This window comes from Aulonocara sp. 'chitande type north' Nkhata Bay, linkage group LG14, assembly GCF_057382095.1.
Source record: "Aulonocara sp. 'chitande type north' Nkhata Bay isolate Kocher_YH1m ecotype deep benthic linkage group LG14, A_spYH_male_GT1.1, whole genome shotgun sequence".
Lineage (NCBI taxonomy): Eukaryota > Metazoa > Chordata > Actinopteri > Cichliformes > Cichlidae > Aulonocara > Aulonocara sp. 'chitande type north' Nkhata Bay.
Window position 1 is genome coordinate 22,120,658 of NC_141357.1, and position 126,817 is coordinate 22,247,474.

General features: G+C 39.5%; 2 protein-coding genes across 2 annotated transcripts; one reads left to right on the plus strand and one right to left on the minus strand.

The window, feature by feature from the left end:
- Nucleotides 1–20,153: 20,153 nt before the first annotated feature.
- Nucleotides 20,154–80,412, plus strand: drd2a (dopamine receptor D2a). Its single transcript, XM_086261553.1, has 8 exons — nucleotides 20,154–20,592; nucleotides 50,126–50,436; nucleotides 68,017–68,126; nucleotides 74,092–74,228; nucleotides 75,507–75,715; nucleotides 76,676–76,762; nucleotides 76,988–77,375; nucleotides 77,843–80,412. The coding sequence occupies exons 2-8, from the start codon at nucleotides 50,158–50,160 to the stop codon at nucleotides 78,037–78,039; spliced, it is 1,407 nt and encodes a 468-aa protein (XP_086117679.1). The 5' UTR covers nucleotides 20,154–20,592; nucleotides 50,126–50,157; the 3' UTR covers nucleotides 78,040–80,412.
- A 28,576-nt stretch (nucleotides 80,413–108,988) lies between these two features.
- Nucleotides 108,989–118,897, minus strand: ankk1 (ankyrin repeat and kinase domain containing 1). Its single transcript, XM_086262821.1, has 9 exons — nucleotides 118,616–118,897; nucleotides 117,677–117,959; nucleotides 117,378–117,529; nucleotides 116,991–117,040; nucleotides 116,049–116,204; nucleotides 115,262–115,386; nucleotides 114,380–114,413; nucleotides 112,574–112,814; nucleotides 108,989–111,828 (listed from the first exon to the last, which is right to left on the minus strand). Exons 1-9 carry the CDS (start codon nucleotides 118,798–118,800, stop codon nucleotides 110,787–110,789), a joined length of 2,268 nt encoding a protein of 755 aa, XP_086118947.1. The 5' UTR covers nucleotides 118,801–118,897; the 3' UTR covers nucleotides 108,989–110,786.
- Between the last annotated feature and the right edge of the window lie 7,920 nt (nucleotides 118,898–126,817).

The window sequence follows — 126,817 nt, forward strand, 5'->3', positions numbered from 1 at the left end:
GGATGAATGATTAAAGTATTTTGGTGTTATACAGGGAAGGCAGCTGTTTACAAAAGTCACATTATATTTTGTGTGTTTATTTATTTATTTATTTTCAGCTTCAGTCTTTTTTTTTGTGGGCTGTAATTTCCTACAGAACCATGAATCTATTTAATAATGTAGTCCGAGTAATAATACGAAGAAATTGTAGTGCTGCTGTTGTGTGCTCGTAACCAATCTGACCCCAGTGATCTTTTTTAGAAGCTCTGCCCTTCAAAGGGAGAGTGAAGTAAATACAGAAGCAGTGAAGTTTTAAAGAGCGCCTAGTAGATAATCTTTTACAGTATTTACCGAGGAAATTGGCCCTCTCAGTTTTCTCATTTTAACTACCCTGTGGAAGAACATTAACTTTCATTTGATTACTCAAACCTTGTCCGAAAAAGCTGCGAAAACATGTGAAATGTCAATAAAAGCACAAAAAATTATTTTATAAATAATTGCATTGTACTGGCCCTGTGATAGACGTGTAACTGGACCGGGGTGCACCTTGCATCTACCCCAAAGTAAGCTATGATTGGCTCCAGCCCTGCTGTGGACCTGAATTGGATAATTAGTTGAGAAAATGCATGGATTGATGCATTCTTATATAAATATAAATATCAATACTTTTCATTAATTTATAATCTGCTCTTGTAAACATATTCATAAAACATATTCATAAAAGTATGAATATGTTGTGACTTGAAACCCAGTAACTCTCTGAGGCTTTCTTTTAAACATTGTTTTGTAGTTATAGCAAGATAGAAGTCCAATTACTACAGGAAATATAAATTAGCCCTCCATTAATATATTGTCCTCATCCACCAAAGCATAGTTTAATTATTCATCTTTCTGTTGTACAAGTGCCCAGATTTCTGGAACCATGGCTGAGGACGGTGATGGCAGGCACAGCGAGAACACTTATGAGAAGGATAGAAGAACACTGGAGCAAAAGCAGACGCTGACAATTGGCTGGCAGTACGCAGTGTTCACACTTACCAAATTTGCTGGACTTTTGGCTTAAACATATTCGAACACCATCCAGATCTCCAAGTGTGAAAACAATCTTTATTTACATCACATAATCATGAGTGCTGGCTAGCTATGCTGCCATAAACCATTAGAAGAGAGCCTTTTCACATTGTTCTGCTCATTATTGCTAAAAAAAACAGCAATTTAGAATCAATTGGAGGAAAAACACTGACTCAGCAGATGTAATGTATGTATGCAAGTAAGCTAAATAAGTAAAAACTCAAACTTGAATCATGAGTGGAATTGTAAAATGGTTTAATGCCTCCTGAGCTTGACTAGGTACAAAAGCACTACAGAAACAGAGTGTGTAAGATTTGCTTTTATTTTAAAATGGTAAGTCATGTCCTAAAAGTTCTCTTATGTCACAATATCCGGACAGAAAACTGACGGTTCCACACAGAGTGTATCAGTCTGAACAGGGGACTTAAAACAATTGAGTTTCCTAGAAGTGCATTTCTGGTGTCTTATTCATTTTTCTTGAAGCAGAACTGCTTCCCTGTAAAAAGCCACCTTAACTGAGTGTGCAGGGATCATGCAGAAACACACACACACACACACACACACACACACACACACACACACACACACACACACACACACACACACACAAACAGACATTTCACGGCACATATTTGTCCTGCAGTAAATTTGTTTCCTGGGGGAAAAAATGAGTTATGCAAGCGCTTTTCTTGTTTCAATCTTGTTGTAAAAGCTAGACTGAATATATTAGTCTCCACAGTCACACAATGAATTATACTGTGTACCTTTCCTGTTCACCGCAAAAGCCAGAGGATAAACTAAATATTTCAAAGTAAAAATGACTAGGCTTTGATGCAGTATGTGTCACTGAACCGAATACATTTAAAAGAATGGGGGGGGGACAACAATAAAACGACGTGCCGCCACTTTTTCGCTGTTTGGGATTAGACAAAACATCAAGTTTATCTCTTGGCTTTTTACTCCTCTTCATATTTATGCAGTGATGTCAACGTTCATCGGCGCTCTGTGAAGTTTTCGTCCTTACAAAAGCTCTCGCCGTAACTCCTGACATGTGTTATTGATGACACAGGTAAACATGCTTTTTACATTCCTTAAACACTTTTTTTAATATTTGGTTTTCCAATATAGAAAATAGCCAGTGTCCATGGTTATTTGTCTTCTAATAGTTTGTGCAAATACATGATCGTGGACATTCTGCGTAGCTTGAAATAAACTAACGCCAGAGTGCATATATAGATTTATGCACAAAATATTCCAATCTACAGCCTTGAGGTATCCAGGTTTTCCAACAGGAACTGCTGGAAATAAAGCGGGTAAAGCTTGGTGAGAAAGTGCAAAGCTTTTTGACCGTGCTCCTAATAGATCTACTTGATTGGTAACGGCTCTGCAGAACCAACAGTGGGGGTTGGTGGAGGCTTTCATTGCTGGAAAACAAGACTGAGCAGCAGGGGAGCTGCGCATGGGTTCAAAATCACTGATGCACAAGAGAAATTAATGTGAAGGGGTGATTCTTATCATTCTCCTGTCGCCAAGCAACAAATATCCATGTGCCTATGAGCAAAGCATCTATCTCCAGCTACTAATGGAGCCGCTCATGCTGAATTTGTGCTAAAAAGAGCATAAACAAAAACATGCCTATCACTTATTTTCCTATCTGTGTCTCTTTCTTTTGATTTATAGACAGATCTTACCTGCACAGCACTGCGATGCTCGAGTGCCACACACATAAGTGTTTGTACAGTATCTATTTCCACTTGCCACATGCCTGTCTGTGTACACATAGCAACTCATGAGCAGCTCGTTCAGAAGGTGATGTTTGTACTGCTGGCTGTGAGACGTAAACCTGAAGTAGTTGCAGTAAAACAATATTAATATAGCCTCTGTACGAACATCCATAAAAGAGGAAATAACACACACAACTAATAACACTCACAATTATAATTGTGTGTTGAAATTGAGAAATCTACTAGAAAACAAAACAAAAGAGTGAAATTTAACAGAAACCTCAACATGTGGTCAACTTATTCATATTATGTGTTAACCAAGCAGCCGAGAGGCAACATCAAATGCTGACTTTACAATATGTCTTAGTATATGTCACTTCCACAGTGTTTTTTGAACTTCATTTTTATGTGTCCTGATAGATCAGCCAGTTCTATTTGTGCTCCCTGGGCATGTCAAAAGTATAGACAAGGTGGCCTTTGGCATCTGTTCTAAGACTCACTTTGGCTAAAGTTATCAACAGTCTCTCACCAACTTGTCACAGGTGGGTGATTGTTATTGGCCCAGTTTTCAAAGTGGAGGATTCATGTTGTTAAAGGGTCTGTTTTATACTTCATACTCCCACGAAACCAAGAAAAATGATGTATGAGTGAAAGTTTTAAAAAAAGAGACCATGAAGGAGCAAGTGGATGATTGAAATGAAAGCATAACAAATAACAAACGACAAAACTCCTAAACAGGATACAAACTGTAGTCTCATGACTGGCAAACTAATGACCTCAGACCATCATTTTACCACATTTTTAATCAAGCTTGCACTTTTAATCTGTTCGTCTTTGAAATTGTCTCCCCTTCTGTGTCAATATTTCCCAAATGAAATCCATGCAAACTAAACTTAATGCAGGTGTTAAAATAAATACAATTACATATGCTCATGATAAAAAATGACTCCTTCAGTTTTTAGGGTTATCCATTAGGTACCATGTAATTTTTTTGTGCTCAGGCTGGGATTCCAAGTGATCTGAGGCGATCTAAAAATGTAAGAGTTATGAGAGTGACTCCTTCACGAAAATCAAAAGTGCCATATTTGAAACCTGGCATCTTTGGAAACCGCAGCTCTAAAAACAACACTGTGGTGCCTGAGTCTGACAAAAGCCACACACCGAGCTGCAGGTATGTCATCCCCTTGACTTCTTCCACTGTTGTGCTTGTGTCGCAATCAAATGATGTCACAGGACTTTCAGCCACATTGCGTTAATGGCCCTGCACACTTTAGAGAGTCCTCAACTGTAATGGAAAGTGAGTTGAGTCAAACCAAGTAGGTACTTGTGGAAAAGGACTATAGCACACAATACTGGACTGGCCCTTTGTCATTTTTGTTTGTTTTAATCTTTTTAAGAAAAAAACCCAATAACTATACATAGGTTTTGAAAAAATATTGTGCATTACAGAGCTGGAGCTTGGTTCTAACACCAGCACCGGTGTGGTAGTTAGCATCATTGCCTCACATCCAGAAGGTTCTGAGTTTGAATCCAGGCTTCCTCCCACAGTCCATAGGCATGGTGTTACTAACAAAGCAACAAAAGCAAAACAACAGGCTGACAAAGTTTATCTAACTGAGCGGTTTCAAAAGAAAACTACCGCTCCAAAATGCACCTACACATCTCAGCTGCTCTTTTTGTTTTAGCCATATAGCCTTTTCTTTGTACTACCTGGTGATTAAGGATGAGGAAGGAAAGACAGATTACTAATGAGCATTGACTGCTGAAAGTGGACACATACAGCATAAGCAGCAGATTGAATATCGTTAAATACTTATTTTTCTTCTGTACGTGAAATTGATCTCCGTTACTCCCTTGTTTTTCTCCAAGTCTTATTTTGTTTTAAATGGACTTTCTGTCTTTGGCCGGCCTCCTTGACAAACCGCGCGAGTGGATTACTCAGCTCATCTGTTGCCCTTGAAATCAACCCACCATAGAGACATTTCTACTCACTTCTTGGCTATATGATAAGACGTTAATTGATTGTGATGGTCATGAAGGTCCCGGTGAGTGACAGTCAATAACACATTGCGTAGCGAGGACTTCTGTCAGCAGTCATTCCACCAGATAAAGGCCACTCTCAAACACACAAACATATACAAACACAGTCACTCACACGCACCCATGCCAATCAAGTGGCACTATCACAGAGGGACAGCGTGAACAGGCAATGCCACAAACGCTCCAAATCATGTCGTTCCCTGTAGACCTTTGAGGCTGCACGGAGAAGCTGCATTCAGCTTTTATGCTCCTTATATCTGGAACAAACTCCCAGAAAGCCTCAGATCAGCTGAAACACTCAGTTTATTTAAATCCAGGTTGAAGACTCACCTGTTCTCAGCTGCATTTGAATAAAGCACCAAATCCACACTTTAAGCTTAAATTTCAAAACTTACATTTAACTACTGATTTTATCTACTGTTCTGATTTTATCTGTTTTGATTTTATATACTGTTGTTTGTTTGTTTGTTAATTAGTTAGTTAGTTTATTTGCTTGTTTTATTCAATTTTAAATCATGCTTTTTATTTGTTCTTGTTTCTAATGTCTCTGTAAAGCACTTTGAATCACCTTGTTGTTGAATTGTGCTATACAAATAAACTTGCCTTGCCTTGCCTTGCCTTGCAGTATCCTGTACAGTAAGTCTCCCTTTTAAGACTGCATCACTAAATATTTCAAAGGTTCTCGTTGCCCAGAGCCATTCATTCAAACCTGCTGCTAAAAAAAGGAAAAGAAAGTTTGTTAATGCCCATAACCAGTAGAGTTTGTGCTGCAATGCTTACAGGATGAAATACCTGTGGACTATCGTGGTACTTGAATACAACTGAATAAATGCCTGAATCAAAATGATGTTTAAATGTTTATGTTGAAATTTTTGAAACCACATGCCTCGTGGCTTTCGAAACAGCAGGGTACTTCTGATCTTTCCTTTGTGATGTCATTTCATATTATTCATGGACTCCCCCCAGCCTCTATTGGTTCCTTGCCCATCCCATCTTCTTATCTTTCTCTTTTGCTTCTCCTCCTATCTCTCTGAATCCTCTTTCTGCATCCTTGTCCTATCCTCTCCTGCCTCACAGCACGGCAGCAGCAGCAAAACAATGGCTTCTGTACCCCAATCAATCAGAACACTAAAGGATAATTAATAGACAACCTGCTGCCATATGCATACAGGTTTATGGCAAAGAGGAATTTTCTGAGACAAGCAATCAATGAGCAGAATAGCTCCTCTGTAAGTTCCCCCAACAGATGCTGTGAATTCAGTCCAACACAAAATGCAAGCAGGAGGAAGAGAGAGAACAGAAAAGGCAGACACAAAACATTGACTTCCAGCTCCGAGATGACAGCGATGACAGTGTAAAGTGCACTCAGTGAAGTGAGAGAAGACGGAAAGAGAGATTAAAACAAAAGAGTGAGGAAGAGAGAGACAGCATGACAGTTTTGAAGTTGACACACTCCATGGATCAACACAGGAAGTACATAGGTTGCCTGAGGATGCATGTCTAGAGTCAGAGGAGACGGCACTCGGGCACACAACACACCCAGGGCAAGGAGACCTCTTGCCTGGTCCAGACTCCTTATGTAAATACAGATCACAGCTTCTCAGTGTTTGGGGCTCATGAATAATTGTAAAGATGCAGATGAGGACAGTTTTTGCACTGTAATCCCCCCCCTCCCCCCATCTTCGCTGCTGTAAGGCGATGAATAACACTGTCCCTTCCTGGACATGAAAAGAGAGAGTCTGAAAAGAGCAATGCTCCAATGGAAACAGGTGAGGCTAAACCAGTGTGTGCAGATATTACATGAAAATCATGAAAATTCATGTGTGGCCTTTGACTCAGACTGCATGCCTCACTTGCAAACCCCACGTCTCCAAGGCACCATCCTTTAGACATGGTTCATTTGTCCATCTTTAATACATTTGTTGTTTGCTGACACATCTACAGAGGTCTGTGCTCCTGGACCATTCTCTTCATTAGTTTTCTTAGAGTAATGCAAAATGATTCCTGTTTTGGTCACGCTGCCTGGCTTTGATAATTGCATAAATTAAGGCGTTTTCTTAAATCACATCCTATACGGGGCTTCAACGTGACCTTCACTGCAAGATAAAATATTTAGCTTGAGCGGTGGTTCTACTTGAAGCTAATTAGAGGAGGGAGCTTGAGTCAGTCGGCAAGAGCAGGACAATCTATAGCTCGGTGCAGCGTTAAGGGATGGGAGATGCACTTTAAGTGAGTGACAGATAGCAATGAATCAAGCTAAATAGAAAGGGCATTTCTTATACAGTAATTCTGTGGTCAGCTGTATTTAGGCACAATATATTAATGATTACAAAGATCAAAACAAATCAAGATGTTTCATGCCATAAAATATAATAGCAGCTAAAGCATCCTTTCTCAGGCCCATAACTGCAAGGTTAGTACCTAAGGTTTTACATGTCCATTTAAAACAGGTGATAATGACTCATTTACTACAATCATTGGTGTAGTGGCCTTAACGCTAATACCAGTGTTGTCACACTGCAAAAGCGAATGCCTTAATCCGCACGCTCTCCGTTACCTTTACCAAACCAATGCCAGGTATTACAAAGGAGCACCAAAGTTCCCATTTTTCTTGTTGCCACACAGTCTAAGCACAAGAAGTTGCTCCCTGCTGCCTTTTTCTGACACAGATGTATTGTTTTACTCTGTGTTCAGTCCTCGCAGGTTGGTGGATGAAGTGTCAGCGGATGTCCTGAATGAGTGTGATTATTCTTGGGTATTTTCAACCTCTGTCAGGTCCTTCCTCCTCCATCTCTCCATCAAGACACTTGTGGTTTTGCACTTTGGTGCATGTTTTCTGTTCTAAAAAACAACAAAAAACCCAAAAGAAACCTTCCCCCCCTTTGGCTTTACTAGTCTCTCTATCTCTGTTCATCGTCCTTCCTCTCCCCTCACTCACTACACAGGAGCCCTCCACACTTAGCCTAATGATCACATCATAGATTCACTTCTCAGCACTCACTAGCTTCCAATTATAGTCAAGAGTTGGGTTCTTTAAAATGAAGATCCTTATCCTCCTGCTACTGAGGGCATTTGAACTCTTTACGCCTTTATTACCTGAGGCTTTGTGTTTCTCTACTTGTCCGGCAATCTTTGCAGCCCTGCCATCTCTCATCCATCTGCCCTTCTGTTTGTGATTTTTTTCTCCCCCCTCCCAATCTTCTACTGTTTGTTTATCTGTTTCCTTATAATGAGCCAAAGTTTTCCTAAGAACTCAAAAAGTCTTGTTCAAAACTTTGCCCTTTTCATCGAGCGATGCTGAGCAAAGAAAATGCCCGGCTTTTGTCGATGTAGTCAGCTGTAAGGGAAATAATGCTTCATTCCGAACAGAAGAAAAATGTCTTCTTTTGTACATAGCTGTAATTTTTACCAGCAAGATTGATAGTTCACCTAATAGAAAAGGATTTCGTCACACAGTCCTTTGAAATGATGTACAGAATGCAAATGGGAATAAGCAGGCTCACAGCTGGGAGCTGTGGAAATCAGAAAGAATTGACAAACTTTTCAATTTAATAATTTCTTTCGGCACAATCTATTTAACTGCATTATATTGTGTAGACTGTGCGAAAGAGCCTCCGGAATATTCCTGCCAGGCCCTGCAGCTATAAAAGAAAATGAGTGTCTTTCAGGCAAACTTTGAATATAATGAGCCAATCTGGGCATTAGCATGGAAATAGAGGGCAGTCGCAAGCTTTGCACTACTGGGGTTAAAATGTTCAAATTAAATATTCAGGAGAAACGATGTATGCATACATTATTTATTTATTTGTTTTTAAAAAATGACAAGGTTTTCTCAAACTAAACGAAGACACACGGCGAGCTACATTCCAAATGCTGCTCCAACTCACCCTGGCCATTAGGCTCCAAAAGACTACAGAAGTAGCACAAGGTGCATTTCAGATTTTAAAGTAAAGCGCAAGTGTTCAAGATTTGACTTGACGTTAGTGAAAAATGAATGCAGAAGCGGTGTTTCTGCAACAAAAAAAAGTGGTGGAATGAAGGTTGAAGAAAAACAGAGGCAAAACGGAATTTGAAAAATCTTCCTCTCACATTGTGTCGCTTTACGTCCTTTCATCTGTCCTCTCCAGTCGTGCAGACGCTGGGTTTTTAGTTGCGGCAGTCTATAAAGGCCGTAGGCCAATCTCTGGGATTCTGGGAAAACAAAACTGCTGGTTGTTTTCTCATCTTAACAAATGACAGTTGGTCTCAGCGGGAAGGTGAGACCATAGATGGTGACTGAATGCGATTCGCCTTATCTTGGTAATAGCAGAAGCATCAGCAGCTATACTGGTAGTACACAGGCTGTAAAACACATGCTCAAACACAAGCCCACACTGGCAATTTATAGCAGCGTTTCTCAAACTTTTTTCAACAATGAACGCCCTTTAAAAACCGAATGGTGCAAAACATGTTTTGGTAGAAAAACATGTTTTGGATGCGATGAGTTGAGCCTGCTTAATGTGCTGCACTTAAATCTTAGTGAAAAGAATTGGCTTGTGCTTTTTTAGAGGGTTGGGCAGTGGCTCCGTCATCAAACTATTTCTCAGGTGCAGTCTTATTCTTTGTAACAACAGATTAGCTTGATTAGGCTTCTTATAGAAAAGGAGAAGTCACAGAAATACAGGGATCCATTCTATATGTGTGTTTTTTTACCATTAAATATTGTAAACTGACATTGGTTTTGTTTTTTTCTTCTCATTTTGTGAAGTTTTAAAGACATTAAAATCTCAGACTTTGCATGAAAGATTAATGCAGCTATTGGAAATCCTCTGTTGTTCCCTGGGTTTTAGCGTCAAGGCTAAAATTGATGCCGACTCATAGTGGGTAGTGCCCATATTTGTACCAAAGTGTGGAGTGCTAAGTAATGAAACTCATGTGGAAGTTCAATAAGGAAGATCTGTAATCACTCATTGGCCTGCTTTCATGGGTGTTAGGCTGCTATTCTATTCATTACCCTACCACTACCATCACTACCACTTTCCCATGCTGTCAATCTCTATACTAATGCCAATCAGTGACCAATCAGTGCATGGTTTAAATCTATACTCTCGGTCACTCAACCTTTCAGACGCTCACTCTTGCAACCAACTTCCGAACCATCTCCACATCACCCAAGTCACTCAGAGCTCCATCCAAGCCACAGTCTTCACCTTCACCACCACCAGCATGCAGACTCCAGGGGATCCTGTCCTAAATCCTATCACCACTGTGATTTCAATCTGCCATCGGATGGGTAATCTCCAAATACACTGAATAATTTCTCTATTTCAATAAATCGTGATTTATCAAAATAATCTTTCCTTATTGAAATCGTGTTAGCATCCATACTTTTGGCTCATTGCACATAGATACATACTCATTAGGGTTAAAATAATGCTCAATAATAGACAGAAAAAAATCATGTGACTATGCAATATAGCTATAGTAGTGTTCAGAGAGTTTCTCGGAATGATTAAGCTGTTTAGTGAACACAGGGTTCTGGCCAGTTGTCCTTTGCTTTACTGGTGAAGGAGTTAGTAAACTTGACCATTTAACTGAAATGTTGGATTCGTTATTAATCTCAGGCCATGCTGAAGAAAACATCAGGAACACATGAGTGAGATTTATTGATGCAGGAAGGTCTGTGAAGGTTCTCAGTCATCCAGGTTGACCTTAGAACTGAAGAAGCTTCTCGGATGAGAGGTGAAACGTCTTCAAGTAACTTAAAGAAGTCCAGACGCTTTTCTTTGCAAGCTCCTTTGACCATTGATGCAGGAAGGTTTTTCAATACTTGCAACAGGAATATTTCCAAATGGGGATAATTTACTTACAAATGTAATTAATATTCACAACATTTAATCAGGTAATTCATCTTACCCTCCCTCCCAGTTATGTAGAAGAAGCTGTTAATGACAGAGCTAAGAAACATCACATGCATCCCTCTGTGGCTCTGAGCCCACATAGAGCTGATTAAACTAAATGGTAAATGGTAAATGGCCTGTATTTGTATAGCGCTTTTTTCTAGTCCCTAAGGACCCCAAAGCGCTTTACACAACCTGTCATCCACCCATTCACACACACATTCACACACTGGTGATGGCAAGCTACAATGTCTCTTACAGAGAAAGGAACAGACACCAGACGAGGTCACAGAGATGCGAGGATCCTCCGTAGCAGAGTCAGACACAGTGACTGCCGAGACATCAACTGGGTCCAAGGGTCATGGCGTTTGGGCTCCAGCTAGTCACCACAAAAGGATGGATCCCATAAACACAGCAATAACCATGAAGGGGTTGGCGGAAATCCGGGAACACCAGACCAACGAAGTTCGAGAGGCTTTTGGGCAAAAAGGGGACACCTTCCTGTTCCTTTTTCTGGAGAATACACAGATCGTTGTTTGAAATCGAGGCAGAATAATCCCCTGGTCTGTGTTACGACTGAAGGGTTGTCTAACCCCTAAGGTTGAAGAATTAAGAGCAGAGGATCACCCAACTGGACGACACTGGTAGCTGCAGCAATAGAATAAGGGCTGAAAGCAGTGGGAGACAAGGAGGTTGTCATCTGGACCTGCTACTGTTGGAATCCTAGTTTTTCTTGCATCTGAATTGCGCAAACACAGAGGTCATCCCACATATGGTTCGCCCCTCAGGGGGACAAAGGACCTCAGGAGTGAGAAGAGATGAACCCGGCCACACTGGGCTACAGGGTGTTTGTGAGGTCATTATTCTAATGACCTCATCAGGGGGAATTGTAAAATTATGATATTATTTTATGTCATGTTATACCCCTAATTAAAGATTGTGAATTATTATGTAGTTTTAGTTTGCATTATTCTCCTGAATTAGAAGAAGCTGATAACTATTGCATTAGTTAAACTGATTTGCATTACATTAAATTGCTGACTTGTTGTGAATGAATGATATTGTTTTATGATGCATTATATTGCTGAGTTATAAGAAATACTGTTCGCAGAAGGTTATTGTCTAATTTGTCTGAGTAGAAGAGAATAGAGTGTGCTGGAGTTTTCTGCCCCATTTCAGCAGGAGCAGATAAACAGGGAGCCAAGGTCGTAGCTCAGGCGCTGTGTGAGAGAGAGCATGTGAATGTTTAGGCTTTTTATGATAAGGTGGAGGCACCAGAGGCTATAAAAGTTTGAGCAATGCTCCACCATTTTGAGATTTTGAGGCTGTCTGCATCAGTGTCCATCTCCCACGTGTGTGATCATTAAATCATCGTTTGACTCAACCCGGCCGGACCAGTGTTGTTATTGTGGTTTTTTCTCTTGTCTCCATCCCCAATATTTTGAACCTTAACTAGCAGTAAAGCCACTGGAGGAATCAGTGCTCAACTCTGAGGCACACAAAAGAGCCAATACATGCAGTCACATGCCACAGCACAGCTGCCATTAATGCTGATATGGTGCGCAGCATTGGCTTGTTTATTTTCTAAAGCCTTTTTATGCTTTTCTTTTTATCTGCTGTTTATTTAGCAGCTGTCTGCTGCAGGTTTAATCCAGATTGAATTATACCTCCTGGTCATCTATCTATCTATCTATCTATCTATCTATCTATCTATCTATCTATCTATCTATCTATCTATCTATCTATCTATCTATCTATCTATCTATCTATCTATCTATCTATCTATCTATCTATCTATCTATCTATCTATCTATCTTACTTTCTTACTGTGTCCCATCATTTAAAAAATACCAAACTATACTGGAAGTGAAATAAATCTATACAAAAATACAGAAATATATAATAGTACAGAAACAAAATAAGCAATGCTGAATGTGTACGAGCTACAGGAAAGTGAAAAACAAAGACAAAAATGTAAATCGATTTTGGATTGAATCAAACTGTTACAGTTTTTCTCAGTCGCTTTGGTGCGTTTCTCAGATCAGAATTGAAATTCCCATAACTATTAGTTCAACCTCCACAACACTCAGTCATTTGTGCACATCATAGTAGCAATTTCTCCTCTCTCTGAACAAACTGCAAATGATTTTGGACATGAATCAGTTGCTTCCATACATTTCCCTGCTGCTTTCTGACATTTCCATTTGCTTATGTCATGTCAGTCAAAAGTAATCATACCTATGGATGCTGAATAGTCATTCCCAATAAAACTAATAGTCATACATCCATTGCTTAAGTCATCACACACAAAATTGTTGAACTAGTTATCACATGCCAAATATTGGCCATCTGTCAAGCAAATCCTATACCTTTCTGTATCATTTTTCCTGGAAATGTCTCCGAAATTGAACGATTGATCTCAGGTGAATTACAGCTGTCACTCATGAGGAGGCTCTACCAAATTGGTGATTTTATGTTTACATGTATTCTACAGTGAACAAGTGACTGTAGCATATTTTTCTTTTGCACAATTCTGTAGGATTACAAACACTTCTACACAATGGAAATGTGAAACATACGTATTCAGTGTCTCAGTTACTCCCAAGACTCCCATAACATCTACAGTGACTTTACTGCACATTTCAGATGGCTGTACAGGTAGGCCATAGTGCTGTCGTCAGCATTTTCAGGTGTCACCAATTGTTTTTGCAATGTGAAACACTGAAATTATAAACTGTCATAGTGGAAACATGACAATGCCATTTGACTATCTTGTTCATAAAGATGGTGTCAAGACTTTTCATTTTGATGGCACTGACTGCAGAGGCAACTCCACTGTGCCCCATCAGACTGTCCACATGCTGCTTGGCTTGGCAGCTACAGCGGCTATTGACCTTGAGCTTTAAATTACCAGACTGTTTTCTGTTCACCCTGCCCCTGTCTCTCTCTCTGTTCTACCAATCACAGTGTGAATCTGCGTTTACTTTGGGGAAACATGTATAACTCAGTCATCATAAAGCAAAGTATGGTTCATTAGATGTTTTTTAGATTTCTGGAAATAATCATTAACATTGCTGTTTCTCCCACTACCTTCAGCACATCACTTCCTCTCTCATCCGTAGTTTCCTGTACGCTCTAGCGTACCGTCCAATAAAATGTAACAATGATGCCGTGTTTGCTGTATAGCGCAATTCCAATGTAGCGAGGAAAGTTCAATTCCACATTCCACAGGAAATGGTGCAATTGAACATGGATGTGAAATAAACACAAATCCTGCGTGCAGAAAGTGGCTTCTTGTTTTCGTTTATGGCTACATCCTTCCCCATATTGTCCTCTAAAATGCATAATTACTTTGCCTGAGAGTACAAGTTGAATCAGTATCAGTGAGGAGGAGACAAACTTAAGCAGCTCTGCAGTTCGTTTCTAGGGCAAGCTATGGCTTGCCTTCACATTAATTTAATTTTTTTCTTATTTAAATTCACTTAAAGCCTTTTTCTACATTGTTTTTGTGTCTTATGAATACTTCTGGGTTTCATGTTGCTAAACAGCTTTGCATTCAGTTTTCAGAAGTTAACAGTGCTTTCCTCATTAATGCATTTAACTGACTATTACCATTCCATCATTTCATTCACTATTATTTTGTTCTCCTTTTTTAATTCTTTCACCCCTTTATGTTTTTATTTCTTTCGACCACCAGATTGTGGTACATTATGCAGTTCTAACACTGTATTACAAGGAATTAGTGAGCCATCTAACTATTGGCTTAGTTTATCTTTTACAGGGATTTATTATCAATATTTTGATAGTTGTCAAGGAATTAAAAAAACCCATAACCAACAATGCGTTGATTAGTAGCACTGGAAGTGCATGGATGAGTGCAAGTGTTTGATGCTGTTGGATGAGACATTAAACGGTTGCTGCTGCTGCTGCTGCTGATGCGTGTCAATCTAAGAGTAGTGCAGGAAATAGAAGTCACAGTTAGCGAGTGGTTGTGTTGTGTCCTGCCTCCTGCCTTCTCTGCCCAGGCAGCAACCTCATGTAAACTAAACTGAGCATTTCTAGTGAAGAGAATGCGACAGACACTGTCTACATCCTTTTACATAAGAACTTCAGACAGGATCCCGAGTTTATTTGCTCACTTCCTGAGTGAGCCTTTATAATTAGACTATAAGCGTTTAATTTATTTTTTACAGATTCTTTTTTTTTTTAAACAGGACTCAAGCAAATCTGACTTTGTGAGGCCCACATTGTTTTAGCTGATTTTGAAAATGAATTTGGTGGCATGATTGTACTGCCCATGAAGCTTCTGAAAGTGAAATGTATACGTACAAACTTAGCATGTTGACACACTGGCTGCTTCCACACTCACTTTCAGTCTACTGCCTTTAAAGCTACTTTGCTCCCTTGTCACAAGGGGTTGCTGCAGCAGGTAGCACCACATGTATGTACTTGCTAAAGTACCCCAAATAGGATTTGTGCCTTCAGCTGGTGTTGAACCAGCAACCCTTCATTTGTTAGGTGAATGCATTAAGCTACACTATGGAGCCACCTTTCAGTTTTGTACCTGACCATTTTCAAAGGAATGTTTTATTAAACCACCACTGACCTATTAATCATTCAAGCATGAAAAAAACACCCAACTCAAGGAATGAACTGGTTTTGTGCGATTAAGCAAAGTATTAGTTTTACATTGTATTATTAGGGACTTTATTACCAGCAGCCTGTGACAAAAACACACAATTCTTTAGCTGCATTCATAAAAAATGCCAAAGATAACATGGTGTAACAGGCATATTATAATATTTTCTGCAGCAGCATGGTGGTTTTCAAAGAGATATTAGCCAAAAAAAAAAAAATTGCATAACTCAGTTTCTTGTGAAGAGTGTACTTAAGAGTTTTAAAGAAACTGGACAAGTGGGAGGACAAAAGATGAATATCCGGGCCTAAAAAAATGTCTACAACAGATGAATAACATCTGAAAGTTTTGCCCTTGAGAAACAGGAGACAAAATGTTGGCTTTGCATCTGGCCCTTCAGTCGATTCATCTTACTGTTCACTGAAGATCACCAGAAATGATCTCATTGGAAAGCTTGCTGTCAATAAACCAGGAGAAAGAAGTTGAGTTATGCCAGATAAAACAAGAACTGCACCGAGAATCAGTGGTCCTATTGAGTGATATGAATGAGGTCAGGAGAGTGGTACAACAGCGAGTGTCTGCAGCCATCTGTAAAACATGGTTGTCGTGGTTTGGGGCTGCATTTCCACCAGTGATGCTGTGGATTTTGTCAAAACTGATGGAATTATGAGCAAAATAAAGATTTTGATCCACCATGCAATACAATCTGGAAAGCATTACATTGACAACCGCTTCAACCGCTTCATTTTTCAACATGAGAATAACCACAAACAGACAGTCATGCACTATACCTGGAAAAAAAAACACGCAGTTGAACATCATCACTCATGGATTGGCCTCCCCAGAGCTTGGACCTCAACATTACTGAAGCAGTTTGGGATCACACTGACTTTCAAGCTAGTTAAAATTAAATGTGTTTCCATTTATGTTTCCACATGAGGGGTGCCCTGGACTTTTCTACAACACTATTAGGCTCTAAAACAAAAATATCAGAGCTTATGAATTTTGCATTTTGACATGTTGCAATACTGAAGATGAAGTGATCATCAAAAGAAATCATCTTTAAGTGATGCTTGTTGTTATACATTTTAGTCTGGGGCAAAGATGTGCACCATGTAACATCCTCATTTCTGGTGTTAGACTACTTGCATGACTAAAAAGATTAAATCTTCAACAACTTGACTCTGCTGAGCAAATGTTACCTAGACGGAAGTGGCAATGTCCATGTTTTGGATTCATTACGGCTGCAAGTTAATGCATATTTGATGCGCTTGTTAATGAACATAATTGCATTATCGGTCTTCATCATCATAAAGAAATACACAATGCAAATCCAAAGTTTGTGTTTTCAGTTATGTCTGGCAGTGGATTGCATGAAGGTATTATTGCTTTCAGTCATACTGTGGGATATGTTGAAAACAGAATATTAACTTCTGTAATTTACATGCCTCAACCCTACTGCTGCGAGCACATTTCCTATATCTGGATATCTCTAATCTCATGCTTCCTCATCATGCCTTAAGTCCTTTCTGCAGAGCAATTGCTGTCACTATTATCTCCCAAACAGATAGTCATGCCAACACTGTCTCCCTCTTTGTCACTCTGTCTCACTCAGCATACAGTGTGACAGGGTATAGTGCAAGTGTTAAACCAGGGAAAGAGCGCAGAAACAAGCACACAATGTCACACCAGTGTCACACCATATAAATTCTTTATAGGATGAGTTCAAGTTTAAAGCATTGACTGCCGGTGTGTAAAATATGATTCATTTTAAGGACTAGTGAATGGGAAATATGTGCATGCTTTTTGTGCTCATGTGAGTTAAATAGGGACTGAACGTCTTTTCTGTCACAGTAGGGCCCTCCTTCATGCCAGGTCAATGTATTTTTTTCCACAGCTCACCTAAAGCCAGCATCTGCTCACTGGCGGTGGCTCTGTGCTTGGCCAGGCTTAGAAAGGCGTGCATGTGTCTAGAATGTACAATATTTCTCCAAGCTCCATTCAAGGCTGAAAATGCGTGCTAGTTGGAGACGAGAACTTAGCCCCATGACATTAAGATTGTGCTTTGTGGTTCTCTTATCTGGAAGAAATCCTTTTGTGGGTTGTGAGATGTTCATTAGCGTAACATGTGGGTGAAACTGGTTTGTAAATTACTCTGATTTGGGGGGCGTCAAAGTTGTTGTCATTTATTTTTGCGATCTGCTGACATCCACTCATCGTCACAAATTAATAGAGACCGTATCAGGCACCATCAGGCTCCAGCGTTACCTTATGGCAGTTAGCAGTTAGATGTGTTTGCGCCTCCCACAGATAGCCTGGGGGGTGTGCATATTTTGTGTGCACAGTATGAGTTTATGTGCCTGTTTGTGTCTGTGTTTATGTGTGATTCAGACATAAATCCAAAAATGGCTATCTGCCTCGGTACAGACGTCCCCACAAGAGTGCAAAAGCAAAAAAAAGCTGCTCCTTGTGAGAGCTGCCTCCAACAGAGGAGAATTTTAATGCTCTGGTTGTGTCACTAATATGTGACATTTCATCCGCTGTGAAGATTTGGGGTGTTGTAATCTAGCTTTTTTTGTTGCTTTGTCTGTGTTCTTTCAGCCATGTTGCCATGTTTTAGTCACACTTCATTTACTTATTTCTTATAACTGAGTATGTAGATGACGTTTCTAAACTTTTCACTCAGCTTAACTGCCCACAGAAGCAATACAACCAAAACATTATTTTAATTACATTCGCAGTAAAGGGAAAACATCTATCTGGTAGTGGTTTGCCATTTCCTTTTTCTCTTGAATGTGTGTGAAATATGCACACACTTGCAAAGTGATTACTTTTGGAACCATGTGAAAGCATTCATAAAGCTTGATGTTAAACATTAAATGTATCTTCTTGGTGCACTTGAAATATATTTGCAAAATGTCAGGTTTGCTAATCAATGCAAAGAAATGTCACCCTGTGAAAAAACGAGGCAAGCTTCATTAAAGATAAAATTTGTGCATTCAAACAGTGTTAATAGTGAAGAAGTCCACTGCACGTGAGAATTCCCAAGTCAAAGCATGCATAATGAGGAATTCATTTAGAAAAACATATTTAAAAACTGTAGGTGATTCGTCTGCCACCAAGTATAACATACTGTTGGACTTATTCTACTTCCTCCTTTTTTAATGTATTTCTGTGCCTACCGGCTGTAATTAATATTTTATTTCGATGTCAAATGTGATATGAATATATTGTCCAGGTCTGGCTTAAATGGAAGTTCTTATTTAAGTCACATGTGTAAAGGAGAGCAAGATGATATAAAAGCTAGATTTTAAGTGCTGCAGTTGGGCACGACTACACTTAATATAACTATTCAAACAAGTGCCAAAACATTGCATTTCTAGTTGTAAAATAATGAATAAATGGATCATCAATGGATCATCAACAACTATGTTTCTTTCTAGGAGGTTTTGTCTAACACACACACGCAGTCATTAAAAGAGAGCGACAGTCCAATGCCACTTACAAAGAGTCAAAAATTGATCCTGATGTTGTGAGATTATTTTAATTATCTTATGTCATGTTAGACCCCTAATTAAAGATTGTGAAATTATTATGTAGTTTTAGTTTGGATTATTCTCCTGAATTAGAAGGTGATAACTATTACATTTGTTAAACTGATTTCTATTACATTAGACTGCTGATTCATTGTGAATGAATGATATTGTTTTATGATGCATTATGCTGCTGAGTTATAAGAAATACTGTTTTCAGAGAGTCATGGCCTTATTTGTCTGATTAGCAAAGAACAGAACATACTGCACAGAAGCCAAGGTCATAACTTAGGCTCACTGAGAGAGAGAAAGAATGTGGATGTTTAGGTTTTATGACTAAGTGGAGGGGGAGCTTAAGCTATAAGAATGTGTGGAATGCTCAGACACTTCGAGATCAGGCGGACACCCTCCCGCGCTAATCTCCCCACCGGATGGTTTATGCTCATAAAGTGTTGAATTGTATGGAATAAAAGATTGTTGATTGAGCATTTATACACCGAGTATCGTCCTTCCTTCAGCCCAAAGATCAAAAAGAATTGGGAGAATTTAACAATGTAACATTTATATTTCTGGTTTGGACTTCCCTATATATGCACACACTGATGGAAGGTGGTTTGTGTCATTTGTACTGAATGGAACCAGCAGGTGCAAATAAATCTCAGTGGTGTAATATGAAATTGTACATTCTTTCCTTATTACTTGTCCCAAGGACAAACAAAACAGTTTGCTTCCTGTCCTTTTACTTGGTAGCATTCACTGTGTAATATTGCTGGGATGAAAGCCAACAGATTCCTAAGAAATGCCAGCAATTAACAATAATGACAAAGTTTGGCAATAGATGAAAAAAAAAAATACATATATAAATAATAAAGATCATTATCTAAGAAAATGATAATGAGGAATGCGTGGGATGGATTTGTAAGTCCATGTGTTCGCTCATTTCTTTCATTACCATTTTTCACTGCTTGTGCTGATCCACCAACTCACATCCTAGCATGTGCCCACTTATTAACCAACTGTTTATTTAGTGATCAAAAGATGTCCATTTTTTTTTTAAATCACACACTGCCATTTTCCATTATTTACTTATTACACAAAAAGCACAGCCCGTGCCACGGAGAGAAGATAGAACTGTGGAAAATCTGAGGCAAACATAAGGGAATAAGGTTTCACTTACACCGGTGACATTACAAAAAAACCCCCAAAAAAACAAAACACGCATCCCTCTTAGGAATTAAACAGATGTAACCCCGCCTTGATTTTCCACAGTTCTTCACAGCCGCCGCGTCTCCCGTCTCCGTCAGTGCAGAAGGTAATTTAGCTCTCCGCGTAAAGCTCCTGGACACCAGAAGGGCACCGCACAGTTTCCGCTTCTGCTTCTCCGCTCTCTCAAGATCAGAACTGATCTAAAAATTTAAAAAAATAAAATAAAATAAACCTCGAGGGTTTAATTAAACGGCCGGAAAACAGCAAGTGATCTTAGGTGTTGTTTAATTCATTCGTTCACTGTTAGGCTATGTATTTTGGCTCCCAGTAGTTTATTTTTTTTTAACCTACCAGCTTGAACTAATGCCTCGCACCAGAGACGACGCGAAGAGACGGTTCGTTTTTTTAAAGAGTAAGCAATGAGTAAAGCAAATAAAGGATACAGTGGGAGCTAACTGTGGATGATCTTGGATTTAACAGCCGCTTCCTGTGAAAGCAAAGATTCTGAAACTTATGGCGTGAAGGTAAGACAGTTCTGTTTTCTCTGTGTGATGTATTAAACTTGAGAAAAAATAAGATAATCCAGGGTAGTTTATAATCTATGACATATCGCTCAAAGATACATACATACATACATTAAATAACACTGCAGGTAGCGCAAGCGGCTGTGCACTGTTTTATTTGTATGACAGGTCTACTGTTTACCTTATCGATCCTGGCTGGGCGTTAATATAAGACAGTTTTAACCACCCCAAGAAAGGGTGGGTGGCTGGGGGGCTATAAGTGAGTTATACCCTAGTTTCAGACTTGAGAGTGGCGATGTGTCCGTGTCACGGTGCCCTTTCCAACCCGCGAAGCGCTGATTTCAGATCTGTTCGTGCTTTCCAATTTGTAATTAGTGCTGGGTTTTCAGAGGCAGCGGGTTCTCGGCACAAGCTTCGTGCTGCGCAGGTGACTGCTGTACAGGCTGCACACTCCGTCCTGTGTCAGCATCGCTAAGCAGCTTTCACAAGTTATCAACAACAGGAAATAAATAAAGTGGAAAATGTATCTAAACCTCTCTTGATAAGCCTGAGTGCCTCGAGAGCGCTTTTGATGGAGTTTATGTTACCCTTTTATGATCTATGTGAATATTTAAAAAAAAAAGATGTGTATATTATATGTATGTTCCGAGTTACTGCCATATTCTAACTAACACATAAACAGCATGACAAATAACTGAATAATGCTAATGATTGTGGTGATTTTGATTTAAGACTTATCTCTTTTGATTGAGTCAGTGCTAAAAGGGGAGAAAGAAATGAAAGAACAGTATGACTGCCTTCTGGAAAATATTAATAAGCCACCATAACAACAAAAACCTGCTTTGACATTTGGTCAGCAGCTGCTCTGTACCCAGCAGGTATGGATATCTGAATAGGTCAGGTGGTTATAACACCTGGTTGGCAAATTGGTGGTTTCATCAAAAGGGATGCTGTCAGGCTTTATTTGTCAAGGCAAATTGCTCATATCAACTCCACTTGACTAGAATTAACTATTTAAATCTTCTTTAATATAGAAACCAAACCAGTAATCCTTAGTGAACCCATCTTAGGTTAAATGGATAGAGGCTGAGCCTGGTTATTGAATTCCCTTGACACATTTTGAATTCTATACATTCCTGTGTCTGATCTGCTGGATGCTTTTGTGTGGAAAACAGTCTGACCAGAGCTGCCTGATGCAGGCTTGTCCAGCCTAGCTGTTTGGCCACAAGCAGATTTTCTGAATGCAATCTCCTGGATGCTATATACAGAAATATAAGCACAAATTAATCCCCACACGGATTATTTGAATTAATACTCGGGGGAAAAAAACACTAACAAGGGCTCAGATTCCATAAGATTCCTTAAGATGCATTGTGAGAGATTTGATTTCATGGCAACATTTACGTTGAGGTGATGCACAGACTTTGAATGGATTAAGCGCATAAAGATCTAAAGGGAAATCACTCGATGCTGCCGTTCGATCAATAAAATGTTGAGATTCAACACATTGCTCTCAAATGACATGCAGTCAACAGAAATGACGCTGTGTCGCAGCTTGTGCTTGTTAAATCCAATTACAAACCCAAACAAAAGTTGTTCGGGTGCAGGGAGCTGCTGCTGTGAAACCACAGAGTCTTTTATTAATCAGACAGATTTGAAAGTCATTCAGAGGAGAAATCTTACGTCGGACTGGCGTGGTGCAGTTGTTTTGTTTTGCAAAGTAGAAACTGTAAGGAATTTTAATGTAATTTTTTCATCTGTATGTATTTATACTGTATTTATATATTTATATTTTTATAATGCTGTGTACCTTTTGTAATTCTGTTTGCCGTCTTGTATGGTTTAAGCCTTGTCATGCTCTGGAGGAACATTTAATTTCATGGTGTATAGTATTACCTGTACATTATATGGCTGAATGAATGAGGCTTGCCACTTCAGAAATACACTTTAAAAAGTGACTTTTTTTTTTTTTTTACTAATCAAGTCTTACATGACTTTATGCATCTTGCAAAGTGCAACTTCATAAATGTGTAGGTGCAGAAATGAAACCACATATATTCCAAGCTCTATAAACACTTTTTAATCATTGTGTATAGAAGACGCAGCTCAGACCCAGAATGTCATGGAGCACTTGATGATACTCAGTCGGGCCCCAAAAAACAGCACATCTGACCTTTGCGTGTGGCGCCATCTGACATCTAAGCAACCGAAGACGAAATATAAATAGTTTAGATTTTCAGCAGAACATAGAGCTTACTAACTGGATGCCTGAAATGGCCTCCGAATAGTGTAAACATGGACTCCTTCAAGAAAAAGCGGAGGTGTATTCCCTTTAATATCCCAAAAGGATGCCCATCCACAAGCTCTAACTCAGCTACAGGGTTCTTCTTGTACGTCTCACAGATTTTATATCAGGGTCACAAACATCCCTGTAAGTAAATCACTTAATTGTATTGGATCTCTGAGACTTTATCCAACTCGCTTACAGTCTCTCTCTCTCCCGAAACCCCTTTCCCAGCATGTCAAATACATCAACACTCAAGGGACGCACACAATTACTGACAGGATGGACGAGCCAATTAGGTCCAAACCCAATAGGAGATCTATTATGATCGTGGTTCTACTGTTATATGCTGTGATAGTCAGGTTAGCTGGTTGGTCTATATATGCGTTAATGGTGTGTCCATATTACATATTGATCTAAACAGTTTAAACACTATTTACAATCACTAGGCTTTGTTTGTTGTGAATAACTGGATATTGATTTTTTTATTACTCATTTAACACTTTGCAATCGCACATATTTTATTTTTAAATGTAGTTACATGGAGAGGGGTACACACACAGTACTATATTTTTGGCAATTATAGTGCAGTTCATAACATTTTCAAATCACTAACACCTCCACAAATTCAATTTTATATTTAGAAGAGACACACAAACATATAGAAAAACGCTGCAAAACGTACTCTCTTGCATTTAGAAACAGACAAAAATAACTTATACAGACTTACTGCTCTGCTGGATAGAAATCCACCATTGCACATTTTTAATTAAAAAAAAAGAGCCTGTTGGTCTTTATGTTTTTAAGCTTGAGCAACAGGCAGTCAAAACTTAGTATACCTGGAAAACACACTGAACCTTTGAACATCTCGCTATCTCACTAATCCACAGATATACACACACATGCAAAGTTTTTCCAGAGGTATGATCCTGCTTTACCTGCAGTTAGAGAACAGTGTCAGAGAAAATTAGGCAACACCCTCATTTCTGCATGATTGTACAAACCATACACCTTTTCTTAGTTACACATTGCTAGTACCAGGTTCTACCCACCTTTGGAACTCAGAACTGTGGCATAGATTCAACAAGGTGCTGGAAACAATTCTCAGAGATTTAGGTCCATAATGACATGATATCATCACACAGTTAGTGCACATCTGTGTGATGTTAATTTTTTAATTCGACCACATCGCAAAAGTGCTCGACTTGACTGAAATCTTTAGATTGTAGAAGAGAGCCTGACCAATATATTGGCAAGTTGATTTTATCTACCAATATGAGCTATTTGCTGATCGATTAATATCTGCTTTTATAACAGATTATGAATGAAAAAGTAAAAGTAAAGAAGAGATGGGAGAAAGACTCTTCAATCATGTTATGAGTGTTGATGTTGCATAGTTTTTCCTTGTTGGCAGCACATTTGTTTGTAAAGTGTAAACAAGTAAATAAAAAAATAAGTCAATAAATGATAATCTATCTACTTGTGTTGTGTGTTTGTGTGAAGTGTCCAAATATCAGTGTCAGTCTTACAAATCCTATATCAGTTGGGCTCTACTGTGGAGGCAGTTTAAGTAGACCACATAAATCTTCATGTTGAGGAAACCAGTTCCAAATCATTTGAACTTTGGGACATGGGGTGGTCATAAAGCAACCTGATATCACACCAAAATGTGTAATAGACACGCCGGTCCACTGTGTCTATTTCACGCTTTGCCTCTCCAAAATGTGAAATGGACACACATGCAGAAGTTGCATTACCAGCAGGGGGAGATAATATATTAAAGACAAGAAGTAATTTCAGGGTTCTTAATCATCAGAAATGAATAAGATGGGTGGCTAATATCTATATACATGCAAATGGGGAATAATGTCTGTCTAGCACTTTCCTGGTTATTTTCATGTTGGCTTGAAATAAAATATCTCCCTCTGCTGTTGCGGCAATTTACTGCAACTTCTGCATGCACATCGTTTTCATGCTTTGGAATGGCGAAGCGTGAAAAGGGTCCGATGGATCAACGCGTTCATGGTATTTATGCCATGAACGCATATAGGTTCTGACCCAACAATATGCATGTAGCAGAAGAAATGAAGACATATCAGAAAAGGCAATGTTTTTATGATCTTCTATTGTCCAATTTTGGTGATCCTGTGTAAACTATTCTTAGCTAGCAGGAGTGGCAATCCAGTGGTCTTCTGCTGCTATACCCAATGTTCTCATACCCCTGGTATCAATAACGCATTTTCACTGACCATTTTAAGTAAATTCTAGAGATGGTTGTGAGGGAAAAACCCGGTACATCACCACTTTCTGAAATACTCAAAACCAGCCTGTCTGGCATCAATAACCATTTGTTCAAAGTCATGTTTCTTCCCTATTATCCTCTGTTTAAATTTCTGAAGGTTCTTTTGACCATGTCTACACAGTTAAATGCATTGAGATGCAGCCGTGTAAATAGCTTAGTAGAAATTTGCATTAATTAGCAGGTGAACAGATATACCTAATAAAGTGACCAGGGAATATGCGCACAACATATGTGCATGGATAGTAGACATCGTTGGCTAATTGGCTGTAGCTCCTACAGGGAGTGCAGAATTATTAGGCAAGTTGTATTTTTGAGGAATAATTTTATTATTGAACAACAACCATGTTCTCAATGAACCCAAAAAACGCTGAATGTTTTTGGAAGTAGTTTTTAGTTTGTTTTTAGTTTTAGCTATTTTAGGGGGATATCTGTGTGTGCAGGTGACTATTACTGTGCATAATTATTAGGCAACTTAACAAAAAACAAATATATACCCATTTCAATTATTTATTTTTACCAGTGAAACCAATATAACATCTCCACATTCACAAATATACATTTCTGACATTCAAAAACAAAACAAAAACAAATCAGCGACCAATATAGCCACCTTTCTTTGCAAGGACACTCAAAAGCCTGCCATCCATGGATTCTGTCAGTGTTTTGATCTGTTCACCATCAACATTGCGTGCAGCAGCAACCACAGCCTCCCAGACACTGTTCAGAGAGGTGTACTGTTTTCCCTCCTTGTAAATCTCACATTTGATGATGGACCACAGGTTCTCAATGGGGTTCAGATCAGGTGAACAAGGAGGCCATGTCATTAGTTTTTCTTCTTTTATCCCCTTTCTTGCCAGCCACGCTGTGGAGTACTTGGACGTGTGTGATGGAGCATTGTCCTGCATGGAAATCATGTTTTTCTTGAAGGATGCAGACTTCTTCCTGTACCACTGCTTGAAGAAGGTGTCTTCCAGAAACTGGCAGTAGGACTGGGAGTTGAGCTTGACTCCATCCTCAACCCGAAAAGGCCCCACAAGCTCATCTTTGATGATACCAGCCCAAACCAGTACTCCACCTCCACCTTGCTGGCGTCTGAGTCGGACTGGAGCTCTCTGCCCTTTACCGATCCAGCCACGGGCCCATCCATCTGGCCCATCAAGACTCACTCTCATTTCATCAGTCCATAAAACCTTAGAAAAACCAGTCTTGAGATATTTCTTGGCCCAGTCTTGACGTTTCAGCTTGTGTGTCTTGTTCGGTGGTGGTCGTCTTTCAGCCTTTCTTACCTTGGCCATGTCTCTGAGTATTGCACACCTTGTGCTTTTGGGCACTCCAGTGATGTTGCAGCTCTGAAATATGGCCAAACTGGTGGCAAGTGGCATCTTGGCAGCTGCACGCTTGACTTTTCTCAGTTCATGGGCAGTTATTTTGCGCCTTGGTTTTTCCACACGCTTCTTGCGACCCTGTTGACTATTTTGAATGAAACGCTTGATTGTTCGATGATCACGCTTCAGAAGCTTTGCAATTTTCAGACTGCTGCATCCCTCTGCAAGATATCTCACTATTTTTGACTTTTCTGAGCCTGTCAAGTCCTTCTTTTGACCCATTTTGCCAAAGGGAAGGACGTTGCCTAATAATTATGCACACCTGATATAGGGTGTTGATGTCATTAGACCACACCCCTTCTCATTACAGAGATGCACATCACCTAATATGCTTAATTGGTAGTAGGCTTTCGAGCCTATACAGCTTGGAGTAAGACAACATGCATGAAGAGGATGATGTGGACAAAATACTCATTTGCCTAATAATTCTGCACTCCCTATATAGAGCTTCATAAAATATAAGAGGCTTACAAACCTTGGCTCAAAATGCAGGAGAATTTTTTTCTAGTGAAAAACTGCATGAGACAGATGAAAGACTTTGGGTTGATATTGACAGGATGAGCATTATAAGACAAGGATTGAGAATTAATAGCAAAATAGAAATAAATAAATAATTTTTCAGGAGAAATGAACTTACTTCACCGTTCTCTTGTTGTGTGGACAGTTTGGTATGAAAAGCTTTTAAAAACCACAAATATGTGGTTCACCCAAGGGTTTCTCACTGTAGACTTTAAATTAGCGGCACTTGTTCGAAATCATTCCAACTTCTGCAGATGGTGCTTGACACCCAGAGACCCTCTAGGTGGTGTAGAAAGAAAAAAATACTCTTCTTGGCTGTGAATGTGAACCTTAACAAGGGCCAAAATTAAAAGGTGAAAGTGAGATGAAGTAGGGCGATGTGTCCGTTTTGATACAGCACATGACTCATTCGTCTCTTTGAACTATTTCTTTTTAAGCGATGTCAAATGCCAAACGAAAGCTGGGTTTGTGTTATGTTAAAGACTCTTTCATGGAAGTTCCCTTGACATTTTCCTCAACAGCTCAGGAGTCTTTTGTTTTAGAAAGCAAAACAAGCGTTTATTATGAATAACTTCAGTCTTACTCTTTGTGAACTTGATGCCCAGTCAAATATTATTTCATTAGAAAAGTGACATTTTTAGATGTTTTCACAACCACAGTCAGGAGCATAGTATAAGAAAACTGAAGAAGTGATTTACTGCGGTTATAATAATTTAATTGATCAGTCCTGGTTATGTAAACGGTTGCTTGCAGTAACAATCTCACTGAAACCAGCCCTTTGATTTCATTATTCTTGCTGTTGCTTTGAACTCATTGTCTTTGTTTTCTGGTATGGATTTTTTGGTTGCTTGCCATAGTTTTCGCCAGCTCTGAGCACAAAACCATAGGCAGCTATTTAAAACAGATGAGCTTAGATTAGCTTTGCGCCCAGTAAAACAAAGGTATAACTGGTGGCTGGTAAAAATGTGATCAAACACTGAGCATTTTAAGATTTTCTTTAAAAAAAAGAAAAGAAAAAAGATCTAAGTCAAGGCAGGGATTAAAAATAAATGGATTACTGGACCGCTCTTGTTTTTGTTGTACTGTTTAAGCCTTAGAAAACTGATTCCTTAACAATATGGGGAAATTGGGCATCACTCAGTAATATTTTCATGGAAATGTTATCAGTTTACGTACACAATAAGTTTGCACTCACTTCATTTAATGAATCAGGTTTATTCTACCATAGATTAAAAGAAATGTGACTGAGATTGTACTGGAAAGCCCCCATTTCACTGTATGAGAAAATATACTTGTCTACATGTGCATAACAGAAGGAGAAATGGAACGACTGGAAATGGAAAGACTGGAACTTGAACCCCTCAAGATAAACAACATTTTGTTGTGCAACCCCTCAGAGCTTGAGAACGTTTGACACATATTCCCATACACTATCACGGGTAATTGTTTGTGCTTCTCAGTAGGATTGCTTTGTTCTGCATTTTTCTGTGTCATCATTACACACCGTGTACCACTAGGCCTTATATGGAAGGAAACCCTGCCTATGTAGATTTGGTACTTAGGGGCCTGGTCTTAAGCTCCTCTAAACTAATACAATGTGCTTTCTTTCAGACTTGTTTTTCTTCTTTCTGCCAGTGAGACTTTCCAAGAGTCCGAGATACTCGTTTGTTAGTTCAACCAGTGGATGGGTATCTTTTTAATTTATTCGTGAATGCAATAAATATGTGTAGCATATAGGAAGCAGTAAAATAAGTACCATTCATCCATCCATCCATCCATCCATCCATCCATCCATTCGCTTCCGCTTATCCTTTGCAGGGTCGCGGGGGGCGCTGGAGCCTATCCCAGCTGTCATAGGGCGAGAGGCAGGGTACACCCTGGACAGGTCGCCAGTCTGTCGCAGGGCCAACACACAGGGACAGACAACCATTCGCACTCACTTTCATTCGTACATTCACACCTAGTGACAATTTAGATTATCCAATTAACCTATCCCCACAAGCTGCATGTCTGTAAAATAAGTACCAACACTTTAATATTTCTTGTGTTTGAAACTGCAGATAAGGCTGTCGTTCTTTCGCATCTCAGTGATCACAGAACAGCTTGAGAGTAAATAAATAAAGTGAAACCACCACAAGACACTATTGTGGTTTCTGTTTTTACAGCCAATCCATCTGGTCACCTGACCTTTGTCAGACTTACACTTGTTGCACCTCATTTCCCACTGTGGAAATGTGAGAAGCAGCTGCTCAGAGTCTCCATTTAATGACACACAGTTAAAAATTCACCTTGAAACAAAGTGACATATTTTCATGTGTTTAATTAAACAATTCAGGACAAATCCAGGGAATCGTTTGACTTTTCAAGTTTCTCGTATAATAAGACCTAAAGTGTGTGAGCAAAAAAGAAGGGGCAGATACTCAACATTACAGGTGCATGCACTTCTGTTCATCTGTTTCTGGCTCTGTTTTACATGGGATGCAATGGAAAAGTAGTAAACGGTGTGCGTGTGTGTGTATGCAACGTCTCAAGGGACCACACCAGTTGTTAGGTTGGAACTACCCTATCACCTAATGAGGTCAATGGAGGATTGTTACCAACCTCCGTTTCCTCTTTTGGCAGTGGGTGGATGTCCTTCCATTTTTACCCTTATGGCTTGATCTGAATAGAGAATAGCTCAAATCTTCACAACAGTAACCTTTATGTCTCACTGTATAAGCAATGTTGTAGCATAGGTAGAATTTTGTAACCTCTGCGGTTAAGCCTTCATGGTTGACTCATCGGTGCTTTTTATTCAGCCCTTTATGTATCTCTTTCACTCTGTTTCAGTGTGCCTGTCTTGACGCTTCCTGAATCTCCAATATATCATTTGTTTTCACCTCCTTCAGACAGTCTTTTCACAGTGAAAGCTCCCTTGCCAGTGTTAAAACGCGTACTTTGATTTCCCTTGATATGGGTTATTGCATACTATATCTAAACCAAATAAATGGCTGGGTGGTCTCTTATGTAAGTCACATTGGCGCTTGTGCATCCTAATGCAAACTGCTGAGGGCCTTTCTTCTTTAACTCTGTTTAAACAGAGATATGCTAACCCGGTGCACACTGTGTGAGAAGGATGGATTTGATTTAGTATGATACATATATAAATATAAATACAGCTTTCAAACTGCTCCAGCGTCTCTTCGTTATGAAATGTGATTGTCTCACTAAAACGAGAGAGCGTACCTCTGTCCACTTTCATTTGAACAGAAAACACAGCTTACCAATTATTTTTAGTAAATAAGCTCCACGTTTTCTTTTTTATGTAAAATGTTTATTGCTTTTATGTCAGAGGTGTGCCTGATCAAAGCAAATGCACCCCATATGGATGTTGGGAGAAAAACTTTTAAATTGCAAGAGCCGAGAGAAAGGCAGCATAATTGCAATGACAAGATCATGACACACTAATTGCTACCGGAATGAGCAGGTGTCACGGTTCTGGGTCCGTCGGACCCAGTAGTTTGAGTTTTATTATGTTTTGGTTTTAGTTTGCATCAGGGATTGTTTTCTTGTTCTCTTGTAGTGTTGATTATGATGATGTTTATTATTTGAGTTTCATGTTTCTGTGGTGTTTAGGATTTGTTCTTCAGTTGTGTCTGCTTAGTATTTGTCTAGCTCCATGTGCCATTTTCTGTCTGTCTCTCTATGTCGAGTTTGTGTCTTAGTGTGATGGTTGCTTGTTCCTGTTTTATTGTGATGGTCTGCGTCTCATGTGAGTGTGTTCAGTTTTACCTTTGTCTCGTCTTGTTGATTATTCCCAGCTGTGTCCACCACCTGTGTGTAATTCCCCTGTGATTCTCTGTGTATTTAAGTCATGTCTGCCGTCATTGTAGTTGCTGGTCCGTCTGTGTATTCCACCCTGCGTCATCTGTGTGTTTCCCTGCTGTCAACCGCTAAGTGTTTCTGCTCATGTTCAGGTTCGTGTTCTGTAGTTAGTTTGTTCCCAGTCTAGTTAGTCATAGCTCCCTTTGCCGTTTGTATTTACTTTCATGCTCAATAAACCACCTTCACACCTTCACGACTGCCTGCGTTTGGATCCTCCTTCATTGCCTCCACACGGCTCACCTCACTCGCCGTGACAGCAGGTTTATTTTAGGCACAGTAAAAGTCATACCAGCTACCACCTACACAGCCGGTCCGTACAACGTGGCTTCACATTTGCAACGAGCTGCATTTTCACTCACACAGCAACAAAGGGGAGCTATTTTCTGAGAAAGCGAATTTACAACATAGTCACTGACTTCCTCAGCTTCGGTCATTCTGACCCAACAACAAACAGGGCTGTGCCAGATAGAAAACTAATTAGGATGAAGGTTATCACGGGCTTAAATCAAACATGTTGTTGGTACTGACAGACTGATATCAGTTTAAGCTTTTGTGTTCAGCTTGTATAGGCTGTTACTAAAAACTAGACAAAGATTTAACAATGAAGGGTCTGAACACAGACTAAATCCCTGTGTGCACATAAACATACACGACAAAGGAAAACAGGTGTGACTATTTGGCATAATCAGTTTAGAAAAGGCAATTACCTTGATCCAACATCCACAAATTAGATTTATGTAACAGAAGAGAAAATGGGGAAAGGCAAAAAGAGCCACTATCAGACAATGTGTATCTCAAGAAGCATAATGATGGTTTTGTAGTACAGCGAGGGAAGTTATTTATTTATTTATTTATTTATTTATTTATTATCATTCATTTCTTCAAGTCAGAGTCTCATTGAGATTTAAATCTCATTTCCAGGAGAGACCTGGCCATCATGGCAGCAAAGGTTACAGCAAATACAACACATAACAAGTAAAAAACAAATACAATATTTCACACAAACATACATTAAGAGCCATATTTAAAAACAGTAACACTGACTAAAAGAGTTATTCTCTCACTCCTTTAAAATGGACCTAAACTCCCCCATGGTAACCATCTCTGCCAATTTCAGTTCCTCCTGTAGACTATTCCAGGAAACAGGGACAGCCTTTTATTTAAATGCCTTTTTCCCAGTTCTCTTCTGATTTTCAGGACAACTTATTTGCATGGCGTTGTGACAGCGAAGGCTATATTGGTTGTAGTTTTTACACATATAAATACACAGATAAGACTGAACTAGCCCGAGGAGAGAGTTATAGATAAAACCAACCAATGGGAACGTCTGCTTATATACACAGATGGCCGATTTCCACATCCAATAATAACATAAAAAGGCACAATGATAGACACTATCCACCCTCTTTATGTACAGGGCAGGTGCATTCATAAAAAGCAGATCACCAAAATCTAATAACAGTTAAAAAAAAAAAAAAGTTGCATAAATCAAGTGTTTTTTCTCACTTGGATAAAGAAACATGATTTCCAAAAAACTTCACTTTTACTTTCAACTTGGACACAAGCCTTTCGATGTGAGTTTTCAATGACAAACCTTGATCTCTAATGATACCTACAATAGATAGAAACACAGATAACAACTCTTTGCCATTTGAGAATAACGTGAACTTAGATTTATCTACATTTAACACCAGGTTAGTTGTAAGTTGAGTTAAATGTTACTGAGCAACATCAAAGGCAGACTGTAAAAAATCAAGGGGTTTGTGCTACTGAAGGAAATAAATAATAGGTGTATCATCTGCATAAAGATGGAATGCAGCATTAGATAAATTTTCACAAAGGTTATTTATATAGAGAGAAACAATTATTTGATCTAATTCGGGATATGTAAGTTTGCTCACTTGTAAAGAAATTAAAAGTCTCTGATTTTTAGGGTGGCTTCATTTAATGGAGAGAGACAAAATTTCAAGCCTAAATCCAGAGTGACCAGCATTTGATCCCTAAGAAAATCATGATTTAGTACTTGATGAAGAAACCCTTTACACATCTTAAGAGAGGTTTGGTTCCACTCTATAAATCCTTTTGTTTTCTTGGCTGCTGCTTGGTAACTCGAAGCTGCAGCTCCCTCCACAGATTTTCTATGAGGTGTGAAGAACAACTTAGTTACTCCATTTCCTTAATGTGTTACTTTTTTAGCCACTCTTTTGTTCCCTTGGTGGCATGTTTTGGGTCATTGTCATACTGGAAGATCCATCCACCACATGGCCTCCGTTTACTGGCTTATCATCGCAGTGAAGTCACACTTTACCCTCAGCAGAAAAATAGCCCCAAAGCATAAAGTTTCCAGCTCCATGTTTTACTGTTTGGATGGTGTTCTTTGGGCCATGCTCAGTATTTCCCATTATACAAAAACATCAGGACAAATTGATACCCCTCAGCTTGATTTTATCTACCGCAGCACTTCCTCTGAAACCATCTCTGAATCATTTAGATGTTCACTAGTAAACTTAAGATTGGCCTGTACATGTGCCTTCTGGATCAGGGGGACCTTCTAGACACTCCAACATATGCTTTAGTGTGTTACTATTGGTTATCTTGGTGACTGTGGCAAGATCTTCCACTGAGGGTGACAGATGGTCATTTTTTTATTCCATTTCCGAGTCATTGCACCAACAGTTTTATGTTATCGCCAAGCTTCTTGCCAATGCTCTTGTAGCACATTCCAGCATTTTACAGGTCTACACTTTTCTCCATAGAGATGGAGAGGATGGAATAGAGGAAACTGATTGAAAAATGTATTGATTCTGTGCTCAGGTGTGCTTTATACATCAATCTAATACGTTGAGATCAGGAGTATCTGGAATTGATTGATTGATTGACTGTAATCTATGTGCTGAATGACTAAATCCGGTTTTGCTTTGGGATCAAATAGTCGTCACTCAGTGGCATGCAAATCCATTTGTAACTTTTATATAATGTGTTTTTTCTAAATTTTGGTTGATTATGGTTGATGTCTCTCTCCATTAAAATGAAAATATCATCAAAATTAATGACTGTTCATTTCTGTGTAAGTGACCACACTTACAAATTCAGCAAGGAATCAAATAATTATTTTTCCCGACTGTAAATGTTCAAGTTTGAGTGCTTCTGTGAGATTAATAATCAAGTTTAAAGGCTCATAAATAGCAGCAATTTAGTACAGCTGCTATTAAATGGAGCTTACTGTAAGATTAACAGGGTAGTTGCATGGTTTATTAAACTGAATTTTCACAACTGGTACTTGATGCCAACATTTGTTGTTGTTTAATGTCGTTTAATGCCAACAGAGTCGTGTGTTTTTCCTATATTAAAGTTGCAGGTTAGGTGTGCATTTATGAGAGGATTATAAAGTCATTATACTTAAACTATTTTCAGATTATGGGGGAGATTTATAATTACAGGGTGTGTTTTGTAAATGTAAAAGGTAATCACAACATAATTTGCTATCTGAAATCTAGTCCAATAACAGAAATTAGAGAACTACAAAAAATGACCAATATATATCAGTATTCATGCTTATGAGTCTATTCAATCTTTTATAATGCATGAATCAAAACCTGTCGGCGGGGGGGGGGGGGGAATAAAAATTCCTTATTTTATATGATTAAAGAAAGTGTCCAAAAGCCCAAAGTGAAGTTACTATCTGTTGTTTTTTAGAGGGTCGGCTTGGCAACGTGCAGATGAAAATCACATTCATATCACATTAGATAATGCCTTATGCTCCCATAGATCACTGCTGGGTCACCTGGGAATAAGAGGATGCAGTGAGATGTGAAACTGAGGGATTGTGGGTATAAAGTGAGGTCAAGCTATTTAGAGATTTCATTCAGGACCGGTCAACTGCGCACAATTCAGAGGTCATCTGGTTGGATAGAATGCTACATAAAAGTTGAAATAGGCAACATGTTGTTAACCCTCTGATGCATGAATTATGAAAGCCTTGGTCAAGATTTTTTTCTTAAGTGCTTTTATTCTTCTCAGGACATGAAAAAAAATGTTTAACTCTTTTTTTTCCAAAAATATGTTTTTTTATAAAGTTATAAACTTGTCCACTCCAGTGGACTACATGCGCCTGAGCACTTAGCATGAAATACTGTGAATTTACTGTAAAAATTAATTACCTCGTGTTCTATTGTAAATATACAAACACTTGTTTGCTTGTATCCTTTGAAAAACATCTCAGCAATTTTTTTGGAACTTTCAACTCATAAGGCCCCAATGTTTAGACGTAAATAACAAAACCAATCAACAGTCCTAGCTGTGAATCCTACACCTGAATATGGCAAACTATCTCCAACAAGAGAAACATTTTTGAGTCTACACAGTTCTATAACGATGCAGGACAGTATTACCAAGCCCTTAGTAGCATGCTGGAAGAAAACACAAACTGACATCTTAGTCTCTGCATCTCCAAACAGTTCTATGTTCATCACACCTAGGCTGTGCGAAAGTTTGCAACGCATCCAGGGCACAATGGCACACAGCATTGCATGCAGATGTATTTGGTCTTCCGTGTGCACGCAACATCATGGCACCTGTTTGCATTTTTCACCTCGGTCAGTTGGGGCCAGTGATATCCTGTGGCAAACCTGACCTCACAGGCTACTTTGGTGACTGCTCTCCACTTCACGGGTTGTGGGGTCCCACTGGGTCTTCCTCTTTTGCATTGCTGGAGGGTGAATCTCTTCTCTTGTTACTGACAGTTCTTTCCCATACAAGTTGGTGTTGTATGTTATATTATCAATTAGATCTGCTGGAAACAGATGTCTGAAGAAATCTATGGGATCCTTCCCCTCCACATTCAATTTCCACTCTCCTAGAAAAGGAGGCAAGTCTCCAACCAAGTCATTGTCTTGGACTTTCCAAATATTTTTGCGGGCTTGAGCATGGTCAGGTGCCATGTACCCATCTCCCACAGCTCCCTGATCATACTGACCTTCCTCTTCATCCTGCCCCTCATCGTTCTCACTTTCTGCATCCTGACTGTCTGTGTCTTCATCATCCGTAGTTCCTATGTCTCTGTTCTGCTCTGGCAGCCACTCTCATCATCACTGGACTTATCACTGAACTCCTCATCACTGCACTCATCAATGAAATCATCATCACTGGAGCTGGATGGAATTTCCTGGACTATTCTGTACGCTGCCTTATTCTTTGCTGCATTTGAAGTCTACAAAATATGATAAAATAATTATTATAGTAACTCAAACTACAGCTGATCTGCACAGAAATATATATTTTAAATGAGTAGCTTATAAATGTAACAATTATATGCTTAATAATAACCAAAACAGTCCCAAAAAACAGTGAGACAATTTATGACTTATGTTAAAAAAATATAGTGGGTAATGCATGATGTCCACTACAGTGGACACATGGTTAATTGTAGTTTTCTACATATTAGACATAACAATTTCTTATTCCAAACAGATAATATCCTTCCCTAGATGTTACTGCATATCATCATATTTTTTTTTACCTGTTGGGCTCTTTTAGCATAGAAGGATTGACAGGATATGCCAGCAGTGGTCGGCAGGGGTGACAGTTTGTCTGCCATCTTTGATTCAGAGGAAATTTACTTGCAGTTGCACTAACTGAACACTGAATTGACCTCAATGGAGCATGGCAGCAGAGAGCACTCTAGAGGCTAATATGCAGTTCCACCATAGAAACCAATGCATTAAAGAGATATGTACGTTTTAGTAGCTGTCCACTCCAGTGACCACTATGCATCAGAGGGTTAAAATCGCTGAATAATAAATTTTTAATTTCCTTTTAGCAAATTTGTTTGTTTGTTTTAGAGACGATCACAAGCAAGGGGTGACTTTGGCAAGTTATAAGTGTTTTACAGCCAGATCTTGTGGGAAATGTGAAGCATTATCCAGAGCAAAGTGTGGTGGAGTGAGTGAAAAGGGACAGATGAAGCCAAATCTGAGCACTGACTTATTTCAAATATACTTGGATAGAAAAGAAGAAGGAATGGTTTTGGGGGAATTGTTGAATTCAAAATTTGGCCTTTTTTCCCTCTTTAGATTTTAGCACAGAGAGCTGGATACACTTCATCCGCTGTTCTGTGGTGCAGCTGTTCAATAATGCAAACATGCCATATGCCCAAGACTGTGTAAGACGCTTTATAGCATGAACAGCTCTCAGTAGGTTGGCAGTCTTAGCTGGTCTCTATGGATAGTGGTTGCACAGTGTGTGGGAGAAAAAAAAGGAATTTTCAAGTGCTTCTATTGACCATGACTCTATTCAACTCACTCCCTGTCTCCACATCAGTGCTGTAAATATATTTATGCATTGTCACCGGTCGTTTTAGGAACATTCAGTTATCATTATTTTGTCAAACACAGTGCATTTAAAAACACCGCTTTCACTCGCTTAATTTTTTTTAACAGATGTCTGTTTTTGTTGTTGTTAAGTTTAATTGACAATTTCACAATGTTTCTTACTAATTCAACTTGTGAGTCTTAATGTACTACAAAATCCCTCTTCTACTAAAACACACTGTAAAAAAAACTTTAAAAAAAATTCATCCTAAATATTTAAGATGCATTTTTTTTTTTATCAATGAATGCCTTTTAAGTTAATTGGTAGTAGTCCAGAGCTATTGATACAAAGCAGCTGATTCTATTCTTCCTGAGTTACATAACAGGAAAAAAAGAGTTTATTGTGGCTGTTTTTCTGTCAAGAGTTAAAAAAAAAAAAGAAATTATATTAGTCTTCACAGCTTTCCTGTCAATAGGAAAAAGAGAGAGGTGTGGGGAAAGGTTTGAGGACAAAGAAATCTTCCGAAAGACTGTGCAGCTGTATTATTTACAAATCCACTTCATACATGTAGTCAGCTAAAGAGCTCAAAAATACCACTGCTTATAAGCAATGACCACATCATAATGTCAGCCTGCAGTTTTCTCCCACAAGCAGTGAAAATGCCCCCAGGACATGAGTGAACACTACATGACACATGGGAAATATTACATTTCCTGCAAGCTAGTAAGCCATCCTCTATGGCAGCTGCTGCCTCTAAAAGGGAACCAATGGTGATGACCCTTATCGCGGAGGAGCCTAACAATCTGCCTGTTCAGTCCGCTCACTGTTCTCAAATGAAGGCCAATACACGTCAGATGCAGATGTACGGGAGTCAGCAGATGTGTGAGCTGGTAATTATGGAGCATGTTTACGAGTGTAAATAAGCAATTGACTGGGATTAAAAAGCAGAGGAGGACTACATTACAGACCTGCATGTTTATGTCTGAAATTAAGCTCTCCCTCCCAGTTAGTAAGCTGTTGCTGTTTGTTACCTGTGTCACAAAAATGGCAGCAGTTTGCCCCATTTTTGCCTTCTGGTCTCTCTCATGGTTTTCTTCTTTTATTTACTTGTAAAAAACATATACACAAAGATTAAAAATGGCTAAAAAGGCAGGTAGATAATAGAACAAACATCTTTTAATCATACACAAAGTAATATATCTACACCACAAGGAGCATTCTTGGGTTTTATTTATTAAGTTATTCTGTTTTGTGTACTTGTACTACCTCTTGGTTCTCTAACTCATTTGCTAGCTTGTAGCTCCCTTCCAAGAATCTGCTTTTTAATAGTGTCAATCCAAATAGAAGCTTTCAGTCAGCTCTTGGCCACATGTGAGCTCTTTCATGCAGCAACGTTGTTGTTTGAACATGCAAATAATCCTTAGATTTCACTGCGGAAGCACTGCTTGCCTTGAGCTAAAAGGCGAACTCTACCACTCAGTGTCAGATTGTCTTTAAAATCTTATGACGTCCTGTCTGAGTTTTCAATTAATCAGTTTACTGGCAGCACTGATCTCCAACAGACCAATGCACAATGCCCACAGTTCACACTTACGCCACACATAACACATCTTATAATAATAACTGATGCAACTGGTGCAACAATTTTCACATAATTTTATCTGTAATGGTCCACTTGATTCCTTTTTTATCCTTGCTTTGTTTACTGTTCTCTGTTTACTGTTCTGGCTGTCAGCTTTGTTTCATAGGACACCCACAACACCCAGGGGGTTACTTCAGTTTTTATCTGAGATTGTATACTCACACTTTAAAGTTAAAGCTCTTAGGCAAACCGTGGTCATTTTATGTATCTGAGCATGTGTGCAAGCACTGTCCTACCAGCAGCTTTCTGACTGCTGCTTTCATATACATGCCACAGACACACAGAAGCTTCTGAGCTGAGAGGATAATAATGCAGAGGATTGTAAGACCACTGACAGGTGTCTGGCGTCGCATGCTGTGGCCCTAGACAGACGTGACTGAAACAAAAGACATAAATTTAAGAGTAAAAAACAAAAAACAAAAGCAATGAAACGGACAGCTAATTAGTGGTGCGCCTCAATGGAATTAACACCATAATGGGCCTCAAAAAATCGCATAGTAACAGCTTGTTTTTAGCCGCATCTTCTTTTGTTAGAGGATCACAAAGTGCATGTTTTTGTTGGGAAACAGAAAACACGGTCTGAATGGTGGGTTTTTAAAAGCAGGAAACAGTTTGACTATATAAGTAATTGCAAAGAAAAGCGATATTGATCAGCAGCACAGGAAAACCTTTGCAGATGTTGAAAGGAAAATTTGTGCTCAGAGAGAAAGCTCATTTATTGCAACTCTGACAGTCATTTGTATTGTAAAATAATGTAGCAATCACAGTGATCATTTAAGTTAGTTTTGTACCGCTGCAAACATCTGACAAACATCTAACACCAACAAGTATTATTTAAAAATTAACATGGACAAAAATCTATTTTTTAATTACTTTTTCCTAAAAAATTAAGGACAAATAATTGATATAGATCATAAATTAACAATTTCAGTGAATACTGTGTACTGCATATAAAAAAAATAATCTGATATCTATTAAGTCTGTGGCACTTCCCTACCTTTTGTATTATGTATGAAAATCTTCTAACTTTCTTAATGCAGCGTGCACTCAAATGTATCACTTTGTAGCCCAGAGACTTTTAGGGGCGCCATTTTATTTTTAATGTGCTTTTATTTTGGAGGGAGAGGTCAAGTGGGGGAAGAAGAATAAAGCTGAGCCACAAGCGAGAGGATAGTGGATAGTTAACTAAGATATCGGACTTAGGTCCATTGGCAGACTCCACAAATTACAGCAAGGACTGCACTGGACCTAAGACTAGACCAGTGAGGATGGAGACTCGGCCTGTTAGATTTTCAGTGACGTAGGAGTATGCTTGCTGCTCTTCTTACTGTGCAGCAGTGCTTATAAGGATACCTCTTCAATTTCAGTTGAATTTCCTCCACAGAATAGAGGTGCCATTTTTTTTTCAGGATTTGCCTGGTAATTTCAGAAGCCAGAGGTTCATATACTGTATGATGTGACCTAAGTTATAATCATTAAGCTGTAGTTTGTGATTATTACAAAGCACTTTGCATGGTTTAAATTTTCTGTTAAAACCTCCATTGTTGCCTTAGTGCCTTTCAAATATTTGCAAAGCTAATTGCTCAGACACCCCCCGCTGTTGCCACAAAGTATTAGATGTCCACACAGCCCCAGATAGCACTGGCCATCCTGTCCAAGAGTTTTGCTTTCTGTGCTGTTTGTGTAATTCGGTCTTTTCATCAATTCAAAGTCCTTATTTATCCTGATCGTAACATGTTCTTTCCTTGAGATTAATGCAGTTATGCAGTGTGGCAAGAGCCTGATATTGAGACTAGGCCTAGTTCCAGAACAAAAATAAATTACGGCGCATCTGCGATAACTGCTTATCACAGTCATGTGGACACCTAAAAGCAATCCTCGTCTGCCAAAAAGTGGTTATCGCTGACTTTATGTCTGCAGCTGCTTTTTTATTTTATTTTATTTTTTTATCAAGAGCAAACAGACTTAACATTCACATACACAAAACTTTATTTCTGTGGGAACAGGAAGGTTGCGTGTTTGTTACATTTTAATACTTCTTTAACACTTCAAAGCGAAAGTAGCATTTCCACTATACAGCTTAACAACATGTGGCATGTATGGGATTACAGGCGATACAGTAGTGCTACTTAAATTTGTATGTTCTCAATATTTCTAATCTTCTTTTTGAAGCCCATATATTTGAAAACTAGATCATAACTGATACGATTCACAGACTGGTTCATATATAACATGATATATGCAATTATTTTAAGAAAAAATTATTGATGTTGCAAATTCACTGAGAGTGTAATTTGTGCGTTTGCATCCCCGTAGAACTCAACCCGATTGAGATGGAAACATTCATTTAGTAATTTGTGTGAAACTACTCCCTGTTACCATGTGTGCCACGGTCCTATTTACTTATATGTGCACAGAAATGTTCTTACCCTGCACAAAAAATAATAATAGTACATGCAAAAATTACCATCAGATTCATAAAACATTGCCCTCCAGCCAATTTTGTTCTTATCACAGCGCAAATGTTAGTGAATCAGAATCTGCTTCAGGTCTACATGCTGCCATGCTCTTTGTAAGGAAGAAGTTCACTTCAAGGTGAAGTGGAGAAGGCGGGGTGGATGTTGTAAAAGATAATTGTGGTGTCTGAGGAGAAAGAAAGAAATGGCGCACCTTTGCAAAGTGTTTTCTACAGAAGTGATGATAGTTTTAAAAAAACAAAAAAAGGGTAAGGCTCAGGTTGAAATAATAGTGCTGAATATCATTTGCCCTGAGACGCTCACTGTGCTACAAGTAAAATACATAAAAAAGTTTGACAAAAAAAAATACTGATAATACTGGACTGTAAGTGAAAGCATCCAGCTTGAATGATAATATAAAGTAAGTTAATGCTAATGAGATATGCTTAAAAAGGTTGAAGGTTATGGCTATTACATGTCATTTAATATCTTACTTCTATCCATTTCATTCTCATTATGAGGATTTTGGCTCATGGTGATGGGGAAAACTGTAACTAATAACCAAAGAAAATAGAGAGAGATAACAATATCCCCCCATCCATCTATCAGTTATCTTCCACTTATCTGATGTCAGGTTGCACTGCAGAGGATATTGCAGACAACCTCCTCCCCAGCCACATTTTCAAGCTTTTGCTGGGGAATCTCATTGCATTCCCAGGCCAGATGAGAAATATCAATTCTAGCGAGTTCTGGGTCCAGGGTCTCTAACCTGTTGGGCGTATCCGGCGCACTTCCAAACTAAATTTTGTAGGAATTTAAACTAAATTCCTGCCCTTGCTTGTCATTACCAGAAATACTAGTCAGTTAAATATATTATTTTAGTTTATTATCGTATTAGTGTACAGTGACAGTAATCAGTTCAAAGATGTTACCATGCCACCGACCACTTCCCAACACTGCAGCCCTGACAGGCAGTGGCAACTTGCCCGTTTCACTCTCTCTGTGAATAAGACTGAAGAAGCTTCTTGGATGAGAGGTGAAACATCTTCAAGCAACTTAAAGAAGTTCAGACACTTTTCTTTCCAAGCTCCTTAGACTCAGTGAGAGATGGTTAGGTGATGTCCTTATCAAAACTGATTTTGACCCACCATGCAATACAATCTCAGTGGCAACAGCTTTTCTTTTCAGTATGACAATGATCCAAAAGACACTGCACATGCAGTAAAAGCACACCTGGATAGGAAAACACAATGGAACACTATCAGCCCTGGATTGGTCTCCCCAGAGTCCAGGCGTCAACATTACTAAAGCAGTGTGGGATCATCTTGACAGAGAACAGAACAAAAGGCAGCCAACATCCAAAGAAGAGCTGTGAATGTCCTTCAAGAATCCTGGAGGACTATTGCTGAAGACCGCTTAAACAAATGAAAAGGTAGTTGCCTAAGAGAATTCAGTTGAAGGTGGACAAACCCCATAAACTGTTTTTGCTTTTTATAATGTTTTTCAGTTTCTATTTGCATGTCTTGATAAATTGCTGCTATTTTCCATTTTCCTAACAAAATACAAAGAAATGAAAAGATTCAAGAGTCTCAAGAGTATGTTCTAATTTTTGGATTAGTCACCCAGTTTATTTTATTTTCTCTTGTTTAAATTACTAGCAAATGAGTTCCTAGAAGCATCCAAAGCATTAACATATGCGATATGGTAAGTTAAACTTTAAATTTCCAATAGCTTCATGGACAAAAATAAAAGCACATGCCTTTTTTTTAAGGAATAAGTACATTCAAAAAATGCTTTAGGCTCTCACCTTTCATTAATTTTTTTCGGTGTACCAATTTTTTTAGTCGTTTTACAGCAACTATAAAAAGCTGCAGTGTTTGAATTCTACACTGAGACTGCTTGTTAATATTAATTGGTTGCTACCAATCCAAGATTTTACTGAACTGTGCAGAACCCTTAAGTCTCGTAATGAGTAACTTGCTGGTGAGATTATGTATCATATCACTTTGCCTGCTTTACATGTAAAAGTTTAAATGTTAAAAGATGTTGTGAAAGCAAATCTCATGCAATCTGCTCAAAACAGAAACAGCACAGGACCAGAGGAACCCGACAGTCTACAGTGTTTGGGGCCAGGTAGCTGGCTCGGGATTGGCAAGAGCAATCTTACAGACGACAGCTGCTTTCACAAAGTTGAAAGGCTCTTTACAGTGTTGTTTGTTCAGAAGAACACACAAAATATCCTAAATACATTCAAAGGTGTATTTCAATATTCTGTTAGATATTTTAATACAAGCACTCAGCAGGTATTATTTGGTGAAAAGGTTCAAGGTTCAAGGTTCTTTATTTGTCACATGCATAGTTATACAAGTATAACACACAGTGAAATGTAGTTATACTTGTATAACTACGTCCTGCGTGCAGTGAATTTGACACGTTTTTTGACCACTTATAATGACTCTCTTACCTGTCTGAAAGATATACTCTATTTTATTAACCAAACTGGTCACAGAGGGTGGAATTTAAAGTATATGAGCTATTTAAGGCAGCACAGAGAGCGTGGATGTTTTTGTTTATAAGCAAGCACCAACTATCAGGCCAGCAGTGGGAACAGTCTCACGTACTGTATCTAAGTAAGTAGAGTGGGAAAATAAATAAGATTAGACAGCACAGGGCATCTGCAGGGTACACACAGACTGGTGCCCTAGAGCACTGCTTACACATCCTAACGGGAGCATGTTTCCCTCCCTTCTACTTCTCATTGCTTCTCACTTAATCCTTCTTTACCCTCTCCCTGGGTTTTGGTTTTCCTTTGCCCTCTGCTGGTACCTTTTCTTTATAATTCAGCTGACTTCTGAGCTCAAGAAATAGAAAAACACAAAGAAAGAGGCGTAGTTTTTGGTGTTGTTTTTCACTGTACTTAGTTGCATAAATATGATCACAATGTGGGGATAGTATGCTTCCATCTCCAAGGTCAATAATAATTGAGGCCAGAACCAGTGTGTGAACCTCTCAAAAATATCAATAATCTAATCATTGCAGTGAGCAGACCCTATTAAAATTCCTAACAGTGTGTCCTTTGCAATGTCCTGATCACTAAAGATTTTCAAGGATGCCAAAATAAGAAACTTATTTGAAGGGCACAAAAAGCATCTGCAAAAAGATATGTCCTCTACACACCAGTTGTTGCAAGCAGGTGTTAAAAGTCTGTAGAGAAACCTGATGAAGAAACTAGATTCAGTAAAGACGCTAAAAAGAACACAAGCCTGAAAAAGAAAACATTGGCTGACATGTCCGGTTTGCTACAGGTGACCTGGATGGATGTTTCACCATTTTGTCAGGGCAAGCAAGGCGAGCACTGCTTGCCAAAACTCCACCTTCTTTTTTCATTGATATTTTCATTTTCATTTTTCCTGCTGTATATATTGACGGTTCACCATGTCAACCACTGCTCAAGGCTTTTAATTCAGCTGTTTTGTTTTTTGATTTTTTTGTATTATTTATATATTTAATATGCTAAAAAGAAATATCATCAGGATGTGGGCCTGTGTTTTTAAACTCATGCACAACTGTTTTTTCATAGATATGTGGTTCTCAATGGACAGCAACTACAATATGTGATTTGTAGAATATGATACTGGACACTGAACAGATATTATAATATTATATTAAATATATAAAGTATTTAAAATTAATTCAACCAAAAGATATGTATTAATAATGGGGAACATTTTTCTGCAGAATAACATATGTACTAAATGTTTTCATGGTGTTTCATTGCCTTTTATCCTAATGAAATAGTTTGAAAAATTCATCAACCGCTTATCATTGTCAGCTAATAGGAAATAATAGGAAAACATTTATGTAAGATTAGATTGCAGAAAGGTGAAAACCTCCATGAACAGTGTAGACAGTCAGCATAAATAGTATGTTTTAATCTGATCTAATTTATCTTGAATTGCTAAATATTAGAGAAAAACGTTTTTGTTTGTGATTGTGGATGGGAGGGTGGTTAGTCTCTGCTTGGCTATCTGCAAAAGTAACTGCATGCCACTTGGTTTCATGTTGTATTATTTTAAGGAAGGCAACTTCACAGCAACACTTGAACATAGAATAGATTCACATTTTCACATTCCCGTTAAATATTCTGTTCATCAAAACAATGTTAAAGTAAAATATTGAATTATAGATCACACACTTAAAGTTATTTTAAATTTAAAAGTAATTTTTCCTGTAAGTAATGTTACATAAAATCAGCAAACATGCAGAAAAGAAAACAACAGTAGAAACAGTAGCAGTTTTCACACAAAACCTCCATTTGAAAGTAACACCGAACCAGATATGCAGCTTTGCCTTTGGCCGTAAGCAAGGGGGTAACACTGACTGATGACAGTCATAACCCAGCAACAAAGAAAAAACAAAAACAACCTACCAAAACAATTAAAGGACAGGACAATAATTGTTGGCTTTAAATTAGCTGAAGAGATAAAGCGAGTTAGATCCAAATGGGGATTTGAAGTAGATTTCTGTCAGCAGAAGTGGCAGCTTGAAAGGTTGTAGAACCAATTAGTGTGTGAGTGAGGAGGAAAGAGGAAGTGAAAATGGAGCTTAGAAAGTGGAGGATGACATAAACATTAATCTAGACAGGTATGTGGGAGTAAAAACACTGCTGAGGGTATTGTAAAATAGGATGCGCTTTGCAGTGGATGTGTTTATTTTGTGACTATGACAAATCTGAAGGCAAGATAATATTTTAGCAATATTGTAGTCAACCGAAGATGAATGCAAAGCACACATCAGAGTAAACAGACTTTCATATCCCAGAACCATCTGGGGTTCAGTCATATTTCCTACAGCATGATTTTTTGGCAAGCTGCAGTTTTGCTTATAGCACAAACTCTCTAAATCAGTTTAATAGATAATTATAATAATGGATTGGATTTATATAGCGCTTTTCAAGGCACCCAAAGCGCTTTACAATTCCACTATTCATTCACTCTCGCATTCACACACTGGTGGAGGCAGCTACAGTTGTAGCCACAGCTGCCCTGGGGCAGACTGACAGAAGCGAGGCTGCCATATCGCGCCATCGGCCCCTCTGGCCAACACCAGTAGGGTCAAATGTCTTGCCCAAGGATACAACGACCAGGACAGAGAGCCCGGGAATCAAACCGGCGACCTTCTGGTTATAGATGCGCTTCCCAACCCCCTGAGCCACGGTCACCCGAAGATAAAGAAATGTTTCATAAACTGTAACACATCAAGTGTTACAACTGGACTTGAATGACAGAGAAATATAAAGTTGCTTGCACATGATAATGAATTGTGGCTTGTTTGTGATTGCGTCTATATTACAGCTTTGTGGAAATTGAACCATACCCCTGTACTGATGACACTTCATTGCCTCCAAATACAATATTCACTTACCTTTAAAATAGTGTAATAATAAGTCTTTTGTGTGTTTTCCTAGTTTATTATTTATTTATTTGTTTATTTTATTGAGGTGCATGATATATAACATTAACAGGTTAGTAGAATTGTACTATCAGACAGGATTGTGTAAAGGCACACATATCATTATATGTGTGCCTTTACACATGGACACATGGAAATTTATGCAGCATTAAAAGCACCCAAAAGTACAGGTCAGATTTTAGACTTTGGAACTACCGATGAATCCAGTGAGATTTGGAGCTCCTTTGTGGAGACAGGAGAACCTTACAGAAGTACAACCTTCAGTGCATCACTTCAACCATCAGGCCTTTTTGTTAGAGTTGGCAGAAAACCCATTCTTCACTAAAAGGCACATAACAGCCCCCAGGGAGTTAGCTAAAAGACATCTGAACAGCTCTCAGACCATGAAAAGCCAAAGCCGCAGGTTTGATGAAAAAAAGGTGGCCTTTGGTCACAGTTCCCAAGGGCATGTGTAGAGGACAATCAGGCACCAAGAATCACCTCATAGGATTTTTCCCCCCCCACAATTGCTTTGTCTCATTCTGAAAGCTTTTTAAGTACAACTGTCAGAGCTGTATCATGGGACAAAACAAGTCTATTGTGTGTCTGCAAGCAGTAGTCGATCTAGTTATTGTTTCACCGAACTGAAAAATGCCTCTAATTGTTTTTCAGTGCTTTAACAAAAATAAGCTTTGTTCTTCTTGCTGATACTGATTGCTTATTGTACAGTATACGGGTGAGTTTTGTCCAGCTGAATGACATTCAGTATCACACTGGTATTTTTAGATTCTCATTTTAAACTGGGAGACAATTCATGAGAAAATTCCATGCTCTACAGTATATTAATTACAGATAGGCATGAACAATAGTATTTGAATCCTAGCTCCAAGATTAATGTTATCATCTTATTAATGAGCCACTGGCTGGCCCATTAATAAATGACAACTAATGTGGCTGCAGGATAATCGCTAATAGTTAAACAGCTAACATTAACATTTGCACCGGTCTGGCTAATAACTGTTTAATACTTTAATCTTGTTGAAACATGAGCTCCACTGACCTCCTCAAAGTGTCCTTCAGTGTTGTGAATGGTGACTACTTCAGCTGCTAGTGAGGGGAGGGGCTTTGTGCGTCCTGTCCGCAGATGCTGTGTGAAATTGTGTCAACTGGAAGAGGTGAAGATGGCACTGTTGGTGTGTTACTGCTGCAAATAAGTAAGCCAAGAAAATAAGCCAAGTTTTTTTATTTACTTATTTATTTATTTTTGCACTGATTAGTATCTGAGTGTTGGCTTCTTTTTTTGACAACCATGATTTACAGTGAAAATCATGGTTGTCAGAATCAGTCATCCATATGTAACACGTGCACTTCTTCAGCAAAAATCAACAGATTGCACCTCCAAATAGCTTAAAATTCCACAATTTGTCATATTTTTGATGGACATCTGTTTCTCTTATTAATAATGCATATATGATGTCTTCCCTCACAGTGGACCAGGGAAGAAGTCTCCTTCCATGGTGCAACCATGCCCTAAAATAACTTTTCAGTGTCCTCACGGCTAGCATTCATGGTGTATAACAAATGATGTTGTGGCTGGTGGTTGCATACTTACCAACATCATGCTAAAAAGTGCTCCTCTCATATTTTATTCAGAACAGTGGAAGGAACTTGGTGGAAGTTAACATTATCCAACACAGTTACATAATTTTGTATTTAGTGTTACATAATTTTGTATTCCCACCCTAGTGGGAGACACTAGGGTCTCTTTAGGTCAGGTTGGGTGTTATAGGGATGTGTAGAAGTACCAGCCATAAACATGGCAGAATACATTGGTCTGATATGTCAGTCAAAATGGTATCCATCAAAGCTCAGCTGAGAGGATGCAGTAATGTTTACATGCTGTATGTCTGTATGTCTGTCGCTAGCATGAGCCTGTTGTCACTGGAAAATGGATGGATGCAGACCGAAGAGGTCAATCGATATAGTTCAATATATAGATAATAGTTCATGCTCACAACAAGGTTTGCAGATTTTTTTATATCCACTTTTACTTCTGTGTGAATGGTCCTGGTAACTTTTACACCGATAAACAGTTCTTAATGCCCTTAGTCACTTGTCAGATGCAGCACTTATTCCACTTCAGCCGTCAGGGCCTCTACTCCAAACACTACCAAGACGATGTTGTGTGATCTGGTAGGAAGGCTTCTGTCCCCCTTGTAGCCTGAAAGATTGTCGCATTTGAGGGTTTATCATAGATCACCATGTCCTTCTCACATCATGTCAGCAGGCTACAATCTAAAGATTAACCTAATGATGTAGTATTCCCAAACAGATTGTTCTCCACCTTAGCTTTGATGGATAAACAGACCATTCTTGTGTTAGACTAACGCCGGTCAGCACACAACGGTGAACTATGGAGATAGATATTCTTACTTTTCATACTCTGTATTTCTCTGGTAAGTGGTTAACCTCATGAACCTGTTGTAATATGCATTAGTTCGTGCTCTTCATACCTTTACCGTGTCACTGAGATCACTGCTCTTCTTTCTCTTTAAATTTTAAAAAACTGTTAACTGAACAAAGTCATCCTCAACTAAAATAATAGGGATCACTCCATATATTGCCACTTTTGCAGCTGTTTCCCAACCTGCCAGTACCCCCCTAACTTTTTCTGCTAATGTTTCTGCATTTTGTTCTTTTGGTGTGTTTTTTTTTTCCTATTTATCTGCTTCTCTGATGTCTTTCTGTTGTTTATCTTGATGATGTTGCCTCTTAATTACATGTGTTATGTTTATATAATGTCCATATGCTTGTATGTGTGTTCTTATGGTACATAACTAGTGGTTAGTTAAAATGGTTTCAAATTTGTGCAGGTGCCCTTTTAGCTGTTGATATTTCTGCCATCAAATGTTCTTAACATCTTGTCAGGTTTTTTTTAAAACAAAGGTAAATAAATATAATAGTTAAAAAACACAAAAGAAACCAAAAAATTGGTTTCAATTCTACCAAGAAAATCGATGTGTTAGACTTGTTAGATAAATCCACACGAAGTTTGATGCTCTAACTGCAGCCAAAGATGGCTAAGTACCTACTAAGGAATGCACTTAGCAAAACACTTCGAAGGTCTGTTTTTGCTTTGAACTGGAGTACAGTGTCTGAGGAAAGATATTAATTTTACATTTCCATTACAAGATAAACCTGTATCAAAATCTTGAAAACTTAACCTCAGATGTCATCCTGTAGCTTTTTATTTCTCAGTCGGCAAACCCTAAATGTATACAACATTAATAAAGTATTTCTTTCCTTTTGCATATTTTGCAGGGCCCATTCTTGGCCTTTGTCACTCACAGCTAATGGATGTCTTTACCCAGTATGCCTACAATGACAGTTTCTATGACAATGGAACATGGAGCTTCAACGATACAGACCAAGAGCAGAAGCACCCCTACAACTACTACGCCATGCTGCTTACTCTGCTCATCTTCGTCATCGTCTTCGGCAACGTGCTGGTGTGTATGGCTGTGTCCAGGGAAAAGGCTCTGCAGACCACCACAAACTACCTGATCGTCAGCCTGGCTGTCGCTGACCTTCTGGTGGCCACACTTGTTATGCCCTGGGTTGTCTACTTAGAGGTAGGATTGTAGAAATTCACGCACACACACTCTCTTTGCCCATATTCGAAGAGACATATAGCCTGACATGACCTATGCAGCAGACATGCTCTTTTATTTCTTTTTCTTAAACCTTTTTTTCCCCTCTGTGTCTCGGGTTTTCAGAAAGCAGAAAATTGCCATCTTAAAAAGCAGTATTTCGTTTTCTTTTTAAATCATTCTTTTTAGAAAGGGGTTAAAAAACTGGAAAGGGCAGGACTTTAAGTGAAATTGCATGCCAGTAAAATAATCTTGGTGAAAAGGATTTGAGCCAAACAGTCACCCACAGTTAACTACAGGTCACAGGCTCAAGGTGATACAAAGGTGAAGACTAATGTGTTCACATCAGTCCTGCAGTGGATAAAGGCCTGTAATGTAGTCCCACTATGTGACAACAGCAAAATGTCAGAGCAGTCTATTTGAACAAGAGCTGGATGTTAGGCTATAATTCACCCAAATACTGGGCTACATCCTTTCTCATTCAGAGAACTGCTGCATTTGTTTTTTAAATGAATTATGGTACATCATTTAAATATGACACATCGGAATCACATTTTTAAAGAGAAGGCAGACTTCGATGTTTCATAATAGCATGCACATCCTGCCAAGTGAGTGGGATGTGGTCGGTCTTTTTGAAAAATCTTTGCCCATCTCTGGAAGCTACCTCCTTCATCCTGCGGTTATTTCTGACCATTAGGCTTCAGGTCACGCTGTCTGATGTAGGAAAAAAAAGCAATCTAAGACTGCGGGGACTTTAATCCCCCCATGTTTCTCAGAAACTCTTGATGATTATCACTTTAACCAGATTATAGTGCATTTAAAGAATTTCATAGCCCAACTCTGTCCGTATGATCTGGGCATATTTTTTCAAATAAACAAAAGAATATTTTTGTGGTCATTGCCAAAAACAATCAGATTCAAGCTCGTTCATGCATAAAGTATCCAACCTGCACATTCTGTTTGTTTTTATCCAAATTATTTACTTGTTGTCTCTGTTGATTTGGCCAGCTGGATACATGCAGAGGGAGCCTACATCAAAGCGGATCGCATAAGTGGGAGATGAATTGTAATCAGCAACGTATCAAAGCCCACAAATTACAGCATAAAACTTTATCAATAAAAGATAGCATTTGATATCAGAAAAGTAAGTCTTTGATGGTGTAAAGAGATTTAACTGAACAAGTGTGCGTTACTAAGTGTAACACATTTGAAGTACGGCGAACACTAAAACTACTCCGGATCTTTCATCAAATATAAGTCACAGCATGCTTTTGGACAAAAATCTGACTGTTTGCTGTTCCTTTATAGGATCTGTTGTGTGCAAACATAACATCAGATTACAAAACACTCACCGAGTAGTTGGCTGCTCTTGTTTCTCCTGATGCCCCACACTTAGTTCTGGCTCTACACATCATAAATGTAGTTTGGCAAAATTATTCATGTAAATCTATAGGAATCAAAGTCTAGCTCGATAGGATTATTATTTTACTTAGCTAAATGTTTGGCGTCTGTGTTTTCCATTCAATCTACATCTATTACAGTTAAATGGGGGGGGGGGGGGGGAGACCCACATGAGCAGTTTGGTGCATTAAGAAACAGATTTCTTCAATTTTATAGCCATTTAATCCAAACAGGCTAATAACAGCAATTTGGAGAGTGAAGTCCTCCTTAGAATAATATGCTGGGAAGCAAGTGCTGGCTGTTTGTCAAAGTCAAAAGGGATTACTTCCCAGCTTGTGTTTAGAGTGTGATGCTCATCTGATTCTGGTGTGTCCCTCCAAGGCTGTCAGGCCTCCTACTAATGTGAGATGGGATAAAGTGAGACGCTAGTAGTTGGTCCGCTAGAAATCCTTGAAAATAGGAAATTATTTGGAACTGCTGCACAGTTCACATCATTTTGAGGTAAACACCAGACAGTTTCATAATCTCTGGATTAGCGTGTTGAGTGAAGATGGCCTTATATGTTCAGAGCTCACAACGGAGGAATTTAGGCAGAGATTTGTCAATTATTCAACTCATGTTCTTCATAACATCTTTCTTCCATCACGGACACCATCTGAAATTAGGCTTCGTTTCAGATGATTAAAACAAACAAACTTCATGACAATACTTACAATATTGTTTTTGTTTTATTCTGTTTTTTGCTGAACTCGGAGAGGCCTTTCTTCAAGCCTCATCTTTCCTTTTTGTTCCTATTTTTCTGTATTCATGTGTAGGCACTGAATTTTTTTAGAATGCCACTGACTCAGGTCATCATGTAACTCGCGTATTAACTCGTGTTAAGAATGTAACAGCATGAACTACAGTGGGAACATAGTCACAGAGTGTGGGCAGGTTATTCAACTTGCCCTTTATTATTAAATACTAAATTTGCATTAATTAGTGCAGGTTTCGCTTTCTGCCTAGTGTGACTGATTTAGAAAGCGTACGGAGGGAACATTTTGCATAACTAGAAGTTGAGAGTTAGTTTAAAGTAAGGGTGAATAAAACGTGTATATAGTAGAATATTTGCTTTCAAGGTGTTGCCTCATGTCTTTATAGCATCCACACAGCAGGCAGATGTTTGAAAACTACTGCAAACCAAATGGCTCATAAATGTAATCAGTGGAAAATATTCATCATGCCAACAACTAAACCTGTTAGTCTATTACCTTGGAGTGCATAATTGGCGATCAGCTACAGTGACCTGGTCAGAGCCATGAATTTAATGAAGGCTATGAACAGTGTTGCACAAAAACTGCAGGAATAAACACCCGCCTTACCTGCGGAGGCAGCTAATGCTGTAGTTTAAATCCTGTTTAAGGCTTTGTAAAGAATATGCTGTCAGGCATTGTGGCTGATATGTGTACAGAATTTCAATTTGGAAACCAGAGAAAGTTTGTAGAGTAGAGTGATGGCTCCTGTTGTATAGGGGTGGGCGATAGAAACGATATAAATTTGGCCAACGATAGAGATTTTGACTATATCGCTCTATCGCGATAGCGCATGTTGATGATGTCATCAAGCTGCGCCTGTTTTGGTCAAAAGCATCGCAGCGGCTAAAACCATTATCATCTGCAAATTATGGCGGGCGACAGTCATAGCAAAGAGATGAAGCACTTTTGAAATATGGGGAAAGCCAAAAACTGCGCTTCCTCCACTTCCGTAACATTGATACATTAATGTTGAATTCTCTCGCAGCTGTTCTATTCCCATGTTGTTGCAGTATATTAATAACTAACCTCGTATTGTGGATGAATAATCTCAGTTGTTCTCCTGACTGAAGTACAGCATCCTGCTATGCGATTGCATTTGTCCCTAACCACCAGAATCCTGCACGTTAACTTTTATCGAGTGGAAAAAAGTTGGCATCCATCCTCCAGCTTCACTGTGCTAATGTTATGCTAACATAGCTGTGTCGCTAGCAATCACGTAGCACAACATTATATACCAGGTAGTCCAACTTCAGTAACCCTACAAACTAGGGGTGGGTTTTTATAATCGATTTATTGATTAAAATCGATTCTGGCTTGGATAATGTAAAATCGATTCATTAAAATCCTGAATCGATTTTTTAATATAAATTTATTTTGCCCGAAATGCCAGAATCTCAGGTGAAATCTCACAAAATTTCAACAGCCACCAAACAGCTAAGACAGTAAATGAGAGCAGGAACACGGATTCTGCACAAAGACTTAAACACACAGCGCAACCCGCGGATCAGAATCAGTTAGATGTTGCCTTTCTCACAGTCGGGGCTGAAAGCCGACAGCTCGCTGATTCTGATCTGTCGGCGGGTCTGCGCTTTGTGTTTTTCCGGCCTTTTATGTGCTGATTCTAAAGCTGTTAGTTTGATGTCTCTCTAAACAATATTGACCGAACCAGCAGCAAAAGAAGATCCAAACTATGCTTCACATAAACATCGTCATGAATTCAGTGTACTTTTACTGCTATGCTTCGACCACGATGCACAGCTGCCCCCCCCCCCCCCCCCCCCCTGTACTTCAAGAACAGTTTCCCGTCTAAAAATCTGTTTTCTTCATTATTCGATACTTCCGACGCTTTTTTTTTTTTCGTTTTATATACTTCCAAAAAGAAAACCTAATTTCTGCCGTTCAATACTGAACAAACATAAACTAAAATTATGCAAAATGCAAAACGTTTAGTCGTGTCTCTAATAAAACCGCTGTAACTTCAGAGGTAATGTTCATGTGTTGATTAATGGTTTTCTTTCATTTTTGATGTACTGCAGAATATTTTTATAAAATCCCAGGCCAGGAAAATCACCTTCATGTTTTTCTGTGTTTTATCCTCAGCTACTTTGACACAAAGGCATCTGCTGTGATGCTCACACCTTTGATAAAGTCTTGCGTGTGTCAGCTTCCTTTTTATAGATACAAAAATATGTAAATGTACTGATCTGAATTATAATATTTCTGACTGTCAAAATTTCCCAGATTCAAATCGAATTGAATCGAATCGAATTAAATCGAATCGTGGATCGAATCGATTCGGGACCTTGTGAATCGGAATTGAATCGATTCTAGAAATCAGTGACGATACCCAGCCCTACTACAAATGCCACTGCTGTTTAGTTTTCTGTCTTCATTTATGTCGGAACTGGTAGCAGAGCTGTACGTTTTAATTAGTTTAAAAAATCTCTCAGTCAGAACATGGTATGAAATGTTTAGGTGTAAACTAGCGAGCTAACTTCCTGTTAACTTCTAACTCCATTAAATTGAACAAATTCTGTTTTCATGGACGCATGGATGTTAAACTTAATTGTTACACCCGATAAAGCAGCAATGCTGATGATTTAATTAAAGATGAAAGAATTTAGACCGTTTTTAACTCTTAGTGTTTGTTTTACTTTGGGACCTGAAGTTGACGGAGTTTTGGACCCATATTACTCCGCAAAGCTCCTCACTAGGCAGCCGTAATGCTCTGACAATCCATCAAGCAGTGCGGCTTACCAAAGCTGTACTAAAACATTTTTTAACAGATTTCTGCACGCAGAAATCGGTTCGAGGTCAGTAAGCACAACCAGAATTCATACATAAGGAACACTCTCAATTTTTGAGAAAATTAAAGGATTTTTAGTGTGGAAAATACGTTATACAGAAGAAAAGAATATATCGTGATATATATCGTTACCGCACATGCTTCAAATTATATCGCGATATGAATTTTAGGCCATATCGCCCAGCCCTACTGTTGTATTTACTTCTTTTGACATTTTCAGGGAAAAATCTCATCTGACTGATGAGTGACATAACCCCATTTTTGTAGTAAAGCTCTACATGTGTACATTACAGCAGCGGTCCCCAACCTTTTTTGCGCCACGGACAGGTTTATGCCCGATAATATTTTCACGGACCGGCCTTTAAGGTGTCACAGATAAATACAACAAAATAAAACTAGTACCGGTACCGAAAAAAAAGAAGATTTATTCATAACACACGTGAAAAGACCCAGGAAAACCGAGTTAACGATAAAAACAATAACAAAATAACGCTGAAAACCGATAAAAACCTTGAAAACCATACATTTCACACCTGAGCCTTAGCTCTCGCGGCCCGGTACCAAACGACTCACGGACCGGTACCGGTCCGAGGCCCGGGGGTTGAGGACCGCTGCATTACAGAGTCAAATTTCCATTTTTACCAATATGATTATTTATTCATGTATGTATTTATTGGTTATTTGCCTATTTACATACACTATATTGCCAAAAGTTTTCCCTTGCCTGCCTTCACTTCACATGTGAACTAGAATAACATCCTATTCTTATTCTTCATGGTTTAAATGACATCTACCCATCCTCTGCAGACAACAGTGTCAACTCTCCTGCGAAGGCTTTCCACAAGGAATTTTTTTTTACTATTCTTCTAGAAGCATATTTGTGAGGTCAGACTGTTGTTGGACGAGAAGGCCTTGCTCACAGTGTCTGCTCTAATTTATCCCAAAGGTGTTATATCAGGTTGAGGTCAGGACTGTGTAGGCCAGTCAAGTTCTTCCACACCAAACTCGCTCATCCATGTCTTTATGGTCCTTTCCTTTCTTTGTGCACTGGTGCGCAGTCATGTTGGAAAATCAAGGGGCCACCCCCAAAACGTTTCCACAAAGTTAGGAACATGTGCAAAATGTCTTGGTATGCTGAAGATTAAAGTGTTCCTTTCACTAGAACTAAGGGGCCGAGCACAACTCCTGAAAACCAACCCCACACCACACCAACAAACTTTTACTTGGCACAATGCTGTGAGATAGGTACCATTCTCCTGACAACTTCCAAACCCAGACTCCTCCATCAGATTACCAGACGGGGAAGCATGATTCATCGCTCAAGATAACATGTCTCCATTCCTCTAGAGTCCAGTTTTAACCCAACTGCATCAGACGCTGCATCGCATTTCATAATGTGGATACAGCTGTTCTGATGAGCCCCTTGAGGAGACTGTTGTTGTGATTTAGTTCTATATAAATAAATTGAATTGAGGTAATCTGAAAGCCACATAAAATTTGGAGATCTGTAGCTACTGATTCTGTAGAAATTTGATGATCTCTGCACACTATGCACCTCAGCATCTACTGACCCCGCTCTGTGATTTTGGCTGGCCTACCACTTCATGGCTGAGTTGCTGTTGTTGTTGTCATAATACCAATAAGAGTTGACTTATATTTAGTTGTGAGGAAATTTCTAAACTGGACTTGCTGCACATCCTATCACATTACTATGTTGGAATTTACTGAGCTGCTATGGGCGAAACATTCATTCGAAAATGTTTGTAGACGCTGTCTGCATGCCTAGGTGCTTGATGTAATACACCAGTGATCATTAAAGTGATCCAAAAAACACCTGAATTCAATTATTTGGATGGGCATGAGAATCTTTTTGGAAATTTTCTGATTTACTTTAATGTATCACATTCATCAGCCACTTTTTAAGGTACAGAAGTTCAGCTGCTTGTAATGGGAAATAATCTAATCAGCCATCACATGGGAGCAACTCAATGCATTCAGGGAAGTAGACATGGTCAATACAACCTGCTTTATGTCAAACTGAGCATCAGAATGGGAAAGAAAGCAATTTAAATGATTTGAATGTGGCATGTTTGTTGTTAAAAGTCGAAGCATATCAGAAACTTAAAATACTGGGATTTTTCCACTTGACCATGTGTAGGATTTGCAAAGATCCTAAAAGACAAAGTCAGTTCTATATTTAAAAATCTGCTTAATACCAGAGGTCAGAGGAGAATTGCCAGCCTGCTCCCAGTTTAAGGCAATGGTGTCTCAAATAGACACTCATTACAATCATAGTATGCAGAAGAGCATCTCTGAATGCATAACACATTGAACCTTGAAGCAGATGGGCTACAGAAGCAGAAGAGCACACCAGGTGCCACTCTTGTCTAAAATTATTACCATTCATCAAAGTTGGAAAAATATTGCCGCTGTGCTTGGAATCATTGTCCTGTTGCATGACAATATTTTGGCAAAGCTTTAACTCTCTGACTGATAGACTTAGATTTGGCTCTACAATGCTTTTATATACAGAGATGTTCATAGTCAACTCAATGACTGCAAAGTCCCTGGATCCTGTAACTGCAAAACAAGCCCAAATCACCGTCCATCACTGTGCTTGACACCTGGTATGAGGTGTTTGCGCTGCTGTGTTTATGCTGTGTTTACACCAAATGTGGTGGTGTGTATTAAAGCCAGATTTATAGCCAGATATCTCCACTTTGCTCTTTCCTGCCCAAAGGACATTATTCCAGAAGTCTTGTAGCTCAAAATCTGATCTTATGAATCTTACAATAAGAATCAAGCTGCTTTGCAAGGTAGACACCACAAGTCAAAACATGCACAAAAATTGTTAATTGTAGTAAAGGTGGGAAGAAAAACATTGATGTTCAAAGACATGTAGCACTTCTGTCAGTAAAACACAGATACTGATGCTCCACCCTGCTGAGCAAAAATAGCATTTTTAAAATAATACATTTTCCTTCTTTTTAGTTATAAAACATTAATAAAAGATAAGAATTAATAAAACAGCACATTATTTTGACTGTCAAAGGAATGACTCATTTAAATCCAAATCAGCTAATCCTTTCTCCAGTTGACAAATGAGAATTCATTTGACTAGTAAATGATGTATCTCATATAACATCCTTATTTCGAGTTACGTGTTGGCAAGATGGCGTCGTAGCGCTAGGGTTGCCAACTCCCTGAAAAATAAATAAGGGACACCTCGTGGCCAGGGCCGGGCAACCCAGTTGTCTTCACCCTTCCCAGTGTGGTAGCTCTTTTTTTGTGTGTGTGAAATTATTTTTTAACCATTTGACTTGAATTTGATTTAAGCAGATGCATATTCTTTGTGATATGACCATATGGGAAACAAATGATCATTTAGCCATTTATTTTTAGCTCAAAATGACAACATTAACACAGTAAAACAGGTCTCTTTCTTAAACAGAAGCCTATCATGCTTAACTTTTGAGAATATAAGTAAATCTTTCTTTAAAAGAACTCTGTCCTGCCTAACTTAAAATTATATAAATTAATAGAAAGCAATAGAACAAAAAATATTCTTGTAACAGTGCACATATAGTGCATTTAGTACAATTGGCTTCAGTTGAGGTATTATTTCAGCTTTTCTAATGCTAATCAGCTGCTCCTGTTTGTAAACCCGCTTGTTCCCATGATTACGCACCTTAACTCATCATCATTATTCATCTATGTATTACTTTTATGTATTAGTCATCTATTTGTTGTAATCATCCATCCTTGCAGTTGTTTATTACACAAAATAAATGATATTATCACACTTCTGGCCACATAGCGCTGATATTCACCGCACATGCCCATATTAACCTTAACCAGAGGGTTTAAACAACAAACCAGTGTTTACATACCATATCTGCTTCTGCCGTGGCCTGGTGGACAAAAAATTGGTTAAGGGTTCCCCGAGCTTTCACGCCCCTCATGTTCTTCTTGTGCCCACCACTAGAAGCATGCCTATGGAAAAAGTGCGCCGGCACACAGTGCAGTGCGCTTTATAGGTGTTATCGTGCACTTTCCCAGCCAGGTGTTTTCCTTTTCCCAGTCCTCCCTGTACTTTTGCAGCCTTTTTTTTCTTTCTCTGGGCGAACAAACATTGCTGCTCTAATGCTGGGCTTACACTGTGCGATTTTTGGCCCATTTTGAGCCGATTTTTGAGTCGTGCGACCGATTTGGTGATCGGCCCGATTTTGGCCTTCATCGTGCGTCGTGTAGTATACGTGGGGTAACGAGAAGCGATTAACACCTCACGACCAGCTCCCGATCATCAATCGCTCGTGAGGGTGTCACCACAGCCGCTCACACTGCTCATGCGCAAACACGTAAACATCGGTGAAAAAGACGGCGCAGCACGGCTGTGCAGCGTGTGATCTGGACACAAGTGATGGAGGCACTTGTAGAACTTCGGAAAGCTCATCCGAGCCTTTTCGATGTGGCATCACAAAATTATCACGACCACAACAACCGTGAAAATAGTTGGATTTACATTGCTGCTCAATCACAGCTGCCTGATCATGTTTTTCATTAGCAATTTAGCAAAGTTGATGGTGGTGTGTCTGTGTGAGTGAAAGACAGAGAGAGCGAGCGACAGATTTTCTGTTATAACCTTCATGTTATGGAGGCACAGTGTGAGCACTCAGGTCGCATCAGAGCATCGGGCCGTATAGTGTGAGACCCTGCATCGTGACCTGCAAACTTCTAATCCCTGCGAGTCAATCGTGCAGTTTGAGCAAGAGCTGAATAACGTGACTGAAAAAAATCGCAGTGTCTGCCCAGCTTTAGGTGTACTGTCATCCGAGACGTGCACCGCAGTGTCGGCGTTTGTTTCCCTGTTGGCCATGCTTGTTGTTGTGGTCATCTGTTGTCTTCCGGTATTTTCTCCGCAAGCGACCTTTCCTCGACCAATGAGATAATCTGAATTGTCATACTCGAATTGTCATAAGTGTGCTGTCAGCTCATTGGTCACAAAGCAGGAGAGGGGCTGGGAATTATGTTTTCAAACAAAGCGTTAATTCCATTAACATTTATAGACTACTTTTGATTCTCACTGTATTACGGGACAAAGTGCGTCCCTTATTAGCTCAATACGGGACGTGTACTTTTGTTTCTAAATACGGGACGATTCCGTTTTTTAAGGGACGGTTGGCAACCCTACGTAGCGCGAACACCCGTCTCGCTGTGCTCCGGTGAGGTCCCCCGATTATCCGTCTAAAATACGTGTTCACCTGGTGAAACGTTACAAATGTGCGTGGGAGTAACTCTATAATGAGTCTGGACGACTATTTTTCTAAAATGCCTAACGTCAGGTCTAAGAAAAAGACAGCTCCGGTTGTGCAAGCTAGCGACATTGTGGGTCCTATGGCGGCTGAGCCTGAAGAAGCTAACGCCAGCGACACAGAAATCTCCGCTGACGCTGAGGAAACTGGGAGTGATATCGACCCGAATATCCTTGCGGCTCTGAGTAAGATAACTGACAGCATTACAACTTTATTGGATGTTAACGTTGATACTGTGCTGGCCGCAATCCGTGAACAGACGTCTCGGATCCAGGCTCTGGCGACACGGGTGGGAGACGCCGAGATACGGATTTCAGGCGTGGAAGACACGGCAGGTGTATTGCAGGTGAAAGTGGCTCGACTCGAAAAACAAGTAACTGACATGGCAGACCACATGGACGATTTAGAGAACCGCAGCCGCAGATGTAACCTTCGCCTGGTCGGGCTTCCCGAGGGCACGGAGGGAAATGATGTTGTCGCCTTCATGGAGTCATGGCTCCCCTCCTATCTCGAGCTCACAACTAAAAATGGGAAGATCAAACTAGACCGCGCTCACCGCTCTCTAGCACCGAGGCCGGGCCCCAGCCAGCGTGCCAGACCCATCATTATGAAGCTTCACAACTTTGCTGATAAACAACGTGTGATGGCCGCAGCTCGGCGCCTGGCTACGCAGCCGAACCAACCAACAAGTCGGATCAAAGTCTCCTTCTTTAATGATTATTCAGCGGCGGTAGCCAAGAAACGCAAGTCTTTCGACGAGGTGAAAAGCTGCCTGAGGAAGAAGAATGTGGATTATGCGCTTCTCTACCCCGCCACACTGAGGCTGTTTGCCAACGGCAAGGAGAAGAGATTTAACACACCGGAGGCAGCTGCGTCCTACGCGGACTCGCTGCCCTGAATCCCCGTAACCACCGGAGTACTCCTTTTCTTCACACTATGCCTTAATTAACCGGTGTGAGTACTTGCCGAATCTAGGCGTATATGACTCTTTTTTTTTTCGTCCTCGCTGCTTATAAGCGACCAGGTGAAATCTTCCACCCCATCGGGCACCGGACGGACTGTGTTTTCGTCTATGGGTAGGCGTGAGTTACGCGCGTGCAATGCCCTTCGGCTTTCCCGACGGGCAGGAGGAGATTGGTTTTTCCCTACATGTTTAGTAGGGCTGTTGCCAAATCACTGTTCTTTGAATGTTCCGTCACACAGCTCTTTCATGCCTTTTTTATTTTTATTTTATTTATTTATTTTTTCAACCAGGGTGTGGTGAACCCTTTGGCTCAATATGCTTTGTGTGATACATGAATAAGTCTAATAATGAGTAGGCTGCGAATATGCACCTGGAATGTACGAGAGGTTCACAGCCCTATTAAGAGGAGGAAGATATTTACTTGTCTAAGAAAGGACGGTGTAGATGTTGCTATGTTACAAGAGACACATCTTGATAATAATGAACACTTGAAGTTGCAATAAGGATAAGGATTATATGGACAAGTGTTTTTTTCATCCTTCACTACAAGAAGTAGAGGAGTGGCAGTGTTGATTAGGAAAAATGTACCTTTTGTAGTAACTGATTGCGTTAAGGATCTGAAGGGCCGCTACGTGATAGTCAAAGGGATTTTGCAAGGCCAAAATATCTTATTACTGAATGTTTATTTTCCACCTGCCCACCCAACTACCTTTCTTACCAAAATGTTTCTGGAATTAGCCCCATTTCTTCCTAACTCTACCGTTATTATTGGTGGTGATTTCAACTTAATGTTAAATCCGCTTATGGACAGATTTCCACACAGCATTGCAACTCCTTCTCCTCAGGCCAAAGCGCTTCATGCTCTATGCGACGAGTTTGGACTTGTGGATGCTTGGAGATATACTCACCCCTCCGATAAGCAATACACATTTTTTTCGGCTCCGCATAGGTCCCAAACTAGAATTGATTACTTTTTTCTCCCGAAAACTGACTTAGGTTCAGTAGTATCGTGCGACATAACAAGTATAATCATCTCAGATCACGCTAGGGTAATCATGGATCTCGATCTTAAAGCTGCGCTTCATAGGTCCCGCCACTGGAGGCTTAATACCATTATTCTTAAGGATGAGGAATTTACCTCTCACTTCTCTGCAGAATTTAAAGCGTTTTTGGATATCAACACCCCCTCAGCTACTACTGCCTCTGTTTTGTGGGAAACATGCAAAGCTTATGCGAGGGGCCTAATTATTTCGTATTCTGCGACAAAGAAGCGACAACGGATGGAGGAACAAAAATCTTTAGAGAGCGAATTGATGGATAAGGAGAAAACATATATTGCCTCCCCATCACCACCATTATGGCAAGAAATAACCGCACTCAGGTCAGCGCTGAATTGCCTTCTTACCAGAGATGCAGAGAAGAAACTTAAATACACCAGACAGAGGTTCTACGAGCATGGAGATAAGGCCGGTAAATGTCTGGCGTACTATGTTAAGAAGCGCGCAGAATCGAATACCATTGCAGCGATATCTGATGAAGGTGGCCACAAGATATATGAAAACAAACTGATAAATGACTGTGTTAAGAAGTTCTACGAAGCCTTGTACTCTTCTCAACAAGTCCCGGAGGGGGTGCAGCTGATGCATAATTTCTTCACCCAATTCGACTTACCAAATTTGTCAGAGGAACAGAAGACTGCCCTTAACAGCCCTATAACTAAGACCGAAGTGTTTAAGGCTATTAAATCACTGCGAAGTGGAAAGTCGCCAGGACCTGATGGCTTCTGTTGTGAATTTTATAAACAGTTTCGGGATATTATTGTGGAACCGCTTCTTGATATGTTCAACCACTCCTTCATTACGGGTGAATTCCCGCAGACACTGAAGGAAGCCAACATTTCCCTAATTCTAAAGAAAGGGAAGTGTCCTGATTTGTGCGGATCCTATAGACCTATAGCCCTCTTGAATGTAGATAGGAAACTGCTTTCTAAAATTCTGGCCACCCGCTTAGAAAATTTTTTACCTGTGCTGATAAGGGAGGACCAGACAGGCTTTATAAAGGGTCGAAACTCAGCCACCAATGTTAGACGCTTACTGAACGCTATTGTAGCTTTCAAGCAAAAATCTATTGACGGCCTGGTGCTTTCTCTCGATGCGGAGAAAGCATTTGACAGAATTGAGTGGTCTTATTTGTTGTATACTCTGGGCAAATTCGGCTTAGGGGAGAATTTTATAAAATGGGTCAAAGTTATCTACAATAATCCACAGGCAGCAGTCCTGACTAATGGACTTAGGTCTGATTACTTCAACACTCATAGGGGAGTTATGCAGGGCTGCCCCTTATCGCCCCTTCTATTCGCTCTGGCCATAGAGCCTCTTGCTGAGGCCATAAGGGCGACGCCCACAATACGTAGTTTAGAGATTGGACAGCTGTGTCATAAAATAACCTTATACGCGGACGACATCTTGATTCTTTTGACTAACCCTGTAACATCCGTACCCAGTCTCATTGAGGTGATTGACAGGTTTAGCCATTTCTCTGGCTATAGAATCAATTTGGCTAAGTCAGAGGCCATGCCTCTCGGTACTCTTTTCACAATGCCGGCTACTGTTCCTTCCTTTCCTTTTAAATGGTCTCCTAATGGATTTGTGTATTTGGGGATCTTTATTACCCCGTCTCTCGACCAATTGTACAAAGCCAACTTCACACCCTTATTTGGCAAACTCAAACAGGACCTAGAGCGGTGGGCGTCACTTCCTGTCTCCTGGCTAGGACGCATTGCCCTGATCAAAATGAATGTGCTGCCCAGGCTATTGTATCCTATCCAAATGATCCCCGTCTTGTTCTCTAAGAGAGTACTGAAGGACATAAATGGTTGGCTCACCTCTTTCATCTGGAACAAGCGCAGACCCAGACTCAAGATGGCAGTGTTGCATCTGCCAAGCTCCAGGGGCGGCTTGGATCTACCTAATATTAGATTGTATCAGCTTTCTGCCCATTTAAGATTTGTGAGCGACTGGGTTAGGGGTAAAACCTCAATCTGGTCGGATATTGAGACAGCTCTGTCACAATGCAAACTGAGCGATCTATTATTTTGTAATGATTTTAACGGAATCAAGGCCCTTTGTACAAATCCTGTAACAATCAACACCCTAAAAGCGTGGCGAATTGTCCGCCGTCTTGAGGGAAGATCGAGAATAACATCAACCTTTACCCCTATAATGAATAACCCTGCTTTCCCTCCGGGTTCTTTGGACCCCGGCTTTCAACGATGGTCTGATAAGAATATTAAGTCTCTTGGTGACCTTTTCTCGGGTGGTGAACTCATGTCATTTGAACAGCTTACCAACAGTTACGGCTTGCCTAGACAGGATTTCTTTCGTTTTTTGCAAATACGACACTATATCACTCACAATACAACCCTTGCTGAGCACCCTGAAGTATCTGATGTTGAGAGGGTTTTGTTTGGGCAACAGCTGACGGTGTCTCTGAGTTCATTTTGCCATGTGCTTAATGCTTTGACTACCACTGATGCACAGGGGATTAGAGGTGTGTGGGAGAGGGAACTGTCGGTAACCATAGATGAAGATAAGTGGGATACCATTTGGTCTCTCGCAAAAAGGATTTCAATTTGTACTCGGACAAGAGCAATCCAATTTAAGATTTTACACAGATTACACGTATCCCCTCACCGCAGACACCTCTTCAGCCGCTCTCTTTCCCCTGTGTGTCTTAAGTGCAAAACTGATGTAGGGACTTTAACTCACTGTTTTTGGTCCTGTTATAAGCTTCAAGAATACTGGGCTGACATTACAGGTGAACTGGGGAAAATCTTCCACGTTGATATAGAGATGGACCCTTTGTCCCTGATTCTAGGTCTTCCAAGTGACCGCCTAAAAGCGGCGGCCAACAAAAGATTGTATAACACTCTAACATTTGCAGCCAGGAAAAATATCCTCTTACAATGGATCAACGATAGGACTCCCACTGTCTGTGGCTGGCGCAAAATAGTTTTTGAACTGATTCCTCTGGAATACCTCACACACGTTATACACCACAGTGTGGGTCAGTTCTATGGGATGTGGCACCCCTTTTTGGACTATATTGGACCGGACCTTTCCGCTATCTTATTCAAAGGACTACTACACACGTGATCACCACCCGGGCGCTGTAAGACTGACTCACCACCTCTTGTATGTTATATTTTGTATTTTGTATCTTGTAATATGCCTTATTTAAGAGCTGTTGTGTACGTTTTGTGTTTGTACTGTTTTGTTGTTCTGTGTCTACTGTCGAGACACTGTTGTGTTAAAGGAAAATCTGCAATAAAAACAATGATGAAAAAAAAAAACATCCTTATTTCTACTTTTTCCCAGCATTGTAGATTGAAATCAAATGCCAATACCCTCTAAGTGATATGCATATGCATAAGTGGTATGCATAATATGAATTATAGATGATAATTCACCAAAAAAATGAGCTTGGCAAATAAAAATGACACTGCAGTATTACAAGAAAACCCATTATGGGAATGGAAAGTTCTTCAAACAATCTACTAATTTGCAAACAAAGATGCAGTCAATTAATTTCAATAATGAAGTGAAGTGCAGGATTTAAGGAGAAACAAATAAACCCATCATTAAAATTCAATAATATAATAGCACTGTTGTGTGTTGCTGATGGACAACATTAGTAAACTTGTCATAATTTCTATCTTTTTATTGCCTACATTTTTCATTTGTTGCCAGAAGCATAATGCCATTGGGTTAATCATCCCATTCCCATTCTCATGAATGAAATATTTCTGAACATGCTGAGGTAATATCTTCAAATTTGGCACAAATGACTCAAAATGAACAGATTTGAATAAAGTAAAGACCTCATAACACAACGTTTTCAACTGAATACACTTATAATGACAAAAATCTATATAAATATTTCACAGCATAAAATGATGATGTGTCATAATTTAACTTCAAAAGATTAAAGTCATCTTCACTTTAACAGAAAAATGCAAACGGTGGGATAACTGAGAAGGACAGATCGATGTTTCCTGACAGGGGATCACGCCAGTTTTGGCACACATGCATTTATTATGACTGTCTTGTAAAAAGCTGTTTAATATCCACAAAAGGTGTTTCGCTACATAGACTGAACAGACCTCAGTTGCAGCCACAAGGACATGAAATGGCTTTCAGCTCTTGTAGGCCTTTTACATTTTAACACTAAAATTTGTTCGCAGCTCTAGCAGGACGGGAACTTGCACGGGTGTGTTGGAGTAGCTTTGACTGAAAAATAAAAGTCAAGTGCAAGGAGCAAAAGGATGATAGCAAAGAGAGAAACAGTCAAAATGAAAGCATACTATCATAGTGGTGCTTAGCCACAGTGAAGAGAAACGTCAAGAGTTAAAGGTTGGAAAATTGTGGAAAAGAGAAGAGAGGAGAGGTGAAATCAGTTTTCAGGGCAACAGAAAACTGGCTATAACGACACCAGCAAAAAGTTACAGCTCTTTAATGATGGGAGCTTAGTTTTATGAAGACACATCCACAAGACAAAGATTAATCAGCCAGGCAGGAGTTGCCCCTGAACAAACACATCTCCCTTACCCTTGATAGAGCTGTGGGAGGAAACAGGCAGGCTTCAGTGTCAGACAAGCTGGGCGGCTTCAGACCTGTCACAACATCACTGATGTTGGTTTCATCATGAGCTTAGATCATACAGCTGAGAGCAACGGTGGCATGAATTCAAACAGGTTTCGATCTCGTCTTTGATCAAACGCTTCCTCGAGCTAAAGAGTAGGATACATGGTAAAGAATACTTGTCTTGTCTAAGGAGGATGTCTATATGTTTTTGAAGCTTTTACTTCTTACCACTGTAAGTGGAGAGATAAGATAATCTGTCAAATTTCAACTAGTCACTTGTAAAATTCTTCATAAAAAAGAAACTGACATATTATTTGGATTTGGAGCTCTTGCAAAATGTTTATGACAGCAAGAAATCTCTTCATGTGATAGAACGGATGCTTTTTTAATACTTACTCATTCATAATTCAGTCATCCATTCTTTCCTCTTATGTCTCAGTTTTGTTCCTTTGCTTCTCTCTTTGTGTTGCCAAGTTTGAAATGATATGGGAAATTATGCAAGAAGGCTTTAGTGTCAGGTTTGCTTTTTATTGCTGAACACAAACACATTATTTCTGCCAAGAAGCTTCCATTGCTAGCATATTGACTTTTTTCTGTTGACTCTGGCAGTTAACTGTCATTTGTGGATGTTTTCCTCTCCTAGGTGGTGGGAGAGTGGCGCTTTAGCAAGATCCACTGTGACATCTTTGTCACTCTGGATGTGATGATGTGTACAGCCAGCATCCTCAATCTCTGTGCCATCAGCATTGATCGGTGAGTTTGCCACCTCGCAGATTGTTTAGCCTGTTATGATTCCAGCATGGATTTCCGATGGAAATCTTTACCTGCTGAATAATATGAAACAGAAAACTGGTGTCTTTTAACTGCATGACCATCAAAGCACACACAGCTATTAACAAACAAAATGAGATTTTTAAGCCAGGAATACACCATAACAACACATTCAGTTTCTGTTTATCTGCAATACTGATTACCAGCCACCAGATGTTCAGGACAGAAATATGTATGCACATCAATATGGCATATTGATGCAATTTTGGAACTAAAATGAGTGCATTATCCAAGGACCACCTGTAAGACAGGTGCTGTGGAGAGTGAAATCTAATAGCATATTTGTGGGTGCCTGCACACTGTCAGCAGCAACCTTTTCATAGACATATGCCAGGGTTAAAAATTTTAAAAATAGATGAACTTTAGCAAAGGTTTAACTACCGGGTACAAAAATTAGCAAATCACTGAAAAGGATTTCATCTTGAGTAATTAATTGTTAATTGAATATGTAAAAATAAATACATTTTGTAATATAAATATACACCAAATTTTTAAAAAAGAGTTTTAATTAATTAAGTCTTTAAGAAAAAATAAATAAATATTTGCTGAACCCAATTTCTCAAATAAATATTGTTTGAAATAAACATCTTAATGCCTAGTGTGTCATGTTTAATACATATAGTTTTTTTGTGTGGTTTGGGGATTTCTGCATAATCAGTGTAATTTTTTAAATCCTGAAAAACCTAAATAAATTGCACGATGTATTTTTAAGCATTTTTTAATGTCAGATGTAGCAAATTAAAGGACATTTAAATGTAATTTAATCAATTTTATTAAGCAGATTTGTTAGATGGTTCAATAAGCTCAATAAATGGTTCAGAAAATTTGAATTTCCTGGCAGTTATTTCATAGGTCATGCTATAAAGGGTTAAGTCAATGTGATGACTTGTCAGATGGTGTTTTGGGTTAGTTGTTAATTTTTAGTTAACTGCTGAGTAAACCCCAAACACCATTTACAAAAAAGTTGCGATGGACAAGGCCGAGAATCAACACTGGATGCCGGTGATCTTAAGATCCTCAGATGGCAGTGCAATAAAACAGGAATCCTCCTGTCATAAGAATTCCTGCATGGGCTCCGGAACACTTCCAGATAATATTGTCTATAAGTTGTATAAGTTTCATGATCCATAAATGCTGCCATCTTCTGTGACCCAAAGCTCATTTAAAATGGACTGAAGCAAAGAGGGAAACGGTTCTGTGGTCAGACAAATCGAAATTTCTTACATTTTTTGGAAAATATGAATGCCACATCATCCACACTACAGGAGCGGGAGAGAGACCATCCTTGTTGTTAAGCCTGCATCGCTGATGGTATAGGGGTGCATTAGTGCATGTAGAAATGGCTGATTGCAGGTGTAGAAAGGCACCATCAGTGCAACATATAGAGCAAAACAAACGTCACTTTTTCAGGGACGGCCTTTCATATTTTTGTAGGACAGTGTTAAAAAGCATGCCGCTAATATTACAACAGCATGGCTTTGTTATGTAAGAGTCCGAGTGCTGAAACAGCCTGTCAGCAGACCAGATCTTTCACCAACTGAAAATATTTGGCACATCATGAAACAAAAAATAGGACAAAGAAGTCCAGCAGCAGCCCCCCTCAGTTCCCAGATATTTACAGACTGTTGTTAAATGAATAGAGGACTCTAAATTGTGGTAAACATGGCCCTGTAACGACTTTTTAGAGAACTGCTTCTGCCATAAAATAAAAATCAACCTTTTTTTGTTTTAAAATCATGATTTTTTTTTCTATAATCTGTTGTGAATGGAATATGGGTTTATCAGGTTGTATTTACACTTTGGAGCTGGGGTTATGAATATTAAATCCTGTGATCAAGTTCCAGTAATGCCATGCATGCAGTCTGGCCAGTGTAATGTGTGAATTGTCCCCCTGTAGTCTAGACCTGCCTCACAACACAGGGTGTTTCTTGGAATCCCAAGTATGAAAAAGGCACCACTTAGTTTCTAAATGCTAACATAACATAACACAATGCTAAACTATACTATACTTATTGCGTAAATTTTATTATTTAAAAAAACATATACATTAAATGCAAATTTGTTTTCTGTCTTTCCTTTAAAGTTGTCATCCTGAATCATTAGTCATTTGTTTTTTATGCAATTCACAAACGACATGTTTTCTGTGAGAGAGTGCAGACAAAGCAAACAATCTACATAGTCATTTAGACTGCAGAGCTTGCTGGCTTTTCAACCAAATTAGCTGCAAAAATCCTTAAAATAATCTAAGAGCGGAAGACTTTGACTGTGGTTTAGAACTAAACTTGTAGCAAACAGTCAGGTTTATAGAGCATATTTGCTTAAAAAGGTTTTTGCTGCAGCTGAGACCACAGAGAGCAAGGAATGCATCAAAAAATATTAACACTAGTGGAAAACTAAAAGAGTGAGCTGAGGGATGCTGAAATGTTCCACAGACCTGAGTCATATTTGAAAGTTTCTTTAGTAGAGGTGGCAACTACATTTACACAGCAGCTTAATAATGCCATTATTAAAGATATTCGATGCATTAATAAAAAGTGCAATTTAAAAATAACAGTGAATAATATCACTTTAGATTAATTACAGTATCTCAATTATAGTAGCTTACAAACATCTAAAAGTACACTGTAAAGCTTTGACTATCAGTATTAAAGCCATGTGATATAATTGTGTAAATCTGAATGCTAAATGATGTACTATAAGCAAGAAAGTTTCAATGAGTATAGGTTATTAAGCATTCATTTTACATAATTCACTCATATATCCTAACTAATTGTCAGTAGTAAAACAAAGTTTGAATTTTTATGTTACTCACATAAATTGTCCTCCTGTAAAGATGTAAAGATGATCAAAATACCAAAGAGCCTCTCACATGCAAAAAGGGTGTAAAATTAAGATTTAGATGAAAGTATTAAATAAAACAAAAGGCTCAGGTTTGAATATTAAACTGAGCCAGAGGCATTCATAATTCAGATTAATGATTGCATATTACATAGTATGTGTTACAAACAGCATATGCATCAATATTATTTAATAACAACATGAAATATTTTTATAATAAAGAATTAATACAGATTATTTTAACAAAGTCAAAATAGCTTAAACGTAGCACTTCAGTGTTATATTTTTCTAGCATCAGTTTTTAACTATCTGCTCAGATACAGTCTTTCAGAACGCCCATTACGTACACAGTAGTTTGATTCATTGTTTAAATATTGATCGGAACTGCTTAAAATCAATAGTCTCTGTTTAATTCAACATAACAGTGCAAGAACACTGCTTCTTGTCTTGTCAATAAACGTGGATTCTTTAAAAACTAAATTCTCTCATTTTGTTCTGTGATTTTAAAAAAAACTGTTTAACGATAGTGCTGTGATTAAACTTTATGTAATTTTTTGAAACTTACACTTGAAGGCTGTTCATGGGAATATCAAGGATATATTTACCACATTTTCCATCCATCTATTCTCTTCTATCTTCATTTAATTTAATTTAATTCTTTCACGATTAATTTAAAGATACGCTAAAGGAGCATATCCAGTGACACTGATTTATTTCTCCATTTTAAAGAAGTGATCTGCATCCACAGCAAAATTAAATGGGTTCTTCTTTTGCCAGTGTTGTGCCTTTCCACCTATGGTCCTATAATTACACTTTGTAGATATCGCATAGTCTTGCTGACTAGTAAACAAATACAATAATCTCATAACTCCACACAGGCTTTCACTTTAGTGTAGTAATAAATATTCACCTTGGTCACATTTTCAGCTCTTACTGAGGTGAGTGAATTAGAATACAGATGACTTGTATGTGGAGAAAATCTTATTAATCTGAATAATGTGATCGTATATCGCTGTTTTTGTATGTAAATTAATGTTTCAAGCACGCTAGAGAGGAATCTCACCTGAATTTACATTTAGATATCAGTGATATGGCCTGTGCTTGTTTGCCACATATTTGTGAATACCAAATATGTGAATCATTGTGACAGAATCAAGAATCACTTCACCTGGCTTTGGCATGGTTAAGGATCCACTCACATGATGGCGATTTATTTGCAAAGATTCATATAACAGTCACAGATAAATGTGTTTCCAGCTCTAGGCAGCACAGTAATTTATACATCCAAGGATTGCTTCCTGCTGTGCTAACTTTGTTCTTATTCTCTAATGTGGAGCAAATTGGGGTGTGATGAAATTATGGGGTCTATTTCTGTGTGCAAATGTAAGTATTCACTCTTTTTAGAAGGATGACTAGATTAATTGCAATTGGAGTTGGGGCGCCCTCCAACAATGGCCAATCAATTTAACCACTCACTTCCTCTTTAGAAGCAGAAGACTAATGGGACTAAGACAAAACTGCTTATGTGTAGGAGATAATACGAATTTACGCGTGGACTCCAATCTCCAATTATGCTCGCCAAAAAGCAGGCGGTTTTATGGCTGAAAACACTTCTCTGTAATAATGCTCTCAGTGAGTCATAATATGCAATAGAATAAATTAATTTAACGTTATTTGAATGTGTTTATATACAGCACGTTGCTTCAATTACTGTGAGAAAAACTAATGTCTGTTTACATAAATGGTTTGCACAATTACCTAAAACTACAGCTTCCCAGAACAATCTTATTAATGTAATATGAAGCACATGACAAAAAAAAGGTTGGAAGAAAACATGCATCCCATGTCTCCAGGTGTTTGAGCTGCTTTACCTTAGCGCAGGTGCTTATTTAGTGGCTACATATTTTGCTAGAGCTTGATAGTGTCTCACAAGTTTTCAGACTATTGACCTGATGCACACTGGTCCTATTTTTGTGTGTAAGCTTGAAATGACAGGTCTTTTGTACGCAGGCTGCGTGGGTTTCTGCGAGGCTGCCACTGGCACAAATAGCCAAAGGGCTTGATTGATACTAAGTGAGCTATGAATCAAGGGTGTGGTGATTATTACATGTTCACTGAGTGAGTCATATCGCCGTGCTCAATGTTCTAACTACACTGATGAGCGCCATCAACAGCTCAAAAATAGGGGGAGAAAACACTTAAAATGGTTATTATTGTTTGAATGATTCATGTCATGCATGCCAAAAAAAATAATACTAACAACTGTTATTGAACTGTCTGACGCTTCAGCTTCTTTGCAACCACCTTCCTAACCTGTGCTTTCCACCAGCCACCAAAAAAATTGTAAGGTAACGTTACAAAAATCCCCTATGAGCAAGAAGTTGGCTTCTTGCTCATAGGAGGAAAAACTTTTACTGGAAGAAATCTCTGCCAATATCATCGTAAACATTAGATTGGTAGTCAGTAACCACTGATTTTCTGTCACAAAGACACTCAGTCATGCGCTCTTAAAGGCTTTCCCAAGCTGACTTTCTGAGTAAAACACTTCAAAACCAAAAAGAAAATCAATGAATGAGAAAGCTGGGCATTTCCTAGTGATTACTGCAAGCTCACTAATAAGGTTAACTAATGTATCAGGGTTAAATGATAAGGCCTTTCCTGCAAGAGACTGGGGTTAAAACAGCCTTCCTACTAGTATCTCATTTTATTGGAGCTGCAGCTTACAGCACCAGTTTCCACAGGCCAGTCCATCTCGGAAAAGGATTTGATTAAAAATGACAGGCAGCATTTCTTGTTTCACCCTTTTCTGGCTCCATGCTTTCTGTTGTGCTTTGAGCTAAAAATTTCAACTGATGGAGAAAGAGAACTGGAAATAGAAGTGGTGTGATCACTTAATGAAAAAAATACAATAAAATGAAATTTTATTAAAAGCATGTGTGTGTATATAAATATTTCAAACCTGCTTTACTCACTATGTACAACTATAAAAATGTGCCATGTTTTTCACCAATTATAACTATGACAACTATGTTTCCTTTACCCCTTACAGCTACACGGCAGTTGCAATGCCAATGCTGTACAATACCCGCTACAGTTCCAGGAGACGGGTCACGGTGATGATCTCTGTGGTTTGGGTACTGTCTTTCGCCATATCCTGTCCCCTGTTGTTTGGCCTAAATAACACAGGTAAGAGAGAGTACAATACACACATGATCTTCAGTCTGTGAATCAGAAATGCTTTTGTGATGGTGCAAGACAGAGTGATAGCAGAGGTAACAGACGTTTGCCACTGTACTTAAGCAGACCATCTATGTCAGCACCCAGTTACAGCTACAATACTGCACTGTAAATTCACTATGGAGCTATTTGTGCCGGTAAAGAACTCCTTCACACCCGTGTGTATCTACTTTTAGTGAGCCTTTGGCCTTTAGGTTGGTTATTCCAAGGAACAGGGGCTTAAAGGAGGATTACTAGTAAAGCAGTTTTGATTAAGTGCTTTTTGCGAGGCGCCACCTTGTTGTTGACCAACTCCAGTGGCCTGTCACTTTGAAGCTCCGCTCATCCCTTTGAGTCCTTCATTTAATGCTGGTTCAGCTCAGACTCAAACCCTGAGAAATAAACACTGACTGTAGATCGAGTCGGCATATTTTGTAGAAAGCATGAAAGAAGGAATTACAAATTTCAAAAGACATTTAAAAATGGAGAAAAGTGAAGCATCAAATAGCCAGACTTCTAGCCCAGAGTGTGAACTGAGCTTTAAAAACACTGGATCCTACATTTCTCTGATAGCAACTACTGAAGGCTTCCTGCATCTTTCTTGAACCTTGTTAGTGGAAAGATAATTCTATGTATAAAATTGGTGAAGTTCCCCCTAAATAGACTACTTTCTCTAGCCTTCTAGCCACAGCCTTCAGCGTGACAGTTGGACAGGTTTAACTTGAAATGCTGCAATTTTCTTTATAATTATTAGTTTTGGTTTGTCCAAAAAGCTAGAAATACAAGCCCAGAGAAGCATCGCCTCAGTTTCTAAACTAGTTTTTAGGGAATTTTAAAAATGAGGGCAATTCATCTAGTAAATTATTAAAATCTAAACTTAACAAACAACCCTTGCAGAGTCCAAAACTGGGGTGAGATGATCTCTGCATTTGGCTCCACAGCTATAAGGCAGTCCACATGGGCTGTGAGAAGTGGGAGTACGGTTAATGTGAGTGGAGGTGAGGTAGAAAGAGTGCTGTGTAAATAACCTCAGAGTGAGGAGAATGTAGAAGTGGTGACATTTTTGGATCTACTTGCAATCAAAAAGCAATTATTGGTTCAAGCAAATCTAAGGTTCCAAATTCTGGTTTTACAGACTTTTAAAAGTGGAAGTAAAATAAGATTAAACACATACACACGCACAAAAGCAGCAAGTCTTGGGAGAAAGAGAACACGCAGTCTTAATTCACATTGTGCTTATCTCCACAGCTACTCGTGATGAGTCTCTCTGTGTGATCGCCAATCCAGCCTTTGTGGTGTACTCTTCCATTGTGTCCTTTTATGTACCCTTCATCATCACTCTGCTCGTTTATGTCCAAATTTATGTGGTCCTGAGGAAGCGCAGAAAACGCGTCAACACAAAACCAAAGCAGCTTGTCTCTCAGGCTGCGGACCCTGATATGGCCACCTCACTAAAGGTGAGCTGCTATAGCTGGCTCGTGTTTTTATGGCTTCATTTACACATTTATTTTATCAAAGCTCCTTTATCTCTCTGTACTGTCTTAATATTTTAGAGTAATACATTAAACTAAAAAACATCACAAAAGACATCATTTGCTGTTTGATTTTGTTTGTTTCTTTAGAGAACTGCAATACATTTTTTCAGTCCAGCTATTCTTGTTGGTTTTACAAGCAGACATTGTATTACAGAGCAACACATTATTAAAATAAAAACACAGACTGCGATTGATTTTCTTTGAATACACAATGGATTAAGATAAGGGGTTGAATTGAGCAAGACTCTGCTAGAAAAGGCTTTTTAGCTGTTTTAGTTTTTAACACCTTACATGAAAATAAGATATTTAATATCAGGTTTAATCCAGGACACAAATTTGAATCTTAAATGACACATTTCCCTGTAAAATGTGTCATTTAAAAAGAAAATGTGACATGCAAAACTAATTGTGACGGCCCTCAAATGACCTTTTGCTTTTCTGGGTATTGATTTTCTTGTCATAACTTATTGATGTCTGTACAGAAAGTAAGCAACACTCTCGATCCAGTGCAGTACATTACTCATGTTTATGCATGGCTTCGTGCTGTGGTTTTGGTCAATATATGGCAGCATATTGACAGATAGCTATAATCTTTATGGGGTAACGGAGCATAATTTTTCCCTTCTTATCTTAATTATCAAATTAAGGTTGGTGAAATTATTTCACACAACAATATATTACATGGTCACATTGATGGATTGGATTTTCAGCGGGTATAGAAGCTGCAGATCAGAGTGCTGCTAAACAGCCTTTCCGTGCTCAGTGTAGCCTCTTTTGACCGTGTAGGAAGCGGGACCTGTTCCTCCATGCTTAGACGGCCCTTTTGTCAGTTGCTTTGACATTGTACTCTCTCCTTGCCTGACACAGCTGTTTTCATTTCAGGATAAGTGCACTCATCCAGAGGATGTGAGGCTGTGCACCATGATTGTTAAAACTAATGGGAGTTTTCCTGTCAACAAGAAGAAAGTGGTGTGTATACATTTTTGTTCTTTTGTTTTTATGCTTTCCCCTAAAAGTTTAATTGATGGGAAAAAAAAAAAGTTTTTGCCTGCAGAGATTTCGAAAGATGTCACCTTGAAGTTTTCCCCATCTGCTAGAATAAATGTAATTTTAAAATTCAAAGTTAAATAAAGAAAAGTTTTATACTCGCTACCCCCATCCGAATGAACCTTTACTAAATTTGTCTTCATTCAGATATTCATCAAAGATGTGGTCAATGAGGGAGAAGATCTGGAGCTGGATGAGCTGAATAACAGTGGAAGCAGTGTGAAGCAGAAGCAGCAGATACAAGGTGCTCTTGGAGACACTCCAGCCACGAGCCATCAGCTATTGATGCCCAACAAGGCCAGCGCTAGCCCCATCTCAACACCCCCCACACCCCACAAGGAGGGCCAGAAAGCAGAAAAGAACGGCGATCCTGCCAAGGAGACCTTAGGCGATCCGGCACCCATCGTAGCCAAAGCCTTCCAGACACAGGCCTTACCTAATGGCAAGACTCAGACTTCTGTGAAAACCATGAGCAAGAGAAAGATCTCCCAGCAAAAGGAAAAGAAGGCTACCCAGATGTTAGCCATCGTCCTCGGTAAGTTAGTCCCTTATTATTAGTAGTAATTTTTAAATTATTCATTTGATTTTAAAAGAAGTCATGAAAGTGAATACAAGCTCAATTAAAAGCCGTTTTATGTGATTCTGCACATCAAAGTTGAAGTGACACTAGAAAATTAAGCATTTCTAGAACCAAATGTTATCTTTGAACATGCAAAGGAGCGTGTTCAAAGCGTTTTTTGCAATGTACATATCTTTTTTTTCCCACTGCTCTATCATAGGTATTTGGCTGTCTTTACGTTTGTTTTTGTTTTCATTTCAATCAATTTTTTCAGTAGGACCTAAAAAAAGAGTTTGAAAAACAAGTCAGACAGTGATGCAACAAAAAGAAATTGTACTGATACTTTAGAATCCAACTCCTCAGTAGGGCCACCCATATTTGGGCTTTATTTCCTCATTCTCTGTATCTTATTCTAATACCAAATTTTTTTTTTCTTTCCTCAGGTGTATTCATTATATGCTGGCTGCCGTTTTTCATCACACATATCTTGAACACCCACTGCACCAAATGCAAGGTTCCTGCCGAGATGTATAACGCTTTCACCTGGCTGGGCTATGTGAATAGTGCTGTAAATCCCATCATATACACCACCTTTAATGTTGAGTTCAGAAAGGCATTCATTAAGATCTTGCACTGCTGAGCTGCAACATCACTTATCTGATCAGACTAAAGGAGAGGTGATGAATGAAAGCATATCCTGTGGCAAATACCTCATCCTCTTAAGGAAAATACACCACGTGGGGAAACTACGATCTGTTCATTTAAAGTTAGTTAAGTGACTGAAAAAAAAAAAAAAAACTGGCTTTGGCTTTGTCTTCTTGAAAGGCATCTTGGATCTATATGTTAAATTTCGTGTGGAGTCCCGTTCTCCAAATCACTGAATGTAAAACAAGAAATGTCTGTAACGATGACCTGTTTTATGGAGAGAGAAAAAAATGACATTGTTCTCTGACATCATTGTGCTTGTCATGTAAGGAGCCATCTGTGTATACCACACACATGCAAACTGCTATTTATTGTATGTGTACTTTATGTTTTAATCATAGATGTTTTTTGCAAATCTTAAAGATATCGAGTCAGTGTTCATTGCAGTGTTAAAATTGAAAACAATTCACTGATTAGATTCACTGATTGTCTGAAAGACACGGTATAATTTACTTGCTGTATGATGCAGCCATGCCAATATCTGCAATTTAGCAATTTTATAAATAAATATCTATTATAATTACTAATGCTATTATTATTATTATTTGTTGTACATAGTTTTTCTTAATGCATTTATTGTGATTATATGACCGCAATAGAAATGTGATGCATGCTACACTGCTCCTCTACTTGAAATGCATGTTTAACAATAAATTGCAAAAGATCTCCAATAAATGAAGTTAAGATACCGTGTGAAGTGCCACATGAATATCACCGCTCACTGTGTGTATACGAATACACTCATAACTGACTGGTCATTATTCAAAAGCTTCTCTGTTATTCCTAGGACTGATCTGCAGTTTGAGTTGTTTACTGGAAGCAACACCAAGCTCTGCTGCAGAGGCGTTGTTCCATTAAAACTAATGAATGGTATGTGGACTTTGCAGCTTCCAGGTATAATCATGTGGATATGTGCAACCCAGCCCCTGAAGCCTCTCCCTGGGGCCTTTGCTGAGCAAGAATGGGATGAAACTGAAATAATAGCTACCGCAATACATGTATACAACTATTACAACTACAGTGTTGGAGTTGGAGTGATGATCTCATTTTATATTTACAGTATATACGCACACACAGAGCTACCGGACTGACTCGCTATGTGCCACTGTTTGAATAGCTTCAGTCCTAATGAACAGGTGGGAAAAGGGAGTTCATGTCTGAAGATGAGATCAAAATGAAGCGTAAATAACACTCCAGCTTATTCTTTAGTAATGAACACTGACTGAATTTACTTGTTATTACTGTGTGTTATTCTTTTCATTGTTGTTATTCATGTTTAGTTATTTAAAACACAATTTTGAGATGGTTCGATGCCTCTGTGCATCTGCTACAGATCTCATTTTTGAATATTTCTTTTTCTTTAAAGGGCACGCTGTGTTACGAGTCATTGGGAAACTAAATATTTGTGGGCGCCATGGTTTGCCACTAAACCGTGGTATCTATGTGTGACAAACTGACAAGTGGAAATAAATATTTGAAATAAAGTTTTGTGTGTTGTGCATGGGTAAAAGAGTAAGAATACAGTGTCAATGGATGCATATCACCATGTCTGGGTCAAGAGGGGGATGACATAATTCCTTTGTTGTGGCTGTGAAATGCACTCTTTACTCTCATGAGTAGCTGACATCATTTATACTTTCGTTCAAGCTCAACATCAGTCTTCGTGATGGCCAAAGATGTTTGAGCATTGCATCATTTCAGAAAAAAAAAGAACAACAAAGGGATGAGCCAGAAACAACATATTAAAGTATTTCTACCGCTGTTAGCAATCCCCAAGTCTGACTAAGGCAACCGAATGAAAAATAGTTGCTGTTCAAGGTAATTCATCACTTGTGTTGAGTGCTGCACTTGCAGTCTGAATACACAATGCTCTGGAAATGCAGCTTTCACCTTTTTTTGTTGTCATGTCACCTCAGAAGACTAAACCTTTCCTTGAAATATATCTGAGCAGCTACAGTGCGGAAAGCAGCGCTAGTAAAGGTGATTATTCATGCTTGATTTTATTCTGAGGAGTTGACATTTAACTGCAGATTGTGCTGGCTTTACATCAATAAACTGGGAGTTAAAATGATACCCAAACACCCTAAAGTATCTAAAATCAATATCTTAAAGAAGAGCCAGGGAAGTGTATCTTAGCCTTATCAAGGGAAACAGATGAGAGCAATTTATTACACCAGCAAAAAACAAAATTATGAAACTGAGTTGTATTTCTATAGGAGTTTGATTATTGAGACGACTGTTTCTTTCTTAATAATTAAGATCTAAGAGCAAATAAGCATACTCCCAAAATGATAAAGGTTCCATATCATAAAATATAAAAACTGTAAAAATATGAAACCCCAGTTAAACATAACCATAATCATCTTCCCTCAATCGTCCCTCTCTTCTGAGGTAAGGTGAAAGTGATGGGGTGGGCATGTTGCTAACGCTACACTGCTTTTTCTAGCATGCAGGCAAAATGTACTGTTGTTGAGTGCAACAGAAAACAGGAATTTTTACTGAGTCTTCATGAGAGTTCGTGTTTTCTCTTAAGTGACTAAAGCTGTCTGTTAAAAACACCACTCCAATGACAAAAACTTAATTTAACATGCAGCTTTGTTAGCTTGCTTTGATTGGTTGATTTATGGTTTTGTGTGATTTTTTTTATGTTTCTATAACTTAACGCCAAAGTCACCCAGCTGTGAATTTGTATATGAGGCTATCATTGGCATTTTTATTGATCATATGCCCACAGAACAAAGCTGTAAGACAAATGTTTTGTCAAAAGTTGGTTAGAAACTGTGAAAACCTTTTAAATAAATGTAAATTTAAAACCTGTAAAAAAGGGCTTCTGGTGGTCAGCTTTGGTTTTTGCCTTCTGTGCTTCTCTGCAAACTGAACTCAGCTGGCTCTCTATTAATTTTGTCTTTTGCAAAGATAATGCAATTAATGTTATTATATTTCATAACTGAAGTATTCACTCAGCAGTACTTACATTTTATTCATTAGTTTATCAAACCCTACAGTCACAACAGAATTAAAACTGTGATTGCTGCTCAAGAGTTTGTTACATTTCCTTGTTTCTTTTACAAAAGAGCAGAATCAGTAACGAGGCTGTCAGTTTCAGTGAATACCTTCATTCAGCAGCTGACTTGTGAAATAGTTGGTGATACAACTTAATGGACTTGTGCTAACTATAGGGACTTGGATTTTACTTGCCCCTTGAGAAAAGCTGTTATAGAAGGGCTGTGACTTATGACATAGGCTGTGTGTGTGTGTGTGTGTGTGTGTGTGTGTGTTCCTGTCTAGCTATCTTTGTGAGGACCGAAATCTGCATTCAACTATACTAGTGAGAACCAACAGTCACTTGTGAGGACATACAAACGGTCCTCACAAATTTGAAGGCATTTAAAGGCATCTTTGAGGCTCAAAATGTGGTTTTAGTGTCAGGGTTACAGTTAGGTTATGGTCAGGTTTAGGTTAAGGGTTAGGGTTAGGCATTCATTTTTTTTGTGTGTGTGTGTGTCTGTCTGTCTGTGTGTGCATGTGTGTGAGAGATCCTCACAAAGAAGCTATGTAAGGCTCATGAGTCCCAGTCGACTGTGTATAAAGGTTTCTTCCTTTAAGTCTTCCATTGGTATTTGTTTATGGATTTTTCTGCCTTTAGCTTTTAGCTAATTCAGCCGAAGGACCATTAAGTTCATGGATTCTGTTGAGGCATCCATCTACAATTCACAAAACTATAGTGATCAAACATACACACACTAATTGCCCAATGGGTTTTCTCCCAAACATGTCTTCAAGGTCAAGATCTAAGCCATGTTTGTTTTCTTACTGCATTGAGGCAACTGTTGCCTGAAGGCACTTTATATTATAAGGTAAATGCCCTACAATAATACAAAGAAAACAGAGAAAACCCCAACAAAACTATATATCCCCCGATAAGCAAGTGCTTTGGTGACAGTGGAAAGGAAAAACTCCCTTTTAACAGGAAGATACCTCAGCAGAACCAGGCTCAGGGAGGGGCAGCCATCTGCTGTGACTGGTTGTGGGTGAGCGATGAAGACAAGACAAAAGACAGGACATGCTGTGGAAGAGATTTATTATGGTATTGTAAGTCATTGTGATTTAACCACCGCAAATTAATCCATTACTGATTACACAGCAAATAGGGAAGCACTTTTAAATGTTCAGTTTCTATGCCACATGTCAAAACAAGATTTTGAATGTGATTAAAGTGCTGGGTGGGTTCTTTTGCATGTTTAAAGAAGCCAATTGAGTCTAATAATAGATTAAATGCCGTGTTGAGGATATCTACATGGATGTTAAAATTACACACAACTATTTTATCTAAGCTGAGCCCTAAATCAGGTAAAACGTTTGAGAATTCAGACAGAAAAAGGCCCAGGTGGACGATAGATAACAACAAATAAAAATGTTTTTTTTTTTAGTTTTCCAGCTGGGTGGACAAGGCAAAGCATCAATTAGTGTAACTCAGGGGTCATTTAAACTAACACAATCATCCTACTGTAATTATTAATTTATTAACTAACATGAACTTAGAGGAGAGAGACCTAATGTTTAACAATCCACATTTCACAGTTTTATTTGTTGTAGATACAATATTGTTCTTTCTTTGGAATTTTTTGTGTTTAAATTATTTCAGCTGATTTTGGTTTGTTTTTTGTCAGGGAGCAGACAGAGTCTCTAAGGGTTTGAGGGGGTAACAGGAGGAGAGAAGCTGCAGAGAGTGAGAGCTGCTCCATCCAAAGTGGGATGGATGCCATCTCTCTCCTAACAAGTACAGGTTTCGCCCAGAAGGTTACGTAGCTATCTATAAAGTCCACATAGTTTTTTGTTCCAACATCACCATCCACCTCTCGTTTCTGAATGCACAAAACTTATTTTAGTTTTTTTAGTTTTTCAAAATATATCAGAATCAACATCTTTTGTGTGATATTTTGTTTTGGAGACTAAGGATGGTCACTTTTGCTTACACTGAGAGCCACTTTGAAGCCCCATTGTGAGTTCTTTTGGAAGAAATACAACAGAAATATCCCACATCTCTTCATGAAACAGCTCTTAGGGAATTGCCTCTGAAAAATAGGGGTGTCATGATCAGTGTGTAGGAGTGGAGGAGCCGAATGTAGAGCACTGCAGGCGGAATTCAACACGAAAGGGTTTTATTGTGGCTGATCAAAGTTACAAACAAAACACAAAAATCCAAACAAAGCCATAATCTAAAGAACAAGGACATGCCAGGAGATACAGAGGAAGAAGAGCAACATCGCTCAGCTATTAATAAGAACTTCAGCAATCCCAGATATGTACATAATATATTTAATATGCCATGGTATTGAGAAAAAACTGACAAGTTTTAGCCTGTGGCTTTTGAAAGCCACCTGTAAAGCTACTGAGAGTACCATGACAAAGGAAAAAGGGAGGCTGTGCAAAAAAAGACAAGCGAGAAAACTGGCTATCAGGATAAAAGAGGAACTAAACTACAACAGAGGAAAACACCTGAATGAAGTCACTCTGAGGGAGAACACAGAGAGATAAGAGAAAGGAAGGAATTATTAGGAAAACTCCAAATGAAAATACAAAGAACTTGCAACTGTTACAAAAGAGTATATTATATAAAATTCCATTAAATTCTATGAAATTCCAAAATTTCAAACACTAGAATAATAAAAACCAAAGTCAAATACTGTATAATTCCCTGAAAATGGTAACCTCAGATGCAGATAGAGATGAACTGCATGTAAAAATGCTTGTCACCTTAAATTCATCAAATAACTGTAATCTGTTTTGGTAGCAAGCTAAAATATAAAAACAATGTCACTGTCTAATCATATATGGGACTAACCATAAACCGTTTGAACGTCTACATTGGAGCTGTGGTGTATATTTATGTAGTCAGAGTGCAAGAAATGCAAGATAAACATAACGTAATTCACAGTGACAGACTCAGTTATGAGAAAGCCAAAAAGCAACAATTACGGGTATCTTAAATGGGAATTCCTCACAATGCAATCTTTTTGTATTCATTCATTTTTTTGTGTCATTTATGAAAAACTATGGTTTTGATCCCACCTTTTTTATTGATGCTACAGGGCACCGCCATGTCTCTGATTAAATTTCTGATTATATCAGGAGGAAAATGTTGGAATGCTGGACAGCCCGTCCCCAGTGTCATTCCTTATGCACCGCCTTAGGGCTCCAGTTCAAGGATTACTGATATGCTGAAGCACCATTGTACCCAGTGTTCCCCAACACAGGCATATACAATAGGAAAGATAAAGCGATACAGCCTCTCGAGTTCTGTCCAGTCCTCTCTGTATTATATTTCACATGTAATGTGACCAAGCAGTGATTTACATTTGGCTCTAAAGGTGGTTGGATATATGCTTTCACACAATATGTCTTTGATATTGCAGTACAATATCAAATATCATATCAGCAATAAACTACATAACACTGGCAGTCAGCTATTCATGCAATGCAATGCTGTACCATAGAGTCTCTGAGGAGAGTTTTTGTTGTGTCTGTTCCCCCACCCTCTTCTTTCTTCAATCTCTAGTGTATGTTTTCCCTCATCACCTCTGTACAGTTTCTATCTTTGCAGAAATAATTGACAGGCGTGTCCAAAAATAGCCCCAGGGGTTGGAGAAGTAGGATTCAGACAGCACTGTTGTTGTGTAGGCAATAAGGAACCTAAGGTAATGACTGGATAATGATAGCGTTCCTATATAGCTGAAATCTTCTCATGCCTATGAAATGAGTCCTATCGAGTGCCTATGCTGGCCCATTAACAATTAGAAAAATGTATTATCTGCTAAGACCCCAAAAGGCCCTAAAGGCCATACGCTTACTTAGAACAAGTGGTGCAAAATGATAATACTTTCAGAGAAAGTTAAATACTTACAAATACCTGGACTAATTTCCTAGCTCTGTTTCTGATAGAGATTAAATGTAAACATGTAAAATTTCATATGACACACCGAGATAGTTTCTTGTGCATGGCTGTGTTCTAGCCTAATCCTAAAGCAAGCATTACCATAGTGGATGCACAGTGATCGGAGGGAAACTGCCAAGAATGTATTTAATGATCAGTGGTGGAATGAGGAAGTACAGAAAAGTATTTAAAGGAAGGGGCTAGCAAATTTAAAGCGGAATAGTAATAACAGAGAGGAGTAGGAGAACTGAAAGGCTAGGTGTATGAGTGTATGTGAGGCTGGACACCAAGGAAGGAGAAAAGGACTCAAAAGTACTGGTTGATTTGGCCGGGAGAGCAAGCATGAAAGAATGTGCAGCAGGTTAGAGGTATACAGACGGAAGGGGTACCTCGAGAAGCTGATAAATGAAGAAATACATGAGAGAGAAATGTGGTATGCGGCGGTATGAAGATGTCTAGTAGAGAAGCCAGGGCAACTTGTCACCAGGTTATTTAACCTCTTAAGCCCCAACGGCCCCTGATACGGGGGCAAAAGGCAGGAGATTCAAATTCAAATTCAAATTTTATTTGTCACGTACACAGTCATACACAATACGATATGCAGTGAAATGCTTGGACAACTGCTCGTGACCTAAAGAAAACAAAAAAGGAAAAGGCTATGAATAAGATAGGAAATAAATATGAAAAATTAAAAAGGGAAATAAATATGAAAAATTAAAAAGGGTAAATTTTACTAGGAAGGAATAAAATATAAATTAAGGTTAAAAAGGAAATAACTGTACAACACAAATTAGAATGAAAGGTAAATTTAACTGGGAAAGAATAAGATAAAATATATAAATTAAAGTTGAAAATAAAATAACTGTACAACAAAATACACAATATAGAACTATATAAGAATGTATGAAGAAATATAAATAAATATATACACAATAACAGCAGCTGTACAAGTATTAACTGGAAATGAAGAATATAATGTCCAGTGTTGTGCAATCCACATTTGTAAGTGTCTTCTGCAGTGCAAATATGCTTAAAGTGATTTAAGTGATGAAGTGAAAACAATGTCCAGAATGTCCAGTGTGTGTGTAAGAACCATATGTGTGGGTCAGTACTGTGTGGTGGTGTGATTGAGAGACCGTATCGCCTGCGGGAAGAAGCTCCTCCTCAGTCTCTCTGTGTTGGTCTTCAGGGAGCGGAATCGCTTTCCTGACCTCAACAGAGAGAACAGTCCGTTGTTGGGATGGCTGAGGTCCTTCACGATCTTCCTGGCCTTGGTCCAGCACCGCCTTGAGGTCAGGGAGCTCGGAGCGGATGGTGCGCTCAGCTGATCGCACAACCCTCTGTAGAGCTCGTTTGTCCTGCATGGTGCTGTTTCCGAACCAGGTTAAGATGTTTCCCGCCAGGATGCTCTCTATGGTGCACGAGTAAAAGTTCCTGAGCACCTTGGAGGGCAGTTGGAAGTCTCTCAAGCGTCTGAGGTGGTAGAGACGCTGACGGGCCTTTTTCAGATCAGTTAGGCTTGGGGCTTAAGAGGTTAACACAAACCTGGAAAGAGCAGGGCTGTAGTAACTACAGAGGGACAAAGCTGAAGAGTCATACCATGAAGAGGTGATGATCATTGAGCATTAGTTTATCTTCAGGCTGACAAAGAGCATTAAAGATGCAATATTTGCTTTAATAGTGTTCTTGGAGAAGTATAGAAAAGGTCAGAGGAGCTTCATTGTGTCTTTGTGAATCTACAGAAAACATTTGATAGGGTTCAAAGAGTGGAACTTTGGTACTACAAGTCAGGAGTGGAAGAAAAGTTTGTGAGGGCAGTGCAAGAGTTGTGTGAGGACAGTGACACAGTGGTGAGGTGGGCAGTAGGAGTGACAAATGGGTTCAAGGAGGGAGTATGACTACATCAGGAATCACCTCTGGGCCCCTTTTTGTTTTGGTGCTGATAGTTGAGATCAAGCAGGAGTCTGCTGCTGTTGAAAGGGAAAGAGTCAGAAAACCTTATATCCATCTTCTGAAGGATGTCCCTCTCTACAACGATGTTACTTAAGAAAATGTTAAACCCTCTGGGGTCCAGGGTATAATTGGCCATTTTAACTACTTTTGATTTGACCTCTACATTTCACCTTTAAAAACTATTTACTTTGTCTTGTTTGGAATTAAAACATAAAATCTGAGTAGAAAGTTATATTTTTTACTGTAACAACCACAAACATGTTTATTGAATCATATTTCATAACTTTAAATGCAAATATAAATTGTCAATTTTAAAATCCTATGCACAAGTTTTGCAAACAACAAAGTTATTTGCAGCCATTCACCCTTTACCCTTTGTTATAACCATTTCAAACTATTTATATAACCATCAGCTGTTCTGCATTCAATAAGATGCCACAGAAATTATTTGTGCGACTCCAAAAAAATAATTTCTGTCCACTATAAAGGAGAACATCACAGCCTGATACCTGCAGGTCTGACAGCAGCAGGTGTATCACTCCTGTTCTCTACCTGGAGACAGCACTCACCTCATTGTTGTGACACACAACACAAAACTATCCTCTACAATACACACTAACTACACAAGACAACACATTAACTACACACTCCAAACACACTAAACGTCACAGATCTCTCACGTCTCAAAACTCGCTCTCTCTCTTTTTCTGCTGTCTTTCTTTCTCTCACTCCCTCTCTCTCTCGCCGTTACTCCTAAAACTTCCCCCTCTTCCCTAAACAACCTTGATTGGTCGACATGGTGCATTTTTCCACCAACACGAACAGGCTGTTTTTTGTTTTGTTTTTTTATTTTTTGCTTGTAAGCAGAGAGTGCTTGCTAGCGCTGTCCTTAGACAGCAAACATGATGAAACTATTGAGGAAAAGCGCAGCGTATATATTGTTTATCATGACTCTGGTTTTACGTGGCCTATCAACATAATTTAAAAACTGCTATATATGCTTTGTCATCTTGAAGTGGTCGTGTGATTGGCTTACTACGACTACTTTATTCTTCCTCAGTCAAACAGCAGCACTCATGTGATTGTTTTGCCCCCCTGAGCTCCAGGTGTTGTGCCAAAAAGTGACCGTGATTGCCCTCCGTGGGAGCGCGGCCATCTAGCTGTCTAAAGCTCATCTGTAGACAGCTACTTCCGTGCAACTGATATAAGGTGCGGTAAGCTGAAGACAGCTTCAACCGTCTGTTTGTTGAAAAATAGTAACGTGACTGCACCGCATTTTCTTGTTAGTGATGGTAACGGCATTGTAACGATAGGAATAGTAATTAGTCAGATTACTCGTTACTGAAAAAAGTAACGCTATTATTCCCATCACTGCTCTTGAGAGTAAAAAGGCATTTTCTCCTCCAGAGTTTCTAGAGTATTTTCAAGACTCTGTACTTGTTTCTACTGTTTTGTGTGTAAACAAGTGTGGGTCAAAGTTGGCAGTGGATGCCATTACAGAGCTTGACCTCTGATTTAAAAGCAAAGCTGGCGTGAGAACAGCTGCACAGGTGGTTTTGCATTAGTTACTGCCATAACTTCTGCCTTGAATGTACTCAGCATTCACAGCAGAAGTTGTTGAGATTTGAAATATATATTTTGAATGCGTATTTGCTGATTATATTGTGGTTACTCGTTACTGAAAAAGTAACGCCGTTATTCCATCACTAGCGAGTGTTGGTTGTGTGTATGCAAACTGAAGAAGCACTACATCCAGAATCTGTTTAGCAATACTGATAAGTATCTCCTAAGAACCACTCATGTGTGAGGAATGGGGATAGATAAAACGCCCATGTGGAGCCTTTTTCCGTTAAGTAGCTGGTTAATGTTGCATCACTGTGATCGATTTTCAATTCATTACAAGTTTGAGGAATTTGTGTCTCTGTCAGACCACAGAGGTTTTGGAGGTGAGTAAATGGAGTAACATCTTAGTGCATTGATGAAGGTTTATGTTGACATTGATTCTATATATAGTAAGCTCAGTGCATGCCTGTGCTACCTCCAAGAGCAGGGGTGTCAAACATTAGCCCAGGGGGCCATAATCAGCTCGGCAAAGACTCCAATCTGGCCAGCTAGACAGCTTTGGATGGAAGACATAAATTTTAGACTTCTAACTGTAATTTTGATCAATTTTAAAGTTTTTCCTGCTGATACAGTTCTCTTCACAGCCATTCATGCTCCACCAAAGTAGTCGCGTAACAGATTTTACATATTTATCATGCAAGAAAAATGAGATGACTGGTGAAATTGCACTTTTTTATTTTATATTAAGATACCTATGGGATTAAATGTGCAACATCTTTACACTAACACTCATCCAGCCCACTAAAGAGCAAAGTGGCAAGAAAGTGCGGAGGAAGGACTTTTTCACCGAAAGAAGTTGACGGTGCTAGCAAGCTAAAGTTACACGGAGCTATGGAGATGGAGGCATTTGAAGCTAACATTCTCGCTGAGTTGAAAAAAGTCCAGGATAATTTGAAAAGAGAAATAGCGGAAAAGACTGGACTTGTGAAAACAGAAATGTCGGAGTTTAGGAAAGAAGTGGAGCAATGGCTCGACGAAATTGTCATGGACTTAAAAGAGGTAACAAATAGGAGGAGGTCGAACAGAGAGTAACCAAGGTGGAGGAGGTCACAGTCGACCTTAAAGACGTGCTCGGCCATACTCTCCAGTTACAAGAGGCTCTCCAGACACGTCTGTCCGACCTGGAAGCCCGCTCTCGCAGGAATAACATACGTGTTCACGGGATACCAGAGGATGAAGAAGGGGACAACATGCTCGAATTCATGGAGAATTTTATAAAGAAGGAACTGTCCCTCTCCGACACCAATTACGACAGAAACATAAAATTCCTAGAAGAGGAGGACACGGGCTTGGTTAAACTCTTCTTTGACTCTTGTAAGGAAAATGCGCCAAAGGAACAGATATCCAGATTATACAAATGTTTACAAACATGTAGGAATAAACGTACATCAAGGCTAGACGGGAAAAAGAGGTTGAAATAATAATACATGACGACAACTGGTTTAATATATGTAAGGCTGTGGTAATGCCCTCGAGCTCAGGTCTATGGAGGGAGTTTGCATGGAAAAACAGTGCGTTTTTTTTGTCACGCCTAATGCTAAGTGTAAACAAAGTAAAGACCCTAACAAGGCTCAGTGTTGGAGGAACTGTGGATGTATATCTGCAGGACATTTTCATATTTTTTGGGAATGCGCTAAGATTGTCCCCTACTGGCTAGTAGTGATTACAGAAATCAATACTATGATGGGCTTGAACTTGGCCCTTGATTTCACTGTGTTTTATCTATGTGATTTGCCCCAAGGACTGAGGAAGTCGGACAAATATATTTTATTAATACTATTGGCTGGTTCAAAGAAAGCCATAACTCGCAAATTGCTAAATGTGGATCCACCGTCATTTTTGGACTGGATAGGCATCATCAAGGAAATTTACACAATGGAGAGACTGACTTTTTCACTAAGACTTCCTGCTGTTAAATTTGAGAAGTACTGGAAAAAATGGGACCTTTACTTGAATGGAAAAATATTATAAATTCTGGTACCATGTATCATTGCTGTAATTCACCTATTTGATTTGATTGTACCATAAATGGATGTCTTTCTTTTTTTTAAATATATGCGTCTTTGCTAGCCTAGATGCTCTGTATTTGTTAAGGGTCTGAATGTTTTGTAAAAAAAAAAATAAAAAACTACCAATATAAATAGAGTGTTAAAAAAAGTTGGCTGCATGTGGCCCATCCCTGTCTTTGACTCTGATTTTGACGGAATTCCCCAGGTGAACTTTGTTCAGGGACGAACCTTCATAGCTAGCACTCTGATCAAATACCACTCTTAACTGACGGGGGGTTTATGCTCAGAAAGATGGAAAATACCAGTGGTCCTTATTTCCCTTAAGTGGAAGAGCCCTTTGTGTCAGAGTTCTTATCCAACATTTTCCCGAGAGATCAATGCAAGACAGGAGTGCAGTTTAGAGGCAGTGTAAGGTCATTGAGAGCTCCTTAATTACAATTTTGATGGGACACAGATTAAAAACTATGCATGGCCACTGTGCAGCACGTGTTTTCAAAACACTGACATTTGGCAGCTTATGGGCTGTCCCCAGGCAGGCGTCACCCATGGTGACCCATCCTAGATCTAGCCATTGTGCAGAAGGCGCACTGCAAGAGCCATTGATTTGTTCCCTCACCTTGTCAACCCACAGGATATCTCTACCCAAGAGCAGGAGGAAGGAGCATCTGGCTCTTTAAGGGGGAATTTTATCTGCAACTTGCTGTAAGTGTCGGTGATGTTGTGCCATTACAAGGGATGGGCTCTCTTTCCTGTCGTCAGGGATCACATCACGTTCAATCAAATTTGGAAGTGAAGCTTGATTTTACCATCCACAGACTGTCTAGCAAGATTTCTTCCCATAATTTTCATTACCCCAGAGCAGGTCTTGAGTGTGTATTGAAAAGGTCAAAAACACTAATTTTCAAGAGACTCATTGCTCTCTTTATTGCCTTTGTTTCCTTTGAGCTGGAATGTAGACTTTATTCATTACCACCAGCTATGTGCATTTGCATGAAACTGGATTTTATACATTATAATTTTTGGTTAGGTTTTTTCCACTTCTACAGTTCATACATTTGATCGCCAGTCAGCAGTCTTTGATTATATGTTAATACACAACAAATGCTACAAAACTAATTTGCATGCTTCAATAAGTTTTCATTAGGTTCCTTAGTTTTGCTCTCTTACAAAGATGAAAGATGTTCCTCCTTACAATTGGATCTTACTGAAACTGACTTCTCCTGCAAACCGAGGAAGCTTCTCCATAAGGGGATGTACTCCTCTAGCGTCCAAATATAACAGTCCCGGAAGATAGTCACCAGCTTTTGCAGACTATCTCTAGAAGAATGCCACAAAACTCTTTTACTTCAAGTTGTCTTTGTTGCTGAGTTTAGGGAAATTTTCAAACTTTTTCAGCAGTGAATGTTACGCCACTTTTGATATCCCCACAACATTCTTGGAGTCTTTGCCAGCTTGGGTTAAGTTGTACTTAACCTGCAGCCTACAGATACTCATGAGCATTAACGTTGTGGTCATCAGCATGCAGAACAAATTCTCCTTGCATGCTGTTCAGACTTTACATTCGGCCATGTCATCATTAAATACATTTTCTTGAGGTGAGAGGCAGCAATCTTTACTTGCATATGACTAATAATTTTCTGTCCAGTCTGCACTCAACCATTCACTCCATATGAGGTGTTTTTTGAAGTCTTATATACCTTGAGGTTCAGATGACACGTCTAAATGAGAATAAAATTGTGGCTGTGATAATCCAGAGGGATTCATTCCACTTCTGCCTTAGCTCGTGCCTTGATTGCTGAGGAACTGGCTGATGAAGCCTTGACTGCCTGGATGAATGGCCTGTGCATTAGCCCCTTGACTGTCCCTCCTTTCCATCCCGGTGCTGGGAAGCTAGCTATTACTGTTTGCCTTCTTGGTACCAAAGAAATTGAGTGAGATTGTTTGGAGTGGTTGACTTGAATGGCAAATGGGTTGTTAAAAATATTAACTCAGTTTAAATTTGATGACAGCAACACATCATAAAAAAGACAGAAAAGCCTGGAAAAGTAAGTGACACTAAAAGGAAGTAGCTTAGGGAACATTTTGTAACCAATTAACAAATAACTGGCAACAGATGTATAAACATTAGAAATCTTCTTAGAGAGGCAGAGTTTCTCAGAGGTGAAGATGGTCAAAGGTTCCCCAATCTGCAAAAAAAGGTGTAAAAACTGTGAAGCCTTATGAATATGTCATTACCTACAGTATACAAAATCATCAAAAGATTATAAAAATCAGGAGAAGTTTCTGTGTGCAAGAGATAAGGTTGAAAATCAATACTGGAGACAACACTGCATTAAAATTAGGCATGATTCTGTGTATACACTCACTGTACTTCTCATGCTGTAGTTTTTGGTCTTTCATGGGTTTTTTTCTCTCATTTCTGGTGAACTCCACTCTTGCTTCCTTCCCTGTTCTGGCTCACTTGTCGACAAATCAGCATTCAACCAACAGCATCATACACATCAAGCAGCAGCTGGGATTTTGCAGGACTGTACAGGAGAGGTTTGGGGGGTTGGAAACACTCTTCATAGGCAAATAGCACTGCAAACAGACATAACCGTAGTAGCATAAATTAAGTCAGTAAGACATGTTATCATTCAAACACATTTCCACACAATATAAAAGACTACACACCCCACATGCTAGCCTTTAGCTTAGCCTTTATTTAGATTATTGCTCTGGATCATCAGAACGGTTTCCACAGCTCTGTCTTTTACCCCATATCTGGTCCTTTCCTGCTGGAAGGTCATCCCTCATTCATGTTGCTTTACCTAAACTTGTTGATGCCACAATGAAATGCTTACCAGGAAAATAAAAGAAGTAAAAATACCTCAGAGGTATGATGAGTAGTGATGGTAAATTTGATTCTTTTTACTGAATCGAGTGTTAATGAGTCACTCACCAAAGTGAATCGGGTGTTTTGAGTAATTTGATTCACTGAGTCAGTTGACCAGAGAGTGCAAAACTTTTACATTTTCACTCAAACTTAATTTGTTTCCCTTTTCATGTAAATCCCACTGCTAAGATGAAAGATTAAAAAAAAACCAAAAAAACTATTTTATAGAGAAAAAAGAGCAAAAACATTTCTAAAATTAAGCAATTTCCTATCAAAATTGCTTAATAAACATTTATTTTGTTTATTTGTATTTTATTAGTATTTTCCTTAAGTGTGTCTAATATATATTTTCTCATCTAAATGTCCACTGCGCTGTGAGCCAGGGGGCGGTAATGCGCCTTAACATTGGTTGCCAACCAAGAAGAAGAAGAAGCTATGAGCCAGGAGGCAGGGGGTGAGTGAGTGATTCGTTCGCTCGCTCTATGATTCAGCACAGGAGGGAGGGGGTGAGTGAGTGAGTGAGTGAGTGAGTGATTAGTTCGCTCTGTCTTTGATTCAGCACAGGAGGGAGGGGGTGAGTGAGTGAGTGAGTGAGTGATTAGTTCGCTCGGTCTTTGATTCAGCACAGGAGGGAGGGGGTGAGTGAGTGAGTGAGTGAGTGATTAGTTCGCTCGGTCTTTGATTCAGCACAGGAGGGAGGGGGTGAGTGAGTGAGTGAGTGAGTGATTAGTTCGCTCGGTCTTTGATTCAGCACAGGAGGGAGGGGGTGAGTGAGTGAGTGAGTGATTCGTTCGCTCGGTCTTTGATTCAGCACAGGAGGGAGGGGGTGAGTGAGTGAGTGAGTGAGTGAGTGAGTGATTCGTTCGCTCGGTCTTTGATTCAGCACAGGAGGGAGGGGGTGAGTGAGTGAGTGAGTGAGTGAGTGAGTGATTAGTTCGCTCGGTCTTTGATTCAGCACAGGAGGGAGGGGGTTAGTGAGTCCTGAGTGATTCGTTCGGTCTTTGATTCAGCACAGGAGGGAGGGGGTTAGTGAGTGAGTGAGTGATTCGTTCGCTCGCTCTATGATTCAGCACAAGAGGGAGGGGGTGAGTGAGTGAGTGATTCGTTCGCTCTGTCTTTGATTCAGCACAGGAGGGAGGGGGTGAGTGAGTCCTGAGTGATTCGTTCGCTCTATGATTCAGCACAGGAGGGAGGGGGTTAGTGAGTCCTGAGTGATTCGTTCGCTCTTTGATTCAGCACAGGAGGGAGGGGGTTAGTGAGTGAGTGAGTGATTCGTTCGCTCGCTCTATGATTCAGCACAAGAGGGAGGGGGTGAGTGAGTGAGTGATTCGTTCGCTCTGTCTTTGATTCAGCACAGGAGGGAGGGGGTGAGCGAGTCCTGAGTGATTCACTTATGCTTACGATTCAGCACAGGAAGCGAGGGGGTGAGTAGCTCAAATGTGTTGTTAGCATGTTAGCAGCGCGATGCTACTCTGAACCGAGGAGCTATTTTCTTGATGTGAGCTTCTACTCAGGGTTTTTTCTTCCAGTTCAGAGCAGAAATGCTTTTGTTACGAAACTGCCTGTTGTTCCCCCCCCACAATTTTAATTATAAGCTAGATATATTTCTACTAATGGAATTAGTTTGCTAACAGCAACAGGGATGAGTCAGTGAGTCAGTGGGCTTGTGAATCATGATTCACGAGTCAGTAAAGTGATTCTCGAGTATTGAACGATTCGTTCACGAATCGAACATCACTAATGATGAGTGCTAAAACAATATCCAGGATGATTGAGCAGCTAAAATTCTGTATCAGCCAAAAGAGGGATAACAGTCCTCTCCTAAAAGTCCATCAGCTGGTCTCTTCAGTTTTTGGATTGTTGCTAAAAGAAGAGTGGATCTTAGACAGTGGTAAACACAAACAAACACTGCCGCAACTAAGTGGTATATTTTCTCAGTTTAAATTGATCTGTTTGCTATGTTCTATTGTCAATGAACTGTGGGTTTAAGAGATTTGCAAATCATTCAGTTTTAATTTACATTTTGCAGAGCATTACATATTTTTAGGATTGGGGTTGCACTTCCCGAGTTATTAAACTTCTTTTAGTAATTCATTAGTGTGGACTGTCATTGGCTCAAGTATCTAGCCATATTTAATCATTCATCTGTTATTAATGTAACTTACACAATTTAAATTGTTTCCCTAACATATTGCTAGTAGTGATGCATTCCTTCATCTCACAAAATTTGTCAGGCGGATAATGCGTTATTTAGGAGGAGAAAAAAACATTTGAATCAGAGAGAAGTCTGTGTCATCATCCCGTGCTACAATGAGAAAAAACAGAGTTTCTGTCTGACCTTTTTGAAATGTGTTTTTACTGGTAGCTGTCCAACAGCTCAATCACCACTCAAGGAAATAAACAGTTATTAAATAATTGCATTGATTTTGAGGTTCAATTAAATTCCCATTAAAAATATGAATATTGCTCTTCTTGTCTAAACTCTTGACTGGGGGATTTGCTCTAGTATAGCATTAATGTCATGATTTCCACACATTTTTATTGTTTTCTTTTTTCTTTTTCTTTTTTTTTTGCACTTTGCTCACTAAAGTGATGTTTTAAAATGTCAGCAATGTGTAACTGCTGTCAGAGCGCAAGAGGCTGAGAGATACTTGTTCAGTCAAAGAAAAGTTACTCAGTCTTTTCTTCAGTAATATTACCTTACCACAGATTAGTTACAGTATGCGCCCCTTTGTGGCATTTTTTTTTTTGCATTCCCATTTATCTATATCAATAGTTGGTATATAGATCCATTCCTATTATATAATACACGGTGTGTTTTGGGAAATTATTTAATAAAAGATAAAGGACAGATGACACTTTAGAAAAAGGTCAAACTCCAACATCCAACAGCCACATGGTTTTGAGCACAGCTACCCTACCTGTCTCAGTTGCGCCTGTGTTTGTCGTGGTGCGACCAGTCCTCCACATCTGTCCTAACTTCTAGTTGTCTCTCTTCTTCCACCCTAACTGTCACTCTCCCTTCCTTACTTGAGTGGGTGTGTGTGCACCTGATAACTCTGCTGCTTACCTCACTCAGGAAATGGGTGAGGTCGCTTGGGATTCAGTCGCCACATTTGTTTTTCATCACTCTCTTCTTCAGTATTTAACCTAGACCTCTTTTTGTTATTCTTCACCAGACTGTTGTAGTACTCAGTCTATACCCCCAGGCTCTAAGCCTGCTCAGCGCAGAAAACCTGCAAACAGTGTCAACTGGTCAGTAAGCCAAATCAGTGGCAAAAACCAGTGGGAAAATAGAAAACCCACAGGGCCAAACCTTGGAATTCAAAAGAAATGTTGGAGCATATTCCAGCTGTCATAGGGCAAGAAACAGGTCACTAATCTGTTTCAGGGCTGACACATAAGAGACAGGCAACCATTCACACTCAAATTCAAGCCTGTGGGCAATTTGGATTCACCAATAAACCTAACATGTATAACTTTGGACTGTGGGAAGTCTGACGAACTGAAGCCTGGAGAAACTAAAAGCAGACACGGAGAGAAAAAACTGATATTGCAGGGTGTTTACATTACAATATAAAGCACCCTGAGGGGGCTGCTCTTGTGATTTGGAGCTATATAAATAAAACTGAATTGAATTTAATTGAACTAATTTAAAAAGTCATGCAAGAATGCCCCAGACTAGATTTAAACCTGGGATCTGGGACAATCATACTGCCCAGAATTTAGCTAGTGAAATTAAATAGCACGAAGGATGGATGGATGGATGGATCCTATCCCAGCTTAATGTTTTTCCTGGATAATGTGGCCTCTGTATATTTAGCTTACAGAGAGACTATTTGTGTTTGGTAATATTTGCTTAGCTGTTTGAAAATCACCAGGGAAAGTAACACTCACTCCGCTCCGTTTATTCTCTCAGGGATAAAGTTGCTCAGAGGCTGGAGTACTGCGGCCACGGCTTTTACATCGGCATGCATATCAGGAATGAGATGTAAAAAAGAAAGTGTAGAAGGCATTAAAATGACTGCAAGGTAATATTATTTTATAATGTGTGGAGCAAGTACATACCAAACATCAACAGCAAGCAAGGCCAGTCCCCATAAAAAATCCAATACCAATACAGTGCTTGCAAAGATTTTCTTTATATTCTGTTGGGAAATGTGAAATAGATGCAGCAATATACTGAAATGTGCAAACATAGGTGAAAATACAGTATATGAAGCAAAAATGGAGTTTGTACAGTTCTAATGAGCTTGAAAGTCATTATTAGGTATAAGCACCTTCATTCTTCAACACAGCCTGAACTATCTTACACAGCTTTCTTATAATTTCTTTAGGTAATCTTCTGGAAAAGTTCCCCAGAATTCTTGAAGGTCATTCAAAGCTCATCTTTGGATATTTCTGCCTTCTGTTCTGTTCAAGTTGATCCCACACTGCTTCAATAATGTTCAGGTCCGGGCTCTGGCGAGGTCAGCCTACGACTGATAGTGTTCCACTCTGGGTTCTTCTGCACACAGAGTGTGTTTGGGATTAGTGTCATTCTGAAAAATGAAGTCATTGCCAATCAAGCATTACACAAAAAGTATTGTGTGGCGGATCAAAATCAAATCTCTTCTGAATTTGGCAAGGTCTACAACACTGGCTTTGAGCTGAGATGCAGCCCGAAACCATAACAGAACCACCACTATGTTTTACAGATTGCTGTACACTCTCAGTGCTAAAACTCTCTCTTTCAGTTAATAGCTATTTGAGAATCACCCTGTTCATGTAAAGGCATACTGTTTTTATGCCTTTCAAAGTTCCCACTGTGCAGTTGTATAGCTTGCAACAGGTCAGCCTTGCCTCCCTGCTTCCCTTTCTTAAAAATGGCTTCTTGATTCTGTCTCTGAGAACATTTCTGATGAGGCTCCAGTGTACAGGAGCAACAGAGTCTCTCAGGTTCTGTGTCAGGCCCTATTTCTTAAAGACATAATTTTCAGATACTGTTCATCTGTTATAGATTTCTAAAGCCTGGCACATCTTTTGCCCTCCACTTGTGCAGTTTTCTAAAATGTTTGAAGGATGCACTGGATGACATGCGAAGATGTGCCAAGTTTTCAGCTAGTAGCTCTTTTGGAATCATCTTGTTGGTGCAAAAATATAATTTTATGCCTGTCATACTTTGTTCAACAAAAGCAATAGAAAAAGCAGGCTGCTTGGAAAAAACACCTACAGATACAATTTAATATTGCTTCTATGTGCTTGTTTTATGCTTGAGCATAAGTCTAACACCTTGGATGTCACAAACAAGGATGCGGTGGACTCAAAAGCAGACTCAATTGCTCGAACTATGTATAATTTATTAGAAGGAACAAAAACGTGAACAGAACTGGGTTTAACAGAAACCATTCGCAGAAACTAAGGGAAATCCGTGGGCGGGGAAACAGGCGTAGAGCACAGGGAGAACTCGAACGGGAACTTTCTGTAAACACAGGAGAAGGGTGTTACTGAGTGACAAACGAGTAAGGGACAGAGGTATGGAGTGCCAGTGGATAGTCTTGGGCTTACTTGGAGACCCTGGTTATTAAGCGGGGGAAAAGGCTGCCATGGGAGCATTCCAGAGAGGATCGAGAGTGGGGACAGTCCGGTCCAGATTCCAAGGAGGTGGAGAGTATGGACTGAAGGGCAGGCTGAGGAGAAGTTGTGTATGTGGTCCTTGGGTTCCGAGCAGACGGAAAAACAGGATGGAGACGGAACCAGCACTACTGGTGAGTGCGACGGGTGATGAATCACAGATGGTAGCAGGACGAACTGGCGAGGAGTGGCAGGCAGTGCTGGCTTAAAAACCCTCTAGGTGGAGCCCCGGAGATTGAAAACAGGTGATGAGCTGGCCAACTCCACCCCAAAGGACGGATGACAGGAACCTGGACCATGCCCGACCAGACACGCCCACAGCATATGACATTGGAAGCAGAATATAAAGAAATGAGGGGTGGATCGTGAATTTTACACTTTAATATACGTGATTTTAAAAGCCATAACAACCAAAGCAAAAAAATCTACAATCAAAGCTTTCTTCTTTATCAGCCAGCCTTGGCAACAGGCGGTGGGAGAGCGTGTGTGTGAGAGCTAGGTTAACTATCTGCGTTAGTAATCTAACTTCAATGGTGGAGAGCCAAGCCTGAGCCAGCCACCGCTTAAGATACACCCACTCGTGCTGTGCCACAACCAAGCTACTACATAATGCATGTCACTCTATGGATCAGAGGGAATAAAAGAAGAAGAAGAAAAAACATAAATTGCAAATTTAAATACTGCGAAGTCAAACTCACTGCTTAAATTGAAGAACTTTTTAATAGAGTTCTGTCAGCAGGCCTTAATATAAAATTCAACTGCAAGATTTGGAAAAAGTGTTGATGAAGATTTTAATCATCTATGTTTTTAATCTGTGTTCTTACTGCATCTTAGTAACAGGTTATGAATATTAAGCATGATGCCACTGGAGTGGAAGCAGCTTGTAGCACTAATTAAACAGCTGCAAAAACAACTTGTAAAAGTAGGTTAAAACCTTCGAAGAGGTTCAAAGTAAACATCTATAATGCAATATATATATATATATAATGTTTCAACTTAAGTTGTATGATAAAATAAAAATACTACAATGGAGTTTGATATGCAAGAAAGTATGATGTTGAAAGCAAATTGTTAAGTTACTGAGCTTTTTCATTCTCTTTACCTCCTCTACGTCTTCTTCCATCTGGATCTTTTGTGCTTATGAAGCACTCTATTAGGATTCAACTGGAATTACTGATCGTTATTCAGGTCCATTGGTCCATTTGATCAACCTTTGTTGTTATTATTTATTTTATTTTATTTTCAGTTGTTACAGACGGGACAGGCATGACTGAGGGATAGGAAAGGGAGAAAGAAAGATGAAGGAAAAGGAAAAACAGAAGGGAAGAGGGACAGTGAGAAAGGGCACTTAAAAAGAGAAAGAAGAGAAAAAAAATCTCCTGGATCACCTGTTGAGAGAAAAAGAAGAGAAAACAAGCCAAAAAAAACAGAGCAACATACTAAACACAACACCATCACGTTAATCTAGCTAAGTGTAAACAGCAGTAAATACTAAATATTGAATGTTGTTGTGTAGCAAGCAGGACTGACAGCGCATAATATGCTTGGAAATAGCAGCCAATAGAGGTGTAGTTTATGTCTATGAACAGTGAACACCGTGTGCACACCTGTGTGGATCAGCGCGCTTGTATTCAAAAGGTTTCCCCATGTAATGGTCCGCTAGAGGATGTAGAGAGCCATAGCCCCGTTCCCCAGGGCATGAAGCAGGCATGGAGGAGATCCAGGCTCCAGACATCCAGAGGCCCCAGAGTGCGAGAGCCCAAGGAGGACCACCGGAGGGGCATCCGTGCAACCCTCCTGGGAAGAGCTGATGAAGGGTCACCCAGTAGCCACGGAGCAGAAGCTAGAGGGGGCTGTAGTGGCGTGCCCGCCGGCTCTGCCAGCAGCCAGCTGTGCCAGAGGGAACCGAGTTGCAAGCCCGGAGGCCCGAGGGCCCCCTTTTCCCCGGGAAGAGGCCTGACCGAGCAACAAGCACCAGGCCCCGCCAAGTAGTCACCGGGAGTGAGCTGGTACATACCTGAGCGCCCAGCCCCGGACACCAAGAACCACCAACGCACTGATGCCTGAGGGCATCAGTTACCGGCAGGGAGTGTGGTGAGGGGAGATAGGCCTTTGGAGGGCCTGGGAGTTCCCAGAGAGGTGGAGTGTAAGACCCGACCTGACATATAGACACAGACAAACAGGCACACACAGACACAAACATGCATTCCCACCCTCATGCACCCATATACAAATACTCAGCACTCACCCAACGTGATTGATTGGAGAATATCCTAGAAACCCAACAGATATGCAGATATGAATGACTGATAATTAAGAATGCAGCTTAAAAAAATACAGATAGATAGACAGAACCTACTGAAATATTATACTATTATATTATACTCATTACTTATTATAAATCTAAAAAATGAAAACACCCCTTACATTTTTTTTTTTACAATATGCAGAAAATACCATCTTTGATCCTATTGTTTTTTGGTTCAGTTTGGGTTTTTTTTTTTTTATCTTGACTCCTTTTCCTCTCAGCATCTGAGGCACATTGCCCATACTTGGACTATGGCAGTCTTTGCTTTGTCATCAGCTATCGACCCAAGAGACCATATCAACATCCTTGCAGCTAAGGCATCACAGATACAGCCTGACAATCATTATTTGTGTCTGATTTACTGAGACACGTCTGTCACCTAAGTGGCATACCACTACAAAAGAGAAGAAGGTTAAAGGTTTTTAAAAACCTCAATTATTTGTATTATTCGATCTTTTACAACGTTTTTCCTATATTAAAAAATAAATAAATGGAAAGAGGAATGATTAAAGGTGCACTATATCTACACAGACAGAGACTAATTAAAGGTTTTCTGCACTTTCCAATAGTCCAAGACACAATTCTCACCTTCATTTACACTTGTATTGAATGTATTGAATCAGTCTTTACCTCAAGATTGTGACATTAAGACTGCTGTGAAGAAGTGTTCAAGGGTAGCATATTTTCAGTTCATGTTTTCTATCTTTGAATTTTCTTTGACAGTGGTGATTTCAAAGGAGACTTTCAAGGAGACAGTTTAAAATGGTTTAAGAGATTTTTGAGATTGTAGAGGAATGTAAAATAGGAAGTCAGGCCATTATCAACACAGCTAATATGCACTTTTTTCTGACATCATTAGCCATTTCCAGGTATAAAGGTTCCTTTATCAAACAAATACAGGCACACCACTGAGAGTTAAAAGCTGTCAAAATTCTTTAATCTTCAATAAAATGATCAGCGTGGCTACTGTCTCAGGTGTTGCAATAAAGACACCCAGGCATCAATGATGAAGAGGATTTACAAGGTTTATCAAATGGTCGCTGGTTTGATTCCATCTGGAAATACAGTACAAATCCCATTTTAGGTTTTGTCAAGAATGCAATCTCTGCCAAATCAAACATGTGGAGCGACCCGCTTGTGACAAGGGAGTGGCCAAAAGAAGCAAATTATGCTTCATTTAAACTTCTTCAGGAAATCTACTGTAACCACGATGTAATTGTTAACACCTCTTTGCTATAGCTATAGTGTACATAGTGAATTTTAGCTTAAAGACCTGCTGCACATGACTAATGACTAAATAAAAACTGAGAAAGATGAGAATGCTCTATAAACCTTGAATGCAATTCTAGTAAAACAACAAATCTAACCTTTTTGTTGTTGTGTGTAAAAATGAATTAGATCAGCTGCAGTTCTCCCTATTTACTTTTATTACCTTCTCATAGGAGTCAGTAATGGCTCTCTTATAGTCTGTCACTCCCCAATGAGACAGAGAAAATGCCGTACACTGTACACCTTTATGTCAGTGGCTACAATGTGAAGACAGTCCTGCATATTTAAAGGAACCTGCAACACCCTTTTTGATACTGAAGAGTTTGCTGCAACTGCATTATTATGCTCTGTTAACATACTGTTTAAACTGTATAATACTGCATAAAATAGGGAAATAGGTAAAACCTTGAACATTATTTACCAGTTTCCAAAGCATTTTGTTTAGCTGCACATATTTAGAGGTCACCTTCATGTTCAGATAAATTTACAATGAAAATATTACCTTAGCTGAATCACGCTGTGTCGGGATATAGCCATGTCATGTCCTATCTTGTGCAATGCAGTATACTTGTGTGCTTACATGATGTCTGACAATCCTGCATGCCATGCATGACTTGTACTCAAAAAGGCATGAGATTACCAAACAGCCTGTTGAGACTGACAGGAAGTGAGCAGTCACAATATTGGCTGTCGGTATAAGAACAGTTGTTATTCATCTTATTCATCTGCAGAGATTGAATACAATCTAAACAAGAAGTAAAGAGGTGAAGGTGGGAGGAAATAAAACAGAAACACGCTGTATCTGAGTGATGTTTTACATAACGTAGGCTTTGTGCTACTGGCAGCTTGTCCAAGGAGAGAAATGCTTGGACATTATTATTGTCCAGTGTGTTTGCTTCCTTGGAGATCCTTAAAAAATGCATCCACCTTGGTCCCTAATGGACATAAATGTCCATTCCCCAAAAAGTGCAATAAAAATATTATGTATTAATATTTTTTTCCACTTTAAATTGGTCAGTCTTTTAAAACTACTTCTCCCTGAAATATTCATATAAAGTTTTAATTATATTTTCGTTGTTTTAACCCTTTAAATCCCAGTTGTATTACATGAGCGCCCTGTTTTTTTAGCCCCAAAAAACAAAAAAACTAAATATTTTCCAAAAAAAACATTTGAAGTAATATTTGATTGTTATTATAATTAGGCCTTTAGATGGGTCAAAGATTGGCACCAAAATTCATTTTGACCTGCCATTATTTTTTTTGCAGGAGCACATTAAAAAATGCATGCCTAAGGACAATTCCCCAAAAAGTGCAATAAAAATATTAAATATTAATTTTTTTTTCACTTTAAATTGGTCAGTCTTTTAAAACTACTTCTCCCTGAAATATTCATATAAAGTTTTAATTATATTTTCGTTGTTTTAACCCTTTAAATTACAAAAAAACTAAAAAAAAAAAACTAAAAAACTAAATATTTTCCCAAAAAAACATTTGAAGTAATATTTGATTGTTATTATAATTAGGCCTTTAGATGGTCCAAAGATTGGCACCAAAATTAATTTCGATCTACTTTTAATTTTTTTTTCCGGAGCCCAAAACGGTCTCCAGGCGGTCAATGCTGCTCTTCTAGGCCGAAAATAGTGCTTCTTCCCGGGGTAAGTCGCGACGAAGAACCGGGGCATGTTGCGTGGGACTCCTTTCTCCAGCAGACACGTGCGATACCACGTGACAACAAATACGTCATTTCCTGTTGACTAAAAAAAAAAATGCACCCTCTCATGGTCCTAGGGACCAAAAAATGGTCCCGCCCGATCAGCGGGCGAAGCCGCTGCTGCACGCCGGAGATGAGGCTTCATTTCCGGCAGGTCTGTCCAAGCAGCCCGCTGTTTTCCAGCAGAGGTCAAATGTGAAGCAAGGGCGCCACCCGGTGGACAAATAAAAAAATTACAACTCTAAGGCCTGTAGTCCAAAACGAAACCTAAGCTGGAAACCTGACGATCCCTTTGACCGTAATTTTTCTGGCGTGAAAAATAGCGTTTATAATGGGTTTCAATGTGGACATTTTTGTCCAAAGGGACTAAGGTGGATGCATTTCTGTAGCTTAGCCATTTTAGGCTAATTCAATGAATTTACACCACAATTATAAAATATAATTAAAAAGAAAATTCTTTGACAAATTTGGCTATATTCCACTCAACACAGTGAAAATGGTTTAAAATTAAAAATGCAAAAAACAATAAATGTCCCTAAGGACCTCTGAGGGTTGCTTAACATAGGAAATATGTATTTGTGTTATTATTCTGCAGTGCAAAAAAATTCAATATTTGCTATACTTTTTGATACCTTGTAAGTGTTTGCTGTCCCCAAGTCGTTCAGTGCCTTGAAGAGAAAAATGTTTTGCACAATGTCAATAAGACCTTTCTGTCAAGCCCACTGGACTCAGGTGTTGACTTTAACAAAATGACTGAACAGTCTAACTTCAGCTTATGTTCCAACATAAATCATTCCCAGCTGAAATGTTTACCTGACTATCAACCCATGACCTTGCCAGGTATTACTTCTATCATTGTTGCTTTGATTATGTATGTCTGGCACACTGCGCTTTGTTATCTAGAACATCAAAATCAGCACGGTTGTTTTTCATGTCATAAACAACACATGGATACTAACACATGTAATCCCCCAGTTTCTTACACAAAATATGCTAGAAATGCTCTTAAAAGACTAAACTACATCATGGACTATAAAATATGTCAGCTTTTCAATACAATACATACACACTCAAAATTAAGACATTTTCTACTTTATATGTCTATTCTGAAGATATCCATTAATTTATTCTTAAACAACAGGGAAACTCTAATGAGCATTTATTTTTTGTTCCTTTGCCTTCTCTATATTAGGACATCTGAATGCAGGAGAGTTTCTTCACATGTATATTCCTGATTGGTTTCAATTACTTGATAAAGGTCATGTGCAATAGAAATTAGAGATCTAATGTAGACCTAATGTAAATACATTCTTATCATTATTATTGTTGTTGTTGTTAAAAAACATTTATATTTCCCATAAATTGCTTATTTTGACAGAAAATCCAACATCCCAGGAATATGAACTTTTGTTTTCTCTAGTTGTCGTTGTCCCTTGAAGTGAATCTCATATAATCAAACTCATTGTCCTTCCCATCATTCCATTAAAGTCTGGAGAATGAAAAACCTACCAATTACTCTCAGGTTATATTGAAATCCTGATGATACACAATGTTCTTTGCTGCTTGTTAAAACCATTTTGTTTCCCAGACTGTTTTGACAATTACATTTAAATGTTTTATTGAGATAATTTTCATTGAGCCAATTTAGACAAGGCTGGGGTAAGAACAATTAAAGAATAGCATATTAATATATGTACAAGAAAAACAAAGTGTATTGTCTTTGTTTGTAACCCCTAATGTAAACCCCCAAGGACAAAACTATATATTTAGATGCTATATTTCTTTTAATCTATCCATTAAAAGCCAATTCAGCAATCTCTAAGAAAGAATAAAAACAAGACATGCATTGTGTAAGTTGGAGAGGGGCAATGCTAGGCTAAAAGCATTGATTAAGATATTTTACATAGCCTGCTGAAAAAAAACATTATTAGAAAGCCAAACAATGGCTAATTACTCTGCACTAATGTGCAAATGATGCTCTTCAGCAGCACTAAAACACTCAAATCACTGCTCAGCCTTATGACTGTTAGTTCTCTTTTTTTCAATATATAGTCTCGAAAAATATTAAACTTTCAATAATGAAATCATTTAACACTCTTTGAACTACAAATAAGTTTGAAGAATAAAATAGGAAACACAGGTCAAATCTATTACTAGAGATGTATTAACTTTACGTTTGAGGGAGATGCTGCTACAGCCTCAAGGGAGTGAAACTTTCCCAAAATTTGATGTACTGAATTATGAAGCATGAGTGTGTGTTGGAAAGTGTAGTTTCATTGCTAGAAAGCAGTGAGCTTAATTAATAACTCATTAATAACAAATCGCAACACTAGGGAAATGAAGCATAAAAGCATAATAGGAATAAACTAGAACAATGAGGTAATAATTCAGTAGTTTTTGGATTATATTACAAAAAATATGAATACACATTTCCATTTTAAAATCTTCAAGGAATCATAATTGGGCATGTTGATTAATTTCTCAGTGTTTCAATGTAAAAGTCACTTTTAATGCAGTCACAGGTATGACTGAAATGCTTCAATTGATAATGTGAAGGATGGTTCACTCAAGTGAAAAACAGCAAGCACTAATGCTCGGTATTTAGACAGGCCGAGGTGGGGTCTTCTCGCAGAGCGAGAGGTCACAGAGAGATCACAGTGCCAAAAAAATGTTTTCTATGTCATCACTCTGAAAAAAAAATCATCTCCCATGAGGCATGACAGATCACTCACTCAATTATTGTAGCAAGCACCAAAGATGCCTGCTTGCCCCTGCTGAGGCTGCACACCTGGGTCAAAAGACACAGCTGCATCAGTCATGATTGCAGCTGCTTAACACCACGGGGCTCAGCTCAAAGGTGAGTTTAACCCTGCTAAAGAGGGTTCTCTGCAGAGAGCATAATGGCTCTCTTCTGAGAAGCTAAATATACCAAGTAAATGGCCAGATTAATTCCTATCATTAAAATAAGAGTTGTGAATGTCAAAGAGTCCTTCTTGGCATCATTTATGCTTTAAAAGTTGGCTAAATATTCTGAACAGTGCATGAGGGGTTAAGACAGCATAAGACAATGAGATTTAAAAACGTATCAGCAGACTCATATCCACATGATACTATTTGATAAGCTTTTGAAAGCACTAGTATGCAATATTGCAAAGAGTTACACAAAGCCAGTAGAGCCTTTGTTTTGGTGTGAATACATCACCGTGAACTGTTGTCTAGCGTCACTTCAAAGCAATTAGGCCGTGAAGTCTGAGTTTAATTTCGATTAAAACTCCACAAAGTTGTATAACTGCATCACACAAGACATCAGAGCACAGAGGGGAAGAACATCAGAGAATGTTTAATTAAGCTATTGTTCAATTCTCTGTGAATAATATATGTTAAATGAATACATTCACTAAGAAAAAAAGTGGATGAACTATAGCATGCCGCAGTGTGAAGCTAAAGACCACAACAATGCAATTTTCTTCTTTCTCTCTGATGCTGTTGGTGTCTGCGTTAGTGGCAACTTACACGGCATTATCTTCTTCCTGCTGGTCTCCCTATTAGAAAATAAAATTTGTTTAGGTGCCTTCAAACCCAATTAGTGACCAAGATAGAAGGTTTCCAAAGTGTCACTGTACGTGTAAAAAGGTTGAGGCAGAATCATCGATTTAGGTGGGCTTGATTAAAGAAAAGCAAGAGGTTTTTAGGAAGTAGCATCAGAAGACCTGTATAGTTTGTTTCATGTTTTTTTAAATGAATTGTTTGATTTGAATACTAGTAGGACAGAAATGCTGTTAGACAGTTTACACAATGACACAGCTCTGGTTTCCACGGATAAGTGTCATTCACATCTGTTAAATTGTCATCTGACTGTTGACAGTGGATAACAACCACACAAATGTGAATTGCTGCAGTTAAAGGACACTTTCAACTATAATCTGCTTCACATCCAACCCGACCTGAAATAAACAGAACTCTGCAACAGAGATTCTTTCCATAACACAATGCCTGTTTTTCAAACTCTGTTCAATGAAAATAGGGTCAACAATATACTTTACCTTGTTGGGTTTCTGATATAAAACTACATGACATTATAAATTTGGATATAGGAAGGAGGAAAAATCTGTTAAAATCATTAGAAGTTGTTTGCAGGTGTAAATTAAACAAAAATCTTATGTTTTTAAAGTAAAGGATTTGACTGTTTTCTATAGGTTATAGTTTGTATTGAGACTCTAGTATTTTAGTCAAGTGGTTCAAAGCACAGACTGTAATTAAAAGATGGATATAGCGACCATGATGTCACGCATTAGTTAAGGACGTCTCGTTGTGAAACACTAAGCTGTTTGCCTTCGCCTTTACCATCTTGAACATGATGAGCAAGGGGAGGAGTTGTTTTCACAACCAAGAGTGTCGTGTCCCTGCTGGCCAATGGAAAGAATGCACTTCTGGAGGCACCTCTACAGTGGATCCAGGTTTTTAGACTTGAAAAATTTGTCCATCATTTACATAATCTATTGTTTCTAATAGTATATTGGTCAGGTAAAAAGACAAATGACAAGACACAAAGAAAGAAATGGTTTACCCAGTTCTTTTAATGAGCAGGAGAAGAGGACTGATGGTTTCATGCTGTCACGATGTAATCAAAATCAACACAGAAGGAAAATCCACACAAGTAAACAGACAGCACTTAATTTGCTCAGGGTCAGAGATGCTGTGAAGGGGGAAAATAAACTCAGAATAAAATAGCAATTTAAAAATGATACAGCAGACATTCACTTAGCAACATGTTTTAAAGAAAAATCCAAGCTCAGGTTAAATATACCTCTGCTCTGTTCATTTACAGTCATTTGATTCAGCTCAGCTCGTAGCACTACATCTAAGTCAGTCACTGTGGTTCCAGGAAAAACCCTGTGAATGTGTAGGTCAATACAGCTCCCGAAACCATGCATTTCATTTCAATTTAATAAGGTGTCACTGTGGTAAATGAGTGTGTCACATGCTGGGAAGTGACTCCTTCAGTCTGTAAGGAATTATCGTGGCTGGTCATGAAGCATACATGGATTTTTAATCACAAATTCTCACATGGAGCTGTTAAAAATGGCTATGTCGATTCTGATATATGTCATTTAACCCTCCTGCCATCCTTTAAAAAACTCACACCCATCACCCTAGGGACCATTCTCAGCCACGCCATAAAAAGACCATATATCCATATTTTATTCCACTTTAAATTAGCCAACCTTGTAAAACTACTTCTCCCTGAAATATTCATGTAAAGTTTTAATTATATTTTCGTTGTTTTAACCCTTCAAATCCCAGTGTTATTACATGAGCGCCCTGTGTTATAAGCCCCAAAAACCAAAAAACGAAACTAAATATTTCCACAAAAAACCAGTTGAAGTAATATGTGATTGTCATTATAAGTAGGCCTTTAGATGGACCAAAGATTGGCACCAACATACATTTTGACCTGCCATTATTTTTCTTGCATTTTTTTTTGCAATTTAAAAATTAAAACTTCAAGGCCCTGAGTCTTCATTGACATCCAAGAAAAGAAGAAAAAATAAAATCATATGATGATAATTTGGGGTTGAAAAATAGCGTTTATAATGGAAGTCAATGGGCAGAAAATGGTCCCCAGGGTGATGGGTGTGGGGATTTCTGCTGCTCAGCCATTTTAGGCTGATTTAAGGAATTCACACTGGAATATTAACATTGACAGGTAAAAACTATCCTGTGGCAAGTTTGGTTATATTCCACTGAACACAGTGGAAATGGCAGCCATTTAACACATAGCAGTGGCACAAAAAGGTCCCAAGAAGGCAGGAAGGTTAACCAGATTGGACAAATAATACCTGCAGTCTGACAGGTTTAACCAAAAGAATGCCTTAGTAACAGCAACACTTTTTACTATATCATTTCTATCTTCCAGTCGACAGGAAAGCACACATAAAGAAGCAAACAAGCACAGGGATTCAATAAGAAGAATCAATATACTTTGTCATAATAGTATACTTCACCCGATTGTGACCCCCATGTGGGTGGCTCACTACAGTTTATCACAATAATGACCCTGTCAAGCATTCACAGAGTTTAAAGTAATTATTTTCAATACAAATGCCTGATCGTGTGGCACGTCTGTGGAATTTACGGGAAATAATTACTGTAAAAATCGGACGCTGTTTTTTTAAGCAAGGACAGCAATGGATTTCTGCTTTCAATTGTGCAATGGTCTGACAACATTCAAAATATAGATGGGTTTGTGAAATTGATATGGTTTTCTTATGCGTTGCAAAACTGGTCTTTTTTCTGTGAAAAAATCATCAATATCGTGCTTTAAGTTGCCTGATAAGCCCTCCTCTATAGTGCAACTTCTCCATTATATTGTCATCCTCATGATAGTTAACATCCATTTTCTAGTAATTCCACTATTTCCAACTTTTCACTCTGCTGAGCTACATTTAAAGCTGTGGATCCAGAAGAATCCAGCAGTGTCCCGTCTGCTCCATTCATCAGTAAAGCTTTTACAATGGGTACACAGCCGTGCTGGGCAGCCAGGTGTAAAGGTGTGGCATTTCCATAATTTAAAGCATTGACATTTGCGCCATGGAATATCAAGTGGAGGACACTTGGAAAACTCACACTTTTACAGGCCACATGTAGTGGTGTCCATCCTTTACTCTCCTCTGTGACATGTGGGTCGGCCTTGGCTGACAAGAGTTTTGCTACCAAATCTGGCTTACTCTGGTGACAGGCCAGGTGTAGTGGAGTCCATCCGTTCTCACCTCTTGCATTTACACAACCACCCTGACTCTCCAGTTGGACCAGTGTTGCTTCATGTCCCTTTAGGGCAGCCAGGTGCATGGGGGTCCATCCCTGGATAGTAGTGGCATCTGGGTTGGCTCCGTTTGACAACAGCTGCCTACATATGCCTGTATGACCCTTCAGAGCAGCCAGGTGAAGTGGAGTATTCCCTTTGCTGTCTGCAATGTCAACAGTCGCTCCACTCTGTATCAACTGTCTGACTACTCTGTTATGGCCTTCCTCGGCTGATAGGTGAAGAGCAGTGCACAGACATTTGTCTGTCGCATTGGGATCTGCTCCATGAGTTAGGAGGAGTTTCACGATACTGAGATGCCCGTAGATGGAGGCCAAGTGGAGCGGTGTCCTCCCGTTTGCCTTCTCCTGTTCTACGACAGCTTCCTGCGATTGTCGCAAAAGCAGCAGGCGCACCACAGTTTCATGTCCATTTTGGCAGGCCAGGTGGAAGGGCATCCAGCCGGTTTTTTCCTGGGCATTGATGACAGCACCTTTGTCCAGCAGGAGTCGAACAGTCCTGTCATCGCCATTTTGAGCTGCAAAATGGAGTGGTGTCCAATCATCCTCATCTCCCAGGCTCCCATCTGCGCCATGTTCCAGCAACAAAGAGATGATGTCATATAGCCTGTTGAAAATAAGTTTCATTGATAGAGTACATTACAACTTAAAAATAAAACAGTCCTACACTTCAGAAAACTACATAATGCCACCTCATCAGGATCAAGACAAGCTTGACTTTGCTTAAAAAACATAAATAGTGGGGAAACGTGGACAAATCACTACATTATACTTTTGCAGTGACCCATGCCTACCAGATGTGGAACAAGAGTCAGAGATATCATGAAGTGCATGTAGTTTTGCAATCAAGCAACTAGAGTAGAGACAATGCTGCAGTTTTCAGGGATGTTTGGGCAATAGTTCAAGCACACTTAATCACTTAGATGATTTTTTGATCTCTGTGCGTGTGAACACTTTGTTGCATACGTGGATAAATACAGTTTCAGGAAATACATGTTTACTGGATATTTATGCCTTTCTACCAATCAATGCATAAATATTTTTGCACAAATGGGATGCCATAAATAATTTTAACATCAAGATTATTATAACATTTCTCAATATTTGTAAGAGTTTTATAGATACGGTATAATAAAAAGACAATGACAGCGATACTGAATCAATCTTTTCCTTTAGTTCTTAGTAAGAAAGCAAAAACTGTATTTCCCTCATTTTCAGTGCTTCTCTTAAACTTTGAAGAGAAGAGCAGGAAATCTGGTAAACCAAGGATCAAAATAGGCAGTTGTTAGCACAGCATTGTCCCTTAGTTGCTTGCAACTGATCTAAGACAACATACATAGGCTTATACATACCTCTGCAGAACAGCAATAAGAAGAGGAGTGTAACCTTTGGCAGTCGTACAGTTGACTTCGGCACCCAGATTCAGGATGTGCTCGACACTCTCTGAATCACCGCTAGCTACTGTGCAGTGAAGGAGTGTCTTTTTGCCGGAAAACTGTGAGGATACGTGTTCCCTTCTCACAGACTTCCTGAAACTGCCAAAGTCTTTTTTTGATAGCATAGAGAGAATGGCCTCCTTGTCATACTGGCCATCTGTTAAATAAAAAGAAATTTGCATTATACAGCTTAGTCTAATGTTAATGTCTCTATTTGAACCTTTTGTAAGCCAACTTTTAAAGGGATGTAGAGCTTTTGAGTACTAGTGTTGAAGATGCAGTGCTGTGCAAAAGTCATTTTTTAAAGTGGCTTTCTGAAGGTCTTTTATAGTTTTTCTTTGGACATTGGCTGCTTTTTCACCTAATTTCAGTCCAGTCCATGTACCTGACCATTTTAACACTGACCTATGAATCACTCAAGGATATTAAAGAAACCTAACTCAAGGGATGAACCAGTGTTGTGTCTACACTGTATCTTTAAGCACTTTAAGTTCTAAGCCTGTCATTGCAAAAGCAAGAGAACACATTTTAACATGCGTTAAATAGTATTTTTTTACCAAGAAGCAAGTGTGCATTGAGTGTAAGGAGCAGATGGAAGAGAACATGGGGAGGTGGAAGTATAGCTTGAAAGTCAGTAAAAGCAAGATAGAATACATGTGTGAATACATGTGTTGAGCCTTTTTTTGGCCATGTGCAAAGATGCAAATGTCCCAAAAGTTATAAAGTGGATATTCTGGAGGAAGGCTGTTAAAGGTGAAGTGGCTGCTCAGGAAAAAAAGACACAACACGGAGAAGATTCATGGGTATTGTGAAGGCAGACATGCAAAGGGTTAGACTGATGAAAGAAGGACATGAAATGATCCACTGTGGGGAAGTGAGTATCTACAGCCATGTGTAAAACACGGTTTCTGCCTGGATTTCAGTAAGTGGTGTTGGGGACCTTTTTGAAACTGATTAAATTATGAATGCAGAAAAGTAGCATCAGATCCACCATGAGCCACCATGACTTTAACCCCCCATGAAGTAGTCTGAAAATAATCTAATTGCCAGCTTTTATGAGCGTGACTATGGTGCTAAAAAAAATGCCAGTGTGTTTTTTAAAAAATACCTGGACTGAAAAGCACACAATGGAACACAATCAGTGATGGATTGGCCTCCTCAGAGCCCGGACTTCAACATTACTGCAGCAGTGTGGGATCATTTTGATAGAGAAAAGAGAAAAGGCAGCCAACATCCAAAGAAGAGCTCTGAATGACCAACAGGAAGCCTCAAGAACTATTAAATAAATTACAAGAAAGCTGTCTATGAGAGTTCAGGCTGTGTTGAAGAATAGTGATGGTTGATTTTCACGCTTGTTAGAATTGCAGAAACTCTTCAATCTTTTTGCATGAAGTAATGTATTTTCTGGGTAGGTTGTCAGTCATCCAGGTCGTCGTAGTCTGATAATCTAATTATAACAGACTGTAAAAGTGAAAAGCATCCTGACCTATTATTTTAATGTTGTTCGCAACACTGGGTCAAAAGCATCAACAACGCATTACTGTCTCCTCCCCTGAACAACAGCTCCTCCACTCTATTGATTGTATTGACTCTATTTGTCAGTGTGAAAGGTGATGGATTTTTTTTTATGTGACGGCACTGTAAGCATCACTTTTGAAGTGTCAGCCCTGCAAAAATTATATTGAACTGAACATTTCCACCATGCTCTGAGAGCTGGTTTACCTGAAGGAGAGACTGACATCTCGGTATTAGTGATCTAAAATGGAAACAAAAGAAAAGAAAAGAAAACAAAGGTTAATGGTTGTGATATCAGTCATCACAAGTGGCTTACAAGCACAATAATTAGTTATCGCGTGAGCTCCAGAGTTAAACAGAGTAATAAAAACTGACCACATTATTAATCTTATTTACACAGAACTTCAAAGAAGGGACTGAGACCTACCCTAAGCTAGAAAAATCGTTTTAAATTTCCATTCAGTACTACCATGACTTTTATCCTTTTGAAATAATCTGTAGGATACTAGACTGACTGCCATGAAGCGTCCATATTTTTTCCAGCCATTTTAACCTCTTATCCAGTTTAGGGTCATGGGGGCAGGTGGGTGAGTGGGTTAGAGGTCATCAAAGATAGCCCTTTCAAGTGTTAGTAACGTGTCAGTTTAGAGAATGGTGGTTTTCATTTTGGCAGTTGTTGTTTTTTAATGACCCAAATTAGTTTGTAGGATTTTTAACCACAGTTGAGGTGGCTGCTGGATGCGTTCTCCACTAACTCTGTTGGTTAATCTTATGATCGATTTTGTTGTTGTTGTTGTTGTTGTTTTGCTTTTGAAGGAGCCGGGGGTGGCAGAAAACACTTGAAAGCAACTGGCTTTGAGGGTAAATCCTACTAAAACTGGCTCCCTTGACTCCCCTGACTTTTCATTTGGTGTAACACAATTGACATTCTAATCGGCCCCAGATGTACATTGTGCTAATTAGCGAACGCTAGTGAACATTATAGTCAAACTTACTATAATACCACTAATCTGCCCTCAAAGCTGGAGTAGATACAGTGCATACAACAGAGCAACTAGAGTGGAGTCTAAAGAGTGGAGTCAAACAAACCTTTTTCACTGATGAGAACAGCCAGGGATAATTTGCTTTCTGATCCGCATCTCCATTTTTGCCACTGTGAATTGGTCCCGGGACCTTAAAGACTTCGCTCAAAGCCTCCGTTTGCTTCACAAAGTCTGCACACAAACAGCAGAAAGAAAATCTTTGAATTGGCCTGTTCAAGTTAATGTAGTCACCAAAACCCAGTGAGGACTGCCCCTCTACAGCATGAATGGTCATCCAGGAATCGCAGGAGAATTATTTCATAGATACGGTACTAATTGTGGAGAGATTTGCGAACACGACAAATTGGACAAGGTGCAGTTTATGAATAAACATGGAGGTGATTTGTATTCATCAGCATGACTTCTCAAGTCATGAGTGTTTCTTTAAACAATGGTGACCCTGCTTCTTATTATGTAAATGATGAAAACCTCATTTGAATGTATGTATTTCACTGAAGCATTATAATGTGTTCCCTGGGAGCACATCATTGACTTTTGACTTTAAAATTACTTGCAAAGCTGAAAGGAACAACTTGACTATTTGTTGTTTATGCATTTATTTTTCTGAGTTCAAACACTGGTCTGATGAAACTGATGTGCACTAGTAATCTTATTAAAATCCGATTGCTGTGGCTCTGCTCTAGATGCTCGAATGCAAAACTGCACGTAGTGCAGGATATCTCTAAATCTTGTTCCACGTCTGGCTAGTAACCTGGACTGCCCTCTCCAACAAGTTTTACATTTAAAACATTTAAATTCATAAGAAAAAGCCCAAAAGCATCCTTTTGCCGCACCTGAAAACGGTGGCCTCTTCCTGTGATCATCGTCCCAGCACTGCTTCATGATGCTGATCATCTGTTCACACTCAGGAGGCCTCTGATCGGGTATCATAGTCACACAGGGCCTCTTCCCCTGCGACACCTGTAAGAGCACTGTGGTCACACTGCAACCTGCATCCAGATTTAGATGTAGATGAGCACATGCAGTAAGCAGTGAATGGAGCAAAGTGAACCTACTTGTTTGATGGCTTTTTTCAAAGTGTGTGTAGGGCACTGAGCCAAAGTATTCATTTGGGAGAGTGTAATTTTCTTCTTCTACAAATGATTCCTCTGATTATCCCTCTAATGTTTAAGTTCTCACATAAAAATAGCCACACTTTTAACCTCAAAATCCGATTATTTTTCTCTAAAACATTGTGGTTATGAATCCTTAGTGGCTTATTATCAATGTGGTATTGGTCTAGACATACCAAATGAATCATTGTGCTTTTAACATGTTTGTGGGTTTGTGCGTCATTACCATACTAAGCTTACAGACAGTTACTGTCGATATGCCAAGTTAAGATAACAACCTCTTGGCTTTGACTTTACTTTGAAAGCAGTATAAAGTTGATCTAATTCTGTAGGAAGACATCTGGCTTTTCTAACTCGTCTGACTTGCCACTTCAAAATCTTCACAGACAATTGTTTTCTCAGAAGGAAATGTCTAATAATGGAATCATGAGTACTAATTAAGCCAGTTTACCCCAAAGCTCATTTTGATGACATGTTTTAAAGCTTCTGCGAGTTTTGTTTCATATGTTTCACAATGTTATTCACATCATTTAAGAACTATTTCTAAAAACACTGAAATGAAATCCCTTCATGTTTATGCAGTGTTACATAATTCCTTTCTAAAGAAACGCCTATTAATCATGGAATGAAGATGGGATTCATTTCAAATGAATAATTTCCTACCTGCATATGGTTTCTGTTGTGTCAGAATTTCCCACATCACAATTCCAAAGCTGCAAATCAAAGCAGAAGGAAGCACTTCAGTCCTGGCGTTCTCATTCTGGCATACTGTGTATTCATTGAACTTTGTGGATGTCCTCCTCACACATAAAAGGCATTGAAAGCTCTTTTTTGTTCAATGAAAAGCTTTTCAGCAATGAAAAATAAATAAATAAAAGTGCAAAAACGAGTGAGTGATATACATCTAATATGTCCCTCTGACTTCTGAAAGATTAAAGTATATATATTGTACAGCAAGGTTACACTGTGTGAAGTGTGAACTGTGCGCTGAATCAGAAAAAAAGCTGTGATTCTGATGGTGCAATTTCAAAAACACCCTTGGCAAGTCACCTGTAAACATCAAAGGTAGTTCCTGGAGGATCGGGGGAGTGAGTGAAGGTCTCTGGAGGAATGTAACTTATGTTCCCTCTAGCAGCCAGACACTCCATGAACAAGGTCTTGTTCATGCCCTCCTCCCAGTGGATTAAACCAAAATCTGAAATCTTAGTGAAAAAAACCACACATACACACACACACACACGCACACACACAAAACAAGAATAAGACAATGTTATCGAATTAAAATAGAGCGCTCTGCAGAGCTCAGAATAAGCCAGGAGTTCATTTTAAGTTTCCAGAAGTTTACTGACCTTGATGTGGAGATGATCGTCCACAAGGATATTGGAAGTCTTCAGGTTAAGATGGAGTAGTGGAGGTTTCATGCTGTGAAGGAAATTCATGCCCAAGGAGGTCTCATGAATCATCTGAAACTTCTTCGGCCACATCAAACTGTGACTGGCTAGAAGATTGTTCAGGGACCCATTACTCATGTACTCCATCACAAGTGCAGTCACTTCACTGCACATGCCATATATGGGAATTATGTACTTGAATTTCAATTTGGCTATGCTGGACACCTCCTCTATTATTTTCCTGGAATAGAAAAAAAAGGCTGTGATTTTATTCGAATTTTGAACTTTGACCACTGGAAATGTTTTCTGTGAAAAACATCAAAAGTAGATGTGGTGAGAGCGATGGATACAATGAATCCAATAGTTTTTGTACAATTCAAGATGAAGTCCGAGTCCAATAAGCATTACCAAATGTTGAATTTGTTCCAGTTCACTGATATTTGCCTTGGACAATATACTGTTTACCTTTTTTAGAATAGGTAGTGATGAATCTCTTGGCTTAAGCCATGTTAATTCTGTAGTTGGTTAATGTTTAACTAATACATATTCACCAATCAGTTGTCATGTCTGGTTCAGAGGAGCAGAAATGTGTGTGATTAATCATAGCTGTGTTGTAACAAGTCCACGTGGTGTTTCACATTGCATTGTTCTGTACAGCCGTTACACTCCTACTGCCAAGTCTAAGTGCTCCCTGTTGCCTGTGATGGTGTTAATTTAGGCCTTCAGAGAGTGCGTGGTGCTATAATATAGTGGGGTGGGATTCGTTGAAAGCTTTGTCATATTACAATAAGATATCCTGGCATCGCAAATGCTAATTAAACGATAAGCTGTGGGCCTTTCCTTTCTATAGACCCAATATTCTTCAAAGTATTCTAACAATTATAACTTAGTTCCCACCTGTAAAAGTTTTTTCCACACAAGGTTGTGTCAAACGTTTTCAATGCACAGTTTTCCCGCCAGAGCTTGACCTTGACCTGGTACACCTCACCAGATTTGCATTTAGCCACCTTGATCCAGTCAGCCTCAAAATCATCCTTCTGGAAGTTCCTGAACTGCCCAGGAGCTCGGTCAAGGCGATCCATGAGTGCAAAGCTCCTCTCTCACACAACCCCTCAAAACAATCTCAGTCTCTAATCCTTCACATCAACAGGGTTTATCTTCCAGATCAACACTGATGAGCAGCACCGCAGGAGCTTGTGTCTCACACAGGGAGAGAAAAAGCCCAAGAACACAGACACACTTTAAAATAAGTGGAGCTAGCTGTGTGGAAGTTACGAGGAGTGACATCCAAACTAAACTACACTCCAGATCTGTGGGCGGAGCTGAGCTGAGTTGTAGAACTTGTTTGCTCTGCAATGCTGCAAAGCTGGTTTTTAGCAGCCGAGACTGCTGTCATTGCTTTCGGTCAATAGTGAAAGAACTTTTTCTTTCTCCTCTGATGCCAAGTTGCGATAATTTTTACATGCCAGTGCACTCATGTTATACCAATCTGTTTAGTGTGTCTGTCAAAACACTAAAACCACCAGAAGTAAGGTGAATGAGACTGAACACATCACTGCAGTGGTCTGCTGGGGGACCTGCGGGTCAAAGAGGTGGTTTTATTATTATGGCTGATCACAGTAACCTTACTGGCTCATGATCCATTCACTTTAACAAGGCACACCACTGACACATATAGTTGAATGGCTCAGTTGCAATCTGAGTTGAAGGATATGCCCATTATTAACACACACACACACACACACACACACACACACACACACACACACACACACACACACACACACACACACACACAGAAAGCTTTCACATTCTGCTTGCTTGTGCTTTTATTTAGAGTTCACTCTCCTGCACTGGTGTTCTTATGCCTGTGTGCCTGTGTGTCAGGTTGCTCAGACATCAGTGCTTCCAAGGCGTCTGCAGGTCCCAGTCCACTGTTGCATAAGAGACACTGATTAGACGATATTCAACAGCTCTGCCACTCAGCCTGAATCTCACGCTCCACCTCTCCTCCGAAAATCTGAGCCAAAACCACACCTGAGTACTACAATCAGTTTTTAAGATCAATAACCCATCAGAACCCCCTACAGTAATGTAATCTGGTGGCTCTGCTTTGCCTTGGGAATGGTTTGACTCTGCAACTCAGACAAGGTTGATGGGAGTGTTCTCTTCAAATTGATGATGCCTCCATCCATATGATGTACGGCATTGATTGAATAGCTGTGATAGCTATGAAAATTTTGTCGTTATAGACATACTAGACAGTGCTCTGTACTGCCACCATAAAAAGACTAATTGAGGGAATGTGTTTTCAAAAAATGTTATTCATTGTTCCTGCAGAGCTCCAAAGATTTGAACAATCATTTTGACACACACTGACCCTGGAGCTGTTTCGGCAGCATGTGGTGGCCCAGCACCTGGAAAATCTCATCTAACTCATCTAGTAGGCGACGTTTTGTCACAAAGCTCTACTCTCTTTTTTTAAAGCTTATTCTTTGTTCAGGCACTTATTTTTTAGTTATTCATTTGTTTTTTAATGTGTTGGGCACTGAACTGCACGGCAGCTGGTTTCTCTGAGATTAGATGTGAAATCAAAGACGGTGTGCAAACACATTAGCAAACACCTTGTCTTTGTATGAACTTCAAGTAGAGGACACAAAGTGACTGTCAAAATAAGAAATAATATAAAAAGTTTGAAAACAGTCATAGTCATAAGAACATGATGTGTTTCTCATTTAAAGTTCAAAATTACCTGAAACTGTGTGGAAAATTGACTGAATAACTTTAGAAATCTTTGAGCATTCATTATGTGTAAGCATCCACTACCACAAAACAATCAAGATCATCGTTTTACCTACACCTTACCCTCAGCCTAGCTGGTTTTCCTGCCACAGTTTAAGACACAGAGATGCAGAGAAAATGAAATAAGAAAGACTTTGACCTGGTAGAGTCTTATTGTTTTCTGCATACAAGAAGAAGGACATCATTTCAATTACATTGTGCCTCTATCTTCGTTAAGGCTGGAATGAGGCACAGCATTGCTTCATTCTATGGAGCTGGTCATAGAGTTAATTTAGCATATTCCAAATGTATCAATAATCCTTAATAATGAATTGTAAATTTAGCAGCATGTGATAATAGTGCACAGGCACTATTATCTGTGAACCCATTTCCTCTCCCAATCTTTCACAACATTTATCGTGAAGGATTGGGAGCCTTACATTTTCTAATTATGTATTTCCATCTTTCTGCATCATTAAAGCGGGCTGTTCCTTAAGAGAAAAGATTTAACTGCCCGGCTTATGCAAAAGGATTACGGTAATAGAAAGCTCATTCAGGAAGATGAGAAAACAAAGACGTCCTCTACCTTCTCTTCTATTCCCACCTGCTGTTCTGGTTTATAGGCTCATTCAGTTATACTCCACCACCATTCAACCCCCTTTAGAGCTAAATTTATCTTGGGACATGAGGTTTTGTCCTGTAGGGACAGGCTTAGGGTGTCAGGGGGTTCCCCGGAGGCATCTTCCTTGGGGGGCTCAACCCGGGGTAGCGGTCACGTCCGGTTGGGGGCTCTGTTGGCTCTCAGGTGACTGTTTCCTCGCGGCTGCGTGCAGCGGGGCTAGGGGAGGGTCTGTGCTGACGGACGTGGGTTACTGACCTGGCAACCTGGCTGCCCCTGGGTGGGTCCGGGATGGGCGTGAGGTTCTGGGGGCGCTCCGTCTCTGGGCTGGGGCCCGGGCCGGGCCTCGGGGGCTTGGGTCCTGGTTGGTGGGTTGCCGGGGTTGTGGGCGGGTGGGTGCATGGGGGCCCGGCCCTGGAGCAGGGTGCCGCCGGTGCGTCGAACCGCCTGGGGGGCTCTTCATCTGGTGGGGGGGATGGTCACATCTTGCAGGAGCTTTCTTCTCTTCAGGAACTCTCTGCGGGAGGGGGAGATACAGGAGAGGTGGAGGAAGATCTCAGCCTGGGCGTTTACTGTCTTATGTAGTCTGGAAGATGTGTGGATGGTGGGGTGGGTGCAGTTTTCTCTGTGGTGGGGTTGGGTGGACTGTCCAGGGCTCTGTGGAGCCGGAGGGCGCTACTGCACTGGGCCCCGGTCTGATGGGCCTGGGCCCCCCTTCCCTGGCGGGTCGCGGAGGGTGGGAGTGCCTACTGGGGTCAGCGGGGGAGCTGGCCCCAGGGAGGGGTTACCCGCCCCTCCCTTCCTTCCCTCCCCATCTCCAGCTGCCTCCCTCTTCCCGCTCCTCCACAACCACCCACACATGCAGGGCCTTGGAGTGGGGGTATGTCACCAGGGTGCAGAGGAGGCTACCCCCCCCCCCCCCCCCCCCCCCCCCCGTCCCCTTCTGGCTGCCTCTGCCTCAATTTTATCCCACAACTTAGACATTCACATTATTCACACTCTCATTACACATACATATAGGATCTTGGGGGTGGGCACAATCACGGAGTCCAATTCACCATCAGGGTGTATACCTCACCCCTGACGTCGTTGCCCACCTCTCAATTTTAAATACACTTAGTCATTGAGGGCTAGCAGGAGGGACTATGCGCTTACCTGCTGCTCCATGGCAGGTAGCTCCATGCCCTCCTGGGTTTTAATTGCACCTTAGAACACATATGCATCAACACTAGATTGAGCGGGTGGAGGGAGGTTTGGAGTCTTCTCCCACCCCCATTCTCTGCGGCCTGCTGGAGCGGGAGGGCTAGTAGGAGGAGTTGGCCGTCCGACTGCGGTCTGGGGTGTGGGGCCTCCCTGCTGCTGCGGAGTCAGGGTGGTCTGCCTCTCCCCACCGCAGGGAAAAGGGTAACACCACCTGGGTCTGGGTGCAATTCCCCCCTCCAGGGACAAGGGTACCTAGACCCGGTTTGTAGAGTACGCTTGGGGAGTGTGATTGTGTGTACAGCGTCTCTTTATGTCTGTCTCCACGTTGGTTGAGTGTGGAGTGAGTGCATATGAGAGCATGAGGGTGGGAATGGATGTTTGTGTCTGTGTGTGCCTGTATGTCTGTGTCTATATGTCAGGTTGGGTATCAGACGCCACCTCTCTGGGGACACCTCAGGCCCTCCAAGGTTTGGAGGCCTATCTCCACCCACCACCACTTCCCCTGCCGGTGGCGGACTCCCTCAGGTGTCGGTGTGTTGGTGGTTCTTTGTGTCTGGGGGTGGGCGTCCGGGTACACACCGGCTCACTCCTTGGCGGCCGCTTGTCGGGGCCTGGGGCCTGGGGCTCGCTCGGGCCCCTTTGGAGGTGGGGTGCCCCCGGCCTCTCGGCCTGGGGCTCGGTCACTCAGGCGCAGCTGGGGGCCGGCGGAGCTCACGGGCGCGTCACTGCAACTCCCCCTGACTTCTGCTCCGTGGCTGCTGGGCGAGCCCTCATCTGGGACTCTCCTCAGCTCTTACTGGAACAGTGGCGCGGCTGCCCCTCTGTTGGTCTTCCATGGTCTCCTGTGTTCTGGGGGCCTCTGGATGTCTGGAGTTTTGATCTCCTCCATACCCGCTTCACACCCTGGAGGACGGGGCTGTGGCCCCCCCACACTCCCTAGCAGATCATTACATGGAGAAACCTTTGGAATGCAAGCATGCTGATCCACACAGGTATGCACACATGGGTATTCACAGACGCGGACTAAAGCTTTCTTGGCTGCTACCTCAAAGCACACTGTGCGCTGTCTATCTTGCGTGCTGCACAATATCGTTTATTATTTAGTAAATATTGATATCTATGACTAGCTAGTTTATTGTGATGGTGCTTTGTTTTCTCTATTATTATGTTGCTCTTTGTTGTTTGCTGTCTCCTCTGTTTGTTTTTTTTGCTTGTTTAATTTTTTCTCCATACAGGTGACCCAGGAGTTCTTTTTTTTTTTTCTCTCTCTTCCCCCCCCCCCTTCTCACCGTCTCTTCTCCCCTTTGGTTTTCTTTCTTTCTCTCCCCCTCTTTCTCTCATTCATTCCCCCTGTCCTATTTATTAAAAAAAAAAAAAAAAAAAATGACAAAGGATGAACTGAAGCTCTGCCATCACGTAATGTCGCATACTGCTGTTTCTGATGTCATTTAAAAAAAAAAAAAAAAAAAAAAAACTATAGTGATGAACTCCCACATACATTTATAGACACACACACACATATATAAATGATTCCTGTGGGTCCCTGGTAGCTTTGGTACTCATTTGGGCCGTCTCCTTTGGGTTTCTTGATTCCCATATAGCAAATTTAGAATAAATATGGTTCCCTTGAGAGCAAAAGTCCAGCAAAAATTCCCAGTTGTCTGCAACTCTCTCTGTGAAGTCTATCTCTTATTGTGTGTGTTTTTGTCTTACTTTTTACACAACACATATAAATGTGATTCATCAGGTTCTCTATGCATAATGCACATCTTATGAGAGACCAACCACAGCCCAGCATTCTGCTGTCATTTCATCCTCTGAGCTAGCTTTTTGTTCAGGCTTTCATTTGTGAGACATGGTTAGAATTTTTTGGTTAATAATTCTACTTCTAAAGGATTTTCCCTTCCCGGCTCCTTTTAAATCTGTCAGCTCTCCCTGCAGGGATGCAGAGCGCATGTGGAACACATCTACAGGGTCACATTCATTTAGACATGTCCTATTGATTATATGTTTATTTTGCAAAGCCCAAAATGGGATAATCTCTAACTATATTATTGTGAGGCTTTACAAGATTATAGATTCATTATTTCTGCAGAGCACTATCAAAGGGCATTGTGGTGAGCTGTGAATGCCGTTGCACTCATATATAGGAAGACATGAGCAGAATTAATAATTTAATGATATGAAAGATCTTCACTTAATACAAGGTCACATTTGTTTTATTTTGACAGCATATCTTCTTCCACAAAGACCAGAAAGGCTGTTTTCATCACAGGCATAAAATATGCCCTGCTTAGATATATTTTTTTTATTCTGCAGATGGCTAAAGTGTCAACCCCTCAACTCAAGTCCTAACTACCCAATCACTTTCATTCATCCTACAGAGACGGGTGCAATAATAAATGAATTTAACATTCACTGACAGCCACAGCGTCATGCCTCACTAACTAGCACTATTATTTAGGAGAGACTCATGGATTGATGTTCTAGTGTAAAGCAGGCATCCGTGATAAGATTTCAGATAGGCTACCTGAGGGTGGAAGTCTGTCTTCATTGATGGAACCCACATCTTTAGCTCAGCCAATGGCATTAGCAAGCTCCACCACACCCGGTAAGCTGACTGGTTAGAGCTAAAGGGTTTTCGTCCTCTAATGGCTAACAAGCTTAACTCCAGCATTTCTTATTAATATTCTGTGAACACAGACGCCACCACTGGACTAGAACATTGCTGGGCCTCTCAAGAGCATCATTTTTTACTCATTATTTATTTCTACAGAATAATAAATATTGTCACAATGTTTAAAAAAAAAAAAAAAAAGGAATAATATAATGGTTACCAAAAAAGAGTCAGACTGAAAAACTGTGAAATAATTATTTATCCTTTGTATAGTGGTTCAAAATCTGAGGGTGCAGTAATTTAGTAGTGTTTCAAATTTAAATCCCATATAATATAAAGCAGGGTCTGTTTCGATTTGCCTAGATCAGCAAAAGTCAAGAGTCATTCTGCACACTGTGCTGTGGCCTACTTAAAACCTGAGAAAATCCCATGGAGCTCACCTAAAAAAAGAAAGTGATGTATATTTTGGAAAATTGTATTCAAAAAACATGAATAACACAGGCTGTTGACTATGTTTTTCGTAATGCTACCCAGTCATATTCAAAGTGACCCACCTGACCCTAACATCCATTTAAAAGCAGCACATTCTGGTCAGGTTAATATCACAAACTGACCATCTCCTAATACCAGTTTTAATTCACTTTTTACATTAATAAATAAATGTTTATACACCTCTAACTCTACACATGTGAGTAATTTCAAACTGAATTACTGTGGCTTACCTGCAGTAACTTCACCAGCAGTGCCCACCCCACACTGTGGGAATCACTGGCCTAGGCACACACAAAGTAACATATAATTTACTTATTGTTTGGACTTTGATTTAAAGGTATATTATGTAAATTCTGATACCATTAGTTAAAAAAACATGTCTGCTAGTGCATGAAAGTGGGAGCACTGGAGTTGTTGTCTTCGCCAATGTGTCATATTTTGGCTTAAAATGGACTCAAGGAGCAAGCTGGTTAATATTTAGGGGCAGCTGGTAATTGGCTGGGGAGGATGGTTTATCAGGGACGCGACCAGGAGCCCTGCCAGAAGAAGAGAGAAAGTGTTAACAGCAGCCAAGATCAATTGAACAAGACATTGCAGACTTCTTTAATTAAGTTCCACTATCTTCTTTTTGGTCTTATGAATAAAGTTTCCAGAGATGTTCACGGCTGGTAGGCCAAAATCCAAATCAGACCAGGGGTGCAGGGAATGGTGTTCAGGCAGGTGGAAAGCAGGTAAATCCATTCCTATCCAAGGAAAGGAAGTGACTGATTGAAGCAGGCGAGAGTAGCTGGAGGTGTTTGAAATATTCTTCAGGTAGGTTGCGATTCAGATTTACAGGACAGGCTCCAGAAAGGAGATGACAAAACTGGGTTGCGAAGGAAAAAGCACAAACACTAAATGTAGCAGGGAGGGACTTATTATAATTATCATTATGATCATCATCATCATCAATCACCGGCCAGGATTTGAAGACCAGCTCTAGCCTCCACTCTTCGCCAGATGGTCTGCTACCTCACGGTGGGAAATCAGCTCATATAATATTGCTTAATGTTCATGTTCCTCCTCATGTTATTTTAACATGATTTTCTCCCTGCATCTTCAGTATCCACGCTCTAGGTTCAATACTCACCTGTCTCTCACCATGTCTTCCAGTGCTGGTCAACTCAGTCTTCATGTTTCTTACTTGTCTGCTCTCCTGCCTGCAACAATCCTCCGGACAGGAAAAATGTTGTGCATCTTGGCTACTCACTCCTTGACTCTCTCGGACACTCACCTAGCTGCCTCCCCTGTTTCATGTGCGTCACACATGAAACAGATATTCCCATTAACTTTTACACTGAATCCGTCAAATCAGATCTTCATAGATTAGAATTGGAAATTTATATTT

What these genes read in the sequence shown, in the direction of transcription:
- ankk1 (XM_086262821.1), bottom strand. Translation starts at nt 118,800, where the DNA reads ATGGATCGCCTTGACCGAGCTCCTGGGCAGTTCAGGAACTTCCAGAAG. An exon ending in ACGATCATCTCCACATCAAG is followed by an intron (nt 117,530 to 117,676) that starts GTCAGTAAACTT and finishes TTTTTCACTAAG; the next exon opens with ATTTCAGATTTTGGTTTAAT. An exon ending in GAAGAGGCCACCGTTTTCAG is followed by an intron (nt 115,387 to 116,048) that starts GTGCGGCAAAAG and finishes GTTTGTGTGCAG; the next exon opens with ACTTTGTGAAGCAAACGGAG.
- drd2a (XM_086261553.1), top strand. Translation starts at nt 50,158, where the DNA reads ATGGATGTCTTTACCCAGTATGCCTACAATGACAGTTTCTATGACAAT. An exon ending in ATATGGCCACCTCACTAAAG is followed by an intron (nt 75,716 to 76,675) that starts GTGAGCTGCTAT and finishes TTTTCATTTCAG; the next exon opens with GATAAGTGCACTCATCCAGA. An exon ending in GATGTTAGCCATCGTCCTCG is followed by an intron (nt 77,376 to 77,842) that starts GTAAGTTAGTCC and finishes TTCTTTCCTCAG; the next exon opens with GTGTATTCATTATATGCTGG.